The following is a 126758-nucleotide window of genomic DNA, read 5'->3' on the forward strand; positions in this document are numbered from 1 at the left end:
ATGAAGCAATTTTTGAAGTGTAGTCCCTGTTGTAATGTAGGAGACGCGGCAGCCAATATTCGCACAGCAAGATCCCACAAACAGCAATGAGTTAAATAACCAGATAATCTGTTTTAGTGTTGGTTGAGGGATAAATATTGGCCAGGATACCAGGGAGAACTCCCCTGCTCTTCTTTGAATATTGACTTGGGATCTTTTACGTCCACCTGAGGGGGCAGACGGGGCCTTGGTTTAACTGTACCTTTGACAGTGCAGCGCTCCCTCAGTACTGACCCTCCGACAGTGCGGCGCTCCCTCAGTACTGACCCTCCGACAGTGCAGCGCTCCCTCAATACTGCCCCTCCGACAGTACAGCGCTCCCTCAATACTGCCCCTCCGACAGTAGAGCACTCCCTCAGCACTGCCGCTCCAACAGTGCAGCGATTGTTCAGTGCTGACCCTCCGACAGTGCAGCACTCCCTCAGTACTGCCTCTCCGACAGTGCAGCGATCGTTCAGTACTGACCCTCCGACAGTGCAGCGCTCCCTCAGTACTGACCCTCCGACAGTGCAGCGCTCCCTCAGTACTGACCCTCCGACAGTGCAGCGCTCCCTCAGTACTGACCCTCCGACAGTGCAGCGCTCCCTCAGTACTGACCCTCCAACAGTGCAGCGCTCCCTCAGTACTGACCCTCCGACAGTGCAGCGCTCCCTCAGTACATAGCCAATCCAACTGTGATGAGCTATCCTTTACATTCAGTGGGGAAGAAATGTGGGAAGTTGCTATAAAGAGGATCTAATCTGAAATCTTTACTGAAGTGGGTGGTCTACCATTGATCACTTGTTATCCTACACAATGTATTGAGCTTAAAGTTTCAGCAGGGTTTGTCCTGGGCCCTGAAGTTCCTTGGACCTTTGCCTTCTGTGCCAACGTACCTTTGTCGGAAACCCTGCTTACACGTGTAAATGAGGTTTGCACCGCACTTCCGACGAACTTACGTGGCCGAAAGTCTCAGGAAATTCAGGGCCCCTGATCTCCTCCATAAATTCCGTGGGTGATTTGTGGAACCTCCAGAGAAATGGGGTCAATAGCTGAAAACAGTCATTCATGGTTTTCCTGGGGCTTTCATCAATCTCATGCCAAAGTTACAGGGGAGATCAGGTCACTGCCCCCCTCCCTACCCCTCCACAATGGGAATTTAGAGCCTAAATAGGGTTCTAACCTAATCCCACAAGAACATGAGAACTAGGAGCAGGAGTAGGCCATACGGCCCCTCGAGCCTGCTCCCCCTTTCAATAAGATCATGGCTGATCTTCGACCTCAACTCCACTTTCGCACCCGATCCCCATATCCCTTGATTCCCCTAGAGTCTAAAAATATATCAATCTCAGTCTTGAATATACTCAATGACTCAGCATCCACAGTCCTCTGGGGTAGATAATTCCAAAGATTCACAACCCTTTGAGTGAAGAATTTGCTCCTCATCTCAGTCTTGAATGGCCGACCCCTTATCCTGAGACCATGCCCCCTCTAGACTCGCCAGCCAGGCCCATTCTACTTAATCTCTCCTCAAAGGACAACTCTCTCATCCCAGGAATCAATCTAATGAATCTTCATTGCACCGCCTCTAAGGCAAGTATATCCTTCCTTAGGTAAGGAGACCAAAACTGTACGCAGTACTCCAGGTATGGTCTCACCAAAACCCTGTACAATTGCAGCACGACTTCCTTACTCTTGTACTCCAACCCCCTTGCAATAAAGGCCAGCGTGCCATTCGCCTTCCTAATTGCTTGCTGTACCTGCATGCTAACTTTGTGTTTCTATTACGAGAACACCAACATTTAATAGTTTCTCATCATTTAAAAAATATTCTGCTTTTCTATTCTTCTTACCAAAGTGAATAACCTCACATTTCCCCACATTATACTCCATCTGCCACCTTCTTGCCCACTCACTTAACCTGTCTATATCCCTTTGCAGACTCTTTTTGGCCTCCTCACAGCTTACTTTCCCACATAGCTTTGTATCGTCAGCAAACTTGAATACATGACACTCAGTCCCTTCATCTAAATCATTAATATAGATTGTAAATAGCTGAGGCCCAAGCACTGATCCTTGCGGCACCCCACCAGTTACAGCCTGCCAACCTGAAAATGACCCTTTATTCCTACTCTCTGTTTTCTGTCCATTAACCAACCCTCAATTCATGCTAATATCCCCAACCCCATGAGCCCTTTATCTTGCCTAGCAACCTTTTATGCAGCACCTTATCGAATGCCTTTTAGAAATCCAAATATACCATATCCACTGGTTCCCCTTTATCTAACCTGCTAGTTACATCCTCAAAGAACTATAATAAATTTGTTAAACACGATTTCCCTTTCATAAAACCACGTTGACTCTGCCTAATCATATTATGATTTTCTAAGTGCACTGTTACAACTTCCTTAATGCTGGATTCTGGCATTTTCCCGATGACTGATGTCAGGCTGACTGGCCTGTAGTTCCCTGTTTTCTCTCTCCCTCCTTTCTTGAATAGCGGGGTTACATTTTCTACCTTCCAATCCGCTGGGACTGTTCTAGAATTAGGGAATTCTGGAAGATCACAACCAATTCATCCACTATCTCTGCAGCCACCTCTTTTAGAACCCTAGGACGTAGGCCGTCAGGTCCAGGGGATATGTCGGCTTTTAGTCCCATTAGTTTGTCTAGTACTTTTTCTCAACTGATATTAATTGTTTTAAGTTCCTCACTCTCATTCGTCCCTTGGGTGCTCCACTAGTTTTGGGATTTTTTTGTGTCTTCTACTGTGAAGGCAGATACAAAATATTTGTTTAACATCTCTGCCATTTCCTTATTTCCTATTATAATTCCTCCTGTCTCAGCCTCTAGGGGACCAATGTTTACTTTCGCTAATCTCGTCCTTTTTACATACTTGTAGAAACTCTCATAACCCGTTTTTATATTTCTTGCTAGTTTACTCTCATTCTGTTTTCTCCCTCTATCAATTTTTTGGTTATCCTTTGCTGGTTTCTAAAACTCTCCCAATCCTCAGGCTTACCACTATTCTTCGCAATATTATAAGCCTCTGCTTTTAACCTAATACTATCCTTAACTTCTTTAGTTAGCCACGGTTGGATTATTTTTCCGTGGAGTTTTTATTTCTCAATGGAATGTATATTCGTTGAGAATTCTGAAATATTTCCTTAAATGACTGCCACTGTTTATCTACCATCATATCGTTCAATTTAATTTCCCAATCTACCTTAGCCAACTCGCCTCTTATACCTATGTGTTGTAAATGAGGAAGTTTTAGTTGTTGACTTGACCTGAAGATTGGTTTCCAGGGCTGGTTTGACTGCATGTTTTCTTTAAGTGATCATGTAGCTGACGCCTCTGCCCGCTTGTGTAGTCATGCCAGATACACGAAATATGTGGGCACTCCAGCAGAAACAGGTGCTAAACTTCCCAGAACTCAGCTGCTTCCCCCCCCCATCCCCCCCCCCAGGGGATTTTACGCAGCGAGTTGTTATGATCTGGAATGTGCTGCCTGAAAGGGCGGTGGAAGCAGATTCAATAATAACTTTCAAAAATGGATGTAAAAATACTTGAAGTGGAAAAATATACAGGGCAATGGGGAAAAAGCGGGGAGTGGGACTAATTGGATAGCTCTTTCAAAGAGCCGGCACAGGCACGATGGGCCGAATGGCCTCCATCTGTGCTGCATGGTTCTATGAACATGTTAATCTAACTAGAGTTTAATTTTAGGCCAACTACACTTCAAGACTGAACTCTCAGTGAGGCTACACTCCACACGCCAGGAGACTAAAGACTTGGAGCACATGCTATAGGTGCGGATGAACGATTATAACCAGAGGAACGCTGCTCAACCTTACCTGGGTCTACAACAGGGGTTCTCCTGAACCCGGGGACGGGGAGGTTGAGGGAATAAGAACTAACAAGCTGGTCTATGTCAGAATTCCATTTACTACTAGACTAACAGCGTATTCTCCAGGCTTCTTTGTTCTCTTGGCAACCAGGATCACTGTGTGATGTTTGTCCACTTTGCAGTTATCTCCATCTGTTTCCCCCGTACGCTATGCAATAAACCGTTACATTTTGCAAACTCATTATTGGTGGCACTAGACTCAAAAAGCCTCAGACATAAGATAGCAGGAATGATGGGTATTGTAGGAGACAACACACACAGATCATTTTTATCACTTAGAGATTTAGACTTTGACTAATTAAGACTAACTAATGTTTACATGCCAGTTTTTAACATCCTACTGTGCCTGATACTCAAGTAAATACTTCATATTAACTTTCTGCACTAAAATTTTTATTGTGCTACACTATTTGTGGTAAGTTTGATGTACGTCCACACTCCCTCCGTGGCCTCATCTCACCCTATCTCGGGATCCCCTTATAGCCCTATACCCCCCTCCCCCACCCCCCGGAACATTCAATTCCTCCAACCATAGCCGTTTGTGCATTCCCCCTCTCCCCGCTTTGGCCCACCATTGGTGGCAGAGCTATCGGGCACCAGAGTCCCAATTTATTAAATTCCCTCCCTAAACCCTCACCCCCTTAAAAGCCTTCTCAAAATCCATCTCTTCGACAAGGGGAATATGCATCATGCACATTTCTGCAACAATAAATCAGTCCATATAAACCATGCATGGTAAAATTACAGTGCAAAAAAAAAATCCATATGGGCATGTATAGATGAGCATGAGGTAATATATGTTAAGTTTGCTTTCCTAATTCCTGGTTCAGCATCTGTTTTAATCCTGCCTATCTGAAATGCCTGGGAGCATTTTTTTACATTGAACATGTTAAATAAATGTAAGTTGTTTTGGACAACATAAGCACTTCACTCTGAAAGCTTTGCCTCTTTCAAGCAGGACCAAAAACAGATTGGACGGGCAATGAAGATAACTTTTACTTTAAAGGAATCCATTTTCTGCATGTCTAAAATGTATAGATTTAAAAACAAACAAAGCATTACTCGATTAAAACAAGCAAAAGCTGGAAATGCACAGATCATTCAGCACCTGAAAAGATCGGTTAACGTTTCAGATAGAGGCCCATCTTCAAAGCTACATGGGATATGTTTCATGACCTTTGTTCCATGTAAGATTTTGATGCAGTTAAGGGGAAGTGAGATAAGTACATGAGGGAGAAAGGAATAGAAGAATATGGTGATAGGATTAGATGAAGGTGGGAGGAGGCTCGTGTGGAGCACAAACACCAGCATAGACCAGTTGGGCCGAATGGCCTGTTTCGGTGCTGTACATTCTATGTAAGAATTAAACTTTAATTTAAACATATTAATAAACTGGATTGTGTGAATTACAAATATGGACACAAATTTTACCTCCAAAAATGATTTCAAATGCACTTACTACACCTAAAACAAAAAAATCAAAATATTGCAGATGCTGGAAATCTGAAACAAAAACAGAAAATGCTGAAATCACTCAGCAAAGTCAGGCAGCATTGTGAAAAAAGGAAAATGCTGGTGTTTGAGATATAGACCTTCCTGAGAACACTGCTTGCTAGTGGTGGGGACCCTAATGATTTTGGTTATCATATATGAAAATGATTGAGATAATTTAAACCTTCATTAAAAATAGTAATACATAAATAGTTGTTTGTTACCTGTGAATGGGTTAAAATATATAATAAATTCTCCATTACCAAATGCAGTTTGAGGTAAAGGAGAGGTTGAATTTACCAGCATCAGAACTTTGTTCAACAAGTATCTTTTTCTATCTGAACACTTCCTTATGAAAGGTAATTAGCCCATTCAGGACATACATTGTATGCATGTTCACATATTTTACTTTAGCATTTGCCAATTTTTTAATGCTTTGTATTTCTATTTACCACTGCAAGGGTGGATTAAGACAAAGTGCAGCTTCCAGATTGTAGGTGAAGAAGTCTAATCACAGAAACTTTAAAGTATGGAGAGAACATATTTACATTAATAACTTGAAACCATCACCCTGCCTCTGGTGAGCTAGAGCACAGTAAGGACTGTGCAGGTCATCTCAAAATTTAACACCGAGGGTAGAGTATTTGCTCTGGTGTCCTGAATCTCTACTCGTAACCAAATGGAGGGCAGATTCTTCGACAGCACCTGCCAAACCCACGACCTCTACCACCTAGAAGGTCAAGGGCAGCAGGTGCATGGGAACATCACCACCTGCACGTTCCCCTCCAAGTCACACACCATCCCGACTTGGAAATATATCGCCGTTCCTTCATCGTCGCTGGGTCAAAATCCCGGAACTCCCGATCTAACAGCACTGTGGGAGAACCTTCACCACACGGACTGCAGCAGATCAAGGCGCACCACCACCTTCTCAAGGGGCAACTAGGGATGGGCAATAAATGCCGGCCTTGCCAGCGACGCCCACATCCCGAGAATGAATTAAGAAATGTCAAGTCATTGTCGTACCTGTTTGACACTGGCCAAATTGCACACAGGCCGTTTCCTGTGGTTCAGCTGTGCTCTTGGGCAGGATACGGCAAAGTAGGCACATTGGCCAATATTTTCCACACTTGTCTTAGGCTGAAGCATTACTGTGAAGGGGTTTTCCATTCTGTCTAAAAGAAATCCACTTCCTTCGCTCCACCATTGGCGGCTATGCCTTCAGCTGCCTAGGCCCTAAGCTCTGGAATTCCCTCCCTAAACCTCTCCTCCTCTCTCTCCTCCTTTAAGACGTTCCTTAAAACCTACCTCTTTGACCAAGCTTTTGGTCACCTGTCCTAATATCTCCTTATGTGGCTCGGTGTCAAATTTTGTTTTATTACGTTAAAGGCGCTATATAAATGCAAGTTGTTGTAAGAGGAATTTAATTGTGCGGGCCACTGTAAATTAAGTGCTGGATTGATATGTTTAGATGCATTTGGATGCAGGTGTAGATGGAGCCACCAAAGGTCATTACTTTTCTTGTACAGAGACAATAACTTTCTTACAGCAACCGAGTACGCCCTTCCCGCTTGTGCACAGCCAGACCAATCTTGCAGGTTGAGAACCAGGAAACTAAATCAGGTATCCTCTTTGATGGAGGCAAGGTCAATATCTCAAAGTGCGATCTGTACTCTGATATCGTCCCAATCGCACCTCGACTTCCAGGCTCAATGCTCCAGCTAATCAAGATCCAGGCTCCTCTGGAGTTTTGACTAGTCTTATGGTGTCCCTTCAGGAATAGCATCTTGGGGGAATGATGTCTCAGAACTAAGGAATGATCATGATGGGCTCCCGGGTACCTAGTCTTTTTATAAAAAAACTCCATTAGAAACTAAATGCATTGTCCTTGCAAACTTCACTGGATGCAGGATCAGTCTGTGTGTGTTAATAATCAGGTCAGGAGGTATTCAGTTGGTCACATAGGTGGTATGGTAGCATAGTGGTTATGCTACTGGACTAGTAATCCAGAGGCTTGGACTAATAATCCAGAGTTATGAGTTCAAATCCCACCACGGCAGCTGGGGAAATTAAATTCAATTAAATAAAAATCTGGAATTAAAATACTAGTATCAGTAACGGTGGCCATGAAACTACCGGATTGTCGTAAAAACCCATCTGGTTCACTAATGCCCTTTAGGGGAGGAAACCTGCTGTCCTTACTTGGTCTGGCCTATACGTGACTCCAGACCCACAGCAATGTGGTTGATTCTTAATTGCCCTCTGAAATGGCCGAGCAAGCCACTCAGTTGTAAAATCTCACTTAAAAAAGTCATAACGCCCCAGACTCTTCCATCACCATCCCTGGATATGTCCTGTCCCATGGGCAGGACAGACCCACCAGAGGTGGCGGTACAGTGATATACAGTCAGGAGTGAGTGGCCCTGGGAGTCCTCAACATTGACTCTGGACCCTATGAAATCTCATGGCATCAGGTTAAACATGGGCAAGGAAACCTCCTGTTAATTACCACCTACCGTCCTCCCTCAGCTGATGAATCAGTCCTCCTCCATGTTGAACACCACTTGGAGGAAGCACTGAGGGTAGCAAGGGCACAAAATGTACCCAGGGTGGGGGACTTCAATGTCCATCACCAAGAGTGACTCGGTAGCACTACTACTGACCAAGCTGGCTGAGTCCTGAAGGACATAGCCGCCAGACTGGGCCTGCGGCAGGTGTCTTGAGCGAACCAACACGAGGGAAAAACCTACTTGACCTCGTCCTCACCAATCTACCTGTCGCAAATGCATCTGTCCATGACAGTATTGGTTGGAGTGACCACCGCACAGTCCTCGTGGAGACAAAGTCCCGTCTTTGCACTGAGGACACCATCCAACGTGTTGTGTGGCACTACCACCGTGCTAAATAGAATCATAGAAGTAGAATCATAGAAGTTACAACATGGAAACAGGCCCTTCGGCCCAACATGTCCATGTCGCCCAGTTTATACCACTAAGCTAGTCCCAATTGCCTGCACTTGGCCCATATCCCTCGATACCCATCTTCCCCATGTAACTGTCCAAATGCTTTTTAAAAGACAAAATTGTACCCGCCTCTACTACTGCCTCTGGCAGCTCGTTCCAGACACTCACCACCCTTTGAGTGAAAAAATTGCCCCTCTGGATCCTTTTGTATCTCTCCCCTCTCACCTTAAATCTGTGCCCCCTCGTTATAGACTCCCCTACCTTTGGGAAAAGATTTTGACTATCGACCTTATCTATGCCCCTCATTATTTTATAGACTTCTATAAGATCACCCCTTAACCTCCTACTCTCCAGGGAATAAAGTCCCAGTCTGTCTAACCTCTCCCTGTAAGTCAAACCATCAAGTCCCGGTAGCATCCTAGTAAATCTTTTCTGCACTCTTTCTAGTTTAATAATATCCTTTCTATAATAGGGTGACCAGAACTGTACACAGTACTCCAAGTGTGGCCTCACCAATGCCCTGTACAACTTCAACAAGACATCCCAACTCCTGCATTCAATGTTCTGACCAATGAAACCAAGCATGCTGAATGCCTTCTTCACCACCCTATCCACCTGTGACTCCACTTTCAAGGAGCTATGAATCTGTACTCCTAGATCTCTTTGTTCTATAACTCTCCCCAACGCCCTACCATTAACGGAGTAGGTCCTGGCCCGATTCGATCTACCAAAATGCATCACCTCACATTTATCTAAATTAAACTCCATCTGCCATTCATCGGCCCACTGGCCCAATTTATCAAGATCCCGTTGCAATCCTAGATAACCTTCTTCACTGTCCACAATGCCACCAATCTTGGTGTCATCTGCAAACTTACTAACCATGCCTCCTAAATTCTCATCCAAATCATTAATATAAATAACAAATAACAGCGGACCCAGCACCGATCCCTGAGGCACACCGCTGGACATAGGCATCCAGTTTGAAAAACAACCCTCGACAACCACCCTCTGTCTTCTGTCGTCAAGCCAATTTTGTATCCAATTGGCTACCTCACCTTGGATCCCATGAGATTTAACCTTATGTAACAACCTACCATGCGGTACCTTGTCAAATGCTTTGCTGAAGTCCATGTAGACCACGTCTACTGCACAGCCCTCATCTATCTTCTTGGTTACCCCTTCAAAAAACTCAATCAAATTCGTGAGACATGATTTTCCTCTCACAAAACCATGCTGACTGTTCCTAATTAGTCCCTGCCTCTCCAAATGCCTGTAGATCCTGTCCCTCAGAATACCCTCTAACAACTTACCCACTACAGATGTCAGGCTCACTGGTCTGTAGTTCCCAGGCTTTTCCCTGCCGCCCTTCTTAAACAAAGGCACAACATTTGCTACCCTCCAATCTTCAGGCACCTCACCTGTAGCGGTGGATGATTCAAATATCTCTGCTAGGGGACCCGCAATTTCCTCCCTAACCTCCCATAACGTCCTGGGATACATTTCATCAGGTCCCGGAGATTTATCTACCTTGATGCGCGTTAAGACTTCCAGCACCTCCCTCTCTGTAATATGTACACTCCTCAAGACATCACTATTTATTTCCCCAAGTTCCCTAACATCCATGCCTTTCTCAACCGTAAATACCGATGTGAAATATTCATTCAGGATCTCACCCATCTCTTGTGGTTCCGCACTTAGATGACCTTGTTGATCCTTAAGAGGCCCTACTCTCTCCCTAGTTACCCTTTTGCCCTTTATGTATTTGTAGAAGCTCTTTGGATTCACCTTTGCCTGATCTGCCAAAGCAATCTCATATCCCCTTTTTGCCCTCCTGATTTCTCTCTTAACTCTACTCCGGCAATCTCTATACTCTTCAAGGGATCCACTTGATCCCAGCTGCCTATGCATGTCATATGCCTCCTTCTTATTTTTGACTAGTGCCTCAATCTCCCGAGTCATCCAAGGTTCCCTACTTCTACCAGCCTTGCCCTTCACTTTATAAGGAATGTGCTTACCCTGAACCCTGGTTAACACACTTTTGAAAGCCTCCCACTTACCAGACGTCCCTTTGCCTGCCAACAGACTCTCCCAATCAACTTCTGAAAGTTCCTGTCTAATACCATCAAAATTGGCCTTTCCCCAATTTAGAATTTTAACTTTTGGGCCAGACCTATCCTTCTCCATAGCTATCTTAAAACTAATGGAATTATGATCACTGGTCCCAAAGTGATCCCTCACTAACACTTCTGTCACCTGCCCTTCCTTATTTCCCAAGAGGAGGTCAAGTTTTGCCCCCTCTCTAGTCGGGCCATCCACATACTGAATGAGAAATTCCTCCTGAATACACTCAACAAATTTCTCTCCATCCAAGCCCCTAATGCTATGGCTGTCCCAGTCAATGTTGGGAAAGTTAAAGTCCCCTACTATTACCACCCTATTTTTCTTGCAGCTGTCTGTAATCTCCTTACATATTTGCTCCTCAATTTCCCGTTGACTATTTGGGGGTCTGTAGTACAATCCTATCAAAGTGATCTCTCCCTTCTTATTTTTCAGTTCTACCCATATGGACTCAGTGGGCGAACCCTCGGATATATCCCCTCTCACTACTGCCGTGATGTTCTCCCTAATCAAGAACGCAACTCCCCCTCCTCTCTTACCTCCTGCTCTATCTTTCCTATAGCATCTGTACCCTGGAACATTGAGCTGCCAGTCCTGCCCCTCCCTTAGCCATGTTTCAGTAATAGCTATAACATCCCAGTCCCATGTACCCATCCATGCCCTGAGTTCATCTGCCTTGCCCATCAGACTTCTTGCATTGAAATAAATGCAGTTTAATCTAGACTTCCCTTGGTCTTTGCCCTGCTTTCTCAGACCATCTGTCCGGTCATGTTCTGTACACTCTCCCTTACTGCCTTTTGTTTCTGTCACCACTTTATTTCCCACTGACTTCCTGCATCGGTTCCCATCCCCCTGCCACATTAGTTTAAACCCTCCCCAACAGCACTGGCAAACACTCCCCCTAGGACATTGGTTCCAGTCCTGCCCAGATGCAGACCGTCCAATTTGTACTGGTCCCACCTCCCCCAGAACCGGTTCCAATGGCCCAGGAATTTGAATCCCTCCAGCTTGCACCATCTCTCAAGCCACGTATTCATCTTAGCTATCCTGTCATTCCTACTCTGACTAACCCGTGGCACTGGTAGCAATCCTGAGATTACTACCTTTGAGGTCCTACTCTTTAGTTTAACTCCTAACTCCCTAAATTCAGCTTGTAGGACCTCATCCTGTTTTTTACCTATATCGTTGGTGCCTATATGCACCACGACAACTGGCTGTTCACCCTCCCCCTCCAGAATGTCCTGCAGCCGCTCCGAGACATCCTTGACCCTTGCACCAGGGAGGCAACATACCATCCTGGAGTCTCGGTTGCGTCCGCAGAAACGCCTGTCTATTCCCCTTACAATCGAGTCCCCTATCACTATAGCTCTGCCACTCTTTTTCCTGCCCTCCTGTGCAGCTCCAGCAGCTCAAAACTGGGCATCCATGAGGTGCTGTGGGCCATCAGCAGCAGCACAACTGTATTCCAGCACAATCTGTAACCTCATGGCCAGGCATATTCCTCTCTCTACCATTTCAACCCTGGTTCAATGAGGAGTGTAGAAAAGTATGCCAGGAGCAGCACCAGGCGTACCTAAAAATGAGATGCCAATCTGGTGAAGCTACAACTAGGACTCAGCGGAAGCAACATGCTACAGACAGAGCTAAGCGATTCCACAACCAACGGATCAGATCAAAGCTCTGCAGTCCTGCCACATCCAGTCATGAATGGTGGTGGACAATTAAACAACTAACGGGAGGAGGAAGCTCTGCAAACATCCCCATCCTCAATGATGGCAGAGTCCAGCACGTGAGTGCAAAAGATAAGGCTGAAGTGTTTGCAACCATCTTCAGCCAGAAGTGCCGAGTGGATGATCCACCTTGGCCTCCTCCCAATATCCCCACCATCACGGAAGCCAGTCTTCAGCCAATTCGATTCACTCCACGTACTATCAAAAAACGGCTGAGTGCACTGGATACAGCAAAGGCTATGGGCCCTGACAACATCCCGGCTGTAGTGCTGAAGACTTGTGCTCCAGAACTAACTGTGCCTCTAGCCAAGCTGTTCCAGTACAGCTACAACACTGGCATCTACCCGACATTGTGGAAAATTGTCCAGGTATGTCCTGTCCACAAAAAGCAGGACAAATCCAATCTGGCCAATGGACAAAAGAGCTGAATTCCAGAGGTGAGGTGAGAGTGACTGCCCTTGATATCAATGCAGCATTTGACCGAGTGTGGCACCAAGGAGCCCTCGTAAAATTGAAGTCAATGGGAATCAGGGGGAAAACTCTCCAGTGGCTGGAGTCATACCTAGCACAAAGGAAGATGGTAGTGGTTGTTGGAGGCCAATCATTTCAGCCCCAGGGCATTGCTGCAGGAGTTCCTCAGGGCAATGTCTTAGGCCCAACCATCTTCAGCTGCTTCATCAATGACCTTCCCTCCATCATAAAGTCAGAAATTGGGAAGGTTCGCTGATGATTGCAGTGTTCAGTTCCATTTGCAACCCCTCAGATAATGAAGCAGTCTGAGCCCGCATGCAGCAAGACCTGGACAACATCCAGGCTTGGGCTGATAAGTGGCAAGTAACATTCGCGCCAGCCAAGTGCCAGGCAATGACCATCTCCAACAAGAGAGTGTCTAACCACCTCCCCATGTCATTCAACGGCATTACCATCGCCGAATCCCCCACCATCAACATCCTGGGGGTCACCATTGACCAGAAACGTAACTGGACCAGCCATATAAATACTGTGGCTACGAGAGCAGGTCAGAGGCTGGGTATTCTGCGGCGAGTGACTCACCTCCTGACTCCCCAAAGCCTTTCCACCATCTACAAGGCACAAGTCAGGAGTGTGATGGAATACTCTCCACTTGCTTGGATGAGTGCAGCTCCAACAACACTCAAGAAGCTCGACACCATCCAGGACAAAGCAGCCCGCTTGATTGGCACCCCATCCACCACCCTGAACATTCACTCCCTTCACCACCGGCGCACAGTGGCTGCAGTGTGTACCATCCACAGGATGCACTGCAGCAACTCACCAAGGCTTCTTCGAAAGCACCTCCCAAACCCGCGACCTCTACCACTTAGAAGGACAAGAGCAGCAGGCACATGGGAACACCACCACCTGCACGTTCCCCTCCAAGTCACACACCATGCCGACTTGGAAATATATCGCCGTTCCTTCATCGTCGCTGGGTCAAAATCCTGGAACTCCCTTCCTAACAGCACTGTGGGAGAACCTTCACCACATGGACTGCAGCAGTCCAAGAAGGCGGCTCACCACCACCTTCTCAAGGGCAATTAGGGATGGGCAATAAATGCCGGCCTCGCCAGCGATGCCCACATCCCATGAACGAATAAAAAAAAATTATTGATCGATGTATTAATGTTCTTGGTTTTTTGCCAATTATAAAGGAACATTTTCAAAAATAAACCTTAAATCAAACATTTGGTTACTATAATAGTGTTCTGTAGGAGATAATTTCAATGGCCGACTTTATATACACGAAAGATAAATAAATGATGTAAAAAGGTAGGGGTGAAAGGGCACCACAGGCCATGTGACCTCCTTCTGTACTGTAATTTCTATGACTTCAGGGGGTGCAGAGTGACAACAGGCCGATGAATGTTCCATTATGTGAAAGTCTGAAGAATATTGGTGTACCAGCCTTAAGATATATTTAATTTTCACTTCAACCGACAAAACACATCAAGCTTGGCAAATACATGCAGCAGCGACAGAAATCTGTGTAAAGACAACAGATATTTTAATAAGCTGTAGCGCTGTCTGAGAAGGGCTTAGGAAGCAGAGAGGTGGTAGTATCAGATGACGGGCCGAATGCCCGAAAATAATATAGACTGAAATGTAGAATATCTCGACTGTAAAAAAAATATTAACATTCAGTATTTGCCTCACACAGAGAGTGGTCACCGAACAAAGATAGAAAAATGTACAGCCCAAGATTTTTTGAGATTTTAATACAATGAATCGACAGGTTGCAATGTTTCAAAATATCACTTGATCACCTTTTACTCTGCTACTTACAAGTCGCTATGAGATCATTAAATCCCTAATTAACCATCTCTTTTTGTTTAGTTTACTGGTGAAGGAATAGTGCCTCACTGTTAGCTGTATGGGCGCCGTCTCACCAGCTCTGCTCCTGGTTCTACCTCAGCGCCGGACAAAAACACAACATTTGCACTGTTCAAATCAGTAAACTTGCCATGAGGCGGTTCAGAAATTCTTGGTCAGAAGTGGCTGTTCAAAAGGCACTCAAGTGCTATGGTCAGACAAGGATGCTTCTAACATCATGTCACTTTCATTCATCTCCATCTCCGTGAAAAGAGATGCTTCCTCAGAAGGAGCCCCAGGGTTTGCTAACTTGCTTTGCTGAGGCGAGGTATCCAGGGCCATAATCCCACTCTCCTCGAGGGGCTGCCTCTCAAACTCATTCTCAAACTCCCTCTCGTCCCACGAGGGATAAATCATTTTCCTGATCACTGGTGCCTTCATTGCCGACATGTCGAGTTCGTAGCACCCGAGCTTCTCCTTTATCTCCGTCCCTGGAATAAATGGAACATTTTCCTTTATGGCAAGTTTAACATCTCAGACACACGCACTATTTAGTTTGCATTTGAGCACAAAAGGATTCAGAGACTCCGCTGGGATTTACCGTTTAAACTAACAGAAAGTAACGCAGTTGTCAATTTTACTCCACTCCCTCCGTGACACCCTGGTCCACTCTTCAATCACCCCCAACACCCACTCCTCTCCCCCGGCACCTTGCCGTGTGAGCACAGGGGATGCAGCACCTGCCCTTTCACCTCCTCCCTTCCCACCGTCCAGGGCCCCAAACACTCTTTCCAGGTGAAACAACGATTTACTTGTACTTTTTTTTATTCGTTCATGGGATGTGGGCGTCGCTGGCGAGGCCAGCATTTATTGCCCATCCCTTGAGGAGGTGGTGATGAGCCGCCTTCTTGAACCGCTGCAGTCCGTGTGGTGAAGGTTCTCCCACAGTGCTGTTAGGGGTAGGAGTTCCAGGATTTTGACCCAGCGACGATGAAGGAACTTCTTCAAACTTACTATACTGTATTCGCTGCTCCCGATATGGACACCTCTACATTGAGGAGACCAAACGTAGACTAGGTTATGGCTTTGCCGAACACCTCCCCTCAGTCCGTAAGGGTGACCCTGAGCTTCCAATCACTCGCCATTTTAATCCTCCGTCCCACTCCCACTCTGACCTCGGCCTCCTACATTGTTCCAATGAAGCTCAACGGAAGCTCGAGGAACAGCTCCTCATCTTTCGATTAGACACTTTATAACCTTCTGGCCTCAACAATGATTTCAGCAACTTCAGATCATAACCACTGCTCCCATTTTCTCAGACAGCGGGTGCTGGTAATGATTCTGCCGTAACCATTCACACCTCCTCTGGACCCATCTTTTGATTCTTTACTTGTCCCGTTACCATCCCACTTTTGCCTTGTATCATCGTCCCTTTCGTCATTTAATCACTCCTGCCCTCCACCCTATCACAGACCTTCCCCTTTGTTCTTTCCTCCACTTTTTCCCCTGGCTCTGTACTTGCTTCTAAACTGTTATATCTCAACATCTTCCAGTTCTAATGAAAGATCATCGACCTGAAACGTTAACTCTGTTTCTCTCTCCACAGATGCTGCCTGACCTGCCGAGAGTTTCCAGCATTTTCTGTTTTTATTTCCAGCACCTGCAATATTTTGCTATTGTTTTAATTTTACTACTAACCTTAATTTGAATATTAAGCAACAGCACCCCGAAGGAATCGCTGATGGTGGTCAGCTTGGCTCAGTTGGTAGCACTCTCACCCGAGTCAAAAGGCTCAAGCCCCACACTAGGACTTTAGTCGATAATTTAGGGTGAGACACCACTGCAGTACTGAGGCAGTGCTGCATTGTTGGAGATGATTTATGGGTACGGCAGTGTAATGGTTATGTTACTGGACTAGTAATCCAGAGAACATGAGTTCAAATCCCACCACGGCAGTTTGAGGATTTGAATTCAGTTTTTTTAAAAAAAATCTGGAAATGAAGAGCTGGTCTCAGTGAAAGTGACCGTGAAGCTGTCGGATTGTTGTGAAAATCCAACTGGTTCACTGATGTTCTTTAGGGAAGGAAACCTGCCGTCCTTACCCGATCTGGGCCTATATGTGACTCCAGTCCCACACCAACGTGGTTGACTCTTAGCTACCCTCTGAAACGACCCAGCAAGACACTCAGTTGTATCAAAAAAAACGCACCACCTTCTCGAGGGCAACTAGGGATGGGCAATAAATGCTGGCGTTGCCAGTGACGTCCACATCCTGAGAATCATATTTTTTATAAAAATGAGAGGTTCTATCAGGACCACACCTGTCGACTCGGGTAAACGATCCCAAGGCATTATTTGAAGAAGAGCGGGAGGTCCTCTTAGTGTCCTGGCCAGCATTCATACCTCAGCAAACTCTGATCTAATTTTTCAGTCATATATTTCACAAGTCTTGTGGCACCTTAGCCAACACCTTCCAATCTGCCCATTAGAATTCCACACTGACGAGCTCATACATTCCTAAGGTTGACTAATTTCGTCCCGCATTATGTGTTTTAGAAGTTTACCCACAACCAAAAACTGGTCTGAGATTTCCCGGCTCGTCGCTTCCCACTTTCTTGAAGAAGAGGGCTACATTTGCCATCCACCAATCCTTTGCCACGTCTCCCGATTCCATAGAAATGTTACATTAACATTACTAAGAGAGCTCAAACTTCAAAGAAAAAAAATGCTTTGATTACGAAGCTGCTTGTATACTGGGGCGGACTTTGGGAGATCTACAAATTGGGTCCGGGGTTAATAGAGTGAAGTCTGGGGAGCCAATCTCTCGAAATCAGAGCTAAAGGAACCTTGATAATAGTCAAAAAGAACATAGAAACGTTTAAGAACGCTGCTCACCAATATAGGCGTCTGCATCCCCGATGTACATCTCTATGCAATGACCAAGCATCGTGACTGAAAAGGTATCATCTCTGCGAAGTCCCAGGGCCTGAAGAAGAGAAAGAAAAATTAAAACACAAGTCGTCCACCTTCATGGGAACTGAAAATTTTTTTTTTTTTACAAAAACGTAACTCCAGTAATTACCTGGTTTAAAATATTTGTGGGATCGCTCTAACGCAGGTACAAGCTTAAGAGAGAGAAAGGTCACAGACGGCTTAGATTTAATTAAGTGGTGGCTTGTGGTGTGGACTTCCCGGGGAGGCAGATATTTAAGTGTGAATTGGAGAGATATTTGAGCGAGTGGGCGATCGAGCGGTTGTTAGTCGTTGGGACCGATTGATTGAACTGCAGAGTCTTTTGCAATCCTGTACTTTCCAATGTTCCTAATACACTGACTGCAACCAGGAGTGTTAGTGTGCAGAGGTGTACTTCATTGGGACTGTGTAAACGAACGATCATTTCATGCCCAGTTTCAATTCTGTGGCTAGGTCTTTCCATTTCTGTGCTCACTAGTCTGTGATTGTCCACCCATTCACAAGTGGCAGATAATCACAGCGGAGAGCAGAGGTGGAAAATTCCAGCCGATATTCCTGATACTATATCTCTAGTGGCCAGTCATATAATCTCAAGTTTTGCCCATTGGTCCAGCAGAAATCTTGACGTAGCCACTCCTGGAGGTTGAAGGAATTAAATCAATGCAAACCAATTCAAAGCAAACACTTCCCTCCCATCTGATGCTCGACGGCTTGTGTAAGTCTCCTCTACACATCGGTTATAAACTGAATTTGTTGCATCTCCACCAGCTATGTTGATGCTGGAGGAACCGGCATTCATTTCTCTCACAAGCCAAGATACGTGGATTGGTGTCAGCCACACTATTCAGCAGCAAAATATCCATCAGTTGTCAGAGGGGACAAACACTGCTTCAGTACTTTCCAAAGGGTAGTCAAAGTCAAACCTTAACTTGGAAGGAAATGATGAGAGCTAAGAAAAGTCAGCTGACATATTTATTGGAAATGTGTTCCTCAATCAACTGGAACTGCAACAGATTTTTAAAAAAAATTCATTCATAGGATGTGGGCGTCGCTGGCGAGGCTGGCATTTATTGCCCATCCCTAATTGCCCTTGAGAAGGTGGTGGTGAGCCGCCACCTTAAACCGCTGCAGTCCGTGTGGTGAAGGTTCTCCCACAGTGCTGTTAGGAAGGGAGTTCCAGGATTTTGACCCAGCGACGATGAAGGAACGGCGATATATTTCCAAGTCGGGATGGTGTGTGACTTGGAGGGGAACGTGCAGGTGGTGTTGTTCCCATGAACCTACTGCTCTTGTCCTTCTAGGTGGTAGAGGTCGTGGGTTTGGGAGTTGCTGCAGTGCATGCTATGGACGGTACACACTGCAGCCACTGTGCGCCGGTGGTGAAGGGAGTGAATGTTTAGGGTGGTGGATGGGGTGCCAATCAAGCGGGCTGCTTTGTCCTAGATGGTGTCGAGCTTCTTGAGTGTTGTTGGAGCTGCTTTCATCCAGGCAAATGGAGAACATTCCATCACACTCCTGACTTGTGGCTTGTAGATGGTGGAAAGGTTTTGGGGAGTCAGGAGGTGAGTCACTCGCCGCAGAATACCCAGCCTCTGGCCTGCTCTTGTAGCCACAGTATTTATATGGCTGGTCCAGTTGCGTTTCTGGTCAATGGTGACCCCCAGGATGTTGATGGTGGGGGATTCGGCGATGGTAATGCCGTTGAATGTCAAGGGGAGGTGGTTAGACTCTCTCTAGTTGGAGATGGTTATTGCCTGGCACTTGTCTGGCGCGAATGTTACTTGCCACTTATGAGCCCAAGACTAAATGTTGTCCAGGTCTTGCTGCATGCGGGCACAGACTGCTTCATTATCTGAGGGGTTGCGAATGGAACTGAACACTGTGCAATCATCAGCGAACATCCACATTTCTGACCTTACAATGGAGGGAAGGTCATTGACGAAGCAGCTGAAGATGGTTGGGCCTCGGACACTGCCCTGAGGAACTCCTGCAGCAATGCCCTGGGGCTGAGATGATTGGCCTCCAACAACCACTACCATCTTCCTTTGTGCTAGGTATGACTCCAGCCACTGGAGAGTTTTCCCCCTGATTCCCATTGACTTCAATTTTACGAGGGCTCCTTGGTGCCACACTCGATCAAATGCTGCCTTGATGTCGAGGGCAGTCACTCTCACCTCACCTCTGGAATTCAGCTCTTTTGTCCATGTTTGGACCAAGGCTGTAATGAGGTCTGGAGCCGAGTGGTCCTGGCGGAACCCAAACTGAGCATCGGTGAGTAAGTGCCGCTTGATAGCACTGTCGACGACACCTTCCATCACTTTGCTGATGTTCGAGAGTAGACTGATGGGGCGGTAATTGGCTGGATTGGATTTGTCCTGCTTTTGGTGGACAGGACATACCTGGGCAATTTTCCACGTTATCAGGTAGATGCCAGTGTTGTAGCTGTACTGTAACAGCTTGGCTAGAGGCGCAGCTAGTTCTGGAGCACAAGTCTTCAGCACTACAGCTGGGATGTTGTCGGGGCCCATAACCTTTGCTGTATCCAGTGCACTCAGCAGTTTCTTGATATCTCGTGGAGTGAATCGAATTGGCTGAAGACTGGCTTCTGTGATGGTGGGGGTATCGGGAGGAGGCAGAGATGGATCATCCACTCAGCACTTCTGGCTGATGATGGTTGCAAACGCTTCAGCCTTGTCTTTTGCACTCACGTGCTGGACTCCACCATCATTGAGGATTGGGATGTTTGCAGAGCCTCCTCCTCCCGTTAGTTGTTTAATTGTCCACCACCATTCACGACTGGATGTGGCAGGACTGCAGAGCTTTGATCTGATCCATTGGTTGTGGAATCGCTTAGCTCTGTCTATAGCATGTTGCTTCTGCTGTTTAGCATGCATGTAATCCTGAGTTGTAGCTTCACCAGGTTGGCACCTCATTTTTAGGTACGCCTGGTGCTGCTCCTGGCATGCTCTTCTACACTCCTCATTGAACCAGGGTTGAATCCCTGGCTTGTTGGTAATGGTAGATTGAGGAATATGCCTGGCCATGAGGTTACAGATTGTGCTGGAATACAATTCTGCTGCTGCTGATGGCCCACAGCGCCTCATGGATGCCCAGTTTTGAGCTGCTGGATCTGTTCTGAATCTATCCCATTTAGCACGGTGGTAGTGCCACACAACACGTTGGATGGTGTCCTCAGTGTGAAGACGGGACTTCATCTCCACGAGGACTGTGCGGTGGTCACTCCTACCAATACTGTCATGGACAGATGCATCTGCGACAGGTCGATTGGTGAGGACGAAGTCAAGTAAGTTTTTCCCTCGTGTTGGTTCGCTCACCACCAGCCGCAGGCCCAGTCTAGCAGCTATGTCCTTCAGGACTCGGCCAGCTCGGTCAGTAGTGGTGCTACCGAGCCACTCTTGGTGACGGACATTGAAGTCCCCCACCCAGAGTACATTCTGTGCCCTTGCTCCCCTCAGTGCTTCCTCCAAGTGGAGTTCAACATGGAGGAGGACTGATTCATCAGCTGAGGGAGGACGGTAGGTGGTAATCAGCAGGAGGTTTCCTTGCCCATGTTTGACCTGATGCCATGAGATTTCATGGGGTCCACAGTCAATGTTGAGGACTCCCAGGGCCACTCCCTCCTGACTGTATATCACTGTACCGCCGGTGGGACAGGACATACCCAGGGATGGTGATGGAAGAGTCTGGGACGTTGGCTGAAAGGCATGATTCTGTGAGTATGGCTAGGTCAGGCTGTTGCTTGACTAGTCTGTGGGACAGCTCTCCCAATTTTGGCACAAGTCCCCAGAAGTTAGTGAAGAGGACTCTGCAGGGTCGACTGGGCTTGGTTTGCCGTTGTCGTGCCCGGTGCCTAGTGGTCCGTCCGGTTTTATTCTTGTGACTTTTTTAGCGAGATTTTACAACTGAGTGGCTTGCTAGGCCATTTCAGAGAGCAATTAAGAATCAACCACATTGCTGTGGGTCTGGAGTCACATATAGGCCAGACCGAATAAGGACGGCAGGTTTCCTTCCCTAAAGGACATTAGTGAACCAGATGGGTTTTTACAACAATCCGGTAGTTTCATGGCCACCATTACTGATACTAGTATTTTAATTCCAGATTTGAACTCATGACTCCGGATTATTAGTCCAGGTCTCTGGATTACTAGTCCAGTAACATAACCACTATGCTACCGTACCCTACTGGCACAAATTATAATGATGGGGAAGTACGAGACCAGAGCCATTCGTCATCCTCAGTGAAGGATTCGAGGGTCCTCCACAAATTGGGGGGGGGGGGGGGAAGGCAATGCACATACAACTTACATTAAATACAGAGACATTTCAGACGACTTTATAGAGTGGTGGTTAGTGAGAGGACTCTAAACAGGGGGGGGGGGGGGGAAGGGGTTGAGGAGGGTACGAAATCATCAGCAGACCGCGCAAAACTTTGTCATGCTGTTCGACCCGGAGCGGAGCCTCAAGCCCGACATCATACGCATCACTAAGACCAGTCACTTCCACCTCTACAATATCGCCCACCTCAGCCCCTCTGCCCTCAAACACTCATCCATGCTTCCTCACCTCTCGACTTGATTGTTCTAATGCTCATCTCCATCCTCCAATAAACTGCAACTCATTCAAAACGCGCAGCTCATAATCTGCCTCGCACTAAGTCCTGCTCACCATTTACCTCCATCCTCACTGATCTACATTGGCTCCCTTTCCTCCAACGCCTTAAAATTCCTTGTCCCCCTCAAATCCCTCCACAGCATTTCTCCACCCTAACTCCACAGTCTCCTCCGGCTTTATATCCTCTTTCCATACCCTCAAGTCCACTGGGTATAATTTTTTTTTTTTGAGGATTCTCCCCTCTGCCTTTCACCCAACCACTGGTGGTAAAGCCTTGTCCCTATTCCCAGGAACTCTCACCCTAAACCCTTCCACCCCTCCTGTTCCCACCTTTAAAAACCTTCTCAAAGCACCACCTACCACCCCCCCCAATCTTTCCAACCAAACTTTCAGTCAACCGTCCTAATCTCACCCACTATGGTTCAGCACTGTCCCTCTATCCCTATCTATGGTGAGAGGATGTCTTTTTACATTAAAGGCACAAAATAAAAGCAAATTGTTGCTGAGGGAGGAAAAGCACAAATAAATGGGATTTTTAAGAAGGGCTATGAAGGTGAGAGGGGATGTGACAGGGCTCCCTTTTGTCATGTAACTGTCAAAAAAAGTCATGAAAAAAATGTCCAAAAAATCTCACTTGGTTTTGGCATATTCAGTTTTCAAATAAAAAAATTAATTTTGTGTACGCTCACGAAGGCAGTGCCGGGGAATGGAACCCTTTCCATTTCAGGAACCCAGTGCCAGCATCAAGCACTCTCTCAGGCCAGGTCAGGTGTGGTAATGGTGGGATGCAGAGTCAAACTCTCTCTGCTCCACCCCAACCTCAGAAGAGCACCTCCTACTGAAATCGCTGCATTCTCTCCCCAGTCACCCCAAACTCATTTCACAGTCGAACCTCGTAGCCATCAGACAAAGGAGACTTTCATCCCATCAGTCTGAGCTGGATTTGTATCAAGGTGAAAGGTCAGTGTCTATCGCAGTGCGCCACCTAGTTCCCCATTTCTGATAACTTTGGAGAGAAATACAAAAGGAAACATCACAGAACTTTTTTTTCTATAATGGGAGTTATGTAATTTGGCAGTAAATAGAATCAATTCAAGGTTACGATGCTTTATGTCTGAAGGTTATTCAAGTGATTGAAAACCATACCGTGTGAAAATAGTTGATGGCACTCTCAAAGTTGCCCATGAGACTCAGCACATAACCGATAGCAGAATAGGTGCACGCATTCTGAGGAATGAGGACTAGAGCCTGGTGGTGATAATCCAGTGCTTCATCGTATTTCCTAAAAGAGAAAAAGGTTCCGTCAATTATTAAACTTTTCAGAATTAAGAATGGCCCTGTTTACACACATGCTTAATAAGATGCAGAAACTAAAAAGAGAAATGGAGATCATAGAATCTTACAGCAAAGGAGGCCGCCATTCGGCCCATCAAGCCCATGCCAGCTCTTTGAAAGAGCTATCCAATTAGTCCCACTCCCCGCTCTTTCCCCATAGCAATACAAATTTCTCCTTTTCAAGTATTTATCCAATTCCCTTTTGAAAGTTATTATTGAATCTGCTTCCACCGCCCTTTCAGGCAGCGCATTCCAGATCAGAACCACTCGCTGAGTAAAAAAAATTCTCTTCATCTCCTCTCTGGTTCTTTTGTAAATGACCTTAAATCTGTGTCCTTGGTTACCGACCCTCCTGCCAGTGGTAACAGTTTCTCCTTATTTACTCTATCGACACACTTTCAGGCAGCACATTCCAGATCATAAACACTCACTGCGCAAAAAAGCTTTTCCTCATGTCGCCTTTGCTTCTTTTGCCAATCACCTTAAATCTTGTAAACAATTTTACAACACCAAGTTATAGTCCAACAATTTTATTTGAAAATCACAAGCTTTCGGAGGCTTCCTCCTTCCTCAGGTGAATGTCAAGAAATCCTCGAACCTTTCGCATTTATAAATCACAGAACAATACCTGGTGATTACAGATAATCTTTCCAACTGCCCGTTGCCAAGGCAATCAAAGTGTTCAGACAGAGAGGTGTTACCTACAGGACCACCGAATATACAAACAACCAAAAAAAAACCAGAGAGAGGCAGAAACATAGAAACATCCGGAAGGAAGAGAAAGACAGAAAATGACCCGTTATATTAAAAACAGATAACTTTTGTTCGCTGGTGGGGTTACGTGTAGCGTGACAAGATCCCGGTTGAGGCTGTCCTCATGGGTGCGGAACTTGGCTATTAATTTCTGCTCGACGATTTTGCGTTGTCGTGTGTCTCGAAGGCCGCCTTGGAGTATGCTTACCCGAAGGTCGGTGGCTGAATGTCCTTGACTGCTCAAGTGTTCCCCGACTGGGAGGGAACCCTCCTGTCTGGCGATTGTTGCGCGGTGTCCGTTCATCCGTTGTCGCAGTGTCTGCATGGTCTCGCCAATGTACCATGCTCTGGGGCATCCTTTCCTGCAACGTATGAGGTAGACAACGTTGGCCGAGTCACAGGAGTATGAACCATGTACCTGGTGGGTGGTGTCCTCTCGTGTGATGGTGGTATCTGTGTCGATGATCTGGCATGTCTTGCAGAGGTTACCGTGGCAGGGTTGTGTGGTGTCGTGGACGCTGTTCTCCTGAAAGCTGGGTAATTTGCTGCGAACGATGGTCTGTTTGAGGTTGGGTGGCTGTTGGCACACCTTAAATCTTGTTCTCTGGTTCTCGACCATTCCGCCAATGGGAACAGTTTCTCTTTATTTACTTTATCTAAACCCTTCATGATTTTGAACACCTCTATCAAATCTTCCCTTAACCTTCTCTGCTCTGAGAACAATCCCAGCTTCTCCAGTAGTGGTTGTTGGAGGCCAATCATCTCAGTCACAGGACATTGCTGCAGGAGTTCCTCAGGGCAGTGTCCTAGGCCCAACCATCTTCAGCTGCTTCATCAATGACCTTCCCTCCATCATAAGGTCAGAAATGGGGATGTTTGCTGATGATTGCACAGTGTTCAGTTCCATTCGCAACCCCTCAGATAATGAAGCAGTCCGTGCCCACATGCAGCAAGACCTGGACAACATCCAGGCTTGGGCTGATAAGTGGCAAATAACATTCGCGCCAGACAAGTGCCAGGCAATGACCACCTCCCCTTGACATTCAATGGCATTATCATTGCCGAATCCCCCACCATCAACATCCTGGGGGTCACCATTGACCAGAAACTTAACTGGACCAGCCATATAAATATTGTGGCTGCAAGAGCAGGTCAGAGGCTGGGTATTTTGCGGCGAGTAACTCACCTCCTGACTCCCCAGAGCCTTTCCACCATCTACAAGGCACAAGTCAGGAATGTGATGGAATACTCTCCACTTGCCTGGATGAGTGCAGCTCCAACAACACTCAAGAAGCTCGACACCATCCAGGACAAAGCAGCCCGCTTGATTGGCACCCCATCCACCACCCTGAACATTCACTCCCTTCACCACTGGCATCCACAGGATGCACTGCAGCAACTCACCAAGGCTTCTTCGACAGCACCTCCCAAACCCTCGACCTCTACCACCTAGAAGGACAAGGGCAGCAGGCATATGGGAACACCACCACCTGCACGTTCCCCTCCAAGTCACACACCATCCCGACTTGGAAATATATCGGCCGTTCCTTCATCGTCGCTGGGTCAAAATCCTGGAACTCCCTTCCTAACAGCACTGTGGGAGAACCTTCACCACACGGACTGCAGCGGTTCAAGAAGGCGGCTCACCACCACCTTCTCAAGGGCAATTAGGGATGGGCAATGAATGCCGGCCTCGCCAGCGACGCCCACATCCCATGAACGAATAAAAAATGTCTCTACAAAACTGAAGTCCCTCATCTCTGGTATCATTCTGTTAAATCTCCATCACACCCTTTCCAAGGCCTTGACATCTTCCTGAAGTGCGGGGCGCAGAATTGGACACAACACTCCACAAGTGAATGTTAAGAACATTTTAATGATTTGAGCCTGCCGATGTGGCTAATTGCACATCAGTTAAACATGAAGGAGATGGTTCAAGTAAATTAATGGTTACGTGTTTTAGTTCAGGCACGACTGGGAGAAAAGAAAGTGCAGCTGTTTCATACAAAAAGGAATCTATTTTTGTTGCTTTGTGATTCACTGGCCATGAAAAGAGGCAACATTTCTAGATGGTGTGAGATGAGGTTTCATTGGAAACATCAATGGTCTAAATGCACAATAGGTCCATTTATTAGTGAAATGCTTGAAAAAGGATGAGCTAATTACCAATCTCATCTGATTGATTTTCTCTTTCCAATTAGAGCAACACCTAATTACAAGTGTTTACTGTTAAAGATCGAGTTACTTCGAAACTACAGCCCAGAAACAGGCCATTCGGCCCAACTGGTCTATGCCGGTGTTTATGCTCCTCCCTCCCCGCTTCATCTAACCCTATCACCTTATCTTTCTATTTCCTTCGCCCTCATGCGCTTATCGAGCTTCCCCTTAAATGCACCGATGCGATTCGCCTCAACTACTCCACGTGGTAGCGTGTTGCACATTCTCACCATCCTTTGGTCACCCATACAAACACCCGCAACAACCACAACCATCTCCGAACTGACGAGCAGGGATGTGAGCCAGTTTCTGAAACACTAAGTATGGTGTGTATGAACGAGCCAGCTACGATGACCCTCCTCATCCAAAAAAAAAACACAATATAACAATTAAAACATTATTTTATCAGACAGCGAGGAGAGTTTCCAATCCTTTCTTCGATTGCACCTACTGTAGACAAAAGTGCTAATGAAATAATAGTAATATGTTACGAATTACATCTTTAACCTTTTGATGGGAATTTTGAAGTTCAAGATTACACCGACGTTCTTTCGACACCACAGGCCTGATTTTAACCCCCCCGCCCCGTGCCTGATGTACGGGGGGAGTTAAAACATAGGCAGCGTGCAAGTCGCCGGGTCTGTACGGCCTCGTCACCCACCATTTTAGCAGCAGCAGCGTTTTGGCCAGCCAGCAAGGGACTCTAAAGTCGGGATCTGATGATGATAATCAGACTCTTGACGCTATTTTAACCTTGTGTCGCGAGATGGACGCCTGGTGCCAGCTTCATCGGGGGAACCGATCGGGCAAGTAATAGTACGGTATTAGGTGGGATCCGACTAAGAGAGAGTAAAAGAAAGTCTAAGACAAGTTTGCAGTGCGTGTGTATAAACGCACAAAGCGTGGTAAACAAGGTAGGTGAGCCGCAGGCGCAAACAACCACATGGGAATACAATGTCATGGCAGTAAAGGAGACCTGGCTCAAAAAAAAGGGCAGGGTTGGGTAGTAAATATTCCTGGATACAAGGTGTTCAGGGAAGAGAGGGAAGGGAAGAAAGGAGAGGGGTTCTGTGGCAGTATTGATTAAGGAGAATATTGCAGTGCTGGAGAGAGAGGATGTCCGGGAGGGTCAAGGACAGAATCTATCTGGTTAGAGTTAAGAAACAGTAGAGGTGCCATTACACTATTGGGTGTATTTTATAGGACACCAACTAGTGGGAAGGATATAGAGGAGCAAATTTGCAGGGAAATTACAGAGAGGTGCAAAAGCCATAGAGTTGTGATAACTGGAGACTTCAACTATCCGAATACAGACTGGGATATCAATAATAATAACGGGCAAAGAGAGGGAGAAATTTTTGAAGTGTGTTCAGGAGAGCTTTCTTGAGCAGTACGTTTCCAGCCCAATGAGGAAGGAGGCATTGCTGGACTTGTTTGTAGGGAATGAGGCGCGCCAAGTGGAGCAAGTGTCAGTGGTGGAACATTTAGGGATCAGTGATCAGAGTATCATAAGGTTTAGATTAGCTATGGAAAAGGACATGGACCACTCTAAAGTAAAAATACTCAATTGGAGGAGGGCCAATTTCAATGGGATGAGAACAGATCTGGCCCGGGTAAATTGGAATCAAAGATTGGCAGGCAAAACTATAATTGAACAATGGGCGGCCTTTAAAGAGATGATTCAGGTACAGTCTAGGTACATTCCCACGAGGAGGAAAGGTAGGGCAACTAAAGTCAGAGCTCCCTGGATGACAAAAGAGATAGAGAGTGGGATGAAGCAGAAAAAAGGGGCGTATGACAGATGTCAGGTTGATAACACAAGTGAGAACCAGGCTGAATATTGAAAGTTCAGAGAAGTGAAAAAGGAAATAAGAGAGGCAAAGAGAGAGTAAGAGAATAGACTGGCAGCAAACATAAAAGGGAATCCAAAAGTTTTCTACAGGCATGTAAACAGTATATGGGTAATAAAAGGGGTGGGGCCGATTAGGTACCATAAAGGAGATCTACTCATGGAGGTAGAGGGTATGGCCGAGGTACTAAGAGTACTTCACATCTGTCTTTACCAAGGAAGAAGATGCTGCCAGATTCTCAGTAAAGGAAGATGTAGTTAAGATACTGGATGGGCTAAAAATTGATAGAGAGGAGGTACTAGAAAGGCTGGCTGTACTTAGGGTAGATAAGTCACCTGGTTCGGATGGAATGCATCCTAGGTTGCTGAGGGAAGTAAGGGTGGAAATTGCGGAGGTACTGGCCACAATCTTCCAAACATCCTTAGATACGGGGGTGGTGCCAGAGGGCTGGAGAATTGCAAATATTTACACCCTTTTTTGAACAAGGGTGTAATGATAAACCCAGCAACTATAGGCCAGTCAGTATAACCTCAGTGGTGGGGAAACTTTTAGAAACAATAATCCGGAACAGAATTAACAGTCACTTGGTCAAGTGTGGATTAATTAAGGAAAGCCAGCGTGGATTTGTTAAAGGAAAATAGTGTTTAACTAACTTGATAGGGTTTTTTTGATGAGGTAACAGGGGGTAGATGAGGGCAATGCGGTTTTGAAGAGGTAACGGGGTAGATGAGGGCAATGCGGTGTATATGGACTTCCAAAAGGCGTTTGATAAAGTGCTGCATAATAGGCTTAACATCAAGATTGAAGCCCATGGAATAAAGGGGGCAGTAGCAGCATGGATACAAAATTGGCTAAGTAACAGAAAACAGAGTAGTGGTGAATGGTTGTTTTTCGGATTGGAGGGAGGTGTACAGTCGTGTTCCCCAGGGGTTGGTACTAGGACCAGTGCTTTTCGTGATATATATTAATGACTTGGACTTGGGTGTATAGGGTACAATTTCCAAATTTGCAGATGACACAAAACTTGGAAGGGTAGTGAACAGTGAGGAGGATAGTGATAGACTTCAAGAGGATATAGACAGGCTGGTGGAATGGCGGACACATGGCAGAGCATAGAGTGGTTACAGCACAGAAGGAGGCCATTCGGCCCATCAAGTCCGCGCCGGCTCTATGCAAGATCAATCCAGCTAGTCCCACTCCCACGCCCTATCCCTGCACATTTTTTCGTTTCCAGTACTTATCCAGTTCCCTTTTGAAGGCCATGATTGAATCTGCCTCCACCACCCCCTCAGGCAGTGCATTTCAGATCCCAACCACCCGCTGTGTGAAAAAGTTTTTCCTCATGTCACCTTTGGTTCTTTTGCCAATTACCTTTAATCTATGCCCTCTGGTTCTTGACCCTTCCGTCAATGAGAACAGTTTCTCTCTATCTACTCTGTCTCGTCCCTTCATGATTTTGAATACCTCTATCAAATCTCCTTGCAACCTTCTCTGTTCCAAGGAGAACAACCCCAGCTTCTCCAGTCTATCCACAAAACCGAAGTCCCTCATCCCTGGAATCATTCCAGTAAATCTTTTCTGCACCCTCTCTAAGGCCTTCACATCTTTCCTAAAGTGTGGTGACCAGAACTGGACACAATACTCCAGTTGTGGTTGATCAGTGTTTTATGAAGGTTCATCATGACTTCTTTGTTTTTGTACTCTGCCTCTATTTATAAAGCCCAGGATCCCGTATGCTTTTTTAACTGCTTTCTCAACCTGTCCTGCCACCTTCAACGATTTGTGCACATATACCCCCAGATCCCTCTGTTCCTCCACCCCTTTTAGAATTGTGCCCTCTAGTTTATATTGCCTCTCCTCATTCTTCCTACCAAAATGCATCACCTCTACAGCGAGTGGTTATGATCTGGAATGCACTGCCTGAGGGAGTGGTGGAGGCAGATTCAATCATGGCCTTCAAAAGGGAACTGGATAAGTGCTTGAAAGGAAAACATTTTCAGGGCTACGGGGATAAGGCGGGTGAGTGGGACTAGCTGGATTGCTCTTGCATCGAGCTGGCATGGACTCGATGGGCCGAATGGCCTCCTTCCGTGCTGTAACCCTTCTATGATTCTATACTTGAGAGGACTGGCATCTCACATGAACACTATATGTTTTTGCCACATTGAGGTACTTACTTGAGTTTCCTGCATACATGTCCCAGGTTATTCATTAATGGCTCCCATTTATCAACAGTTACCTGCAAAAAAAACCTTCACGTTACTCAGTTACAACAAATGAGAACTCCCTACACACTTAATGCAGCAGCAGAAACCTACTAGATTGAGATGCCTGTGCATGTACTTGCAGTGAGGAGGCAGCAGCTTAGATTTTCCAATATGGATGCAGTTCAGAGCAAATGATTAGACAGACAGAGGGAAGTGTCCTGTTTATACCCAGTTTTCAGTGGTCAGCTCATCAGCATAGCTTCAGTGCAGACATGGACGAGGGCAGGGAACACACTAACGGTGGGAGCAGAAAATTGTGTGTTAGCCAAATTTAACAGGATGGGCACTGTCAAGTTTCTAGAAATACTAACTTTTTGCCGTGAATCATGGTATTATTTACGTTAAAATGTTGTTTTAAAGTTACAATTTGCTCGAGTCGAATTCTCTGAACAGTAATGCTGGGAGATGTGGATTAGGATTCAGACAAAAGCATCTATCCAGAATGGTGCCTCCTGCATCCCATTCCAACTTGAGACACCAGAAGTCACTAAGACATCCCAGCAAACATTCACATTAGGGACTGAGCTCAGCTGGAGTTAGTTTCAAGGAACCCACACCTGAGAGGCAGGAACTAATTTAACTGACAGTCCCGTTGGCCATCCGCTGGGAGAGGAAAGGGATAATGGTCATTGAATCATAGAATGATACTGCGCAGAAAGAGGCCATTTGGCCCATCGTGTCTGTGTCAGCTCTTTGAAAGAATCATAGAATCGTAGAAGTTTACAACATGGAAACAGGCCCTTCGGCCCAACATGTCCATGTCGCCCAGTTTATACCACTAAGCTAGTCCCAATTGCCTGCACTTGGCCCATATCCCTCTATACCCATCTTACCCATGTAACTGTCCAAATGCTTTTTAAAAGACAAAATTGTACCCGCCTCTATTACTGCCTCTGGCAGCTCGTTCCAGACACTCACCACCCTTTGAGTGAAAACATTGCCCCTCTGGACCCTTTTGTATCTCTCCCCTCTCACTTAAATCTATGCCCCCTCGTTATAGACTCCCCTACCTTTGGGAAAAGATTTTGACTATATACCTTATCTATGCCCCTCATTATTTTATAGACTTCGATAAGATCACCCCTAAACCTCCTACTCTCCAGGGAAAAAAGTCCCAGTCTATCTAACCTCTCCCTATAAGTCAAACCATCAAGTCCCGGCAGCATCCTAGTAAATCTTTTCTGCACTCTTTCTAGTTTAAGAATATCCTTTCTATAATAGGGTGACCAGAACTGTACACAGTACTCCAAGTGTGGCCTCACCAATGCCCTGTACAACTTCAACAAGACATCCCAACTCCTGCATTCAATGTTCTGACCAATGAAACCAAGCATGCCGAATGCCTTCTTCACCACCCTATCCACCTGTGACTCCACTTTCAAGGAGCTATGAACCTGTACTCCTAGATCTCTTTGTTCTATAACTCTCCCCAACGCCCTACCATTAACGGAGTAGGTCCTGGCCCGATTTGATCTACCAAAATGCATCACCTCACATTTATCTAAATTAAACTCCATCTGCCATTCATCGGCCCACTGGCCCAATTTATCAAGATCCCATTGCAATCCTAGATAACCTTCTTCACTGTCCGCAATGCCACCAATCTTGGTGTCATCTGCAAACTTACTGTCTAATTAGTTGCACTCCCCTGCTCTTTCCCCATAGCCCTGCAAATCTTTCCCCCTTCAAGTATTTATCCAATTCCTTTTTGAAAGTTACTACTGAATCTGCTTCCACCGCCCTTTCAAGCAGTGCATTCCAGATCATCACAACTCACTACTTTAATAGTCATCGTCGCTGGGTCAAAATCCTGGAACTCCATTCCCAACAGCACTGTGGGAGAACCTTCACCACACGGACTGCAGCAGTTCAAGAAGGCGGCTCACCACCACCTTCTCAAGGGCAATAAATGCCGGCCTCGCTAGCAATGCCCACATCCCATGAACGAATATAATAAAAAAATCTCATCTCCCCTCTGGTTCTTTTGCCAATTACCTTAAATCTGTGTCCTCTGGTTACTGACCCTGCTGCCACTGGAAACAGTTTCTCCTTATTTACTCTATTAAAACCCTTTATGATTTTGAACACCTCTATTAAATCTCCCATTAACCTTCTCTGCTCTAAGGAGATCAATCCCAGCTTCTTTGTGTCTCAACATGACTGAAGTCCCTCATCCCTGGTATTATTCTAGGAAATCTCCTCTGCAACCTCTCTAAGGCCGTAACATCCTTCCTAAAAAGGGCTGGAATACGAAGGGGTGGAAGTTATGTTACAGCTGTACAGTTCTCTGGTTAAACCCCAACTGGAGGCTGCATTCAGTTCTGGGCACTGGACCTCAGGAACGATATATTGGCCTTGGAGGGAGTGCAGCGCAGATTCACCAGAATGATACCAGAGCTAAAAGGGTTGAATTATGAGAACAGATTACATAGACTGGGCTTGTATTCCCTTGAATATAGAAGATTAAGGGATGATCTAATTGAAGTGTTTAAGATGATTAAATGATTTGATAGGGTAGATAGAGAGAAAGTATTTCCTTTGGTAGGAGAGTCCTGGCTGGGAGTCAATTGAAAATTTCAAGACTGAGATTGATAGATTTTTGTTGGGCAAGGATTACGGAACCAAGGCGGGTAGATAGAGTTAAGATACAGATCAGCCATGGTCTCAATGAATGGCGGAACAGGCTCGAGGGGTTGAATGGCCTACTCCTGATCCTATGTTAAGTGTGATGCCCAGCTGGGGCATAATCAGTGTTTTATAAAGGTTTAGCATAACTTCCTTTGTACTCTATGCCTCTGTTTATAAAGCCATGGATCCTTTATGTTGCCATGGTCAAGCTGATGGCTTTCCTGACCAGCTTGGAGAACAAAAACACAGTTCAGAAAGCCCTGGGAATGGAGTCAGATCTAGCAAGAGAAAAGGCTTTCATTTTAAGATACAACCAGTCAGGGACAGAGGAAAAGCTGACCAGAAAAGTGAATATTTAGCCAGCTATCAGGGAAAGTGTGGAGTATTAATTATTTTATTTGTTAAGACAAATTTTTCTGTTTAACTAACTTGATTTTTGATGAGGTAACAGAGAGGGTCGATGAGGGCAATGCAGTTGATGTGGTGTATATGGACTTGCAAAAGGCGTTTGATAAAGTGCCACATAATAGGCTTGTCATCAAGATTGAAGCCCGTGGAATAAAGGGGGCAGTAGCAGCATGGATACAAAATTGGCTAAGTAACATGAAGCAGAGAGAAGCGGTGAACGGTTGTTTTTTGGAAGGAGGGAGATAATTAGTTGGTTCCCCAGGGGTCAGTGCTGGGACCACTGCTTTTTTTGATATATATTAATGACTTAGACTTGGGTGTACAGGGCACAATTTCAAAATTTGCAGATGACACAAATTCTTGACACAACTTGGAAGTGTAGTGAACAGTGAGGAGGACAGTGATAGACTTCAAGAGGATATAGACAGGCTGGTGGAATAGGCGGACACTGGCAGATGAAATTTAACGCGGAAAAATGCGAAGTGATACATTTCGGTAGGCAGAACGAGGAAAGGCAATATAAACTAGAGGGCACAACTCAAAGAGGTACATGAACAGTGAGGTCTGGGGACATACGTGCACAAATCATTGGCAGTGGCAAGGCAGGTTGAGAATGCACTTAAAAAAGCATACGGGATCCTGGGCTTTATAAATAGAGGCAGAGAGTACAAAAGCTAGGAGATCATGATGAACCTTTATAAAACACTGGTCGACCACAACTGGAATACTGTGTCCAGTTCTGGGCACTGCACTTTAGGAAGGATGTGAAGGCCTTAGAGAGGGTGCAGAAGAGATTTACAAGAATGATTCCAGGGATGAGGGACTTCAGTTATGTGGATAGTCTGGAGAAGCTGGGTTTGCTCTCCTTGGAACAGAGAAGGTTGAGGAGATTTGATAGAGTCATGAAGGGTTTAGACAGAATAGATGGAGAGAAACTGTTCCCATTGGCAGAAGGGTCAAGAACCAGGAGACACAGATTTAAGGTGACTGGCAAAAGATCCAAAGGTGACATGAGGAAATTTTTTTTATTTTTTTCAAATAGGCAGCGAGTGGTTAGGATCTGGAATGCACTGCCGGGGTTGGGGGGGTGGGGTGGTTGGTGGAGGCAGATTCAGTTGTGGCTTTCAAAAGGGAACTGGATAAGTAATTGAAAGGAAAAAATTTGCAGGGCTGCAGGGAAAGGGCGGGGGAGTGGGACTGGCACTGGCTGGATTGCTCTTGCATAGAGCCGGCACGGACTCGATGGGCCGAATGGGCTCCTTACGTGCTGAAACCTTTCTATGATTCTAACAGGAGTCAGAAAGAAATTAAGTCGCACTATGCTGAAATTTAGGATAAATGTTACTCTGCTCTACATTACAACATTTCCCGACATTACAACAGTGACTACACTTCAAAAAGCACTTTCTTGGGATGAGGTTGTGAAATAGAAGGTCCTTTCTTGCTCGTTCACTCAACTGTAAAATAAACCAGTTTGTTGATTTGCATCTGTTTTCGTCTCACTGAAGCATGAATCAGCCCACCTTTCGAGATATTGGAGACGCGCACGAGATCGGGATCCAGTTAGTATAATGCAGGTTTTCGCAGTTATTGCCCGGAGTCACACTCATATTACTCAATATTGGACAGTGAAGGTAAACGCTGGGATATAGGGGACGTGGGATCCACTTTCGGGACAGCCCGGTGAGGTTGAATCAGAGGGAATATCTAGTGCAGATTCAAAATTTGGAAGGAACGTGATAGAATAGGGTGACAAAACTTCTGAAAGTATCAGGAAAGACTCAAAAGGAGGAACTCAAACATTAGCAGCTTTGCCGAGAGGACTAAAAGGCAACAGGCAAAAATGAAGGGAAAGGAAATCTAAGGTATGAGCTCGAGACTGAAGCCCAGAACCCAAGCCCTGTTTGACGCCTGCTGAAGTAGAGGTGTTACTGCATAAGGTGGTTGTGACGAGGGTGCCCATCCACATAAGTCAGCACTGCAGTACAGACTGATACCGTCAATAGCTGCATCAGCCCCTATGCTGCAAGGTATCTGTAGGTACCCTAGCGACAGAGGGCACAGCTCTGCATCCGGCTCTCTGCTGACCCAGTGTCACAGGCTAGCTGTACCAGGGCTTGGCAGATATGCTTGACAGCACCTTAACGACTGCAGCCAATCAGGTTGTGCTGGCTGACGCAAAGATCCGTGAGAACCCAAACGCCAGCAATAATATATCACTGAATATATTCAAGAAGGAGCTGGATAGATTTCTAGACACAAAAGGCATCAAGGGGTATGGGGAGAGAGCAGGAATATGGTATTGAGATAGAGGATCAGCCATGATCATATTAAATGGCGGAGCAGGCTCAAAGGGCCGAATGGCCTCCTCCTGCTCCTATTTTCTTTGTAAGAAAAAAAGTCAAGAAATGGTTGAAATACATTTCATTTAACATTAGTGTATCCTTTAAATGGCAGTTCCTTCTATTTGCCACTAGCAACCCTGGATGCTAAGTGGACTGGGGCACAATAAAGAACCAATGTTCTACACACCCTGAACATCAGGAGGGACACGCAGAATATCTCCACCCTCAAATTAAGATTAAACTGAAGTGCCCGCCCATTTTAAATTGGGTGTGACCAATCGGAAAATTCAGGCTAGTGAGTATTAATTCAGCACCAGTTCATAATATCCACCGAATAGTTTCTGGGATGCTCAATTACAAAAGGAAACACAAACAGGTGGAATTCCATCAGAAAACTCCATAAAAATTAAATACAAGTTAATGAATTGGCAATTTGGTCAGGTTCTACATGTACACTGACGACGCCCAGCTCTACCTCACCACCACCTCCCTCTCCCCCTCCACTGTCTGATTTATCATGCTGTTTGTCCGACATCCAGTATTGGATGAGCAGAAATTTCCTCCAACTAAATATTGGGAAGACCAAAGCCATTGTCTTTGGTCCCCATCACAAACTCCGTACCCTAGCCACTAACTCCATCCCTCTCCCTGGCCACTGTCTGAGGCTGAACCAGACTGTTCGCAACTTTGATGTCCAATTTGACCCCAAGATGAGCTTCCGACCCCATATCCGCTCCATCACCAAGACTGCCTAGTTCCACCTCCGTAACATAGCCCGTCTCCAGTCCTGCCTCAGCGCAACTGCTACTGAAACCCTCATCCATGCCTTTGTTACTCTAGACTTGACTATTCCAAAGCTCTCCTGGGCGCTCTCCCATCTTCCACCCTCCGTAAACTTGAGCTCATCTAAAACTCTGCTGCCCATATCCTAACTCGCTCCGAGTCCCGTTCACCCATCACCCCCTGTGCTCGCTGACCTACATTGGTTCCCGCACCAACAACGCCTCGATTTTAAAATTCTCATCCTTGTTTTCAAATCCCTCCATGGCCTCGCCACTCCCTATCTCTCTAACCTCATCCAGCCCTACAACCCTCCGAGACCTCTGCACACCTCCCCGATTTTCTTCGCTCCATCGTTGGCGGCCATGCCTTCAGCTGTGGAAGCCCTAAGCTCTGGAATTTCCTACTTAAATCTCTCCACCTCTCTCTCCTCCTTTAAGACACTCCTTAAAACCTACCTCTTTGACCAAGCTCTTGGTCACCTGTCCTAATATCTCCTTATGTGGCTCGCTATCAAATTTTATTTGAAAAACCGCTCCTGTGAAACGCCTTGGGACTTTTACTATGTTAAAGGCGCTATATAAATGCAAGTTGTTGCTGTTGTACATTTAAGCATCAAGTCAAACCACTGCATTGTGACATATCAAGATACTGGAAAGGCATCACAAGCACAGCGAGAATCTCTACAAGCAATGAGAGCGTCAAATAGTACCTGAATGAAACGTACTGCAATGGCAGGTCACTTTAAGAAATGTACTGGTAGGACTGACAGTATTCAAGTAAGCCAATCACTATATATCTTATGGTACGTGTTATGCAAATTCCTGCAAGTGCATCTCTAGCAGCCTCACGATGAACAAGCAACTTTATCAATTTCCTGCATGAAATGAGTTACAAGGTGTGAGATATCACATTACATAAAACACAGTGGAGATGACTTGCAGAATTGGAACCTGATAATCTCCTATTAAAATGAATGGGAGTGGCATAATTATATAATTAATGGGGTATGAAAAAACACAAGACATGCCGTAACACTATCACTAAATAACTTCCTTATTTCCCAGAACATCGACTGTGGTGTAGCTTGTTGCGGAGAGTCGCTGCTCCAACCTCTTCCGCTGTGCAGTAGTTTTTGTTATGAAGATTACAGCCTCAGGCCGACTCTTACGGAACTCGGTCCTCAAACCCTCCACCTCCCTCCTGACCGTTTGGCTTGCATTCCCTCGAGCATAGAAGATTAAGGGGTGATCTTAAAATTAAATAAAGCCAATTACACAGGTATGAGGGGCAAGTTGGCTAATGTAGATTGGGAAATTAAATTAATGGTAAGACGGCTGAAAAGCAATGGCAAATGTTTAAAGAAATATTTTAATATTCTCAACGAATATACATTCCATTCAGAAATAAAAACTCCACAGGAAAAGTGATCCACCCATGGCTAACTAAAGAATTAAGCATAGTATTAGATTATAAAAGAAGAGGCCTATAATGTTGTCAAGAAGAGTGAGGATTGGGAGAGTTTTAGAAACCAGCAAAAAGACGACCAAAAAAAAACTGATAAAAAGGGAGAAATTAGAATATGAAAGTAAACTAGCAAGAAATATAAAAATGGATTGTAAGAGCTTCTACAAGTATGTAAAAAGGAAGAGAGTAGCAAAAGTAAACCTTAGAGGCTGAGACAGTAGAAATTAAAACGGGGAATCAAGAAATGGCAGGTGCATTATACAAATATTTTGTATCTGTCTTCACAGTAGCAGACACAAAGCATACCAGAAATAGTGGGGAACCAAGGAGCTAATAAGAGTGGGGAACTTAAAGTAATTATCAGTAGATAAAAAGTACTTGAGAAACTAATGGGACTAAAAACCAATAAATCCCCTGGACCTGATGACCTACATCCGAGGGTTCTAAAAGAGGTGGCTGTAGAGATAGTGGATGCATTGGTTTTGATCTTCCAAAATTCCCTAGATTCTAGAACGGTTCCAGCAGATTGGAAGGTAGAAAATGTAACCCCGCTATTAAAGAAAGGAGGGAGAGAGAAAACGGAACTACAGGCCAGTTAGCCTCACATCAGTCATTGGGAAAATGCTGGAATCCATTACTAAGGAAGTGGTAGCAGGGCACTTAGAAAATCATAATATGATTAGGCAGAGTCAACATGGTTTTACGAAAGGGAAATAGTGTTTGACAAATCTATGAGAGTTTTTTTGAGGATGTAACTAGCAGGGTCGATAAAGGGGAACCAGTGGATGTAGTATATTTGGATTTCGAAAAGGCTTTCGATAAGGTGCCACACAAAAGACTGTTATGCAAGATAGGGGCTCATGGAGTTGGCGGTAATATATTAGCATGGATAGAGGATTGGTTAACAGACAGAAAACAGAGAGTAGGGATAAACAGGTAATTTTCAGGTTGGCAGGCTGTAATTTGTGGGGTACCGCAAGGATTGGTGCTTCAGCCTCAGTTATTTACAATCACCCCCCAGCCTTCCCCCAACCCCCCAAAATGATCGCAGAACCCGATCCCCGCCCAACAATCGCGGACCCCCGATCCCGATACCCACCCCCCACCCCCGTGATTGACTCCCCTGCGCAGTCCCATTCCCCCCCATCCATACAAACAAAGACTTACCTGAAGATTTGTCTGAAGACATTCTCTCCCTGGCTGGTCTCTTGTCTGACTGAGACCAGCCTGTCAATCAGCCGTACAGTCGGACGGGAAACCAACAAAAAAAAAGACGTCCTTACATCAAAATCATAAGGACATCCGGGAAACCCGTACGAATGGGTTTCCCGTCTGTAATTTGACCCCCCTGCCCTCGTTCCTGGCTCGGGGTCAAAATCATGCCTTATGTCTCTACTTATAAAGCCCAGAATCCCGAATACTTTTATAAACCGTATTTAAAACCTGTCCTGCCATCTTCAAAGAATTGTGCACGTATACCCCCAGGCCTCCCTGTTCCTGCGCCCCCTTTAGAATTGTACCATTTAGTTTATATTGCCTCTCCTCGTTCTTCCTACCGAAATGTATCACTTCGCACTTCTCTGCGTGAAGTTTCATCTGTCACATGTCCGCCCATTCCACCGGCCTGTCTACATTCTCCTGAAGTCTATCACTATCCTCCTCAATGTTCACTACCCTTCCAAGTTTTGTGTCATCTGCAAATTTTGAAATTGTGCCCTGTACACCCAAGTCCAAGTCAATATATATATATATAGAAAAAAAGCAGTGGTCCCAGCACCGACCCCTGGGGAACACCACTGTACACCTCCCTCCAGTCCGAAAAACAATCGTTCACCACTACTCTCGGTTTCCTGTCACTTGGCCAATTTCGTATCCATGATGCCACAGCCCCCTTTTATTCCATGGGCTTCAACTTTGATGACAAGGCTATTATGTGGCACTTTGTCAAAAGCCTTTTGAAAGTCCAATAGACCACATCAACCGCATTGCCCTCATGAACCCTCTGTTAGCGTATCAAAAAATTCAATCAAGTTAGTTGAACATGATTTGCCTTTAACAAATCCGTGCTGGCTTTTCTTAATTAATCCACAATTGTCCAAGTGACTATTAATTTTGTCCCGGATTATCGTTATTAAAAGCTTCCCCATCACTATTCAGGGGTGATGTCAGGAAGCACTTCTTCACACAAAGGGGAGTGGAAATCTGGAACTCTGTCCCCCAAAAAGCTGTTGAGGCTGGGGGTCAATTGAAAATTTCAAGACTGAGATTGATAGATTTTTGTTAGGCAAGGGTATTATGGGTTAGGGAACCAAGGCGGGTAGATGGAGTTAAGATACACATCACTCATGATCTAACTGAATGGCGAACAGGCTCAAAAGGTCTGAATGGTCTCCTCTCTATAAGCCTTCTCAAAGCACATGCCATAAACTGTAGCTTTCAGTCGCCTCTCATGGTCCTCTTGCAAAAGCACAGCAACTGCTCCTTTTCTCCTCTGTGAAAGGACCAAGGCCCCAGGCTGGGACATTTTACTACATTAAAGGGCTTTATAAATGCTAGTTGTTGTAGTAAAATTTATTTCTGTTCAGCACTGGAAGTAGGAGAAGCTGACTTGGTATCCAGCAGTCCCGCTATATCCAGTATTATTGTCACACCCCACGGTTCTCCAAACATAACACCACTGACATTCCGGGCCGGCACCGAGGGAGCGCCGCACTGTCGGAGGGCCGGCACCGAGGGAGCGCCGCACTGTCGGAGGGCCGGCACCGAGGGAGCGCCGCACTGTCGGAGGGCCGGCACCGAGGGAGCGCCGCACTGTCGGAGGGCCGGCACCGAGGGAGCGCCGCACTGTCGGAGGGCCGGCACCGAGGGAGCGCCGCACTGTCGGAGGGCCGGCACCGAGGGAGCGCCGCACTGTCGGAGGGCCGGCACCGAGGGAGCGCCGCACTGTCGGAGGGCCGGCACCGAGGGAGCGCCGCACTGTCGGAGGGCCGGCACCGAGGGAGCGCCGCACTGTCGGAGGGCCGGCACCGAGGGAGCGCCGCACTGTCGGAGGGCCGGCACCGAGGGAGCGCCGCACTGTCGGAGGGCCGGCACCGAGGGAGCGCCGCACTGTCGGAGGGCCGGCACCGAGGGAGCGCCGCACTGTCGGAGGGCCGGCACCGAGGGAGCGCCGCACTGTCGGAGGGCCGGCACCGAGGGAGCGCCGCACTGTCGGAGGGCCGGCACCGAGGGAGCGCCGCACTGTCGGAGGGCCGGCACCGAGGGAGCGCCGCACTGTCGGAGGGCCGGCACCGAGGGAGCGCCGCACTGTCGGAGGGCCGGCACCGAGGGAGCGCCGCACTGTCGGAGGGCCGGCACCGAGGGAGCGCCGCACTGTCGGAGGGCCGGCACCGAGGGAGCGCCGCACTGTCGGAGGGCCGGCACCGAGGGAGCGCCGCACTGTCGGAGGGCCGGCACCGAGGGAGCGCCGCACTGTCGGAGGGCCGGCACCGAGGGAGCGCCGCACTGTCGGAGGGCCGGCACCGAGGGAGCGCCGCACTGTCGGAGGGCCGGCACCGAGGGAGCGCCGCACTGTCGGAGGGCCGGCACCGAGGGAGCGCCGCACTGTCGGAGGGCCGGCACCGAGGGAGCGCCGCACTGTCGGAGGGCCGGCACCGAGGGAGCGCCGCACTGTCGGAGGGCCGGCACCGAGGGAGCGCCGCACTGTCGGAGGGCCGGCACCGAGGGAGCGCCGCACTGTCGGAGGGCCGGCACCGAGGGAGCGCCGCACTGTCGGAGGGCCGGCACCGAGGGAGCGCCGCACTGTCGGAGGGCCGGCACCGAGGGAGCGCCGCACTGTCGGAGGTGCTGTCTTTCGGACGAGACGTTAAACCGATGCCCTGTCTGCCCTCCCTGGTGGACGGAAAAGATCCCGTGGCCACTATTTCGAAGAAGAGCAGGGGAGTTCCCCCTGGTGTCCTGGCCAATATTTATCCCTCAACCAACATCACTAAAACAGATTACCTGGTCATTTATCTCATTTCTGTTTGTGGGACCTTGCCGACTGCAAATTAGGCTGCTGAGTTTCCTTCATTACAACAGGGTCTACATTTCAAAAGTACTTAATTGGCTGTAAAGTGCTTTCGGATGTCCTGAGGTTGTGAAAGGCGCTGTATAAATGTTATTTTTCCCCTCTCTCTCTTTCTTTGGTAAGGGTATTAAGGATTGGGGAAATCAAGACAGGCAGACAGAATTAAGATACAGATCAGCCATGATCTATTTGAATGGTGGAGCAGGCTCAATGGGCAGAATGGCCTCCTCCTGTTCCAATGTTACTTTAATAGTCTAGTGGCTGCAAGTGTACTGATAAACCATACAGCCATTCAGTCTCAAACAAGCAAGTTTCAAGCTTCCATTAAAAAGTGAATGAATGAGTGAACTGGCCGATGCAGAGATCATGACTCAAAAGTATGATTTTCCTGAGTGTCCCTTGCATCAAGGACTCAAGAACACTTCTTAACTGATACAAATAAACTACTCAGCTCTGCGGCATCAGAGATTTATACTTCAGGGACGAGATTGAATCAGTGAATATACCCAATAATTTACAGGCTCTCTCTCTGATTAACATTCCTGTTAATTCAAACCTGTTTTTGTTTAAAAAATAGAATTATCCTGTAGTTTGAATTAAATAATCTTAATAAAACAGCACAAGAGGCATTTCAAAATGAACAGATAATTTGAGTGGAGTAACTTTGAAATAAAAAGATTAGATTATAGTCCCGTGATTTGTGGGGTGAGGAATCGATTACAATAGAGCTTTGAGACAGGTTATTTAACTACACAACCCTTCATGCCAACGCACTTTAATACCTTATTGCTGTGGTGTACACAAGTCTCTGGGTTTCTCTTTAGCATGGCGAGTAGTGAAGAATGTTTGAAGTTAGAATAGAAGTCAGCGGGAAACGGAAAAATTGCAGAGTGAAAATTTCAGAGCAGCAAACACATTGGTAACAAGGGGGGTGGCGGAGGAGGAGAGCGGGAGAGCGCATATTTTCCTTATGACATTGAAAAAAAAACCTGACAATTAGCTGGCACCTTATTACATCTCTCAGACGCACCACATACCAAGAATTGCTTTGAAATGCCGTCACTGTCCTATTGCTGGACAGTATTCAAAAGTTCAACATTGTCCTGAATTATTGTAGTTACTTATATACAGGATTTTTGTTTAAACATTCATTCAAATAGCAAACACCTATTTACACCTTTTCTGTATGCGAGTGTAAGATTAAGCCTTTTACGATATTTTTTCTAGTATTAAAAAACTTATGTTTAGCGTAGGTGTTTTTAACATATAAACCACTCACTTATGGGTTAGGCATTCTAATACATGAAACTAGCTCACGGTTATAGACATTAGATTAACATAAGAACATAAGAAATAGGAGCAGGAGTAGGCCATATGGCTCCTCGAGCCTGCTCCACCATTCAATAAGGTCATGGCTGATCTTCTACCTCAACTCCACTTTCCTGCCCGATCCTATATCCCTCGATTCCTCACAGTGTACAAAAATCTAATCGATCTCTGTTTTGAATGTACTCAATGACTGAGCATCCACAGCCCTCTGGGGAGGAGAATTCCAAAGATTCACCACCCTCTGAGTGAAGAAATTCCTCCTCATCTCGATCCCAAATGGCCGATATCTTATCTTGAGACTATGTCCCCTAGTTCTAGACTCCACAGCCAGGGGAAACAACCTCTCAGCATCTACCCTGACAAGCCCCCTCAGAATTTTATACGTTTCAATGAGATCATCTCTCATTCTTCCAAACTCCAGAGTGTCTAGGCTCATTCTACTCAATCTCTCCTCATAGGACAACCCTCTCATCCCAGGAATTAATCTATTACACCGCCACTAAGGCAAGTATATCCTTCCTTAGATAAGGAGACCAAAACTCTACACAGTACTCCAGGTGTGGTCTCACCAGAGATTAAGCATTAACACACAAACAGCTATAAAGACAGAAATGGTTAAATTAAACTACCCATAGGCAGAAGGATATAGCTAACAAAGGATGCTTCTAATACTTGTTTTTAGAGCAGTCTGTTCCAAGGATGAGAAGCAAGGCTTTGAGGGGGTTTGGACACTGATAAGGGAGGCCTGCGGATTCCATAGTCTGGAACAAGTGAGATAAAAGACAGGCAGCTGTGGACAATCCACCAAGCTTATTATAAGTGTGTTTTAAACGCTAATATTCTTGTAGATGCCTGAGGCGTGAATCCATGAGCAGAACAGGGTAATATTATTTCTTTGTACTATTACTGGACTAGATCAATGTTAAGACTTGTCACACAATAAATAGAATTGTTGCAACCTTTTGGTGTCAGATGTGAATTCTCTTACGGGGGGGGGGGGTGACACTTGCATTCTGTACCCACTCGTTTCAATCACCTCTAAACCAATTCAGCCCAAAAATCAAACATTCAGAGTGAGACAGATCTCTGCCTGAGCAGCGCAATGCTTCAGCACAGTGATTTACACGGATCGCAACATCCAGGCACCCTCAATTGGCGACATATTTTGAAACGCAGTTTATGAAAGCTGTTCCAGAAAGAAATGAAAAATACACTTTACCTCGTTTCCAATTGCTCTCACTTTATCCAATGCGTCCAGAAAATACTTCTCTGCAGTCTTCCAGCTGAAAAACAATTATTGAAATTAAAGCTCAGGAAAGAACGACAAATTAAAAGACAGCTGTGGAATCAGAACCTCTGGCGTGACAAATTTATCCAACTATAACATATTGAAGACCTTATTTCTGCAAACATTTCCTGCATTCACCAGTTGTCCTGTCTTTATGACATTTTTTATGTCAAACTTTTTCCTCAACAATGATTTCTCATGTCCACATTTATAACGTGTTTTGCCTATGTAAACTTGTCATGCTGTAATTACACAGACTGTCCACTGGGTGGCTCAGTGCCAATTTTCATAGAATGATACAGCACAGAAGTTCAGCCATTCGGCCCATCGTGCCTGTGCCAGCTCTTTGAGAGAGCAATCCAGTTAGTCCCACTCCCCTTCTCTTTCCCCATAACCCTGTTTAGCATTTTGTATCCTTCCTTTTCAAATACTTTAGTTTTCTTTTAAATGGTGTTATGGTCTCTGCCTCAATTGTAGCAAAGCATTCACTGCTCTAAATAGTCTCTTATATGGCAGTTAATTAAACACCTTTTTAAAATCATATATACCACCCACCACATTCTCTCTATTTGTGCATTCCAATTTTCAATTCAATTAGTAAAGCATGGTTTGTTGTGTAATTTATAAATGGGCATGTTAATACAAATTCAGAAATTTAAACCTACTTACTCTGCATTTTGAAAAGCCACCACTCCCATCTCATGAAGTACAAAAGGGTCCTCGGGTGCAGTGCTCAAGGCCTGACTGAAAAACCTTTCTGCCAGTTTGGAATTGTTGGTCAGTCCGTACTCAAGTCCAATATACAACATTGGTAAATGACACCTGCGGGCAACAGAATAAAAAATCTAAAGCAAAATATTGCGGATGCTGGAAATCTGAAATAAAAGCAGAAAATGCTGGAGAAGCTCAGCAGGTCAGGCAGCGTCTGTGGAGAAAGAAACAGAGTTAACGTTTCAGGTCGAAGACTTTTCGTCAGAACTGGAAGATGTTAAAAGAGTTGAAGTTTTTGAGCAAATACAGAGACGGGGAAAGGGGGAGGAAAGAACAAAAGGGAAGGTCTGTGATAGGGTAGAGGGCAAGAGTGATTAAATGACAAAAGGGATGATGGTGCAAGGCAAGGAAGGGACAAGTAAAGAAACAAAAGATTGGTCTAGAGGAGCTGTAAATGGCAACAGCAGAACCATTACCAATAGCTGCAGTACAATAAATCAAAAAAAAATTTGAAAAAAAAAATGGGAGCAGTGGTTCTGATCTGAAGTTATTGAAATCAGTGTTGAGTCCGGAAGGTTGTAAAGTGCCTAAACAAAAGATGAGCTGCTGTTCCTCGAGCTTCATTGGAACGGTGCAAGAGGCCGAGCACAGAGAGGTCAGAGTGGGAGTGGGACGGGGAATTAAAATAGCAAGAGATCAGGGTCACGCTGGCGGACAGAGCTGAGGTGTTCAGCAAAGCGATCACCCAATCTGCGTTTGGTCTCCCCAGTGTAGAGGAGACCGTATTGTGAGCAGCGAATACAGGATATTACTTGTAATTCATTCAATTTAGATCACTGTTTCACCTGGAAGGAGTGTTTGGGGCCTTGGATGGTGGGAAGGGAGGAGGTGAAGGGGCAGGTGTTGCAGCTCCTGTGCTCGCACGGGAAGATGCCGGGGGGAGGAGAGCGGGCGTTGGGGGTGACGGAAGAGTGGACCAGGGTGTTGCGGAGGGAGCAGTCCCTTCGGAATGCTGAAAGGGGAGGGGCAGATGTCTTTGGTAGTGGCATCACGCTGGAGGTGGCGGAAATGGTGGAGGATGATACGTTGAACGTGGAGGTCGGTGGGGTGGACGGCGAGGACGGGGGGACCCGATCATGGTTCTGGGAGGAAGGGAAAGAGGTGAGGGCAGAAGTGCAAGGCGGTAGCTCACCACCACCTTTTCAAGGGCAATTAGGGATGGACAATAAATGCTGGCCTTGCCAGCGATGCCCACATCCCATGAACGAATAAAAAAAAAGTGCGGGAAATGGGACGCACATGGTCGAGGGCCCAGTCAACTACAGTGGAGGGGAAGACATATCGGAAGCACTGGTAAAGAAAGTGGCATCGTTAGAACAGATGCGACGGAGAAAGAGAAACTGGGAGAAGGGAAGAGTCCTTACAGGAAGCGGGGTGGGAAGAAGTGTAATCAAGGTAGCTGTGGGAGTCGGTGGGCTGATAATAGATATTGGTTGACAACCTATCCCCAGAAATGGAGATAGAGAAGTCGAGGAAGGGAAGGGAAGAGAGATGGACCATGTGAAAGGTGGAAATTGTGGCCCCAAGCTCCACCCCTCTCCGCCTACCTTCTCGCTGGGCAAGACGGCCTAGTTTACCTAGTACTTTTTCTCTAGTGATAGTGATTGTTTTTAGTTCCTCCCTCCCCTTTGCCCCTTGATTTTCTACTATTATTTGTATGTTATTAGTGTCTTCTACTGTGAAGACAGATACAAAATATCTGTTCAATTCCTCTGCCATTTCCTTGTTTTCCATTATTATTTCCCCAGTCTCATCCTCTAAGGGGCCAATGTTTACTTTAGCTACCCTCTTCCTTTTTATATACTTGTAGAAGCTTTTACTGTCAGTTTTTATATTTCTTTCTTAACCTGAACTTCTCAATTCTTTTTTAATTCCATAAACCTGTATGCCGGGGGGTTAGTCTTTGTGTGAATAAAGCATGGTTTGATTTGCAGGTATTTCTGTGTAGTGTCCATAATGCCCGTTGTCTTCGCTGATTCTGATTTTATTTATACCCCTGACAAAAGGGCTGCAGTGTTAGAGGTTTTTTATTCTAAAAACAGAAAATGCTGCAGGAGCTCAGCAAGTCAGGCAGCATCTGTGCAGAAAGAAACAGAGTTAACGTTTCAGGTCGAAGGCCTCTCGTCAGAACTGGAAAATGTTAAAGTCTTTAAACAAATACAGAGCTTGGGAAAGCTGGGGGTGGGGGAGGGAGGAGAGGAAAGAACAAAAAGGATGGCCTGTGACATGCTGAGCTCCTGCAGCATTTTCTGATATTGCGCCGGCCTGAATGATATACAGCGAGACTTCCACTTGGGCTGTGCAGCTTGCTAGTGGCATGGTAATGCGGCTCACTCCTCGAAATGGACTGGTCCTCCCGCCTGAAGGATCAGGTGGCCTGCCTGCGTGCTCCATCAGCTGGTGGTCCGACTCTTCCCCTCCAGCCTCCACATTCAACGTATCATCTTCTGCCATTTCCGCCACCTCCAGCACAATCCCACCGCCAAACACATCTTCCCCTCCCCTCCCCTTTCAGCATTCCGAAGGGACGGTTCCCTCCGCAACACCCTGGTCCACTCTTCCATCACCAAATTTCCTCCCCACGGCAGTTTCCCATGCGTGCGTAGGAGATTCAACACCTGCCTCTTCACCTTTTCCCTTCCCACCATCCAGGGCCCCAAACACTCCTTCCCGGTGAAACAGCGATTTACTTGTACTTCTTTCAATTTAGTATCCTGTATTCACTGCTCACAATGCGGTCTCCTCTACACTGGGGAGACCAAATTGGGCGATCGCTTTGCTGAACACCTCCGCCCTGTCCGCAAGCGTGACCCTGACCTGCCGGTCGCTTGCCATTTTAATTCCCCGTCCCACTCCCACTCTGACCTCGGCCTCTAACACTGTTCCAATGAAGCTCAACGGAAGCTCGAGGAACAGCACCTCATCTTTCATTTAGGCACTTTACAACCTTCCAGACTCAACATTGATTTCAATAATTTCAGATCATAACCTCTGCTCCCATTTTTTTCCCAATACATATTTGTTTGTTTATATATTTATTGGACTGCAGCTGCTGCTAATGGTTCTGCTGTTGTCATTGCAGCTACTCTAGACCAGTCTTTTGTTTCTTAACCTGTGCCAATAACACCTTCCTTGCCTTGCACCATCATCCCTTTTGTCATTTAATCACTCTTGCCCTCTACCCTATCACAGGCCATCCTTTTTGTTCTTTCCTCTCCTCCCTCCCTCCCCCACCCCCAGCTTTCCCAAGCTCTGTATTTGCTTAAAGACTTTAACATTTTCCAGTTCTGACGAAAGGTCTTCGACCTGAAACGTTAACTCTGTTTCTTTCTGCACAGATGCTGCCTGACATGCTGAGCTCCTGCAGCATTTTCTGTTTTTAGAATAAAAAATCTCTCTAACACTGCAGCCCTTTTGTCAGGGGTATAAATAAAATCAGAATCAGCGAAAACAACGGGCGTTATGGACACTGCACAGAAATACCTGCAAATCAAACCTTGCTTTATTCACACAAAGACTAACCCCCGGGCACACAGGTTTATGGAATTAAAAAAAGAATTGAGACGTTCAGGTTAAGAAAGAAATATAAAAACCGACAGGAAAAGCTTCTACAAGTATATAAAAAGGAAGAGGGTAGCTAAAGTAAACATTGGCCCCTTAGAGGATGAGACTGGGGAAATAATAATGGAAAACAAGGAAATGGCAGAGGAATTGAACAGATATTTTGTATCTGTCTTCACAGTAGAAGACACTAATAACATACCAATAATAGTAGAAAATCAAGGGGCAAAGGGGAGGGAGGAACTAAAAACAATCACTATCACTAGAGAAAAAGTACTAGGTAAACTAATGGGTCTACAGGCCGACAAGTCCCCTGGACCTGATGGCTTGCATCCGAGGGTCTTAAAGGAAGTGGCTACAGAGATAGTGGGTGCATTGGTTGTAATATTCCAGAATTCACTAGATTCTGGAAAGGTCCCAGCGGATTGGAAAACCGCAAACATAACACACCTATTCAAGAAGGGAGTGAGACAGAAAGCAGGTAACTATAGACCAGTTAGCCTAACATCTGTCATTGGGAAAATGATAGAATCCATTATTAAGGAAGTAGTAGCAGGACATTTGGAGTCTCATAATACAATCAAGGAGAGTCAACATGGTTTTATGAAGGGGAAATCATGTCTGACACATTTATTAGAGTTCTTTGAGGAAGTAACGGGCAGGGTGGATAAAGGGGAACCAATGGATGCAGTATATTTGGTTTTCCAAAAGGCATTCGATAAGGTGCCACATAAAAGATTACTGCACAAGATAAGAGCTCATGGTGTTGGGGGGTAATATACTGGCATGGATAGAGGATTGGCTAACTAACAGAAAACAAAGAGTCGGGATAAAAGGGTAATTTTCAAAATGGCAATCTGTAACTAGTGGGGTGCCGCAGGGATCAGTGCTGGGGCCTCAACTATTTACAATATATATCAATGACTTGGATGAAGGAACAGAGTGTCTTGTGGCCAAATTTGCTGATGATACAAAGATAGGTGGAAAAGCAAGTTGTGATGAGGACACAAAGTGTCTGCAAAGGGATATTGACAGGTTAAGCGAATGGGCACAAATTTAGCAGATGGAATATAATGTGGGAAAATGTGAAGCCATCCACTTTGGGAAGAAAAATAAAAAAAGCAAAATATTATTTGAACAGAGAAATATTACAAAATGCTGCGGTACAGAGGGATCTGGGTGTTCTCGTACATGAAACACAAAGTCAACATACAGGTGCAGCAGGTAATCCGGAAGGCAAATGAAATATTGGTCTTTATTTCTAGGGGGATGGAGTATAAAAGCAGGGAAGTCATGCTACAACTGTACAGGGTGCTGGTGAGACCACACCTGGAGTACTGCATACAGTTCTGGTGCCCTTACTTAAGGAAGGACATACTTACATTGGAGGCAGTTCAGAGAAGGTTCACTAGGTTGATTCTGGATATGGAAGGGTTGTCTAATGAGGAAAGATTGAACAGGTTGGGTCTATACTCATTGGAGTTTAGAAGAATGAGAGGAGATCTTATTGAAATATACAAGATTCTGAGGGGACTCGATAGGGTAGATGCTGAGAGGATGTTACCCCTCATGGGGGAATCTAAAACTAGGGGGCATAGTCGCAGAATAAGGGGTTGCCCGTTTAAGACGGAAATGAAGAGGAATTTCTTCTCCCAGAGGGTCGTGAATCTTGGGAATTCTTTACCCCAAAAAGCTGTGGAGGCTGAGTCATTGAATAACATTCAAGGCTGAGTTAGACAAATTTTTGATCAGCAAGGGAGTCAAAGGATATGGGGAAAGAGCGGGAAAGTGGAGGGGAGGTAAAAATCAGATCAGCCATGATCTTATTAAATGGCAGAGCAGGCTTGAGGGGCCGAATGGCCTACTCCTGCTCCTATCTCTTATGGTCTTATAAGACAAATGATAACTGAAATCAACTGGTTTAACTCGCAAGTCATTTACTTTTAAACATTCCGTTCTTCTTGCACTATTCCAATGCACTCCTGGCCGGCCACCCATCTTCCACCCTCCATAAACTTGAGCTCATCCAAAACTCTGCTGCCCGTAACCTAACTCGCACCAAGTCCCGTTCACCCATCACCCCTGCTTTCGCTGACCTACATTGGCTCCCGATCCGGGAAGACCTTGATTTTAAAATTCTCATCCTTGTGTTCAAATCCCTCCATAGCCTCACCCCTCCCTATCTCTGTAACCTCCTCCAGCCCCACAAACCTCCGAGATCTCTGCGCTCCTCCAATTCTGGCCTCTTGCACATCCCCATTTTCATCATTCCACCATCGGCGGCCGTGCCTTCAGCTGCCTGGACCCTAAGCTCTGGAATTCCCTCCCTAAACCTCTCTACCTCTCTCTCCACCTTTAAGACGCTCCTTAAAACCTACCTCTTTGACCAACCTTCTGGTCACCTGTCCTAATATCTCCTTACGTGGCTCGATATCAAATTTTGTTTGATAATCGCTCCTGAGAAGCACCTTGGGACGTTTTACAATGTTAAAGGCGCTACATAAATGCAAGTTGTTGTTGTTCCTGAACAAATACTTGGATGAACAAATCTTAAAAATGTAGATGAGTACTGCTGGGCATAATGCCATTTCAGGGAGTGCAGGGGTCTACCTGCCAAAAAATGTTTCAGGAATGTCCCAAGGCACTTTACAACCAATGTATTACTTTTGAAGTACAGTCACGGTTGTTAAGTAGGCATGTGCAGCAGCCAATCTGCTCACAGCAAGATCTCACAAACAGCAAGTGAATAAATGATCAGCTAATCAGTTTTTGATTGTGTTGGTCGAGAGAGGAATGGTGCCCAGGGGACTGGAAGAACTTTCCACTCCTCTTCGAACGGTGTCACGAGATCTTTTACACCTGTCCAGGAAGACAGAGTTTAATGTCTCATCTGAAAGACGGCACCTCCGACAGCGCAGCACTCCCTCAGTATGACACTGAAGTGTCAGCCTAGATTATATGCTCAAATCCTAGAGTGGGACTTGTACCCGTATCTTCTGACTCAGAGGAGAGAGTGCGACTAACTGAGCCAAGCTGACGCTGGTTGGAAGGTTGGAAATGGGGTGTCAGTTGAAGAGAACAGAAGGGTGAAGAGTAGGGTTGCTGAAATCAGTTCTGAAGACCATGTTTGAGGATGATGTCAGCAAGCACGGTTTGAAACCAAGAACTGCAGAGCAAAAACCAACGATGCTGTTTTAAAATCCAAAAGTTTGATGGAGATCACCAGTGAGGTGAACAATCATTTAGCTTGCGTTAAAAGATTTACTGACGATTCCAACGGAGAGGCAATACCTACCCTTTCATTAGCTGTGCTGCTGTGAAGTAGGCAGCCATAGCCTGGTCATGTTCACCTTCCACTGCAAAAGAATGGCCATAGGCGATCCATGCCGGCCCATAGGTTCGCTCAAGGGTTGTGGCTTTACTGAAAGGTTAAACAATGTCAATTAGAAAAACAAGCCGACAGAATCCTTCCCAATTAACAGGAGTTGTTGTATAGGTCAGAAGGGAAACTAGGTTTTAGATTATCATCAGAACAGGAGGAAGAGGTTAGAAGAATTTTTTTTTTCAAATGTAAAAAAGAGTGGAGGAATGGGATAGACTCTTCAGAGAGCCAGCACAGACCTGGCCTCGTTCTGTTCTGTAAAATTCTATGATGCAATTAAGTTCAAACAGTCTGAAGTCACTGCGTGTCCCATGTACGGAACATAAGGACAGGAGGAGGCCATTCAGCCCCTTGAGCCTGTTCCATCATTCAATTAGATCATGGCTGATCTATACCTCAACTCCATATACCTGCCGTTACTCCATATCTCTTGATACCCTTACCCAAAAAAAAAAATCTTTCAATCTTAGTCTTGAAAATTTTGATTGATCCCCAGCATCCAGAGCTTTTTGGGGTGGGGGGAAATGTTTTCCAGATTTCCACTACCCTTTGTGTGAAAAAGTACTTCCTGATTTCACTCCTGAACGGCCTGGCTCTAATTTTATTATGGGAATGTACACGTAAACAACAATGACATCATAAAATATTTATATGAATGTACCCTTAACTGTACAATGGAATATCAGCAAAGTGCAAACAATTTTAAAAACACAAAATTCAAAACAAGAACAAAGTAAAGAATAAACAAGAAAAATAGATTTACACGTAAAACATCCACAGTGACCCAATAACTCATGAAACACTGGTTATGTTCTCACCTGAGATATCTTCTAGCATGTTCATTTTTGTGGCCAACCATGAGGTAATAACAGCCCACAGCAAACCAAGACACCTGTGTAGAGATCACAACCATCAGTACCGGGCAAGTGATGTTTTATATTAAACATACCGCAGCTGAAACTTCTTTGCCCAGAGTGTGAAACTCGCTACCACAAGGAGTAGTTGAGGCAAAAAGCATAGATGGATTTAAGGGAGAAAGGAATAGAAGGATTTCCTGATAGGGTGAGATGAAGTAGGGTGGGAGGAGGCTCGTGTGGAGCATAAACACCGGCATAGACCCGTTGGGCCGTATGGCCTGTTTCTGTGCTGTAAATTCCATGTATCTGAAAACACATGCAATGGGATTGCACAAAGTCTCAACCAGTCAGTAGGTGAGCATTCCTGGGATGAGAGGGTTGTCCTATGAGGAGAGATTGAGTAAAATGAGGTCTATACTCTCTGGAGTTTAGAAGAATGAGAGGTGATCTCATTGAAACACACAAGATTCTGAGGGGACTTCATAAGGCAGATGCTGAGAGGTTGATCACAGATCAGCCATGATCAAATGGCAGAGCAGGCTCGAGGGGCTGAATGGCCTACTCCTGTTCCTATATTCCTAGGTTGTTTCCTCTGGCTGGAGAGTCTAGAACTAGGGGGCACAGTCGCAGGATAAGGGGTCGGCCATTTAAGACTGAGATAAGGAGGAATTTCTTCACTCAGAGGGTTGTGAATCTTTGGAATTCTCTACCCCAGAGGGCTGTGGATGCTCAGTCGTTGAATATATTCAAGGCTGAGATAGATAGATTTTTGGACTCTAGGGGAAATCAAGGGATATGGGGATAGGGCGGGAAAGTGGAGTTGAAGTCAAAGATCAGCCATGATCTGATTGAATGGCGGAGCAGGCTCGAGGGGCCGTATGGCCTACTCCTGCTCCTATTCCTTGTGTTCTTCGATTTGATCCCTGGTCTGTGCTCAGTTGGCTAATGTCTACTAGGATGGTGGCAGGGCCTCAACTGATCTCTGTGCTCCTAGATTAGGAAGGGGGAAAATCAACCGGTGTTTTCTGGTGGAGAGAACCAAAAAGATAAAGGAATAATTATGTTGGACTTTAGCTACTTACTGGATTATTAGGATATAAATCCACCAACTTGTGCGCAAGGTAGAACAGTTCTGAAAATTGAAAAAGAATCACAAGTTTTATTTTACAACCAGAGAAACCATCAGTGAGACAATTACAGAGAGATGGACTCAGAATGAAACAAGTTTACACGGAACATTCAAGGATCATTCTAAAGTAAAAGCTGATTTTCAACAAGAATTGCCACCGGTTTGGGGAGGTGGAGGGCCAGAGCCAGAGAACCAGAGGGCCCAGAGCGGGACACAAGACTGTAGATATGGGTGGGGGTGAGACTGTGGTGGGATTTTGGGTTCAATTTAAGTTAAATTAGGGAAAAGAAATGAATTTCAGAATAAAAGCGTTCATTCAGTTCCTACCATTTGCTTTGCTTAATTCCACCAATGTTCCGATGTGCACTGGGAGGAGTACTGCATGGTAAGGATCTTTATTCATCACCCTGTCAAAAAACGTAAAGCAAAACAAACGTTACATCTCACTTTGGAAATTAAGAACATAAGAAATAGGAGCAGGAGTAGGCCAATCGGCCCCTCGAGCCTGCTCCGCCATTCAATAAGATCATGGCTGATCTGATCCTAACCTCAAATCTAAATTCATGTCCAATTTCCTGCCCGCTCCCCGTAACCCCTAATTCCCTTTACTTCTAGGAAACTGTCTATTTCTGTTTTAAATTTATTTGATGATGTAGCTTCCACAGCTTCCTGGGGCAGCAAATTCCACAGACCTACTACCCTCTGAGTGAAGAAGTTTCTCCTCATCTCAGTTTTGAAAGAGCAGCCCCTTATTCTAAGATTATGCTCCCTCATTCTAGTTTCACCCATCCTTGGATACACCCTTACCGCATCCACCCGATCAAGCCCCTTCACAATCTTATATGTTTCAATAAGATCGCCTCTCATTCTTCTGAACTCCAACGAGTAGAGTCCCAATCTACTCAACCTCTCCTCATATGTCCGCCCCCTCATCCCCGGGATTAACCGAGTGAACCTTCTTTGTACTGCCTCGAGAGCAAGTATGTCTTTTCTGAAGTACGGACACCAAAACTGTATGCAGTATTCCAGGTGCGGTCTCACCAATACCTCATATAACTGCAGCAATACCTCCCTGTTTTTATATTCTATCCCCCGAGCAATAAAAGCCAACATTCTGTTGGCCTTCTTGATCACCTGCTGCACCTGCATACTAACTTTTTGATTTTCTTGCACTAGGACCCCCAGATCCCTTTGTATTGCAGTACTTTCCAGTTTCTCACCATTAAGATAATAACTTGTTCTCTGATTTTTCCTGCCAAAGTGCATAACCTCACATTTTCCAATATTGTATTGCATCTGCCAAATCTCCGCCCACTCACCCAGCCTGTCTATATCCCCTTGTAGGTTTTTTATGTCCTCCTCACTCTCTACTTTCCCTCCCATCTTTGTATCATCTGCAAACTTTGATATGTTACACTCGGTCCCCTCCTCCAAATCGTTAATATAGATTGTAAAGAGTTGGGGACCCAGCACCGACCCCTGCGGAACACCACTGGCTACTGGTTGCCAGTCCGAGAATGTACCATTTATCCCAACTCTCTGCTTCCTGTTAGATAACCAATCCTCCACCCATGCCAGAATATTACCCCCAATCCAGTGATTCTTTATCTTGAGCAATAATCTTTTATGTGGCACCTTGTCGAATGCCTTCTGGAAGTCTAAATACACTACATCCACTGGTTCCCCTTTATCCACTCTGTATGTTATATCCTCAAAGAACTCAAGCAAATTTGTCAGACATGACTTCCCCTTTGTAAAGCCATGCTGACTTTGTCCTATTAAATTATGTTTATCCAAATGTTCCGCTACTGTCTCCTTAATAATAGACTCCAAAATTTTACCCACCACAGATGTTAGGCTAACTGGTCTATAATTTCCAGCCTTCTGCCTACTACCCTTTTTAAATAAGGGTGTTAGATTAGCAGTTTTCCAATCTGCCGGGACCTTTGCCGAGTCCAGAGAATTTTGGAAAATTATTACCAAAGCATCCACAATCCCTACTGCCACTTCCCTCAAGACCCTAGGATGCAAGCCATCAGGTCCAGGGGATTTATCCGCCTTGAGTCCCATTAATTTACTGAGTACCAATTCCTTAGTGATTTTAATCGTATTTAGCTCCTCCCCCGCTAGAGCCCCCTGTTTGTCCAGTGTTGGGATATTCTTAGTGTCCTCTACCGTAAAGACTGAAACAAAATATTTGTTCAGCATTTTTGCCATCTCCATGTTTCCCACCATTAATTTCCCGGTCTCATCCTCTAAGGGACCTACGTTTGCCTTAGCCACCCTTTTTCTTTTTATATAACTGTAGAAACTCTTGCTATCTGTTTTTATATTTTTTGTTAATTTATTTTCATAATCTATCTTCCCTTTCTTAATCAATCCTTTCATTACTTTTTGCTGTCTTTTGAAGACTTCCCAATCTTCTATCCTCCCATTAAGTTTGGCTACCTTATATGTCCTTGTTTTTAGTCGGATACTATCCTTGATTTCTTTACTTAGCCACGGATGGCTGTCATTTCTTTTACACCCTATTTTCCTCAGTGGAGTATATTTTTTTTGAAAGTTGTAAAATAACTCCTTGAATGAATACCACTGCTCATGTACCGTCTCACCCTTTGATCTATTTTCCCAGTCCACTTTAATCAATTCCGCTCTCATACCATCATAGTCTCCTTTATTCAAGCTCAGTACGCTTGTTTGAGAACCAACCTTCTCACCCTCTAAATGGATATGGAATGTGACCATGTTATGGTCACTCATTCCAAGGGGATCCTTAACTAGGACATTAATTAATTAATCCTGGCTCATTACACAGGACCAGGTCCAAGGTTGCTTGCCCCCTTGTAGGATCAGTTACATACTGCTCAAGAAATCCATCCCTAATACACTCAATAAACTCTTCCTCAAGGCTGCCCTGCCCAATTTGATTTGTCCAGTTAATATGATAGTTAAAATCCCCCATAATTATAGCTGTTCCCTTATTACATGCCCCGACTATTTCCTGATTAATACTTCTTCCAGCAGAGTTGCAACTATTAGGAGGCCTATATACTACGCCCACTAGTGTTTTTTCTCCCTTATTATTCCTTATCTCTACCCAAACGGTTTCATTATCCTGATCCTTTGTCCCAATATCATTTCTCTGTATTACAGTGATTCCTTCCTTTATTAACATAGCCACCCCACCTCCCCTTCCTTCCTGCCTGTCCTTCCTGATTGTTAAATACCCTGGCATATTTAATTCCCAGTCGTTGTCACCCTGTAGCCATGTTTCTGTAATGGCCACAAGATCATACCCATACGTAGTTATTTGTGCCGTTAACTCGTCCATTTTGTTACGAATGCTACGTGCATTCAGATAAAGAACTTTCAAATATGTTTTGTGAAACTTAGTTCCTGCTTTTTCCTTTTTTAAACACTTTACCTTTTACTCCATACCTTCTGACCCTTCCTGACACGCTTTCCCCTGTCTCCCTGCTCAGGTTCCCAACCCCCTGCCACGGCTTTGATGCTGGGTTAATCGCCTTACACTTTCTAGTTTTTATTTTATCTCTCGTGCCTAAAGTACACTTTCTTTCTGCTGCTCTACGCTTTTCCCTTTCTCTTGTTCTTGAACAACTGTTTGTACTATTTGTATTGTAGATTTCCCCTGGGTCTTCCCCTCTCTTGCTGCTCTCAACTTTATTCCCTTCTGACTCCCCGCTCAGGTTCCCATTCCCCTGCCACTCTAGTTTAAACCTTCCCCAACAGCACCAGCAAACACCCCCGCGAGGACATTGGTCCCGGTCCTGCTCGGGTGTAACCCGTCCCGCTTGTACAGGTCCCACCTCCCCCAGAACCGGTCCCAATGTCCCAGGAATCTAAATCCCTCCCTCCTACACCATCCCTGCAGCCACGCATTCATCCTGTCTATTCTCCTGTTCCTATACTCACTAGCACGTGGCACCGGTAGTAATCCTGAGATCACTACCTTTGAAGTCCTGCTTTTTAATTTATCTCCTCACTCCTTAAATTCACCTTGCAGGACCTCATCCCTTTTTTTTACCTATGTCGTTGGTACCAATATGGACCACGACTACTGGCTGTTCACCCTCCCCCTCCAGAATGCCCTGCAGCCGCTCCGTGACATCCTTAACCCAGTGTACTGGCGATTGCTCTTCAAACAAGCATGAATATTCTTCAGCTTTACTTAAGGCAGGTGTCAGCCGTGGCTCTCAGTGGGTCGCACTCTCGCCTCGGAGTCAGAAGGTTGTGGGTTCAAGTCTGTACGAGTGTTGGGAATAGGGACAAATTGAGATCTTTCTCTTAACGCTTTTAACCATCGTGTTCTGCAAGCTGTATTGCTTGGTTTGCTGAGTGCAAACTGGTGCGCCTTGGGATGTTTTAACTACATTAAAGGCGCTATATCAATGCAAGCTGTTGTTGAGTAAGTTGTCTATTTTGCTGAACTGAAACATATTCACCGTTGAATAATGTCTGAACTTTATCACCCTGCGGCGAGGCAAGGCAGGTGTGTGGTTAAAAGGGGAACAATGACCCAAAATGTGGAACAACAGTCTAAAGGTAGTGATAACAACAGACATCACTGCGGAATTCGATCCTGTTGCAACCTAATAGGAACATAGGAACAGGAGCAGGCCATTCAGCCTCTCGTGCCTGCTCCGCCATTTGATAAGATCATGGCTGATCTGTGATCTAACTCCATATACCTGCCTTTGGCCCATATCCCTTAATACCTTTGGTTGCCAAAAAGCTATCTATCTCAGATCTAAATTTAGCAATTGAGCTGGTATGCGGAAGAGAGTTCCAAACTTCTACCACCCTTTTGTGTGTAGAAATGTTTTCTAATCTCGCTCCTGAAAGGTCTGGCTCTAATTTTTAGACTGTGCCCCCTACTCCTAGAATCCCCAACCAGCGGAAATAGTTTCTCTCTATCCACCCTATCCGTTCCCCTTAATATCTTATAAACTTTGATCAGATCACCCCTTAACCTTCGAAACTCTAGAGAATACAACCCCAATTCTTATTTCCAGCATGAGTTACCACATTGAAACAATGCTAAAATAAGCTAACCATCTTGAATTCTTTGAAAAACAACTTTGTTAATCTATAGGGTCTTATGAACAACAACTAGCTGGGTGGGGTGGGGGGCCATAAAAACCCAATGTCTCCTGAGCTCAGTGCAGCGGATCCAGAGACGTCTTCCAAGCGGTCAGAGAACTCGGAATGATCACAGCACTAACCTAATTACAACCTCTGCCCACAAATCGAACGGGTTAATATTGTTTTAATCTCTATTATTACTGTCTTTAATATTGGGTACTTTTACACATTTGATTTGACTACTGATAAATGAAATGTTCATTACCATTTGGCGTCATGTCTGAACCTGTTACAAGTTTCAAGTCCTACTCCAGAGAGGATCTTGCTGTGCGCAATTTTGTTGCCATGTTTCCTACAACAGCGACCACAGGCGGGGGATATTTATTTCTTTCTTTTCTTTCAATGGGGTGGGGGTAACACCAATATGATGGAGCTGGCATAAAATGTACCAATAGCTATAAACAACATTGTTAAAGTCTCCTTTATGAAATTCCAGTTCTCAATTCTTTCACGATATCTTCAATAATCTGTCCGTTGTGTTCTGACTGAGGGCAGGTCCTAATTCAAGTCTCGCACGTCAGCTTCTCGAGCCTCTCACCAGGGACGGGGTGGTTTCCCGTTGCCTTCCTCATGGTTTTTATCTTCAGACTATCTTCTCCTAGGTGGGCTGCAACCAAGGCTGAAGAGCCGATCTACCCTCTAAAATGGGGGGAGGCCACTCACTCCCATCGGACGCAAGCTCCCCCACTGGGCATCTACCCAGTATACAGAGCCAGAGCTCCAGTCTCCGCTCGCTGGGGCTCGAACCCAAACCTTCTGAGTCAGAGGGAGGAATACTACCCAAGCCAAAGGCTCGCTCTCTAGTTTCAATAATACCAAATATTTCCATGAAGATGATACTAGGGCCAGATACCATTTTCCAATCAATGTCCTGTAGCTGGCGAGGCTAAAGTCACTGAGGCACATCTCAACACTGAACAAATGCTTCCAGTTGTCTAACCCAGCCACTTGTAGAGAGTGTTTCATCTCAGAAAAGCTGGACATGGTTCTTGTCCTGCCTTCTAGCCAAGTTACTAACAACCCAGCTGAAAGGTGAGCAAGGAGTCTGATCACAGGTGTCCGTCGGTCAGTGCATCTCTATCTGGCTGCTAGGAACCATGAGAGAGGTGTGTGCGTGCGTGTGCGAACAGTCTGACCCTTTGTCCTTTTTCCATTCTAGTTGAGACCTTGCTATAGCTGAAGTTGGGAATTAGTCACACCGTAAAGTTGCAGGCATAAACGTACGGTCTGATCCACGGGGACAATATCGCTGCGTCAGGGAGAGGTAATTGTAAGCAAGTATTTTAGCGCTACTTTTAAATCATTTTCCACTTGAACATTCATGCCGTAAATTAATTTAAAACAATCACCTTTTTCCTGTACTTTATTAACATTTTATGATGTTCCGACTGTACTTACATTGAAGTGAGTTTGTAGCACGTCTTGAAATCACAGTTGTAATAATTCCTCTCTGCTACAGACACTACGACATCTAGATTATCCTGGAGACCTTCTACTGACTCAGGAATTAACGTTTCACTTGGTTTATTATACTGTTGGGAAAAAAAATAAGAACATTGCAGCGTAAAGGCAAAGATAAAATGATATATTACCGAGGAACTCAAGCTACTGGAGAACAAGTTACAGTTTACCAGGGAGGGAGGAACTACATGAGTAAAATAGCTCGGATCTGTTAGAGATTAAAAATCTTATGTCTGTGCACATTGTCTATCGACATTTCCCACTATAAATTCTTATTTCCACGTTTACAATGGAAGCTGCTTGTGTAAACTGGTTATGGCCATTGAGAATGCAGAGGTTGCAATCAGTCTGGTTCAACTCAAGACAGTACAAGGGGAGGGGGATCGGTGGAAAGGGTACGGAATCTGTGGTGAGGCTGAAGGCGACGGCTTCGGTTTTTCTAATATTCAACTGGAGGAAATTGCAGCTCATCCAAGACTGAGCAGTCTGACAACAGAGGCAGTGGGGCAAGGGGGTCAAGACAGGTAGTGGAGAGGTAGAGCTGGGTGTGGTCAGCGTACACATGGAAGCTGACCGCATGTCTTCAGATGATGTTGCCAAAGAGCAGCATGTAGATGAGGAAGTGGAGGGGCCATGGACAGATCCTTGGGTGGATTGCCGAGGTAATGACATGGGGGCAGGAAGAGAAGCCATTGCTGGAGATGCTCTGGCTATTATTGGATAGATAAGAGTGGGACCAAGCAAGGGCAATCCCATTCAGCCCGACAGCAGAGGAGTGGTGTCAGAGGAGGACGGTGTGATCAACTCTTGTCAAAGACTACAGAGATAACGCACGACAATCTCAGCTTTCAACCCCACATCACCTCCATCACAATGACCATCTACTTCCACCTCCGTCCCTGCTTTAGCCCATCTGCCCGTGAAACCCTCACCCATGCCGTTCTCACCTCCAGACTCAACTATTCCAATGCTCACCTGCCCGGCCTCCCATTCTCCACCCTCCGTAAACTACAGCTCGTCCAAAACTCTGCTGCCCGTAACTATCCCGCACCAAGCCCGCTCATTCATCACCCGCGTCCTTGCTGACCTGCATTGTCTCCTGGTCCCTCAAAGTCTCCAATTTAAAATGGTGTTTAAATCCCTTCATGGCCTTGACCTCCCTCTCTCTGTAACCTTCAGCCTCGTGGGCCTCGTGCTATGGAATTTCCTCTTTAAACCCATCCGTCTCTCCGTCTCCCCCTGCTCCTTTAAGACCCTCTTTGACCTAGCTTTTGGACCCCTAAAATCTCCACCTTTGGCTCAACGTCCATTTTTTGTCCAATTACGTCTCTGGGAAGGGCCTTGAAATGTTTCTCTAAGTTATATAAATACAAGTTGTTACATAAGGTTAAATCTCACGGGATCCAAGGTGAGGTAGCCAATTGGATACAAAATTGGATTGACGACAGAAGACAGAGGGTGGTTGTAGAGGGTTGTTTTTCAAACTGGAGGCCTGTGACCAGCGGTGTGCCTCAGGGATCGGTGCTGGGTCCGCTGTTATTTGTTATTTATATTAATGATTTGGATGAGAATTTAGGAGGCATGGTTAGTAAGTTTGCAGATGACACCAAGATTGGTGGCATTGTGGACAGTGAAGAAGGTTATCTAGGATTGCAACGGGATCTTGATAAATTGGGCCAGTGGGCCGATGAATGGCAGATGGAGTTTAATTTAGATAAATGTGAGGTGATGCATTTTGGTAGATCGAATCGGGCCAGGACCTACTCCGTTAATGGTAGGGCGTTGGGGAGAGTTATAGAACAAAGAGATCTAGGAGTACAGGTTCATAGCTCCTTGAAAGTGGAGTTACAGGTGGATAGGGTGGTGAAGAAGGCATTCAGCATGCTTGGTTTCATTGGTCAGAACATTGAATACAGGAGTTGGGATGTCTTGTTGAAGTTGTACAAGACATTAGTAAGGCCACACTTGGAATACTGTGTACAGTTCTGGTCACCCTATTATAGAAAGGATATTATTAAACTAGAAAGAGTGCAGAAAATATTTACTAGGATGCTACCGGGACTTGATGGTTTGACTTATAGGGAGAGGTTGGATAGACTGAGACTTTTTTCCCTGGAGAGTAGGAGGTTTAGGGGTGATCTTATAGAAGTCTATAAAATAATGAGGGGCATAGATAAGGTAGATAGTCAAAATCTTTTCCCAAAGGTTGGGGAGTCTATAACGAGGGGGCACAGATTTAAGGTGAGAGGGGAGAGATACAAAAGGGTCCAGAGGGGCAATTTTTTCACTCAAAGGGTGGTGAGTGTCTGGAACGAGCTGCCAGAGGCAGTAGTAGAGGTGGGTACAATTTTGTCTTTTAAAAAGCATTTGGACAGTTACATGGGTAAGATGGGTATAGAGGGATATGGGCCAAGTGCAGGCAATTGGGACTAGCTTAGTGGTATAAACTGGGCGACATGGACATGTTGGGCCGAAGGGCCTGTTTCCATGTTGTAACTTCTATGATTCTATAAGTTGTTGTTGTAATTACACCTTCCCACCAGTGGAGGCACTGCAGCGCCACTACTGGCCGGAGGATGTAATTACAGCGCCAAAGGTTTGTAAACGCAGTTTCCATTATAAATATTGACACAGGAATTTATAATAGAAATATAAAAATAAGGACAGGCTGTATGACTTTAAAATGAGGATAGAATTACATCTGGGCACCCTCTAACCCCACTTCACTGAAGGCTACACTTGGTCTTTACTCCCTATGTGCAGGGAGATGAACTAATGTTTTATAAATATTATATAAAATTTTATTCTTTTAAAAAGAATCAAATATGGTAAGGGTACTATTTTTCCTGCTCAAGCATTTTTGATGTTCCATAAAAAACCTCTCTGACTAATTAAAATAAATGATGCATTTACCTTTTTCAATTTGTTTTCGTACAGAAAGTACAGTAATTCTCGTTCTTCTTCTGTGCATTGCTTGCTGAAAGGTAACGATTCAAGCAGCTCCTTTTCTGGAGAGAAAGTTTAAAGTGTGATTACCAAGAGTGCCAAACCAGCCCCAGCACACCGCTCAGCGGCACTAGTAGCCCTTTGCACGTTGTTCGACTTCGCGACAACAAATTTCCTTCCGCTTTGCCCATTCGTTTATTTTAACTCGCTGCACTGCTCAAGCATCGATTCACTTCGAGTTAGCTGAAGCAGAAAATGGCAGCGCCGATAAAAATCAAACATTCTGCACAACTCATTTTCAACGTAAAAACACTAGCTGCATTTAATTGAAGGGGGGGGGGGGGGGGGGGGGGGGGGAGTGCTGGAGACACACAGTGGGTCAGTCAGTCTCTATAAATGGAAAGAGAAAGGCTCTGATGCATCAGGTGTGTAATATCTTCAACAACAACCACCTGCATTTATATAGCGCATTTACAGCGTCCCAAGGGGCTTTACAGGAGCGATTATCAGACAAAATTTGACACCGAGCCACATAAGGAGATATTAGGACAGGTGACCAAAAGAGGTAGGATTTAAGGAGCGACTTAAAGGAAGAGAGAGAGGCGGAGAGGTTTAGGGAGGGAATTCCAGAGCTTAGGGCCTAAGCAGCTGAAGGCACGGCCGCCAATGGTGGAGTGATGAAAATCAGGGATGCGTAAGAGGCCAGAATTGGAGAAGCGCAGAGATCTCGGAGGGTCGTAGGAGTTTACAGAGATAGGGAGGGGTGAGGCCGTGGAGGGATTGGAAAACAAGGGTGAGAATTTGAAATTCGAGGCGTTGCTGGACCGGGAGCCGGTGTAGGTCAGCGAGCACAGAGGGTGATGGGTGAACGGGACTTGGTGCGAGTTAGGATACAGGCAGCAGAGTTTTGGACGATTTTCAGTTCTAACCCAGAGTGCCGTTTCTCCTTACAGAAGCTGACTGACCTGCTTTTTAATTCCAGAATTTCCTGTTTTTTTAAATTGCAGCTGCATTCAAATCAAGTATTCTAATTATCTATGATATTTATTGTGGACCGTATTTTATAGGAAGGAAGCTTGACTGCGACTAGTGCTTTGTTGAAGTAGTGTCACATCCGCTGACGTACCAACTGGACACACCGGGCCTCCGAAATTTAACTTTTAATGATAAGTAGGCGAACACTCAATTTTCTCTGTAATTAACAAGCTGCTAACGAAACAACAGCTGCACGCAGCTTTGAATTCATCAGCATTATGAAGACAATCAGACATTCTCCTGTTTTTCAATAGAAGAGGAATTTCAAACCCAATGGGGTAGATTTAAAACACACTGCCCGGGCGGAAAATGGATGATGCGGATCGGCCGCCCGTTCTAGAAACCGATTTACACCTGGGCGTTAAATTGAGAATCTAACTCAGTGTCTCCATAACGATGTCACAGGCAGGTTCTAATTCATTCCTCATTTGCTATAAATGGTAGAATCGTGTCCCTTCATCTATTCCTATTTATAATCAACTTTTCTTATTCGTCTCTCACTTTCCGTTATGTGCAAAATGATTCCACAACAACTTGCATTTAAATAACAACGTCGGTAGGTTACTGAAAATGGAAAGGATAATTGCCAAGTTTGAATCACCACAGCTCTCCGAACTTCTAAATAAAATATCCTTATATTATTAAAGCTTAAACCCAAGAGGCAGAGTAAAACCATATAATTCTATCACCAGGTGACCAAAGATTACTTACTCAAACAAAAGCAAAATACTGCAGATGCCGGAAATCTGAAATATAAACAGAAAATTCTGGAAAGGCTCAGCAGGTCAGGCAGCATCGGCGGAGGGAGAAACAGAATTAACGTTTCAGGTCGATGACCCTATTGATTTCTGTATCAATTAGCTAGGAATAAGGTGATGCAAATCCTTTTCCAAGATTAAGCTTCAGCTAACCTTGTAAAAGCCTAAACTAAACAGGAATGATTTAGCGAGGCTCCACTGGTGACACGGGGTCTGGTTAGCAGCGAGCACAGGTCGGAGAATCGGCCGTATAAACGTTACAGCCCCATCTCTGACCTCGCGTTCGCATCCAGCAAAGGCAGTGCCGCAGTCTTGTGAAATTACCTCTCGTATGTTAAGCGTATCTGATCCTTTGTGCACCCTGCCCAGGTTCCCCCTAGGTAGTGGAAAGTGCTCCGTTTAGCAGCTAAATCTTTAATCCGTTCACTTGCCTTGAATTACTTCAGGTACCTGTTTATCCTCATTTTAATGCTGGACCGGAAGATATACACCCGCCCGGCCAAAGGTCAGCTAGTTTCCCTCCCTTATCCCGTTGGATCAAACTGAATCATTTTTCTAAAGGGCTCCCACGGAGAAGGGAAAGGCACTGAGAAAGGCCCTCGAAGCAGTTGATGGTTTTTGTGAACTCTTGGAGGGACAGCCCCAGAGCCTGATCAAAGCGCAGAATTTAATACAGATAACTGAATGAACCAAACTTCACATTAACTCACTATCTGACCAGAGTAAGTTTCAGCCACCGAAGAAAAGTAACATTTGTTCAAACCTTCCTGGGCTGTCAGCATGTGGTGTGACGTCAAAAGGTCAAACGCTTCAAAGCAACAGACATCAAGCTTCAATGCTTCTCTGTAGCTGTTAGTGGCCAGGGGCCGGTTGTCCATAGCATCATAGATCTTCCCTCGCAAAAGGCAAATAGAGCTCTTGATCTAACGAGAAGCATCCCAGGAGGTTAAAAGTAATCAATATTATTCAACGAGAAACAGTCAATAAATGCACATCAAACCAAATCACCTTTACATCAGGTGCTTTACGCAATCAACAGTACAAATTATTTTAAAATTACAATCAGTACAATATAAATTTGACAGTAATAAGTATTTCAAAATACTTAAATATATAGGAACAGGAGGAGGTCATTAAGCCCCTCGAGCCTGTTCCAAAATTCAATTAGATCAAGGCTCATCTGTACCTCAGCTCCATTTACCCACCTTAGCTCCATAGCCCTGGATACCCTTCCCCAATGAAAATCTATCAATCTCAGTCTCAAAAGCTCCAATTGTCCCCTAGCATCCACAGCCTTTTGGGAGAGACAATTCCAGATTTCTACTAACTTTTGTGTGAAGAAGTGCTTCCTGATTTCCCTCCAAAATGGCCTAGCTCGAATGTTGTTATGTCCCCTCTTATACACACTTAATACTAGATCTACCTAGGAAGCTACTGAGATAATCTCAGAGAAACAAATAATTCAAGTCGGCAGTTAATTTGTCATTACAAGTTGGGAACCATTAACGGAGGACGGGTACATTTCGGTTACTAGTTTACAAAACTAAGAGGCGTTACATAATTTAAGTTGCAGCCAATGTTAGAGCTGTCTAAGTTTGTGTTAAATGCTAAATTGGAGGGGGTAAAGTAACAGGGAACAGGCAAATCAAATGGAATGGGGCCTCAATAAGTTGGGAAGCTGGGCTGGTGAGTGGCAAATATCACTTAATGTGGACAAATGAAAGGTAATGAGACTGGGGAAGGAGAATAAACAGTGGGAGTATAAACTAGAGGCTCCAGGACACATCGCAGGACAGGGATCTGGAGGTGTCGGTGGAGAGCTCGTTGAAACTAAGAATGCAGTGTGCAGCAGCAGTAGGGAAAAGTTAACCACATCATGTGATGTACAGCCAGAGGAAGAGAGTACAAATCCAAGTAGGTGATAATGAATATGGCCAAGGCCCTGGTACAGCCATACGTGGGGTGGTGCATACACATTTCCAGCAAAAGTTTGCGGGGGGGGGGGGGGGGGGGGAAATCACTGGGCACTGATCAGGAGCAGAAACACCAAATGCTTTTTCCCTCACGAGCCCAAGGAGGGTAACTGGAGCCCCCTGTTTGAGGGCCGCTTACTCATCTCAGACCAGGGACCGGACCTGAAACCCTCTCAGGCTTACGGCTCAATGAATATTGGATAGTCGCTGAACCGTCAGGAGGGCTTGCATCTTTAATCCTGAGGGACAACGAGGCATCAAAGTCAACATGTCATATCCTTCCTATCGAGCTCGTGGTTGAACGGTGACACTCACTGCAGCCGGAGACAAGCCCCAGTCAATAGACGATTCTTTGATCTTGTTGTCATCTTTGCTGCTCTTTTCCAGTATTATCTTGTTGATCGGTTCCTGCATGTCCAGGATGTCAAGTGCTTGCTGATATTCCTTGGCTGCATACTTTTGTGACAGGAAAAATAAAAGGAGGTAAAGATTTAAATGTAGCTTTAGTCACCAAAGTAGATAATGTGATACAGGGATATATTACTGAGCTTTTTAAATTCTGCACTTTACTAGGTGCCGTCTTTTGGATGAGACGTTAAACCAAGGCCCCAGCTGCCTGATGAGGTGGATATAAAAGATCCCATGGCACTGTTCGAAGAGGAGCAGGGGAGTTCTGGTATTCTGGCCAATATGCTTCCCTCCACCAACACCAACTGGCCAGTTATCTCGTTGCCATTTATGGGGCCTTGCTGTGCGTGAACTAGCTGAACCAAGTGCCTACATAACAGTGACAGCACTTCAGACATAATTCATTGGCCTTAAAGCGCTTTGGGAATTCCTGAGGATGGGGAAGATGCTCCATAAAAGCAAGTTCTTTAAGAGAAAACACAGATTGGAATGGAATGCTGAAGTGCATTATTGCAAGAATCTCAGAATCACTACCATTTTCTGTTATCTATAACATTTTAGGCTACACCACTGTATTTGCAAAATTCCAAACACTGCAATACGATAAGCCAAGAACATTTATGGAACTGCTTTAATAAGGGATCTATTTAATTATATGTGTAAATCCTTTACACAAAGGTTCAGCAAACTTTATCTTTGTAACATTTCTCTACATTCTTTTCCAAATTGCGATCGGCCGCATGCATGCCATCGACCTCAGGAGGCTGGGAGAGCGGGGCCTGCATTACCTTTCATTTTTGGAGAAAGAATTTTTTTGGGCTCACTCTCCCCCACGCTCGATATGGGGCAAAATCAAAACGCACGGGAACGCTTGAATGACATGTCCCAGCATTTCAGACTGAGCCCAGTTACCCCAGCTGTTCAGAATCAGACATTAACGCAAGTCACAAGCATCTGGTGTCTGAAGTACAGTACTGGCATAAATCCTTCAGTCAATCTATTCATACATAATCTCATATCAAAAGACCTGTCTGGCAAGTAAGCTCTCTCCCTCGTCTCCCTCCACCAAAAGCCATTCCCCGATGACAAGTTAAGAATCCACTTGCAGGCTTTAGCCAATTCTGCTCTGTAACCAGCTTCTGGTAGGATGGCCCGTTTCTCTCTTTTGTAGGGGAGCAACTTGCCTTCATTCCGCACTGCCCAATAACAACACAGCCGACCCTGTGCAATCACTATGTGGGGAACCATGGACAGGTCCCTGGGCTTTCTCCCAATTTGAGGTGAGCTCACTGGACATAGGAACAGGAGGGGGCCATTCAGCCCCTCGAGCCTGTTCCACCATTCAATTAGATCATGGCGGATCTGTTTCTTAACCCCATTTACCCGCCTTGGTTCTGTAACCCTTAATACCCTTACCTAACAAAAATCTATCAATCTCAGTTTTTTGGGGGAGAGAGTTCCAGATTTCCACTCCCTTTGTGTGAAGAAGTGCTTCCTGACATCACCCCTGAACATCTTAGCTCTAATTTTAAGGTTATGCCCCCTTGTTCTGGACTCCCCCCACTAGAGAAAATAGTTTCTCTCTATCTACCCTATCAAATCCTTTAATCATGTTAAACACCTCAATTAGATCACCCCTTAATCTTCTATACTCAAGGGAATACATGATGTGGAGATGCCGGTGATGGACTGGGGTTGACAAATGTAAGGAATTTTACACCAGGTTATAGTCCACTGTTTTATTTGAAAATCACAAGCTTTCGGAGGCTTTCTCCTTCGTCAGGTGAGCGAGTGTCACCTGACGAAGGAGAAAGCCTCCGAAAGCTTGTGATTTTCAAATAAAACAGTTGGACTATAACCTGGTGTTGTAAAATTCCTTACAAGGGAATACAAGCCTAGTCTATGCAACCTGTCACCATAATTTAACCCTTATAGCCCTAGTATCAACCTGGTGAATCTGCACTGCACCCCCTCCAAGGCCAATATATCTTTCCTGAGGTACGGTGCCCAGAACTGAATGCAGTACACTGTAGCATAACTACCACCCCTGTCTAATGGATTTGCAGGGGATGCACTGCCGTGACAGTTGTGAGACTCTGCCGCTGGCACAGAGCGTCCCTAGACCTGAGCGCTGGGCACAGAATCGGGACTGCAGCACTGGGGGCCTAACTCCAACCCCCGCTCTCATCTAGCAAGTCTCTATACTGGCAGGAGAGCCTCGTATTTCTGCCCCATCACCGTAACGGCAAACTGCATTTACGATCGTAATTTTAGGAAAGAACTTACATTTATATAGCACATTTTATGTCCTCGGGGCATCCCAGACTGCTTTACAGCCAATGAAGTACTGTTTTGAAATGTAGCCACTGTTGTTTTGTGGGAAACGCAGCAGCGAATTTCCACGCAGCAAAGTCCCACAAACAGCAATGAGAGAAAAAACCAGATCATCTGTTTAAATGGTGTCGGTTGAGGGATAAATATCAGCCAGGACACTAGTGGACAGGGATCTTTTACGTCCACCCGAGGGAGCAGATGGGGCCTCGATTTAACGTCTCATCCGAAAGACGGCACCGCTGACAATGCAGCACTCCCTCGGTACTGCACTGACAGTGTCAGTCTAGATTACGTGCCCAGGTTTCTGGAGTTGAACTTGAACCCATGACCTCAGAGGCACGAGTGCAACCCACTGAACCACGGCTGACACTTCTGAAAGTAGATACTCAAATATCCTGCCTATTGTTTCATCCAATGGTAATCTTACTTACCGTACAAAGAAGGCTGCAGGAATCAGCTAATACTCTTAATTACTTAAAATTCACACAAAATAAATTCTTATTCCTTTGCCATCATGTAAGCAGAAGCTCAGGCAGTGGGCAATTTTATAGAAAAACATATTTTCAGTGTCAGAATTAAGTCAGTTCCATTATTGGCAAACCACACTTTTTAATTGGAGGATAACTATGCAGATACAAGGTGTGGGGAAAAGAGGTGTGCAGGTGGATGAGTCAGCAGCCCGTGTGGGCCCACAGCTCACCTGGCGAACGTCACTAAAGTGCCACCAGGTGGAGCCAATTCGCCGACTGTTGTCAGAGGCTTTTGCCAAGAGCTAGCTTTCACTACACTGCAGCATCTGACCACACTGATGGAGGCAACCCTGCAGAGCAAGAGGGGCATGGGCTCCTGGCACCCATTAATTAGAATTGTGTTGGTTCATACAACGGACGATTTCTCGCCCACCCCCAACTGGCCTAGTAATTTCCGACTGTCTCACGGGATTGCCTCCAATAATCTGGGTCGTAGGAGACCTCAGGGTCATCGGTGGGACACAGCTCGTCAGGGATCAATAGTGCAGCCTGTAATCATAGGCAGACATCCCAAATTTTAAATTCCCACTGTAAACATATGGACTGTTAAATACCCTTTTACCTAATCAGATGACTGGCACAGTATTACTGCCTCCTGAATTAATTAGAGGGCAGTTTTCCATTTAAGTCTTTGGGGCTCTATGCTTCCTTCCACGCTAGCTCAGACCAGCAAAGGGGGGGGTGGGGGTCTTGATGCAGTTCCACTGCAAACACACAGGCTGCAACTACAAACAGGCCCTGAGTGTCCCTGGCCCAAAAGCCCACACTACCTGTCCTTTCCTAACTTACTCAGGCTGGGCAGCTCTGGAGAAGGATGAGGACATTCCCCATTAGGAACATGGGAATTACTAGACAACAAAAGGCCAGGGTCCAGCTAGTTCGCCTTCTACCATCCTGGTAGTCACATGAAACAATAATGGAGGTGTCGTCTAATCGGAGGAATCAATCGCCATCCATCCATCAATCAATCGCCATCCATCCATCAATCAATCGCCATCCATCCATCAATCAATCGCCATCCATCCATCAATCAATCGCCATCCATCCATCAATCAATCAATCGCCATCCATCCATCAATCAATCGCCATCCATCCATCAATCAATCAATCGCCATCCATCCATCAATCAATCGCCATCCATCCATCAATCAATCGCCATCCATCCATCAATCAATCGCCATCAAACCCAGACATGAGGTGGGGAAAACCCCCAGTGGCAGAGAGCTTTGGGAACCATAGATCCAAAGTCACCTGATGCTCCCGAGCCTGTTACACTCACCACATCATGTCTCAAATTATTCACATACTGGATCCCCAAAATATTATTTTCTGAAAGAAATCCCTCCCATCTGTATTTGATTGAATCAATACTATCTGTTTCCACCGTCTCCCCAGCGAGCCTGTTCCATAGATTGGCCACTCGCTCACTGAAATATTGTTTCCGTGGGTTAGTTTTGAATTTACCCCCTTTGAGCGCAGGCCGTGTCCTTGGGTTCCACTGTTGTGGACAAGGTGAAGCAGCTGGTCATGGTCGACATTATCCAGTCCCTTTAGAATCCTAAAAACAACGATCAGATCCTCCTCTCGACCTTCGCTTTCCCAGTGAGAACAGGCCCATCGATGAGGTCACTGGAAAAGCCAGGCTGGCGGACCAGGAGACCCCACTTTTGTTAGGAACGGAGGTGGGGGGGGGGGGGGGGGTTTACTATAAACAAAAGGATAATGCCCAAACTTTCCTTCTCATTTAAACTAGACATTAAAATATGTTGTACTCACATGACATCGGGCAGCAAAATATCGGCAGGCTCCATATAACTGCGGGTGGGAGGGAAACAAAAGAGACATTTGCAGCACCAGTCGATGTATATATTCTGCTCAATGGTGAGAAAAATCAATTAAAGTTGTCCAGTGAAATTGCTGTCAGTTCACAGTTATCCAGTTAAACTTTTTGAAGAAAATATACTTAAAAACACAATACTGGGGTGGGGGTAAGAGGAGAACACTTTCACTGTTGAGTGTGAATCACATCCAGACGATAAGGTGAAAGCTACTTCAAGGTTGAAAGCAAACGGTGCCTGCATGTCAAATTCATAGTCCGAGGGTATAGACTATGGAAAAAGCTGACCTCAATTCAGCAAACCTTTCAAATAACAAACTACCGTACTCAAACAGAACAGAACTGCAAATAGATGTTGCTTGCAATTTTACGTGCTTTTCCAATGAATTAACTGCTTCAGAAATGTAGGACGGATTTACACTCACACCTATGAGACAGCAACCGAAGGAGACTGCCAGTACCTGAACTTACTATGAATGATTCTTTAGTTCAGTGTTGAACAGAGGTACCGACGACGAATCTAAGGCTCATAGGTGTGAGTCTAAATCCGTCCTACATTTCTGAAGCAGTTAATTCATTGGAAAAGCACGTAAAATTGCAAGCTACATCTATTTGCAGTTCTGTTCTGTTTGAGTACTGTAGTTTGTTATTTGAAAGGTTTGCTGAATTGAGGTCAGCTTTTTCCATAGTCTATACCCTCGGACTATGAATTTGACATGCAGGCACCGTTTGCTTTCAACCTCACACGGTTTAAGTTACTGAAAACCACATTGTGAAGTTTCTGATTTTCAGTAGTTTGAAAGTATACGAAAACAATACTAGTTTTTACAATCGGAGTTTCAAATTAACTTTGATTGTTTCCTTCACTGGAAGAAAAAGGAAATCAGTGAAATAATACAAGGAAATATCCTTGGGGGTCGAATTGTTTAAAAATGCTGCGAGACACCATGCCAAAGAGTGATGGAAAGCACGTGCACATTTGTGGGACTCTCCACAAAGTGAGGTCCCCGAGGTCGTGGTGAACAAAAGCGGCCGCAGTTCATCAGAGGTTTGTTCGTCCTTGTGGGAGATTGACAGCAGCAGTGGCCTGGGAACTGCCAGTCGGCCTGATATCCCAGGCAGGGAACAGGGCAGGAGGCAACATAAAGTGAAATAAAAATTAATAAGCTAGGTACTTCAATCTAGGTACGAGCCCTGACCTGACTCCAGTGCTAGGTGGAGTGAGGCTCCCTCTTCCAGTGTCAGGTTCAGTCCTGGCTCCGGATTTAGGCCGGGTTTATACAGTAACTGCAGCATTGGGGTGGGGCCAAGCCCCTTTGCTCCCTGGCTGTGCTCGTAGTGTAAGTGCACTCTTAGAATACCCACAGTATTATTGGGCTAGGGTTCAACAAGATGAGTAATATACCAGCAAACACCCATGACTGTTCACGATAGGAAGTACTAATAAAAGATTTCTGCACAGCCACAACATCAACCATAGTTCAATGATGACAAATATACAGGAGCCAGGAACCGAAACAAGGAGCTTGGGCTGAATGGAACTGTTATGCAGCAAACTGACCAGGAAAGATTGGAAGGGTGTAACAATCATTAGAACAAAAAAGGCAAACACACTTAGAAGAGGGGTAGACTGCAAATCAAGCGGTGATGCTATTACCGTCTCGGACACTGGTTAGACCCTTCAGGATTAGCGAGTGACATTCATACCAATAAGAACGGCAACACCCTATCAGGGGCAGGTCTGTCCGTTCTGAAAGTTTTGCAAGTCTTTAGCGATTGCTGCATCTTCTCGGAAGGTTCAGACGTTGCCATTCAATGGACACGGCACCAGACAAAGATCGAAACGGTCAGGGTGATGAATCTCTCCCTGAAATTGAGTGTGAAAGTCTTTCTAAAGTGGGGGGAGGAGAGGGGAGGGGGAAGGAAATCAGAGTGCTCTCAAGCAAACCTTCGATCTGAAAATCACAGTTGGCAAAGAGAGACACCAGGGCAGCCATTAAACAGAACACTGGAGCTGACGCTGTTACTGCTGAAAAAGGGATTTAAGAGCGTTCCTGGAACGTCACGTCGCGGGGGGAAAAAATCACTTGTTTTCAGGAACAGCTGGACTGAAATTTATATTCCGTGAAAAGGGAATGAATAAAACGTGGGTGGGTGGGTGTGGGAGGGAGGAACGGGGGTGGGGGGGCGGTAACTGAGATGTGAATTGCTTTTTGCAATCCCGTTGTACATGGGAAACCTGCCGCTGTTAGGAAGTGTTTGTTTAGGGTCAGGAGATTACAGACACGGAGTGGTGAAGACCAGGAGACCAGTTCTGAATGAAGGCCATTGCAGTGAAGTACACCACAACAGAAAAATTCCTTCAGAATAAGTCATCTGAAGGTTGATAGCTCACATGGTTTAAGTTACTGAAAACCACATTGTGAAGTTTCTGATTTTCAGTAGTTTGAAAGTATACGAAAACAATACTAGTTTTTACAATCGGAGTTTCAAATTAACTTTGATTGTTTCCTTCACTGGAAGAAAAAGGAAATCAGTGAAATAATACAAGGAAATATCCTTGGGGGTCGAATTGTTTAAAAATGCTGCGAGACACCACGCCAAAGAGTGATGGAAAGCACGTGCACATTTGTGAGACTCTCCACAAAGTGAGGTCCCCGAGGTCGTGGTGAAAAGCGGCCGCAGTTCATCAGAGGTTTGTTCGTCCTTGTGGGAGATTGACAGCAGCAGTGGCCTGGGAACTGCCAGTCGGCCTGATATCCCAGGCAGGGAACAGGGCAGGAGGCAACATAAAGTGAAATAAAAATTAATAAGCTAGGTACTTCAATCTGTGTGGAGAAGCTTTGGGGTAAATTTTACGAGTACGTGCTTCTGACACAGAGCTTCGTGCAACGGGATCACACGCTGGGAATTAAGGAGAGGGGAGGAGGAGGTCGGCATTTCCGATTTTGGCCCCCCACAATTTTCTGCCCATAAAACTTCCTAACTGGGGAGATTGTGACTCCACACCTAAACTCTGGATCTACACTCCGACTGTACACAGCTCTGCGCCAGGAGAAATTCATTGTGAGACTCCCCCCGAGCATGCAGCTGAGCCTCCCTTGCTCCAGATCTCAGACACGTTAGATTTTCCAGAATTCATTCTGAAAATTCTGAACCTTGATTAGACCACACTTGGAGTGCTGGGCGCAGTTCTGGTCTCCGTATTACAAGAAGGATATAGAGGCACTGGAGAAGGTGCAAAAAAGATTCACAAGAATAATACCAGAACTGAGAGGTTATAACTATCAGGAAAGGCTGAACAGACTGGGATTCTTTTCTCTAGAAAAGAGAAGACTGATAGGTGACCTGATAGAGGCCTTTACAATTATGACGCGGTTTGATAGGGTAGACGTAGAGAAGATGTTTCCACTTGTGGGGTGGGGGGAGGAGGAGACCAAAACTAAGGGACATAAATATAAGATAGTCACTAATAAATCCAATAAGGAATTCAGGAGAAACTTCTTTACCCAGAGAGTGGTGAGAATGTGGAACTCGCTCCCACAAGGAGTAGTTGAGGTGAATAGTGTAGATGCAGTTAAGGGGAAGCTGGCTAAACACATGAGGGAGAAAGGAATAGAAGCTGATAGGGTGAGATGAAGTAATGATTTGGATGAGAATTTAGGAGGCATGGTTAGTAAGTTTGCAGATGACACCAAGATTGGTGGCATTGTGGACAGTGAAGAAGGTTATCTAGGATTGCAACGGGATCTTGATAAATTGGGCCAGTGGGCCGATGAATGGCAGATGGAGTTTAATTTAGATAAATGTGAGCTGATGCATTTTGGTAGATCGAATCGGGCCAGGACCTACTCCGTTAATGGTAGGGCGTTGGGAAGAGTTATAGAACAAAGAGATCTAGGAGTACAGGTTCATAGCTCCTTGAAAGTGGAGTCACAGGTGGATAGGGTGGTGAAGAAGGCATTCGGCATGCTTGGTTTCATTGGTCAGAACACTGAATGCAGGAGTTGGGATGTCTTGTTGAAGTTGTACAGGGCATTGGTGAGGCCACACTTGGAGTACTGTGTACAGTTCTGGTCACCCTATTATAGAAAGGATATTATTAAACTAGAAAGAGTGCAGAAAAGATTTACTAGGATGCTGCCGGGACTAGATGGTTTGACTTATAGGGAGAGGTTAGATAGACTGGGACTTTTTTCCCTGGAGAGTAGGAGGTTAAGGGGTGATCTTATAGAAGTCTATAAAATAATGAGGGGCATAGATAAGGTAGATAGTCAAAATCTTTTCCCAAAGGTAGGGGAGTCTATAACGAGGGGGCATAGATTTAAGGTGAGAGGGGAGAGATACAAAAGGGTCCAGAGGGGCAATTTTTTCACTCAAAGGGTGGTGAGTGTCTGGAACGAGCTGCCAGAGGCAGTAGTAGAGGCGGGTACAATTTTGTCTTTTAAAAAGCATTTGGACAGGTACATGGGTAAGATGGGTATAGAGGGATATGGGCCAAGTGCAGGCAATTGGGACTAGCTTAGTGGTATAAACTGGGCGACATGGACATGTTGGGCCGAAGGGCCTGTTTCCATGTTGTAACTTCTATGATTCTATAAGTAGGGAGGGAGGAGGCGCGTGTGGAGCATAAACACCGGCATAGACCAGTTGAGCCGAATGGCCTGATTCTGTGCTGTAAAGTCTATGGCATTCTATGTAATACCTTTACAGACAGTCTATGCAGGCAAACAGGACACGGCAAGTTCTGTAGAAAAGAAGTGCACTGTTGCACAATTTGAAGTTACCCAAAAAGATTACAAGGAGTAAGGACATTGGGAAAGAAATCATACCTTATCAAGCTTGCGGGATCGAATAGCGTGAGCAGCCCTGTGGTACTGGGCCGTGAGGTAAAGGCACTGGGACAGCCAGTAGATATCCTGGGGCTCCTCTACAACACAAAACAAGACCACAACACTTAAATATGTCAACACTGCAGCTGGCACGGACAGCACACAGCGAGCAATCCCCGGGGGGGGGGGGGGGGGGGGAATATTCAGTGCTCCCAGCAGGGAGCTGCGCTCAAGGGAAGTGCGGGTGGGAGAACTGCCACTAACATGTTGCAGCCTTACCCCTGAACACATAGCTCCCCTGCTGAATTTACCCCTGTATGTCTTACCAGGCTTGCTCTACGGTACATCTCACTATCCCAGCCAAGATTATTGGATTTCTTTCATTGACATTGGTTTCCATTATAAAGCAGTGAGGTTATTTGAAGATTTATGAAACACTTAGTTCCAGCATGGCAGTGCGAATAAATTTCTTAGAGGTTTGTATAATACAGATTATATACAGAATTGACTTTTTTTTTACAATTATTACCAATAACCTAACCTTTTTATATAAACACTAGTGTTAATCTCCTGTTGTTGCACAGACAACAGGTAAACACAAGTATTTACATAACGCTCTCTCTCACTGCCCTTCAGCAGTCAATCAGTTCACTTCCCACTTTAAATCTTTCCTTCCATTCTGCAGTTCCTACTGAATCTGATTCCACCGCCCATTCAGGGAGTGCGGTCCAGATCCTAACGACCCTCTGTGTGAAAAAAAATTCTCCACGTTTCCCCTCTGGTTCTTTTGCCAATTATTTTAAATCTGTGACCTCCGTTTAACATCCCACTTACCAGTGGAAACAGTTTCTCTCTATTTGCTCTACCAAAACCTCTCGTAATTTTGAATGCCTCCATTAAGTCTCCCCTTAACCTTCTCTGCTTGAAGGAAAAGAATCCCAGCTTCTCCAGTCTCTCCACATAACTGAAGTCCCTCATCCCTGGAACCATTCTAATAAATCTCCTCTGCACCCTCTCCAAGGTCTTGACATCCTTCCTAAAGTGCGGTGCCCAGAGTTGGATACAATACTCCAGCAGAGGCCAAACCAATGATTTATAAAGGTTTAGCATAACTTCCTTACTTCTGTACTCTATGCCTCTATTTATAAAGCCCAGGATCCCAAATGCTTTTTTAAAAAAAAAACAGCTTTATCAACTTGTTCTGCCACCTTCAAAGATTTGTGTACATACACCCTCAGGCCTCTCTGTTCCTGAACCCTCTTTAAAATTGTACCATTTAGTTTATATTGCCTCTCCTCATTCTCCCTACCAAAATGCATCACTGAACACTTAAATTTGTTAAATTTCACCTGCCATGTGTCTGCCCATTTCACCAGTCTGTCTACCTCTTCGGAACAAAGCGTTTTCTGAGAGAGGTAAATATTCCAACTGAGGATGTTAAATCTTAGTAATCATTTGGTTTTGGTCGCACTCTATGGTTGAGGGAATGAATTAACATTTAGGCACATTTATGTTCAGACTCGCTACCGACCAAAATTAGAGAGTTGTTCAAATGTTTTTGCGTAGACCTTTGAATTATCAGCCCCGTGTATCCATACTGACCTTTGAATTATCAGCCCCGTGTATCCATACTGACCATTGTATTAATCAGCCCCCGTGTATCCATACTGACCATTGTATTATCAGCCCCCGTGTATCCATACTGACCTTTGAATTATCAGCCCCGTGTATCCATACTGACCATTGTATTATCAGCCCCCGTGTATCCTTACTGACCTTTGAATTATCAGCCCCCGTGTATCCTTACTGACCATTGTATTATCAGCCCCCGTGTATCCATACTGACCATTGTATTATCAGCCCCCCCGTGTATCCATACTGACCCATTGTATTATCAGCCCCCGTGTATCCATACTGACCATTGTATTATCAGCCCCCGTGTATCCATACTGACCATTGTATTATCAGCCCCCCGATGTATCCATACTGACCTTTGTATTATCAGCCCCCGTGTATCCATACTGACCATTGTATTATCAGCCCCCGTGTATCCTTACTGACATTGTATTATCAGCCCCCGTGTATCCATACTGACTATTGTATTATTAGCCCCCGTGTATCCATACTGACCATTGTATTATCAGCCCCCGTGTATCCATACTGACCATTGTATTATCAGCCCCCGTGTATCCATACTGACCATTGTATTATCAGCCCCCGTTTATCCAAACTGACCATTGTATTATCAGCCCAGTGTATCCATACTGACCATTGTATTATTAGCCCCCGTGTATCCAAACTGACCATTGTATTATTAGCCCCCGTGTATCCTTACTGACCATTGTATTATCAGCCCCCGTGTATCCATACTGACCATTGTATTATCAGCCCCCATGTCTTGTTACTGATCACTAAATTATCAGACACCTGTTTCCTGACTGACCCATGTATCCTGACTGACCATTGAATTATCTGCCCCCATGCATCCTTACTCTTAGCGTCACATTCAAAATCGCAACACTAAGAGCGTCACAACAAGTCAACTGTTATAAATCACTGGTTAAAGCCTCAGCTGGAATACTGTGTCCAATTCTGGGCATCACACTTCAGGAACAATGTCAAGGCCTTGGAGAGGGTACAGGGGAGCTTTACCAGGATGATACCAGGGATGAGGGATTTCAGTTACGTGGAGAGACTGGAGAAGCTGGGATTGTTGTTCTTCGAGCAAATTAAGGGGAGATTTAATACAGGTATTCAAAATTACGAGAGGTTTGGTAGAGTAAATAGGGAGAAACTGTTTCCACTGGCAAGTGGGATGGTGACCAGAGATCATAGATTTAAAATAATTGGCAAAAGAACTAGAGGGGAAACGAGGAGAAATGTTTTCACACCTGAAGCACTCAGACCTGAAACGCACTCCCTGAAAGGTGGTGGAATCAGATTCCATACGAACTTTCAAAAGACAATTGGGCATGTATTTGAAGGGGACTAATTAGCAGGGATATAGGGAAAAAGCTGGGGTCTGGGACTAATTGGACAGCTCTTTCAGACAGCTGGCACAGGTACGAAGGGACGAATGGCCTCCTTCTTTGCGGTTAGATTCTATGATTCAACAATTGATATATTTTCCGGTTATGTAAATTTTAAGATCAGGTACGTGGGATGGAAGAGTCAGAGTGGGCCCGGCTACTACAAGCACGAGCGTCGATACAAGAGGACCGAAAGGGACAACCAGTCACAGCTGGCAGTGGAAGAGGAGACCGAGAGTGAGCCGGAAATCCAGAACACAGGTCGTACTCGCAGGGTAAGTTTCATCTGACTAAAAAATTGAAATAATAAAAATGAGCTTACCCCGTGATATTGAAGCAACTTTGTCCGCCCAGAACAGAGCACTCTGATACTGTTGCTGCAAGGAAAGAAAGTTAAAGTATTATTACTTTTTACATAGATTGTATCGCATCAGTGTCAGCCGTGGCTCGGTGGTTGCACTCTCACCTCCAGTCAGAAGGTCATGGGTTCAAGCTGCACTTCAGAGACTTGAGCACAAAATTCAGGCCGACGCTCCTGGTGCGGTGCCGAGGGAGCGCCGCGCTGTCGGAGGGTCGGTGCCGAGGGAGCGCCGCGCTGTCGGAGGGTCGGTGCCGAGGGAGCGCCGCGCTGTCGGAGGGTCGGTGCGAGGGAGCGCCGCGCTGTCGGAGGGTCGGTGCCGAGGGAGCGCCGCGCTGTCGGAGGGTCGGTGCCGAGGGAGCGCCGCGCTGTCGGAGGGTCGGTGCCGAGGGAGCGCCGCGCTGTCGGAGGGTCGGTGCCGAGGGAGCGCCGCGCTGTCGGAGGGTCGGTGCCGAGGGAGCGCCGCGCTGTCGGAGGGTCGGTGCGAGGGAGCGCCGCGCTGTCGGAGGGTCGGTGCCGAGGGAGCGCCGCGCTGTCGGAGGGTCGGTGCCGAGGGAGCGCCGCGCTGTCGGAGGGTCGGTGCCGAGGGAGCGCCGCGCTGTCGGAGGGTCGGTGCCGAGGGAGCGCCGCGCTGTCGGAGGGTCGGTGCCGAGGGAGCGCCGCGCTGTCGGATGAGACATTAAACTGAGGCCCAATCTGCCCTCTCAGGTGGATGTAAAAGATCCCACGGCCACTATTGGAAGAGGAGAGGGGGGGGAGGGGGAAGAGGAGAGGGGGGGGAGGGGGAAGAGGAGAGGGGGGGGAGGGGGAAGAGGAGAGGGGGGGGAGGGGGAAGAGGAGAGGGGGGGGAGGGGGAAGAGGAGAGGGGGGGGAGGGGGAAGAGGAGAGGGGGGGGGAGGGGGAAGAGGAGAGGGGGGGGAGGGGGAAGAGGAGAGGGGGGGAGGGGGAAGAGGAGAGGGGGGGGGAGGGGGAAGAGGAGAGGGGGGGGAGGGGGAAGAGGAGAGGGGGGGGAGGGGGAAGAGGAGAGGGGGGGGAGGGGGAAGAGGAGAGGGGGGGGAGGGGGAAGAGGAGAGGGGGGGGAGGGGGAAGAGGAGAGGGGGGGGGGGAGGGGGGAAGAGGAGAGGGGGGGGAGGGGGAAGAGGAGAGGGGGGGGAGGGGGAAGAGGAGAGGGGGGGGAGGGGGAAGAGGAGAGGGGGGGGGGGGGGGGAGGGGGAAGAGGAGAGGGGGGGGAGGGGAAGAGGAGAGGGGGGGGAGGGGGAAGAGGAGAGGGGGGGGAGGGGGAAGAGGAGAGGGGGGGGAGGGGGAAGAGGAGAGGGGGGGGAGGGGAAGAGGAGAGGGGGGGGGAGGGGGAAGAGGAGAGGGGGGGGAGGGGGAAGAGGAGAGGGGGGGGAGGGGGAAGAGGAGAGGGGGGGGAGGGGAGGGAAGAGGAGAGGGGGGGGAGGGGGAAGAGGAGAGGGGGGGAGGGGGAAGAGGAGGGGGGGGAGGGGGAAGAGGAGAGGGGGGGGAGGGGGAAGAGGAGAGGGGGGGGAGGGGGAAGAGGAGAGGGGGGGGGAGGGGGAAGAGGAGAGGGGGGGGGAGGGGGAAGAGGAGAGGGGGGGGAGGGGGAAGAGGAGAGGGGGGGGGAGGGGAAGAGGAGAGGGGGGGGAGGGGGAAGAGGAGAGGGGGGGGAGGGGGAAGAGGAGAGAGGGGGGGGGAGGGGGAAGAGGAGAGGGGGGGGAGGGGGAAGAGGAGAGGGGGGGGGGAGGGGGAAGAGGAGAGGGGGGGGGAGGGGGAAGAGGAGAGGGGGGGGGAGGGGGAAGAGTTCTCCCCGAAGGGGCGGGCCCTGTCCCGCCGGTGCGCCTCGCTATTTCCCGAGTATGAACCTGGGGCTGCCCCACGGTCTCCCCTCACCCGGTCCCCCCCCGGGCCCTCCTCACCCCGGTCCCGGTCCCCCCCCGGGCCCCCTCACCCGGTCCCGGGCCCCCTCACCCGGTCCCCCTCACTCGGTCCCCCTCCGGTCCCGGTCCTCCCCCGGGCCCCCTCACCCGGTCCCGGTCCTCCCCCGGGCCCCCTCACTCGGTCCCGGTCCTCCCCCGGGCCCCCCTCACCCGGTCCCCCCTCACCTGGTCCCGGGCCCCCCTCACCCGGTCCTCCCCCGGGCCCCCTCACCCGGTCCCGGGCCCCCTCACCTGGTCCAGGTAGTCTCGGACTCGCCGCCGCAGCCGCTCCGTTTTCTGCTTTTGGTTCATTTTCTCGGCTTCACTCAGCGCCAGTTCCACCACTTCCGGCCGCCTGGCCGGCCGTCTCACACATTCCTCCCCCGGAGCACAGCGGCCCGGACAAACGGTCCTACCCTGCCAGCATGCCGCAAGGGGGGACCTCTCATCCTCTGCACTCACAGCACTGCACAGACACAATCCCAGCCTGGGTGGGGTCGCCTGGTATTTGTTCAGCTCTTAGAACCAGGGATATTTTAGGAATGATTGCCATCAGCAAAAGTGAAACAGATTGTAAATCCCCCCTGCACTGTATTCATAGAGTTTGAGACAGAAATTGATAGCCAAGTTCCGCACCCATGAGGACGGCCTCAACCGGGATCTTGGGTTCATGTCACGCTACACGTTACCCCACCAGCGAACAAATGTTATCTGTTTTTAATATAACGGGTCAGTTGCTGTCTTTTCTATGTTTCTACCTCTCTATCTCTGTTTTTTTTTGTTTGTTGTTTTTTTTTTGGTGATTTGTATATTCGGAGACCTTGCAGGTAACACCTGTCTGTCTGCACACTGATTGCCTTGGCAACGGGCAGTTGAAAAAACTGTCTGTAATCACCAAGCATTGTTCTGTGAATTATAAATGCGACTTCATTTCGAGGATTTCATTTCACATCGTTCACCTGACGAAGGGGGAAGCCTCCGAAAGCTTGTGAATTTAAAATAAAATTGCTGGACTATAACTTGGTGTTGTAAAATTGTTTACAATTGTATTCATAGAGAGCTGGGGTTTAGTTTACCTGACAGGATTACTACTCTGAATTAGTGATTGCCACTCCTAATGATTGAGTACCTCTGAGCACCTCCCAAACCCACAACCTCTACCACCTAGAAGGACAAGAGCAGCAGGCACCACCTGCACGTTCCCCTCCAAGTCACACACCATCCCGACTTGGAAATATATCGCCGTTCCTTCATCGTCGCTGGGTCAAAATCCTGGAACTCCCTTCCTAACAGCACTGTGGGAGAACCGTCACCACACGGACTGCAGCGGTTCAAGAAGGCGGCTCACCACCACCTTCTCAAGGGCAATTAGGGATGGGCAATAAATGCTGGCCTCGCCAGTGAAGCCCACATCCCATGAATGAATTTTTTAAACAGTTGGTGATTGCCACTCCAAATGATTAATTAAGAGTTGTAATCAGTGTTTGCCAGTTTGATCGGTGATCACTGCCCCACGGAGTGCTGGCCACTCCTAATGCGGAGGGGATGTAAATATCCTGGGCTCTAAATCCATGGGACATTCACCAGGTTTGGAATCACTGTCCACCCCTTTACAAGGCAAATATCATCAGGGGACGGAGCCAGTGGGAGAGACTCCCAGTATCCTGTTGGCCTTGTTCAGTCAGGACTTGGCAACTCTCTGCAGCTGTACAGCGTGAGTTTAGGCATAACCCCCACCTCTGAGCCCAATACCCCTGCCCCTGCCATTCAGACACCCTCAGAAGACACCAGCAATGAGCTGGCCCACACTCCACTGTCGCTGCAACTCTCTCAGCCAAGGAGCCTGGACATATCACTGCACTCCCCCTGAAACCACCAGGCAAACAAAATGTACAGTAGCTTCATAAGATATGTCTGTGAGTGTACACTTCGGAGAATTCACTGAAAAATCCCGAATTTAACCAGTGCATGGAAACAGACTCTGACATGGACTGTGAGCAGGGCCCAGCATTCCTTTGTCCTGTACTACTGCTCCCCTGACAGCAGATGGTGGTGTTGATCAAAGATAATGTGGAACATATTCAAACATTAGAGTCGTCGCAGAATAGGAAAGGCTCTTTGCTGGTCGAAGCCCCTCCCTCCAATACACCAACTCGCCCCTCGAAGCCTCTCCCTCCAATACACCAACTCGCCCCTCGAAGCATCTCCCTCCAATACACCAACTCGCCCCTCGAAGCCCCTCCCTCCAATACACCAACTCGCCCCTCGAAGCCTCTCCCTCCAATACACCAACTCGCCCCTCGAAGCCTCTCCCTCCAATACACCAACTCGCCCCTCGAAGCATCTCCCTCCAATACACCAACTCGCCCCTCGAAGCCCCTCCCTCCAATACACCAACTCGCCCCTCGAAGCCTCTCCCTCCAATACACCAACTCGCCCCTCGAAGCCCCTCCCTCCAATACACCAACTCGCCCCTCGAAGCCCCTCCCTCCAATACACCAACTCGCCCCTCGAAGCCCCTCCCTCCAATACACCAACTCGCCCCTCAAAGCCTCTCCCTCCAATACACCAACTCGCCCCTCGAAGCATCTCCCTCCAATACACCAACTCGCCCCTCGAAGCCCCTCCCTCCAATACACCAACTCGCCCCTCGAGAGCCCCTCCCTCCAATACACCAACTCGCCCCTCGAAGCCTCTCCCTCCATACACCAACTCGCCCCTCGAAGCCTCTCCCTCCAATACACCAACTCGCCCCTCGAAGCATCTCCCTCCAATACACCAACTCGCCCCTCAAAGCCTCTCCCCTCCAATACACCAACTCGCCCCTCGAAGCTCTCCCTCCAATACACCAACTCGCCCCTCGAAGCCTCTCCCTCCAATACACCAACTCGCCCCTCGAAGCCCCTCCCTCCAATACACCAACTCGCCCCTCGAAGCATCTCCCTCCAATACACCAACTCGCCCCTCGAAGCCCCTCCCTCCAATACACCAACTCGCCCCTCGAAGCATCTCCCTCCAATACACCAACTCGCCCCTCGAAGCCCCTCCCTCCAATACACCAACTCGCCCTCGAAAGCCCCTCCCTCCAATACACCAACTCGCCCCTCGAAGCCCCTCCCTCTAATACACCAACTCGCCCCTCGAAGTCCCTCCCTCCAATACACCAACTCGCCCCTCGAAGTCCCTCCCTCTAATACACCAACTCGCCCCTCGAAGCCCCTCCCTCCAATACACCAACTCGCCCCTCGAAGCCCCCTCCCTCCAATACACCAACTCGCCCCTCGAAGCCCCTCCCTCCAATACACCAACTCGCCCCTCGAAGCCCCTCCCTCCAATACACCAACTCGCCCCTCGAAGCCCCTCCTCCAATACACCAACTCGCCCCTCGAAGCCCCCTCCCTCTAATACACCAACTCGCCCTCGAAGCCCCTCCCTCCAATACACCAACTCGCCCCTCAAAGCCCCTCCCTCCAATACACCAACTCGCCCCTCGAAGCCCCCTCCCTCCAATACACCAACTCGCCCCTCGAAGCCCCTCCCTCCAATACACCAACTCGCCCCTCGAAGCCCCTCCCTCTAATACACCAACTCGCCCTCGAAGCCCCTCCCTCTAATACACCAACTCGCCCCTCGAAGCCCCTCCCTCCAATACACCAACTCGCCCCTCGAAGCCTCTCCCTCCAATACACCAACGCGCCCCTCGAAGCCCCTCCCTCCAATACACCAACTCGCCCCTCGAAGCCCCTCCCTCTAATACACCAACTCGCCCCTCGAAGCCCCTCCCTCCAATACACCAACGCGCCCCTCGAAGCCTCTCCCTCCAATACATCAACTCGCCCCTCCCTCCAATACACCAACTCGCCCCTCGAAGCCCCTCCCTCTAATACACCAACTCGCCCCTCGAAGCCCCTCCTCCAATACACCAACTCGCCCCTCGAAGCCCCTCCCTCTAATACACCAACTCGCCCCTCGAAGTCCATCCCTCCAATACACCAACTCGCCCCTCGAAGCCCCTCCCTCCAATACACCAACTCGCCCCTCGAAGTCCATCCCTCTAATACACCAACTCGCCCCTCGAAGCCCCTCCCTCCAATACACCAACTCGCCCCTCGAAGTCCATCCCTCTAATACACCAACTCGCCCCTCGAAGCCCCTCCCTCCAATACACCAACTCGCCCCTCGAAGCCCCTCCCTCCAATACACCAACTCGCCCCTCGAAGCCCCCTCCCTCTAATACACCAACTCGCCCCTCGAAGTCCATCCTCCAATACACCAACTCGCCCCTCAAAGCCCCTCCCTCTAATACACCAACTCGCCCCTCAAAGCCCCTCCCTCCATACCACCAACTCGCCCCTCGAAGCATCTCCCTCCAATACACCAACTCGCCCCTCGAAGCCCCTCCCTCCAATACACCAACTCGCCCCTCAAAGCCCCTCCCTCTAATACACCAACTCGCCCCTCGAAGTCCATCCCTCCAATACACCAACTCGCCCCTCAAAGCCCCTCCCTCTAATACACCAACTCGCCCCTCAAAGCCCCTCCCTCCAATACACCAACTTGCCCCTCCCTCTGGTACATTAACTCTCCCACTGAAGCCCCTCCCTCTGGTACATTAACTCTCCCACTGAAGCCCCTCCCTCAAGCACATTATGGGCTTGATTTCCACCCATAGGTGATTTAGCGGCAGAGCAGGACCATCACCCGCCCGTGTGGTCCTGCTGCAAACCTCGTGATTTGTCCTCCAGTGCCCTCATTATCAATGTAGGCTGGGGCTGGAGTCGGAATACAGCTCCTGATTGGATTAGCGACGGTGGGAGGGGAGAGAGGTAGAGTTCTGGTGCAGGTACTCGGATACATCCTTAGAGGTATCGCTGGCTGAGTTGGGGCCAGAATTGGTAGTGTGTTGGGCACTGAGGGTAGGATTCCCCATCAGAGGGTGGGTCAGGCCGCGTGGAGAGAGGAGTCAGAGCAGTCAGTGCAAGCTGCACCACACAGGCCAGCCAATGTAAGTCGAGGCTGCACCGCCATCAATATCCTCCATCACTGATGGACCCACCACTCCCTCTCGTATCTCGCATCGTCTTTCCCTGTCCGCTCTTGGCTGTCAGGGGAACTCACGCATGGAAAAGGGAATCTCTGCAAACACCCAAGCACCTTCTGAACTCAAAGCCACTCTGCCGACTCACAGGACCTGCTACAGGGGCTACTGCTCGTCTTCAAAGGCGCCTCATTTAAAGGGGCAACGCACCCGCACTTCGACAATGGCCCAGAATTCCCTCGGAGGTGTTCCCGCTCTGCGGCCGTAACGTTTCCGGAAGTACAGCGGAAACGCCACTTATGCTCGTAGACGGGAGTTTCTGCACCTCCAACGAGGTTACTGTGGAGGAGCAGGAAGAGCTCCTGGGAAATCCTGGGCCATTGTCTTTTCTCCCCTGCGAGGAACAGCTGGTCCATAACCAGTGCCAGAGAAATACACCCAGGGGAGGAGCCCCATCACAGAAACCCCTGAGCCCACGTGAGCAGAAAATCGTAGAGCTGAGGGACAGGTGAGGCTGAGGGAGAGGGGGGGGCAACAGAAAGACCTTGCATTTCTATGGCACCTTTCACGACCTCAGGACGTCCCAAAGTGCTTTAGAGCCAATTAAGTACTTTTTTGAAGTGTAGTCACCGTTTGCAATGTCGGAAACGAGACCGCCAATTTGCGCACAGCAAGATCCCACAAACAGCAAGGAGATACTGACCAGATAATCTGTTTTAGTGATGTTGGTTGAGGGATAAATATTGTCCAGGACACCGATCGCTTGGTAAAAGCTGGGAAATGCTCATAGGAACAGGAGGAGGCCATTCAGCCCCTCGAGCCTGTTCCGCCTGTTCAATTAGATCATGGCTGATCTGTATCTTAACTCCATTTACCCCGCCTTGGTTCCGTAACCTTAACCCCCCCCTTACCCAACAAAAATCGATCAATCTCAATTTGAAATTTTCAATTGACCCCCCAGCCTCAACAAGCTTTTTTGGGGGAGAGAGTTCCAGATTTCCACTCCCCTTTGTGTGAAGAGCCTCATGAGTAGTCTCAGCTTAATGTGTTTCCTCAAAGTGTGCGCAGCTAAACAAGCTCCTCTTAGTTTCACATTATAGGAGGTAGAGGCAGGAAGAGGCCAGGAATAATGATAGCCATTCAGGCACTTCCAGACACAGACAGTGAGTGCAGAAAGGGAAGTGGGGGGGGGAAGAGAGGGGGGGGCTCAGAATGAACAATTAAAGGACATTTTACCCCTAAGAGTGGTGGATTGTGGGACAGTCTCCCAGTTAAATATTTAATGTTGAGCAGATTAATTCCTTCCAAAAATATGCTGGATACGTCTTTAGTTGGGATTGAGGCTGTAGGTAATAGACTGAGATGATTTATTGCTCTGTGCGACCCATGCTACTGAATAACGGAGAGGGGTTAAATATTCTGGGGTTTTCCTGGATTCTGTTTGTGGATCAGAGTGTTATTTACACATAAACTTCCCTGAGGAGATTAATGGATGCGTTAGAGGCTGTGATGAAGTAGACGGTACGTCATCTGCAGAAAAAGATGGGTCAAATGTATTTTTATGTTTATGTTTTTATGTTTATATAGTCACCATTGGCGGCTGTGCCTTCAGATCTGGAATTCCCTCCCTGATCCTCTCCGCCTCTCTCTCCTCCTTTGTTAAAACGCTCCTTAAAAAAACCTACCTCTAGGACCAAGCTTTTGGTCCCCTCTCCTAATATCTCCTTATGTGGCTCGGTGTCAAATTTTCTCTGATTTGTGCTCCTGAGAAGCACCTTGGGACGTTTTATTATGTTAAAGATGCTGTATAAATGCAAGTTGTTGTCTGTTCAAAACAGAAATGATTGCTCAGTTGTGTCAGAGATGAACCCCTAAGTACCTAAAGGTTCCATTAGTAACGGCCTGTCCAAATAGCCAACAAGCACATACTTTGCACGAAATGATCTTTCACCTTGGTACAGGAAGGGTGGGGTTGTTATTGAGTGGGGAGTTGCAACACAACGTCTGAGGTGCGCCCTTGCTGTGAATAACTTCGAAGAGAAATGAAAGGGCACAATTTGTTTGTTGTAAGATGTGCTCTCTGCGCAGTGTGGTTTGTGAAGGGTGGAGAGGAAGTGGGCAGGGAAGGTGAGTGAAAAACCCCCCTGTTAAAAACATTGGCCTTTTAGTAAGAGATAGCGATCAGCACGGAGAGGGGAGCTGTGCGTACTGACCAGATCACAAGGTGGGGCACCTAACAACTGTACAAATACAAATGCAAAAAGCAAAGCCACCCTTCGCACATGCAGCTTGATGTGTGATACCGCTAACACACTGGAGGGTCTCACAGATTAGAAAGCAAGATACTTCCCCTCACGGAGCCCTGAGTATCGAAAACACCGCAATCACATTTGATGACACATCTAACGAATCATAAATTGTGGCAACTTTATTTCACTAGAGCCCCAAATAAACACAAACAAGTTTACAATGATACAGCTTCCATTAAATTCTGGGCTCTTGTCCTTTGGCGACATGTACTCGCTATCATTTTCTTACAGTCTCTTCCCCCCTGCCCAATTAACCCCCCACCCCCCCCCCCCCCCAACTTTATCTGGGAGGATTCAGCAGGTAACTTGCTCCTCGGCAGACACCCAGCAGCAGGTGAGAGTGGCCTTGAAGGTCCATTCGGGGCAATCTGCTTTTCCTGTTCCTTTTGGGAACCTCCCATTTCCCCCTCCCCCTCATACTACCCCCTCCCATTCCCGCCTCTCCCCTCCCATTCCCGCCTCTCCCCTCCCATTCCCGCCTCTCCCCGCCCATTCCTCCCACCCCACCTCTGGTTGGACATATTCCTGGAGGTTTTATCGCATAATCTCCCAGCCTCTCGCTCCCGCCATTGGTCGCCTGACACGTCCATCCGCGCGGAGCCCCGCCAATCAGAAAGTGACAGACTCTTTGTTACTCGATTGGATCTTTTCCCCATCTCCAACATTTTTATAATTAACAAACAAAAGTGTTCAAAGACATTTTTTTTAAAAACACAATTTTTTTTTTAAAACGACCCTGAGATTTTCTCCTGGTTTTTGGTCACAGCAGTGTCCTGGAGATAAATCTTCAATTCCTAGAGACTCCAGGGCAATCCTGGAGAGTTGGCAACCCCGACCTCTACCCCAGACCCTGAGATCCAAAATCAGCTCAATGAGGAGTAGGGCTGAAGCACGTTGCTGTGATGAGTCAATCTGGTGACACCCTGCTCACAGCACCAAATCCCAGCGCCGAGCCCCAGCGCGGAGCCCCTGCGCCGAGCCCCAGCGCCGAGACCCAGCCCCAGCGCGGAGCCCCAGCGCGGAGCCCCTGCGCCGAGCCCCAGCGCCGAGACCCAGCGCGGAGCCCCAGCGCGGAGTCCCAGCGCCGAGCCCCAGCCCCAGCGCCGAGCCCCAGCGCGGAGCCCCAGTCCCAGCGCCGAGCCCCAGCGCGGAGCCCCAGCCCCAGCCCCAGCCCCAGCCCCAGCGCCGAGACCCATCTCGACGGGAGCCCAGATTGGAGGAGTGGACCAGGAGGCTCAACAGGCCTAATTTGCACTGCTCCCAATAACCTGATCAAAACAAATGGCTGGAAATTTCCAAGTCCATGAGACGCACTCCCTGACCAACTATCCCTCTTTCTAATCCGTGTTACCGTCAAGCGAGTGTTCAAACCAGAAGCTGAGTCTCAGATAACGTATCCTTTAAAACAATAAATGTGTTTGATATCAATGAAAAACCTTGGGACAAAAATACTGAACCAGGTCATGTGAGCACCTTGCCTCTCCCCCAAGCAGTTGCTAAGAAGTCCATCTATTGGCCCGTACTGACTCAAACTAATTCCCTGTGGGCAGAGCTCTGCTCTGTAACACTTGTAGATAAACTGTTGACAAGTTAATGTCAGAATAACTAAAGTACAATGCACTTCCTGGTTCAGTGCATCACTGGTGGACCATCAATTGACAAAGTTTAGATTCTTTTTGTAACTTCACCAGTACTTTAAGGTAAGAGTAGATGAAAACTATGAAGCAGAGGGCTATGGGGAGAGAGTGGGGCAGTGGGATTAGTTTGGGATTGATACAGGGCTAATGGGGAGAGAGTGGGGCAGTGGGATTAGTTTGGGATTGATACAGGGCTATGGGGAGAGAGTGGGGCAGTGGGATTAGTGTGGGATTGATACAGGGCTATGGGGAGAGAGTGGGGCAGTGGGATTAGTGTGGATGATACAGGGCCATGGGGAGAGAGTGGGGCAGTGGGATTAGTTTGGGATTGATACAGGGCTATGGGGAGAGAGTGGGGCAGTGGGATTAGTTTGGGGATTGATACAGGGCCATGGGGAGAGAGTGGGGCAGTGGGATTAGTTTGGGAATTATATAGGGCTATAGGGAGAGAGTGGGGCAGTGGGATTAGTTTGGGATTGATACAGGGCTATGGAGAGAGAGTGGGGCAGTGGGATTAGTTTGGGATTGATACAGGGCTATGGAGAGAGAGCAGGGCAGTGGGATTAGTTTGGGGATTGATACAGGGCTATGGGGAGAGAGTGGGGCAGTGGGATTAGTTTGGGATTGATACAGGGCTATGGGGAGAGAGTGGGGCAGTGGGATTAGTTTGGGATTGATACAGGGTCATGGGGAGAGCACAGGTCAGTGGGATTAGTTTGGGATTGATACAGGGCTATAGGGAGAGAGTGGGGCAGTGGGATTAGTTTGGGATTGATACAGGGTCATGGGGAGAGCACAGGTCAGTGGGATTAGTTTGGGATTGATACAGGGCTATAGGGAGAGAGTGGGGCAGTGGGATTAGTTTGGGGATTGATACAGGGCCATGGGGAGAGAGTGGGGCAGTGGGATTAGTGTGGGATTGATACAGGGCCATGGGGAGAGAGTGGGGCAGTGGGATTAGTTTGGGATTGATACAGGGCCATGGGAGAGAGTGGGGCAGTGGGATTAGTTTGGGATTGATACAGGGCCATGGGGAGAGAGTGGGGCAGTGGGATTAGTTTGGGATTGATACAGGGCTATGTGGAGAGAGTGGGGCAGTGGGATTAGTTTGGGGATTGATACAGGGCCATGGGAGAGAGTGGGGCAGTGGGATTAGTTTGGGATTGATACAGGGCAATGGGGAGAGAGTGGGGCAGTGGGATTAGTTTGGGAATGATATAGGGCTATAGGGAGAGAGTGGGGCAGTGGGATTAGTTTGGGATTGATACAGGGCTATGGAGAGAGAGTGGGGCAGTGGGATTAGTTTGGGATTGATACAGGGCTATGGAGAGAGAGCAGGGCAGTGGGATTAGTTTGGGGATTGATACAGGGCCATGGGGAGAGAGTGGGGGGGGGGGGGGGGGGGGGGGGGGGGGGGGGGGGGGGGGGGGGGGGGGGGGGGGGGGGGGGGGGGGGGGGGGGGGGTGGGGGGGGGGGGGGGGGGGGGGGTGGGGGGGGGGGGGGGGGGGGGGGGGGGGGGGGGGGGGGGGGGGGGGGGGGGGGGGGGGGAGGGGGGGGGGGGGGGCAGTGGGATTAGTTTGGGATTGATACAGGGTCATGGGGAGAGACTGGTCAGTGGGATTAGTTTGGGATTGATACAGGGCTATAGGGAGAGAGTGGGGCAGTGGGATTAGTTTGGGATTGATACAGGGCATGGGGAGAGAGTTGGGCAGTGGGATTAGTTTGGGATTGATACAGGGCTATGGGGAGAGAGTGGGGCAGTGGGATTAGTTTGGGATTGATACAGGGCTATGGGGAGAGAGTGGGGCAGTGGGATTAGTTTGGGGATTGATACAGGGCCATGGGGAGAGAGTGGGGCAGTGGGATTAGTTTGGGGATTGATACAGGGCTATGGGGAGAGAGTGGGGCAGTGGGATTAGTTTGGGATTGATACAGGGCCATGGGGAGAGAGTGGGGCAGTGGGATTAGTTTGGGATTGATACAGGGCTATGGAGAGAGAGCAGGGCAGTGGGATTAGTTTGGGGATTGATACAGGGCCATGGGGAGAGAGTTGGGCAGTGGGATTAGTTTGGGATTGATACAGGGTCTATGGGGAGAGCTGGGGCAGTTGGATTAGTTTGGGATTGATACAGGGCCTATGGGAGAGAGTGGGGCAAGTGGGATTAGTTTGGGATTGATACAGGGCTATAGGGAGAGAGTGGGGCAGTGGGATTAGTTTGGGATTGATACAGGGGCTATGGGGAGAGAGTGGGGCAGTGGGATTAGTTTGGGATTGATACAGGGTCATGGGGAGAGCACAGGTCAGTGGGATTAGTTTGGGATTGATACAGGGCCATGGGAGAGTGTTGGGCAGTGGGATTAGTTTGGATTGATACAGGGTCATGGGGAGAGCACAGGTCAGTGGGATTAGTTTGGGATTGATACAGGGTCATGGGGAGAGAGCGGGGCAGTGGGATTAGTTTGGGATTGATACAGGGCTATGGGGAGAGAGTGGGGCAGTGGATTAGTGTGGGATTGATACAGGGCTATGGGGAGAGAGTGGGGCAGTGGATTAGTGTGGGATTGATACAGGGCCATGGGGAGAGAGTGGGCAGTGGGATTAGTTTGGGATTGATACAGGGCTATGGGGAGAGAGTGAGATTAATACAGGGCTATGGAGAGAGAGCAGGGCAGTGGGATTAGTTTGGGATTGATACAGGGTTATGGGGAGAGAGTGGGGCAGTGGGATTAGTTTGGGATTGATACAGGGTCATGGGGAGAGCACAGGTCAGTGGGATTAGTTTGGGATTGATACAGGGCTATAGGGAGAGAGTGGGGCAGTGGGATTAGTTTGGGATTGATACAGGGTCATGGGGAGAGAGTGGGGCAGTGGGATTAGTTTGGGATTGATACAGGGTCATGGGGAGAGCACAGGTCAGTGGGATTAGTTTGGGGATTGATACAGGGCTATAGGGAGAGAGTGGGGCAGTGGGATTAGTTTGGGATTGATACAGGGTCATGGGGAGAGCACAGGTCAGTGGGATTAGTTTGGGATTGATACAGGGCTATAGGGAGAGAGTGGGGCAGTGGGATTAGTTTGGGGATTGATACAGGGCCATGGGGAGAGAGTGGGGCAGTGGGATTAGTGTGGGATTGATACAGGGCCATGGGGAGAGAGTGGGGCAGTGGGATTAGTTTGGGGATTGATACAGGGCCATGGGGAGAGAGTGGGGCAGTGGGATTAGTTTGGGGATTGATACAGGGCCATGGGGAGAGAGTGGGGCAGTGGGATTAGTTTGGGATTGATACAGGGCTATGTGGAGAGAGTGGGGCAGTGGGATTAGTTTGGGGATTGATACAGGGCCATGGGGAGAGAGTGGGGCAGTGGGATTAGTTTGGGATTGATACAGGGCAATGGGGAGAGAGTGGGGCAGTGGGATTAGTTTGGGAATGATATAGGGCTATAGGGAGAGAGTGGGGCAGTGGGATTAGTTTGGGATTGATACAGGGCTATGGAGAGAGAGTGGGGCAGTGGGATTAGTTTGGGATTGATACAGGGCTATGGAGAGAGAGCAGGGCAGTGGGATTAGTTTGGGGATTGATACAGGGCCATGGGGAGAGAGTGGGGCAGTGGGATTAGTTTGGGATTGATACAGGGTCATGGGGAGAGCACAGGTCAGTGGGATTAGTTTGGGATTGATACAGGGCTATAGGGAGAGAGTGGGGCAGTGGGATTAGTTTGGGATTGATACAGGGCCATGGGGAGAGTGTTGGGCAGTGGGATTAGTTTGGGATTGATACAGGGCTATGGGGAGAGAGTGGGGCAGTGGGATTAGTTTGGGATTGATACAGGGCTATGGGGAGAGAGTGGGGCAGTGGGATTAGTTTGGGATTGATACAGGGCCATGGGGAGAGAGTGGGGCAGTGGGATTAGTTTGGGGATTGATACAGGGCTATGGGGAGAGAGTGGGGCAGTGGGATTAGTTTGGGATTGATACAGGGCCATGGGGAGAGAGTGGGGCAGTGGGATTAGTTTGGGATTGATACAGGGCTATGGAGAGAGAGCAGGGCAGTGGGATTAGTTTGGGGATTGATACAGGGCCATGGGGAGAGAGTTGGGCAGTGGGATTAGTTTGGGATTGATACAGGGCTATGGGGAGAGAGTGGGGCAGTTGGATTAGTTTGGGATTGATACAGGGCTATGGGGAGAGAGTGGGGCAGTGGGATTAGTTTGGGATTGATACAGGGCTATAGGGAGAGAGTGGGGCAGTGGGATTAGTTTGGGATTGATACAGGGCTATGGGGAGAGAGTGGGGCAGTGGGATTAGTTTGGGATTGATACAGGGTCATGGGGAGAGCACAGGTCAGTGGGATTAGTTTGGGATTGATACAGGGCCATGGGGAGAGTGTTGGGCAGTGGGATTAGTTTGGGATTGATACAGGGTCATGGGGAGAGCACAGGTCAGTGGGATTAGTTTGGGATTGATACAGGGTCATGGGGAGAGAGCGGGGCAGTGGGATTAGTTTGGGATTGATACAGGGCTATGGAGAGAGTGGGGCAGTGGGATTAGTTTGGGATTGCTCTAGCAAAGTGCAGGCACAGACACGATGGGCCGAATGTCCTCCTTCTGTGCAGTAAACTTCTGTGGTTGAATGGTTTTGAATCTTTATTCAAGTCACTCGACTGTAATCTCACTGATCCTCCTGAATAGTCGAAAATCCGGAGGTGAGTTGAACGAATCAGTGGTCTTGACACGGAACCTTGCTCGACGGAAAATTGGGAAAAGTGCGAGTGAAGCAAATCCGATCGAAGTTACGAGTTTCAAAAACGTTCTCGTACAAAGTAATGAGATGTGCGGCTACACTCGTGATATCGAAACTACAGCCGAAGGGGGAATTTCAGCTCCATCTGTCATTTGAAGAAAAGGCTGAGGTTTTTTTTTTGAATGAATTAAAATGGAGGAAGAAGATTAGTTTTGAGGATTACATGTGGAGCTGGTCGAGGTGACGGGCGACAGCAACTTTCCGGTTACCTCCTCCTGCTCCGCGTCTCCCGCTGTCTTTTTCTTCGAACCCTTTGCTTGTGCGTTTTTGCACTGTTTGGGTACCTTTGCCGATGTTGCCTTGCTCGTTTTAGACCTGGGCTGGAAAAAAAATGCCAAATGTGGATTAGGAAAAAAACAAGTTGAATACTTCCAATTGTATCTCAAAATCTAGACATACACGCACAGAGTTATCTGTTGGAAGATAAACTCTAATCTCAGAATTGTGTCTGTCCATTAAAAAAAGAAAGACTTGTATTTCTACAGCACTTTTCTTGACCTCAGGATGTCCCAAAGCGCTTTACAGCCAATGAAGTGCTTCTGAAGTGTAGTCACTGTTGTAATGTAGGAAACACAGCAGCCAATTTGCGCACAGCAAGATCCCACAAACAGCAATGTGATAATGACCAGATAATCTGTTTTAGTGATGTTGGTTGAGGGATAAATATTGGCCAGGACATCGGGAAGAACTCCCCTTCTTTCTTCGAAATAGTGCCATGGGATCTTTTACGTCCACTTGAGAGGGCAGACGAGGCCTTGAATTAATATCTCATCCGAAAGACGGTACCTCCAACAGCGCGGCACTCCCTCGGCGCTGACCCTCCGACAGCGCGGCGCTCCCTCGGCGCTGACCCTCCGACAGCGCGGCGCTCCCTCGGCGCTGACCCTCCGACAGCTCGGCGCTGACCCTCCGACAGCTCGGCGCTGACCCTCCGACAGCGCGGCGCTCCCTCGGCGCTGACCCTCCGACAGCGCGGCGCTCCCTCGGCGCTGACCCTCCGACAGCGCGGCGCTCCCTCGGCGCTGACCCTCCGACAGCGCGGCGCTCCCTCGGCGCTAACCCTCCGACAGCGCGGCGCACCCTCGGCGCTGACCCTCCGACAGCGCGGCGCTCCCTCGGCGCTGACTCTCCGACAGGGCAGCGCTCCCTCAGCACTGCACTGGGAATGTCAGCTTGGATTATGGGCTCAAGTCTCTGGAATGGGACTCGAACCCAGAATTTTCTGAGTCACGGCTGACATCTTAAATTTAAGATTAGTGGGGAGAGCTGTGGGGGTCGAGCCCCCCAATATCCCAACATGCTCCCTGCCGATGGAGCTCTGTACCAGGAGTGTGAATTCATAAAATTATCCTGACATCCCTTGCCCGAGGACCTCTTAAATTGTTTTCTTTTAATTTATGCTGCCGCTTATTTACCATGAAGACCAGTTCAAAGCTTTGCAACGTAACTAAGGAATGATGCAGCACGATGCAGTGTGACTTTGGGGTTAAGTCAAGTGGATAATTCAACACTGTTAGAAGGACGGAGGATACCATAGGGTCCCTGGTGTGATGGGCAGCCTGGAGGTAGTTGAATCCAATGTAAAGTAACACTCATATTAAATATGTTTCAGAACTGTAATTGTTCTTTTACAGTGTAATACAACAACCTGCATTTATATAGCGCCTTTAACATAGTAAAACGTCCCAAGGCGCTTCACAGGAGCGATTATCAAACAAAAATTTGACACCGAGCCACAAAAGGAGATATTGGGACAGGTGACCAAAAGTTTGGTCAAAGAGGTAGGTTTTAAGGAGAGTCTTAAAGGAGGAGAGGGAGGCGGAGAGGTTTAGGGAGGGAATTCCAGAGCTTAGGGCCCAGGCAGCTGAAGGCACAGCCGCCAATGGTGGAGCGATGGAAATCGGGGATGCGCAAGAGGCCAGAATTGGAGGAGCGCAGAGATCTCGGAGGGGTGTAGCCTCATCGGATCTAAATAACTTTAGTTTTGGTTGGTGTGAACACAGAAATTTTTGAACAGCCTGCCAGGTCCAGGAGTTAAATTGTCCTCATAACATCACTGTGAACAACACACAATGACGAATTTGGGACATTCTATGGGCCTCTCTCTGCGTTGTACCAGCGCTGGTGTCTCTCTGAGATCTAGAGCAGTACCTTTGAGTCCTGAGCGATGTACCAGCCGCGGGGATACCGAGCAATGTTGTCCATGTGTTTCTCAGCTTTATACCAGTCCTCGAGCCACTTGAGATGATCGTACTGGGGCTCGACCTGCTTCAGGCGCTCCAGAATGGTCTTGTTTTCACGAGTGACTCTCCGCAGTTCTCGCTGACGCTTTTCGCTGTTCAAACTGATTTACAAAAAGATGGAAGTTTAAGAAAAAGCTCGTCTAGTCCTCAGGACATCACTAAGTGCCTCACAGCCGGTGAATTACTTTTGAATTGCAGTCACTGTTATCATATTGGCAAAGACAACAACCAATTTGCTTATAGCAAGATCCCACAAATAGCAATGAGCTGAATGACTAGTTAAGGGATAAATATTGTCCAGGACACCGGGGAGAACTCCCCTGCACTTCTTCGAACTAGTGCCATGAGATCTTAAACGTCCACCTGAGAGGGCAGACAGGGCCTCGTTTAACGTCTCACCCGAAAGACAGCACCTCCAACAATGCAGCGCTCCCTCGGTACTGACCCTCCGACAGTGCAGCGCTCCCTCAGTACTGCCCCTCCGACAGTGCAGCGCTCCCTCAGTACTGCCCCTCCGACAGTGCAGCGCTCCCTCAGTACTGACCCTCCGACAGTGCAGCACTCTCTCAGTACTGACCCTCCGACAGTGCAGCACTCCTTCCTTACTGCCCCTCCGACAGTGCAGCGCTCCCTCAGTACTGCCCCTCCGACAGTGCAGCGCTCCCTCAGTACTGCCCCTCCGACAGTGCAGCGCTCCCTCAGTACTGCCCCTCCGACAGTGCAGCGCTCCCTCAGTACTGCCCCTCCGACAGTGCAGCACTCCCTCCTTACTGCCCCTCCGACAGTGCAGCGCTCCCTCAGTACTGACCCTCCGACAGTGCAGCACTCCCTCCTTACTGCCCCTCCGACAGTGCAGCACTCCCTCAGTACTGCCCCTCCGACAGTGCAGTGCTCCCTCAGTACTGCCCCTCCGACAGTGCAGCGCTCCCTCAGTACTGACCCTCCGACAGTGCAGTGCTCCCTCAGTACTGACCCTCCGACAGTGCAGCGCTCCCTCAGTACTGACCCTCCGACAGTGCAGCGCTCCCTCAGTACTGACCCTCCGACAGTGCAGCGCTCCCTCAGTACTGACCCCCCGACAGTGCAGCGCTCCCTCAGTACTGCCCCTCCGACAGTGCAGCGCTCCCTCAGTACTGACCCTCCGACAGTGCAGCGCTCCCTCAGTACTGACCCTCCGACAGTGCAGCCCTCCCTCAGTACTGACCCTCCGACAGTGCAGCGCTCCCTCAGTACTGCCCCTCCGACAGTGCAGCGCTCCCTCAGTACTGACCCTCCGACAGTGCAGCGCTCCCTCAGTACTGCCCCTCCGACAGTGCATCACTCCCTCCTTACTGCCCCTCCGACAGTGCAGCGCTCCCTCAGTACTGACCCTCCGACAGTGCAGCGCTCCCTCAGTACTGACCCTCCGACAGTGCAGCGCTCCCTCCTTACTGCCCCTCCGACAGTGCAGCGCTCCCTCAGTACTGCCCCTCCGACAGTGCAGCGCTCCCTCAGTACTGCCCCTCCGACAGTGCAGCCCTCCCTCAGTACTGACCCTCCGACAGTGCAGCGCTCCCTCAGTACTGACCCTCCGACAGTGCAGCGCTCCCTCAGTACTGACCCTCCGACAGTGCAGCACTCCCTCCTTACTGCCCCTCCGACAGTGCAGCACTCCCTCCTTACTGCCCCTCCGACAGTGCAGCGCTCCCTCAGTACTGCCCCTCCGACAGTGCAGCGCTCCCTCAGTACTGCCCCTCCGACAGTGCAGCGCTCCCTCAGTACTGACCCTCCGACAGTGCAGTGCTCCCTCAGTACTGACCCTCCGACAGTGCAACGCTCCCTCAGTACTGACCCTCCGACAGTGCAGCGCTCCCTCAGTACTGACCCTCCGACAGTGCAGCGCTCCCTCAGTACTGACCCTCCGACAGTGCAGCGCTCCCTCAGTACTGCCCCTCCGACAGTGCAGCGCTCCCTCAGTACTGACCCTCCGACAGTGCAGCGCTCCCTCAGTACTGACCCTCCGACAGTGCAGCCCTCCCTCAGTACTGACCCTCCGACAGTGCAGCCCTCCCTCAGTACTGACCCTCCGACAGTGCAGCGCTCCCTCAGTACTGACCCTCCGACAGTGCAGCGCTCCCTCAGTACTGCCCCTCCGACAGTGCAGCGCTCCCTCAGTACTGCCCCTCCGACAGTGCAGCGCTCCCTCAGTACTGACCCTCCGACAGTGCAGCACTCCCTCCTTACTGCCCCTCCGACAGTGCAGCGCTCCCTCAGTACTGACCCTCCAACAGTGCAGCGCTCCCTCAGTACTGCCCCTCCGACAGTGCAGCGCTCCCTCAGTACTGCCCCTCCGACAGTGCAGCGCTCCCTCAGTACTGCCCCTCCGACATTGCAGTGCTCCCTCAGTACTGACCCTCCGACAGTGCAGCGCTCCCTCAGTACTGCCCCTCCGACAGTGCAGCGCTCCCTCAGTACTGACCCTCCGACAGTGCAGCGCTCCCTCAGTACTGACCCTCTGACAGTGCAGCGCTCCCTCAGTACTGCCCCTCCGACAGTGCAGCGCTCCCTCAGTACTGACCCTCCGACAGTGCAGCGCTCCCTCAGTACTGCCCCTCCGACAGTGCAGCACTCCCTCCTTACTGCCCCTCCGACAGTGCAGCGCTCCCTCAGTACTGACCCTCCGACAGTGCAGCGCTCCCTCAGTACTGACCCTCCGACAGTGCAGCGCTCCCTCAGTACTGCCCCTCCGACAGTGCAGCGCTCCCTCAGTACTGACCCTCCGACAGTGCAGCACTCCCTCCTTACTGCCCCTCCGACAGTGCAGCACTCCCTCCTTACTGCCCCTCCGACAGTGCAGCGCTCCCTCAGTACTGCCCCTCCGACAGTGCAGCGCTCCCTCAGTACTGCCCCTCCGACAGTGCAGCGCTCCCTCAGTACTGACCCTCCGACAGTGCAGAGCTCCCTCAGTACTGAGCCTCCGTCAGTGCAGCGCTCCCTCAGTACTGACCCTCCGACAGTGCAGCGCTCCCTCAGTACAGCACCGGGAGTGCCAGCCCAGACAAAATTGGTGACCATGATGCTCAATTTCACCATGACTGTGTGGGACTTGGCTCAATAAACCTTCATTTTGATTTGTTCACATGTTTCCTCTCACCATCAGGACTCCTCAACATCCTGTTCTCACTAAGCTCTCCAGCTGCTGAAAAGTCTAATAACATTACACAACATGGTGTGTACACCGGGGTTGCCAACTCTGGTTGGACGTATTCCTGGATGTTTCATCACCCGACCTCCTGCCTCCAACGACCCCGCCCTCACACTCCCGCCATTGGTCGCCCAACACGTCCATCCTTACAGAACTCCGCCTTCCCACGGCCAATTGGACGGCAAACAGGCTCTTAATTACCCGATTGGATGATGCTGGACTGTCAGTCAAACAGCCTTTTTAACCCGTCTCCAATATTTTTATTAGTAATAAATGTTCAAAGAAAAATTAAAAAAAATCACACAATTTTTTTATGCCCCCATGATTTTTCTCCCGGTTTTTTTTGCTCCCAGCAGTGTTCTGGAGATTAATCTTTAATTGCTGGAGACTCCTGGGCAATCCTGGAGGGTTGGCAACCTGAGATGTGTAACAAAAGAATCTAAAAATTCACAATTCAGGGGCTCTGCTCGCTCACTAATTGGCTGTAGCAGCACTGAAACCTCACTGGCACACAGCTACTTCATTACTGTCAGACTGCACATCCACAAAGGAAAATCAGGAAAGTTACCTTTTAGATTTATACTCATTCTTGTTGTCAATTCGGCCTCTGGTCCTCATGATCGCAGACATCTTTTCAAGCAAAATCTGGTTATCCCTCTCAATGGTGGAGAGTCTCTCTTCCTCAATCTGTAATAATAAATATTAAATACGATCAGCAACTTTCAACTTTTGTCCTTGTGCGAGAGGATAAACTCACGTTTCAGATGCAAGGAGGTGAAACCGACTTTCAGGCCACAGCTGGCTGTTATGGAAACTGACTGCGTCAGCCCAGAGAAACAAGAAAGACTTGCATTTATATAGCGCCTTTCACAATCTCAGGATGACCCAAAGCGCTTTACAGCCAATGGAGTACTTTGTGAAGTGTAGTCACTGTTGTGATGTAGGAAATGCAGCAGCCAGTTTGAGCACAGCAAGATCCCACAAACAGCAATGGGATAATGACCACATTATCTGTTTTTAGCTGTTGGTCGAGGGATAAATATTGGTCAGGACAACGAGGAGAACTCCCCATCTCGTCTTCAAAATAGTGCCTGGAATCTTTTATGTCCAACTGAGAGGGCAGGCGGGACCTCGGTTTAAAGTCTCATCTGAAAGACGGCTTCTACAGTGTGTGGTGCTGAGAGTTCGGTGAGTGTGGGAGTTCGGTGCAGTGGGGGAAGGAGGTGCTGCTTTGCCTTGCTTTTCCTGACTTTTTCCCCAGAGCGGCAGTGTACCTGAGAGTAGAAGACTGAGATTGGGGAAAAAAAGCAGCAGCAGACCTACAACAAGAGAAAACTACTGTGCGACGTCACAGGTGAGGCAGGAGAGTCTGAGAGGTGAGCACAGGATAAAAGGGGAGACCTAGAGCGGGAAGAGAGTCCGAGAGTCTGAGGCAAGTCATGGCAGCACAGCTCGCACCCGTGATATGCTCCTCCTGCACGATGTGGGAAGTCATGGACACTACCAGTGTCCCTGGCGACCATGTGTGCAGGAAGTGTGTCCAGCTGCAGCTACTGGCTAACCGCATTTCGGAGCTGGAGCTGCGGGTGGATTCACTGTGGAGCATCCGCGATGCTGAGACTATCGTGGATAGCACGTTCAGTGAGGTGGTCACACCGCAGGTAAAGACTACGCAGGCAGAAAGGAAATGGGTGACCGCCAGGCAGAGTAAAAGGACGAGGCAGGTAGAGCAGGAGTCCCCTGGGGCCATCTCCCTCTCAAACAGATATTCTGCTTTAGATACTGTTGGGGGAGATGGCTTATCAGGGGAAAGCAGCAAGAGCCAGGTTCGGGGCACCACGGGTGGCTCTGCTGCACAGGAGGGGAGGAAGAAGAGTGGCAGGGCTATAGTGATAGGGGATTCAATTGTAAGGGGAACAGATAGGTGTTTCTGCGGCCGCAAACGTGACTCCAGGATGGTATGTTGCCTCCCTGGTGTTAGGGTCAAGGATGTCACGGAGCGGCTGCAGGGCATTCTGGAGGGGGAGGGTGAACAGCCAGTAGTCGTGGTCCATATTGGTACCAACGACATAGGTAAAAAAAGGGATGAGGTCCTGCAAGGTGAATTTAAGGAGTTAGGAGATAAATGAAAAAGCAGGACTTCAAAGGTAGTGATCTCAGGATTACTACCGGTGCCACGTGCTAGTGAGTATAGGAACAGGAGAATAGACAGGATGAATGCGTGGCTGCAGGGATGGTGTAGGAGGGAGGGATTTAGATTCCTGGGACATTGGGACCGGTTCTGGGGAAGGTGGGACCTGTACAAGCTGGACGGGTTACACCCGAGCAGGACCGGGACCAATGTCCTCGCGGGGGTGTTTGCTAGTGCTGTTGGGGAAGGTTTAAACTAGAGTGGCAGGGGGATGGGAACCTGAGCGGGGAGTCATAAGGGAATAAAGTTGAGAGCAGCAAGAGAGGGGAAGACCCAGGGGAAATCTACAATACAAATAGTACAAACAGTTGTTCAAGAACAAGTGAAAGGGAAAAGCTTAGAGCAGCGGAAAGAAAGTGTACTTTAGGCACGAGAGATAAAATAAAAACTAGAAGGTGCAAGGCGATTAACCCAGCATCAAAGCTGTGGCAGGGGGTTGGGAACCTGAGCAGGGAGACAGAGGAAAGCGTGTCAGGAAGGGACAGAAGGTATGGAGAAAAAGGTAAAGTGTTAAAAAAGGAAAAAACAGGAACTAAGTGTCACAAAACATATTTGAAAGTTCTTTATCTGAATGCACGTAGCAGTCGTAACAAAATGGACGAGTTAACGGCACAAATAATTACGTATGGGTATGATCTTGTGGCCATTACAGAAACATGGCTACAGGGTGACAACGACTGGGAATTAAATATGCCAGGGTATTTAACAATCAGGAAGGACAGGCAGGAAGGAAGGGGAGGTGGGGTGGCTATGTTAATAAGGGAAGGAATCACTGTAATACAGAGAAAAGATATTGGGACAAAGGATCAGGATAATGAAACAGTTTGGGTAGAGATAAGGAATAATAAGGGGAAAAAAACACTAGTGGGCGTAGTATATAGGCCTCCTAATAGTTGCAACTCTGCTGGAAGAAGTATTAATCAGGAAATAGTCGGGGCATGTAATAAGGGAACAGCTATAATTATGGGGGATTTTAACTATCATATTAACTGGACAAATCAAATTGGGCAGGGCAGCCTTGAGGAAGAGTTTATTGAGTGTATTAGGGATGGATTTCTTGAGCAGTATGTAACTGATCCTACAAGGGGGCAAGCAACCTTGGACCTGGTCCTGTGCAATGAGCCAGGATTAATTAATAATGTCCTAGCTAAGGATCCCCTTGGAATGAGTGACCATAACATGGTTACATTCCATATCCAATTAGAGGGTGAGAAGGTTGGTTCTCAAACAAGCGTACTGAGCTTGAATAAAGGAGACTATGATGGTATGAGAGCGGAATTGATTAAAGTGGATTGGGAAAATAGTTTAAAGGGTAAGACGGTACATGAACAGTGGTGTTCATTTAAGGAGTTATTCTACAACTTTCAAAAAATATATATTCCACTGAGGAAAAAAGGGTGTAAAAGAAATGACAGCCATCCGTGGCTAAGTAAAGAAATTAAGGATAGTATCCGACGAAAAACAAGGACATATAAGGTAGCCAAACTTAATGGGAGGATAGAAGATTGGGAAGTCTTCAAAAGACAGCAAAAAGTAACGAAAGGATTGATTAAGAAAGGGAAGATAGATTATGAAAATAAATTAGCAAAAAATATAAAAACAGATAGCAAGAGTTTCTACAGTTATATAAAAAGAAAAAGGGTGGCTAAGGCAAACGTAGGTCCCTTAGAGGATGAGACCGGGAAATTAATGGTGGGAAACATGGAGATGGCAAAAATGCTGAACAAATATTTTGTTTCAGTCTTTACGGTAGAGGACACTAAGAATATCCCAACACTGGACAAACAGGGGGCTCTAGCGGGGGAGGAGCTAAATACGATTAAAATCACTAAGGAATTGGTACTCAGTAAATTAATGGGACTCAAGGCGGATAAATCCCCTGGACCTGATAGCTTACATCCTAGGGTCTTGAGGGAAGTGGCAGTAGGGATTGTGGATGCTTTGGTAATAATTTTCCAAAATTCTCTGGACTCGGCAAAGGTCCCAGCAGATTGGAAAACTGCTAATCTAACACCGTTATTTAAAAAGGGTAGTAGGCAGAAGGCTGGAAATTATAGACCAGTTAGCCTAACATCTGTGGTGGGTAAAATTTTGGAGTCTATTATTAAGGAGACAGTAGCGGAACATTTGGATAAACATAATTTAATAGGACAAAGTCAGCATGGCTTTACAAAGGGGAAGTCATGTCTGACAAATTTGCTTGAGTTCTTTGAGGATATAACGTACAGAGTGGATAAAGGGGAACCAGTGGATGTAGTGTATTTAGACTTCCAGAAGGCATTCGACAAGGTGCCACATAAAAGATTATTGCTCAAGATAAAGAATCACTGGACTGGGGGTAATATTCTGGCATGGGTGGAGGATTGGTTATCTAACAGGAAGCAGAGAGTTGGGATAAATGGTACATTCTCGGACTGGCAACCAGTAGCCAGTGGTGTTCCGCAGGGGTCGGTGCTGGGTCCCCAACTCTTTACAATCTATATTAACGATTTGGAGGAGGGGACCGAGTGTAACATATCAAAGTTTGCAGATGATACAAAGATGGGAGGGAAAGTAGAGAGTGAGGAGGACATAAAAAACCTACAAGGGGATATAGACATGCTGGGTGAGTGGGCGGAGATTTGGCAGATGCAATACAATATTGGAAAATGTGAGGTTATGCACTTTGGCAGGAAAAATCGGAGAGCAAGTTATTATCTCAATGGCGAGAAACTGGAAAGTACTGCAGTACAAAGGGATCTGGGGGTCCTAGTGCAAGAAAATCAAAAGGTTAGTTTGCAGGTGCAGCAGGTGATCAAGAAGGCCAACGGAATGTTGGCTTTTATTGCTAGGGGGATAGAATATAAAAACAGGGAGGTATTGCTGCAGTTATATAAGGTATTGGTGAGACCGCACCTGGAATACTGCATACAGTTTTGGTGTTCATACTTAAGAAAAGACATACTTGCTCTCGAGGCAGTACAAAGAAGGTTCACTCGGTTAATTCCGGGGATGAGGGGGCGGACGTATGAGGAGAGGTTGAGTAGATTGGGACTCTACTCATTGGAGTTCAGAAGAATGAGAAGCGATCTTATTGAAACATATAAGATTGTGAAGGGGCTTGATCGGGTGGATGCGGTAAGGATGTTCCCAAGGATGGGTGAAACTAGAACGAGGGGGCATAATCTTAGGATAAGGGGCTGCTCTTTCAAAACTGAGATGAGGAGAAACTTCTTCACTCAGAGGGTAGTAGGTCTGTGGAATTTGCTGCCCCAGGAAGCTGTGGAAGCTACATCATTAAATAAATTTAAAACAGAAATAGACAGTTTCCTAGAAGTAAAGGGAATTAGGGGTTACGGGGAGCGGGCAGGAAATTGGACATGAATTTAGATTTGAGGTTAGGACCAGATCAGCCATGATCTTATTGAATGGCGGAGCAGGCTCGAGGGGCCGATTGGCCTACTCCTGCTCCTATTTCTTATGTTCTTATGTTCTACGACAGTGCGGCGCTCCCTCACTACTGACCCTGTGACAGGGCAGCACTCCCTCAGTACTGACCCTCCGACAGTGCAGCGCTCCCTCAGTACTGACCCTCCGACAGTGCAGCGCTCCCTCAGTACTGACCCTCCGACAGCGCAGCGCTCCCTCAGTACTGACCCTCCGACAGTGCGGCGCTCCCTCACTACTGACCCTGTGACAGGGCAGCACTCCCTCAGTACTGACCCTCCGACAGTGCGGCGCTCCCTCAGTACTGACCCTCCGACAGTGCAGCGCTCCCTCAGTACTGACCCTCCGACAGTGCGGCACTCCTTCGGTATTGCACTGAAGTGTCAGCCTGGATTATGTGCTCAAGTCTCTGTGGTGGGATTCGAACCCATGGCACAGGGTGACTCTGCACCTTCAGGAGAGGAGGGGAGGGGACTGAGGGAGGGAGGGGGTAATTAAATTAAAAAATGGTGAAAAGATGTGAGTGTTTCAGAAATCCGCAATTTCACACTCCACTCTGTGCATCCAATAACGCCCACATCCCGAGAATGAATTAAATAAAAAATCATCTCTCCATTTGTGCTGGCACAGTGTCATTTTCCACCCCATATTTTGGCACAAATTTCAAATATTTTCCACCAACAGTTCACCCCTAACGTGGTGTCCCGGTGGTAAACAACACTGCCCAGCACTATTCGAGCCAGAGGAATGTGTTAACTGGGCGTCTTGCTGTTAGCAGCATTGCCTGCGGTATTTTCCGCTCTGTTTCCCAGAGTCACTCGTCGCCATTATGATTTTTCCACAACTTAACACAAGCAGACTGCATAAAATCAGCTGAACCAGCACTTCGGACAGATCCTGAGAGAACCATGTGCCTAAACATGGGTAGCAGCTGTACACAGGGACGGAAGACTTTATGCCAAATTTGTTGATTCAATCTCCTTTGCAATCAATAACGGTATGCAAATAAACATGGAATTACATCGAATGTACAGCACAGAAACAGGCCATTCGGCCCAACTGGTCTATCCCGGTGTTTATGCTCCACACGAGCCCCCTCCCTCCCTACTTCATCTCACCCTATCAGCATATCCTTCTATTCCTTTCTCCCTCATGTGTTTATCCAGCTTCCCCTTAAATGCATCTACACTATTCGCCTCAACTACTCCTTGTGGGAGCGAGTTCTACATTCTAACCACTCTCTGGGTAAGAAGTTTCTCCTATCATAGAATTGTTACAGCACAGAAGGAGGCCATTTGGCCCATCGAGCCTGTGCCGGCTTTTTGTAAGTTAGTCCCATTCCCCCGCTCTCTCCCCGTAGCCCTGCAAAATTGAATCTGCTTCCACCGCCCTTTCAGGCAGCGCATTCCAGATCATAACCACTCGCTGTGTAAAAAAGTTTATCCTCAGGTCGCCTTTGGTTCTTTTGCCAATCACCTTAACTCTGTGTCCTCTGGTTCTTGACCCTTCCACCAATGGGAACAGTTTCTCTTTATTTACTTTACCTAAACCCGTCATGATTTTGAACACCTCTATCAAATCTCCTCTTAACCTTCTCTGCTCTAAGGAGAACAACCCCAGCTTCTCCAGTCTCTCCACATAACTGAAGTCCCTCATCCCTGGAACCATTCTAGTAAACCTCCTCTGCACCCTCTCAAAGGCTTTGACATCCTTCCTAAAGTGCGGTGCCCAGAAATGGACACTTTATTCCAGTCCTGAAATCCTTTTTTGGATTTATTAGTGACTATCTTATATTTATGGCCCCTAGTTTTGGTCTCTCCCACAAGTGGAAACATTTTCTCTACGTCTGCCTTGGATAATCTTTCCTTGTTGGTAATTTTAGTACCGACTAGCTGTTCAGGTCAGGTTCATACACCCTACGGGTTCCTTTTACACTTTGCACACTTTCCTTGGGTTCATTTATTATTTAATAGAAGTCACCCTGTGGGATGAGTTTCTGATCTCAGTCAAGCTGATCTGGGAAAAGAATGAACAAAAAAAGAAAATGGTGGAGGAGATAAGAGAATGACAATGGGAGGAAATAAAAGGGACAGGTGTTACCTTCAGCTTCTTAAATTTCAGGTTAAGATGAGCAAAGGTTTCAGGAGAATTGTTGTCAACCATCGATTTAGCAGCTTGGACCTGCAAAGGGAATGTCAAAGCAAAATGGGATAGTACAATAATTAAAAAGAACAGCCACCATTTTCATCCCTCGATCCTTGCAGATTATCTGTTGTAGCCGACAGTTTGATAAAGTCAGTTCCCAATATGATCTGAAAGTGGTAAATTAGTCGGCCACAGAATGATCCCAACAGAAGGCACAGACTTGCTCCAAGTGGCTCCCTTTGGCTTATGTGATTTTACCTCATTGCCTCTCACAGTTTGACTGATAAACTGAGGAGTATATTTTGACCTGCGAGGAGGAGAATAGGATTTTTTTAAAAATCAAATAGTCTTTTAAAAAAAAGAATATTTACCTGGTGTGTATCTTCAGGTAATCATTTTACATCCACACAACCCACACCTACACTCTGTCTACTCTCACCTACACTCTCTTTACTCTCACCTACACTCTCTCTTTACTCTCACCTACACTCTCTCTTTACTCTCACCTACACTCTCTTTACTCTCACCTACACTCTCTCTTTACTCTCACCTACACTCTCTCTTTACTCTCACCTACACTCTCTTTACTCTCACCTACACTCTCTCTTTACTCTCACTTACACTCTCTTTACTCTCACCTACACTCTCTTTACTTTCACCTACACTCTCTTTACTCTCACCTACACTCTCTTTACTCTCACCTACACTCTCTTTACTCTCACCTACACTCTCTTTACTCTCACCTACTCTCTCTTTACTCTCACCTACACTCTGTCTACTCTCACCTACACACTCTTTACTCTCACCTACACTCTCTTTACTCTCACCTACACTCTCTCTTTACTCTCACCTACACTCTCTCTTTACTCTCACCTACACACTCTTTACTCTCACCTACACTCTCTCTTTACTCTCACCTACACTCTCTTTACTCTCACCTACACTCTCTCTTTACTCTCACCTACACTCTCTCTTTACTCTCACCTACACTCTCTCTTTACTCTCACCTACACTCTGTCTACTCTCACCTACACACTCTTTACTCTCACCTACACTCTCTTTACTCTCACCTACACTCTCTTTACTCTCACCTACACTCTCTTTACTCTCACCTACACTCTCTTTACTCTCACCTACACTCTCTCTTTACTCTCACCTACACTCTCTCTTTACTCTCACCTACACTCTCTCTTTACTCTCACCTACACTCTCTTCACTCTCACCTACACTCTCTTCACTCTCACCTACACTCTCTTTACTCTCACCTACACTCTCTCTTTACTCTCACCTACACTCTCTCTTTACTCTCACCTACACTCTCTTTACTCTCACCTACACACTCTTCACTCTCACCTACACTCTCTTTACTCTCACCTACACTCTCTTTACTCTCACCTACTCTCTCTTTACTCTCACCTACACACTCTTTACTCTCACCTACACTCTCTTTACTCTCACCTACACTCTCTTTACTCTCACCTACACCCTCTTTACTCTCACCTACACTCTCTTTACTCTCACCTACACTCTCTTTACTCTCACCTACACTCTCTTTACTCTCACCTACACTCTCTTTACTCTCACCTACACTCTCTTTACTCTCACCTACACTCTCTTTACTCTCACCTACACTCTTTTTACTCTCACCTACACACTCTTTACTCTCACCTACACTCTCTTTACTCTCACCTACGCTCTCTTTACTCTCACCTACGCTCTCTTTACTCTCACCTACACTCTTTTTACTCTCACCTACACTCTTTTTACTCTAACCTACACACTCTTTACTCTCACCTACACTCTCTTTACTCTCACCTACACTCTCTTTACTCTCACCTACACTCTTTTTACTCTCACCTACACTCTCTTTACTCTCACCTACACTCTCTTTACTCTCACCTACACTCTCTTTACTCTCACCACTACACTCTTTACTCTCACCTACACTCTCTTTACTCTCACCTACACACTCTTTACTCTCACTTACACTCTCTTTACTCTCACCTACGCTCTCTTTACTCTCACCTACACACTCTTTACTCTCACCTACACTCTCTTTACTCTCACCTACACTCTCTTTACTCTCACCTACACTCTCTTTACTCTCACCTACGCTCTCTTTACTCTCACCTACACTCTTTTTACTCTCACCTTAACCGTCTTCATTTGTGTTTATATTTCTTTTCGTTGGCTTGTCCAGGTTTGGACAGGGATTGTTTTTTAGCGCTGTTGCCTTATTGGTGGATTAATCCTAATTCAGAACACCAATATCTATTAGTATCAGCAACTGGAGATATTTAGGAGTTAGTGGGAGCAGGGCCCTTTGACGCCCCATTGGTCCATGCAGATAAAAGCTGGGACAGCCTGATTTGTGTAATTGTAATCAATAACACGCACAAACCGTTGCCATGGAGAGTACACCGACGTTCAAAGGCCATCCTCCAGTTTACAGCAGGAATTATGTGGCGCTAACTCTCACCTGTTTAATGCACCTTCTGTTGTAATGAGTTCCTTTTTCAGTCTTGTCAGAAGATCCCAATAAACTTGCTACCCTAACATCATCATTCTAATGTTTATAGAACACACTATCGTACCATACCTGCATACTTCTCCATATATTGATTCCCCTGGAGTTTTTAGTGACCATCACTAATCCCATTGGCTCCCGATCCGGCAACGCCTCGATTTTAAAATTCTCATCCTTGTTTTCAAATCCCTCCACGGCCCTCGCCCCTCCCTATCTCTGTAACCTCCTCCAGCCCTACAACCCTCCGAGGTCTCTGCGCTCCTCCCAATTCTGGCCTCTTGCGCATCCCCGATTTTAATCGCTCCACCATTGGCGGCCGTGCCTTCAGCTGCCTGGGTCCCTAAGCTCTGGAATTCCCCTCTCCACCTCTCCTCCTTTAAGACCCTCCTTAAAACCTACCTCTTGGACCAAGCTCCTGTCCTAATATCTCATGCGGCTCAGAGTCAAATTTTGTTTGATGATCGCTCCTGTGAAGCGCCTTGGGACATTTTACTACGTTAAAGGCGCTACATAAATGCAGGTTGTTGTTGTTGTGGTGAAGATTCCCTCCGTTCTTCACCTGAGGTTACAGACAATGGTGGATTTTTCCCCCACTTTCCGCCACTATCTTGCCTGAATTGGGGAAGGATACCAGAGGCTAGTCCGTGGCTAATTAAAGAAGTTAAGGAGAGTATTAGATTAAAAGAAGAGGCCTATAATGTTGCCAAGAAGAGTAATAAGCCTGAGGATTGGGGGAGTTTTAGAAACCTGCAAAAGGACGACCAAAAAAACTGATAAAAAGGGAGAAATTAGAATATGAGAGCAAAAAATATTAAAACAGATTGTAAGAGCTTCTACAAGTATGTAAAAAGGAAAAGATTAGTGAAAGTAAAAGTGGGTCCCTTAGAGGCTGAGACAGGAGAAATTAAAATGGGGAATAAGGAAATGGCAGAGACGTTAAACAAATATTTTGTATCTGTCTTCACAGTAGAAGACACAAAAAACACACTGGGAATAGTGGGGAACCAAGGGGCAAATGAGAGTGAGGAACTCAAAACAATTAGTATCACTAGAGAAAAAGTACTGGACAAACTAGTGGGGCTAAAAGCCGACAAATCCCCTGGACCTGACGGCCTACATCCTAAAAGAGGTGGCTGCAGAGATAGTGAATGAATTGGTTGTGATCTTCTAGAATTCCCTAGATTCTAGAACAGTCCCAGCGGATTGGAAGGTAGAAAATGTAACCCCGCTATTCAAGAAAGGAGGGAGAGAGAAAACAGGGAACTACAGGCCAGTTAGCCTGACATCAGTCATCGGGAAAATGCCAGAATCCATTATTAAGGAAATGGTAACAGGGCACTTAGAAAATCATAATATGATTAGGCAGAGTCAACATGGTTTTATGAAAGGGAAATCGTGTTTGACAAATTTATGTGAGTTTTTTGAGGATGTAACTAGCAGGTTAGATAAAGGGGAACCAGTGGATGTAGTATATTTGGATTTCGAAAAGGCATTCGATAAGGTGCCACACAATAGATTGCCATGCAAGATAGGGGCTCATGGGGTTGGGGGCAACATATTAGCATGGACTGAGAATTGGTTAACGGACAGAAAACAGAGAGTAGGGATAAACGAGTCATTCTCAGGTTGGCAGGCTGTAACTAGTGGGGTGCCGCAAGGATTGGTGCTTGGGCCTCAGCTATTTACAATCTATATTAATGACTTAGATGGAGGGTCCGAGTGTAATGTATCCAAGTTTGCTGACGATACAAAGCTAGGTGGGAAAGTAAGCTATGAGGAGGACACAAGGAATCTGCAAAAGGATATCACAGGTTAAGTGAGTGAGCAAGAAGGCGGCAGATGGAGTATAATGTAGAAAGAATAGAACAACTGAATATTTTTTAAATGGTGAGAAATTATTAAATGTTGGTGTTCAGAGAGATCTGGATGTCCTCATACAAGAAACACAAAATGTTAGCACGCAGGTACAGCAAGTAATCAGGAAAGCAAATGGCATGTTGACCTTTATTGCAAAGGGGTTGGAGTACAAGAGTAAGGAAGTCTTGCTACAATTGTACAGAGCTTTGGTGAGATCACACCTGGAGTACTGTGTACAGTTTTGGTCTCCTTATCTAAGGAAGGATATACTTGCCTTAGAGGTGGTGCAATGAAGGTTCACCAGATTGATTCCTGGGATGAGAGGGTTGTCCTATGAGGAGAGATTGAGTAGAATGGGCCTATACTCTCTGGAGTTTAGAAGAATGAGAGGTGATCTCATTGAAGCATATAAGATTCTGAGGGGGCTTGACAGGGTAGATGCTGAGAGGTTGTTTCCCCTGGCTGACGAGTCTAGAACTAGGGGGCATAGTCTCAGGATAAGGGGTCTGATATTTAGGACTGAGATGAGGAGAAATTTCTTCACTCAGAGGGTGGTGAATCTTTGGAATTCTCTACCCCAGAGGGCTGTGGATGCTCAGTCATTGAGTATATTCAAGACTGAGATAGATAGATTTTTGGACTCTAGGGGAATCAAGGAATATGAGGATTGGGCAGGAAAGTGGAGTTGAGGCCAAAGATCAGCCATGATCTTATTGAATGGCGGAGCAGGCTCGAGGGGCCGAATGGTCTATTCCTGCTCCTATTTCTTATGTTCTTATGAAAATCCAGCCCCTGATCTGACTAACCAGGCTGCAACACACGGATGAAATAATTTCCATAAAAGGGTCAAACTATTACTCCTCCTCTCTATATCTGGATGCTTCTCTCGAGCAAAGCTTCCTGCAAGTTGCTCCGAGCCACTTTGTCATTCCAGTGAGATTCATTCAGCCCGAGGAGAACAGGAGTGCCAAGAATATAAAACGGGTGAACTCTCCGCAGCTAGCCTCAAGTTCAAACACTGACAAAAATACATCCGCCTCTCCAAGTCGGGAGGGGTGAGTGGGCGGAGGTTCACAACCACATCGTTGAGATTGAACTTGTTGAGCAAATCATTGCAACAAAAAGTTTCACAAATGTTTACATCAGCCGTGAACCATAACCTTCACCAGATTCGACAAATGCACAGATTTCTCGAGACATGTGGACTTAATTTAATGTCCCAACATCTGTAGCACTCCATAAAACCAGCATTATACATCTCAGTCAATCCATCACGCAAATGCTTCGTTTTTCCATGGAAACATCCAGGTTGCTCCACACATGCTGCTACTACTTTCATGCCCTACCTGTTAAACTATGGCGTAAAGTTCAAAAGCACAGGGTTTGGCATCGAAAATCAGCAAGAGTTATTGACAAATCGCAGAAATCACAGCACAAAACGAGTCATAGAATCATACAGCACAGGAGGCAGCCATTCGGCCCATCGTGCCTGTGGCGGCTCTTTGAAAGAGCTATCTTTCCCACTCCCCTGCTCTTTCCCCGTAGCCCTGCAATTTTTTCCCCTTCAAGTCTTTACCCAATTCCCTTTTTAAAGTTACTATTGAATCTGCTTCCACCGCCCTTTCACATTCCAGATCATCACAACTCACTGTGTAAAAACATTTCTCCTCATCTCTCCCTCTGGTTCTTTTGCCAATGATCTTAAGTCTGTCCTCTGGTTACCGACCCTCCTGCCACTGGAAACAATTTCTCTTTATTTATTCTATCAAAACACTTCATAATTTTGATCACCTCTATTAAATCTCCCCTTAACCTTCTCTGCTCTAAGGAGAACAATCCCAGCTTCTCCAGTCTCTCCACAAAACTGAAGTCCCTCATCCCTGGGTACCATTCTGGTAAATCTCCTCTGCACCCTCTCTAAGACCTTGACATCCTTCCTAAATTGCGGTGCCCAGAAATGGACACAATACTCCAGCTGGGGCCGAACCAGTGATTTGTAAAAGTGAGTCATGTGCCAGTGTTCACTCTGCAATTGGAGCTTTCTACTCTCAACCCATCTCCCTATATCTTTTTAGATTTTTTTTTTCCTTTTCAAATACACATCCTTTTCTCTTTTAAGGTGTCAGCCGTGGCTCAGTGGTAGCATTCTGGCCTCTGAGTCACAACGTTATGTGATTTGTGCACTGCTCCACTTCCCATTGGACTTATGAACACATGGACAACAAACGAGCAGCTTGCCCCCATCGAGCCTGTTTAGAGCCGGCATGGTGTAACTTCTACACACCTCCATTCACCCATCCCCCCACACCTCCATTCACCCATCCCCCCACACCTCCATTCACCCATCCCCCCACACCTCCATTCACCCATCCCCCCACACCTCCATTCACCCATCCCCCCACACCTCCATTCACCCATCCCCCCACTCCTCCATTCACCCATCCCCCCACACCTCCATTCACCCATCCCCCCACACCTCCATTCACCCATCCCCCCACACCTCCATTCACCCATCCCCCCACACCTCCATTCACCCATCCCCCCACTCCTCCATTCACCCATCCCCCCACTCCTCCATTCACCCATCCCCCCACACCTCCATTCACCCATCCCCCCACACCTCCATTCACCCATCCCCCCACTCCTCCATTCACCCATCCCCCCACTCCTCCATTCACCCATCCCCCCACACCTCCATTCACCCATCCCCCCACTCCTCCATTCACCCATCCCCCCACTCCTCCATTCACCCATCCCCCCACACCTCCATTCACCCATCCCCCCACTCCTCCATTCACCCATCCCCCCACTCCTCCATTCACCCATCCCCCCACTCCTCCATTCACCCATCCCCCCACACCTCCATTCACCCATCCCCCCACACCTCCATTCACCCATCCCCCCACACCTCCATTCACCCATCCCCCCACTCCTCCATTCACCCATCCCCCCACTCCTCCATTCACCCATCCCCCCACACCTCCATTCACCCATCCCCCCACACCTCCATTCACCCATCCCCCACTCCTCCATTCACCCATCCCCCCACTCCTCCATTCACCCATCCCCCCACACCTCCATTCACCCATCCCCCCACACCTCCAATCACCCATCCCCCCACACCTCCATTCACCCATCCCCCACTCCTCCATTCACCCATCCCCCCACTCCTCCATTCACCCATCCCCCACTCCTCCATTCACCCATCCCCCCACTCCTCCATTCACCCATCCCCCCACACCTCCATTCACCCATCCCCCCACACCTCCAATCACCCATCCCCCCACACCTCCATTCACCCATCCCCCCACACCACCATTCACCCATCCCCCACACCTCCATTCACCCATCCCCCCACACCTCCATTCACCCATCCCCCCACACCTCCATTCACCCATCCCCCCACACCTCCATTCACCCATCCCCCCACACCTCCATTCACCCATACCCCCCCTCCCCACACTCATGCAGTCACGCAATCCCCTGGGAGAGGCAAAAAAGGAACAGAAAAGGCCTTAAGAAAGAAGAAAGTCCGGCGCGGTCACAATGGGCCGAATGGCCTCCTTCTGCGCCCCAGGACACCGGGGAGAACTCCCCTGCTCTTCTTCAAAATAATGCCATGGGATCTTTTACATCCACCTAAGAGGGCAGGCGGGGGCCTCGGTATAACATCTCATCCGAAAGACATCATCTCCGACAGTGCAGCACTCCGTCAGTCCTGCACCGGGAGTGTTAGCCTGGATTTTGTGCTCGAGTCTCTGGAGTGGGTCTTGAACCCACAACCTCCTGACTCAGAGGCGAGAATGCTACCAATTCAGCCACAGCTGACAAATTTGGCCAATTTAGGAAAAAAAACCTCTGGGAAATTCCACTCCGACCCCGGAAGGTGACGAAACAAACTCGAGGAGACCGAGGTAATTGGGTGACACAAACTCCAAATGGGCTTACTCCAGAGCAGAAAATCTCGGCTGCTTGATCACGCATTTACTCGATGCTCCAACAGGAGGAGATCTCGCTGGTACATTACAGCCAATTTTTGCAGTGAAATTATATAAGAAATGGACCTGCCTTGTGGTTGCTGATCATATAAATGATAAACAATGCAATCTCAATTAAATTGTGATGAATTGCATATTGATTGTACCATGGGCAGAAGCAATACATCAAAGGACAGCAGGTCCTTGGGGAGTTAATTGAGCTATTTACTGAATGAAACGTGTTAGCATAATGAAACATTTCAGCACCAGACCATGTCTGAAATAACATGATTGACAGGTTGGCCTCTCTCATTGTTCCAGTTTAAAACCAGCTCATTCAATAAAAAGAGAAAACCTGCATTTATATAGCGCCTTTCACGATCTCAGGACATCCCAAAGCGCTTCTCGGTCAATGAAGTACTCTTGAAGTGTTGTCACTGTTGTAATGTAAGAAACAATGTATTTGTTTCACTAGTGAATTGCCTGTTGTGTTGCCTAGGGTCAGTTGAGGAGTGTAGGTTTTTTTATTCTGCGGGAGACGGCAACAGAGCTGAGCTAGAGACTTCGGAAACTCGCTCCACGGCGTCACCCAGTGGCCAGGACCTGCAACTGTTGTTACAGGAAACTGTTTACATACAGGATTTCCACTCTAAATCTTTACCTAGCAACTTCAAGGTTTGATGTTGACATAAATCCATAATAAAAAATGTGACAAGTGGAAAGTGAGCACAAGATTTTCAATAATACGTAATTGCTTGCTTACAAAAATTAATATTCCAGTACACATTAAACATTCAGGCTGGCAAAGGGCCTGAAAGACATTAAGGAAACTTGTTTAAACAGAACACAGGAACAGGAGGAGGCCATTCAGCCCCTCCAGCCTGTTCTGCTATTCAATGAGATCATGGCTGATCTGTATCCTAACTCCATTTACCTACCCTGGCTCCATATCCCTTAATACCCTTGGCGAGCAAAAATCTATCGATCTCAGATTTAAAATGATTAATTGAGCACCTACTGCTTTTTGTGGGAGAGAGTTCCACACTTCTACCACCCTTTGTGTGAAGAAGTGTTTCCTAACTTCGCTCCTGAACGGCCTGGCTCTGATTTTAAGGTGATGTCCCCTTGTTCTGGACTCCCCCCACCAGCGGAAAAAAGTTTCTCTCTATCTCCCCTATCAATTCCTTTCAAAATCTAAGACCTCAATCAAATCACCCCTTAACCTTCCATATCCCAGGGAATACAAGCCTAGTTTATGTAATCGCTCCTCATAATTTAACCCTTGGAGCCCTGGTAACATTCTGGTGAATCTGCGCTGCATTCCTTCCCAGAACTGTACTCAGTGCTCCAGATGTGGTCTGACCAGGGCCATGTACAGCTGCAGCAAAACTTCCCCCCCTTTATATTCTAGCCCTCTCTATATAAAGAGGCAATCATACATAGGCTAATTGTTTGGTTAAATTAACGTTTCTTCCCATTTATGTGGCAGCCAGCACCTGCTGGTCAGAACCTGCTGTGCCCTCCACATGGCAGCAGTGCCAAGCGCTGATTTATTGGGAGCTGCCCAGTTTCTCGGTCCCCTGCTCCCCCCCCCCAACTCTCACTCCTCTCCTCTCCTACCTTCCGCCGGTGCTCATGGTAAGAAGCTCGGTCCCATTTCTCCTGCAGGTATTTGCTTCCACTCGGCAGAATGGGCTGATAGGCGCGGTGCATCGCGGAGTGCAGCGAGTGCGGGCCCGGCGCCGGGTGTTTGATGCAGATTTCGGGGGTGCGGGGCTCGGTGTTTGCGCCAGATCATGTGTCAGTTGCTATGACAAGCGGGTGAATAGCAGAAGCCGAGACCTTTTGTTCACCGTGTTTGGCGAGAGGCTGATGAACTATTGTTAAAACACAGCTCCCACATCCCAGTTACACATTCCCTGTTAATCACCCCCTCCCTGGAATATTTTCACAGCAGCTTTTTTAAAATTCCTTAATTTGGCTACACGAGCTTTGAATGCATAACACGACTATTTTCTACAGGAGAGAAAAAATGCAAAGTACTGGAAATCTGAGATAAAAACGGAAAATGCTGGAAACACTCAGCTGGTCAGGCAGCGTCTGTAGGGAGGGGAAAAGTCCGGTTAATGTTTCAGGTCCTCTGACTAAAGGTCATCCAAATACTTTTGAAGTAGAGTCACTGTTGTTAAGCAGCAAATTTGTGCACAGCAAGATCTCAGAATCAGTAAATGAGATGAGTTACCAGTTAATTTGCTTTGGTAGTGTTGGTTAGAGGGTGAATATTGTCAAGGACACCGGGGACAACTCCCCTGCTCTTCTTTTAACATTGCCATGGGATCTTTTATGTCCACCTGTGAGGGTAACAGCTCACCCGAAAGACGACACCTCCGACAGTGCAGCACTCCCTCAGTATTACCTCTCCAACAATGCAGCACTCCCTCAGTACTGACCCTCTGCTAGTGCAGCACTCCCTCAGTACTGACCCTCTGACAGTGCAGCGCTCCCTCAGTACTGACCCTCCGACAGTGCAGCACTCCCTCAGTACTGACCCTCCGACAGTGCAGCGCTCCCTCAGTACTGACCCTCCGACAGTGCAGCGCTCCCTCAGTACTGACCCTCTGACAGTGCAGCACTCCCTCAGTACTGACCCTCTGACAGTGCAGCGCTCTCTCAGTACTGACCCACCGACAGTGCAGTGCTCCCTCAGTACTGCATTTGAGTGTCAGCCTAGATTATGGGTTCAAATCTCTGATGTGGGGCTTGAACCCTCAACTTTCCAACTCAGAGGCAAGTGAAATGCATGTGTGCTGACTTTGGCCAGTTGTGTCATGCTCCTGTTGCTAGTCAACAGAAGGAGCTGGTTATGCCATGGAGGGATTTGAACTCATTCATGGCATAACCAGATTGTCGGAAAAACCCAAATGGTTCACTAATATCCTTTAGAGAAGGAAACTGGCCGTCCTTACCCGGTCTGGGCCTCCATGTGACTCCAGTCCCACACCAATGTGGTTGACTCTTAACTGCCCCCTAAAGTGGACCAACAAGACACAGATTTGTACCAAACTGCTACAAAGAATCACAAGCCACCACCTTCTCAGGGCAACTAGGGATTGGAAATAAATGCCAGCCTCGCCAGCAACGCCCACGTCCCAAGAATTATCTTTTAAAAGTCCAGGCGCTGAGGTCAAGGTTCCAACAGAGCACGTTTCTGGGCAGGAGAGTAACCGCTCTCCCCTCCCTCTCCCCCGTCAATCCAAACCTACTCTCCTAATCTTCGATCCCACTCCGAACCGGATATTTTCAGCTCTTGATTTAGAGGCTATTGCCGGAAAAAAGATTTCACCCAATCATTGCTTTGTGGGGGAAAAGAATTCTCCTTTCTCGTTACTGGAGGTCTGTGTCAAGAGTGTGTAATGCACCAAACAATAGGATTATTTTAAAGCCAGCATCACATTTTACCATTCATAGAGTCGTACCCCACCCAGTTCTTGTCAGCAAAAAACAGAATACTTTCCAGCCCAGTCTGTGTGTTGTGGTTTCCACTTGTTGCATTGCAGAAAAAAGAAAGGTCTCAAATAAACAGTAACAGTGCTGATCAGGAGATGTTTATGAGACTCGAGTCCTTTCACTCAACGGGAGAGCAGATCGCAGAACTAGGTGTGTGTTTGAATTGTGTGCTCCCAATTTAGCAGGGCATTAAAGTGAATCGCTGGAAAATCGGGAGTGCTGCCAACAATCTGCATTTACTTAGCGCCTTTAATGTAGTAAAATGTCCCAAGACGCTTTCACAGGAGCGATTATCAGACAAAATTTGACACTGAGCCATATAAAGAGATATTAGGACAGGTGACCAAAAGCTTGGTCAAAGAGGTAGGTTTTAAGGAGCGTCTTAAAGGAAGAGAGTGAGGGAGAGGTTTAGGGAGGGAATTCCAGAGCTTAGGGCCTGGGCAGCTGAAGGCACGGCCGCCAATGGTGAAGCGATGGAAACAGGGGATGTGCAAGAGGCCAGAATTAGAGCACAGAGATCCGCACCACATTTTTCAATATGCACTCCCCTCGCGGTCGGCTCTGCATTTAGTGTGAGATCTAGCAAAGATTTACCCTCTGATTTGAGGTAGTATGACCCTCTGATGCAACTTTATTGTCCTTATTCTGAAAGGGGAAAAGAAAATCCTCAACTCGTGCGTTTTGAAGGCAAACAAATCGAGTTAATCAAAAGGAAGCACTTGAGATAAAAACAGAAAATGCTGGAAATACACAGCAGGTCCATCAAGTAACTGTAAAGAGAAAAGACAGGTCAATGTTCTGGACAAGTGACCCTTCATCGCAACTGGAAATGGCAGAAACCAAGGTGACATCACGCATGGAAACCAACCGGTCATTGGCACAGGCACGATGGGCTGAATGGCCTCTTTCTGTGTTGTATCATTCTATGTATCTTGCAGGTTGGAGATGGATATGCTGGACTGTCAGAAGACTACCTTTGAGGACCTCTCCATGGGATGTTAAATAAGCTGGGTGGAACTCATTAATTCATAAAACCAAGCCCAAGGTGTCAATAGCAAGTTTGGTGATGTGAAGGTGCAACATAGATAGATATTTGTGTGGGCCAAATGCCTTTTGTCATCCTTGGGTTCTTGTGGTCTCACAATCTGACTCTCTTAGGACAGGCCTCATGTTGAACTAGGGTTGCCAACTCTGGTTGGACGTATTCTTGGAGGTTTCATCACATGACCTTCCATCACACACCCCCACACTCCTTCCATTGGTCACCCGATATGTCCATCCTCGCGGTGTCCCGCCTTCCCACACAAATTGGAAAGCGAATGGACTCTTTGGCTGATCCTTGACTGTCAGCCAAACAGCCTTTATTCCCCATTTTTATCACTAATAAACTAAAATATTCACAGAAAATGGAAGAAAAAACACACCTTTTTTTTTAAAAATGCCCCTAGGAATTTTCTCCTGGATTTCTCGCGGCAGATTCCAGGACAATCCTGGAGGTTTGGCAACCCCAAGTTGAACTGAGATGCACAGCCAATACAACAGGGCACATACTGTGCTGAAATCAAAGTCTAAATGGGAGGTACTTTTATGTGTGCATGCTCGGTCTGTGGAGTCTCGCCCAGCGGCTTTGCGTAATTTGGGCATGCAATTCCTGACCATACACTTTTATAGTCACAGTCGCCATTCTACATACAGGGTCAGGAATCCATTTGATGGGGCGCTGTCTTCAGGAGAAAGTGTTTGCAAATTTTTCCTTTTGTCAGTACGCATTCAGTGAATTGACATAAATGACCCCATTCATAAGTTCTTCTGAGTATTTACATATAACAGGAATTAAAATATCTTACATCGTACCTGTGCTGGCTCTTTGAAAGAGCTGTCCAATTAGTCCCACTCCCCCTGCTCTTTCCCTGTAGCCCTGTAAATCTTTCCCCTTCATGTATTTATCCAATTCCCTTTTGAAAGTTATGATGTGGAGATGCCGGTGATGGACTGGGGTTGACAATTGTAAACAATTTTACAACACCAAGTTATAGTCCAGCAATTTTATTTTAAATTCACAAGCTTTCGGAGGCTTCCTCCTTCGTCAGGTGAACGATGTGAAAATCGTTCACCTGACGAAGGGGGAAGCCTCCGAAAGCTTGTGAATTTAAAATAAAATTGCTGGACTATAACTTGGTGTTGTAAAATTGTTTACTTTTGAAAGTTATTATTGAATCTGCTTCCACTGCCCTTTCAGGCAGCTCATTCCAGACCATAATAACTCGCTGCGTAAAAACATTTCTCTTCATCTCTCCCCCGGTTCTTTTGCCAATTATCTTATATCTGTGTCGTCTGGTTACTGACCCTCCTGCCAGCGGAAACAGTGTCTGTCTGCTGTATCAAAACCTTTCATGATTTTGAACACCTCCATTAAATCTCCCCTTAACCTTCTCTGCTCTAAGGAGAACAATCCCAGCTTCTCCAGTCTCTCCACATAACTGACGTCCCTCATCCCTGGTACCATTCTAGTAAATCTCCTCTCTAAGGCCTTGACATCCTGAGATCTTTTGCACAACATTGCGTCACCAAACAGATTCCACACAACTTGGTCAGCCTTAGTACGTACATGACACAAAATGGACCAAATATAAATTTTAAGAAAAGGAAACTATTACAGTTATGAGTCAGAGTAAAACCTTAATTTCTTCCAGTTGTTTTATGCTAACCACGGGCAGTGTGTTTTTTTAAACACCACCATCCTGGGAGTCGGGGGTCCTTGGGACTTGACACGGTGCACTCAGTGTGGGAGGACTCACTCTGGGTACGGTCTCGTGTCAAAATGAAGATGGTAAATTTTCAATGTTAGTGCACCAGCCTATGGCTTCATGTGTTGGGAGGGTACACGGGGAACCCGGTGTGTTGGGAGGGTACACGGGGAACCCGGTGTGTTGGGAGGGTACACGGGGAACCCGGTGTGTTGGGAGGGTACACGGGGGAGCTGGTGTGTTGGGAGGGTACACGGGGAACCCGGTGTGTTGGGAGGGTACACGGGGGAGCTGGTGTGTTGGGAGGGTACACGGGGAACCCGGTGTGTTGGGAGGGTACACGGGGAACCCGGTGTGTTGGGAGGGTACACGGGGAACCCGGTGTGTTGGGAGGGTACACGAGGGAGCTGGTGTGTTGGGAGGGTACACGGGGAACCCGGTGTGTTGGGAGGGTACACGAGGGAGCTGGTGTGTTGGGAGGGTACACGGGGAACCCGGTGTGTTGGGAGGGTACACGGGGAACCCGGTGTGTTGGGAGGGTACACGAGGGAGCTGGTGTGTTGGGAGGGTACACGAGGGAGCTGGTGTGTTGGGAGGGTACACGGGGAACCCGGTGTGTTGGGAGGGTACACGGGGAACCCGGTGTGTTGGGAGGGTACACGGGGAACCCGGTGTGTTGGGAGGGTACACGGGGAACCCGGTGTGTTGGGAGGGTACACGGGGAACCTGGTGTGTTGGGAGGGTACACGGGGAACCCGGTGTGTTGGGAGGGTACACGAGGGAGCTGGTGTGTTGGGAGGGTACACGGGGAACCCGGTGTGTTGGGAGGGTACACGGGGGAGCTGGTGTGTTGGGAGGGTACACGGGGAACCCGGTGTGTTGGGAGGGTACACGGGGAACCCGGTGTGTTGGGAGGGTACACGGGGAACCCGGTGTGTTGGGAGGGTACACGAGGGAGCTGGTGTGTTGGGAGGGTACACGGGGAACCCGGTGTGTTGGGAGGGTACACGGGGAACCCGGTGTGTTGGGAGGGTACACGAGGGAGCTGGTGTGTTGGGAGGGTACACGAGGGAGCTGGTGTGTTGGGAGGGTACACGGGGAACCCGGTGTGTTGGGAGGGTACACGAGGGAGCTGGTGTGTTGGGAGGGTACACGGGGAACCCGGTGTGTTGGGAGGGTACACGAGGGAGCTGGTGTGTTGGGAGGGTACACGGGGAACCCGGTGTGTTGGGAGGGTACACGAGGGAGCTGGTGTGTTGGGAGGGTACACGGGGAACCCGGTGTGTTGGGAGGGTACACGAGGGAGCTGGTGTGTTGGGAGGGTACACGGGGAACCCGGTGTGTTGGGAGGGTACACGGGGAACCCGGTGTGTTGGGAGGGTACACGGGGAACCCGGTGTGTTGGGAGGGTACATAAGAACATAAGAAATAGGAGCAGGAGTAGGCCAATCGGCCCCTCGAGCCTGCTCCGCCATTCAATAAGATCATGGCTGATCTGATCCTAACCTCAAATCTAAATTCATGTCCAATTTCCTGCTCGCTCCCCGTAACCCCTAATTCCCTTTACTTCGAGGAAACTGTCTATTTCTGTATTAAATTTATTTAATGATGTAGCTTCCACAGCTTCCTGGGGCAGCAAATTCCACAAGACCTACTACCCTCTGAGTGAAGAAGTTTCTCCTCATCTCAGTTTTGAAAGAGCAGCCCCTTATTCTAAGATTATGCCCCCTAGTTCTAGTTTCACCCATCCTTGGGAACATCCTCACCGCATCCGCCCAATCTCCCCCCCCCCACCATCTATCTCTTCTCCCCCCCCCCCACCCCGGAATAATGAATGGCATCTGGGCATAATGTGAAATCCTGACACCCACGATTTTCTGTCTATTAATTTTAAATGGATGGGGCTATGGGATTGGGGGGAGGGGTGATAGATGGTGGGGGGGGAGTGAGAGATGGTGGGGGGGGGGGGAGTGAGAGATGGTGGA

At 47.5% G+C, this 126758-nt stretch overlaps 2 protein-coding genes across 3 annotated transcripts; both read right to left on the minus strand.

The window, feature by feature from the left end:
* Positions 1 to 14450: 14450 nt before the first annotated feature.
* On the minus strand, positions 14451 to 83565 carry cdc16 (cell division cycle 16 homolog (S. cerevisiae)). Of its 2 annotated transcripts, XM_067986632.1 has the most exons (18): positions 83435 to 83565; positions 81231 to 81285; positions 77880 to 77977; positions 72987 to 73025; positions 68254 to 68394; positions 66729 to 66888; positions 64140 to 64234; positions 61164 to 61297; positions 54930 to 55009; positions 54556 to 54605; positions 53435 to 53508; positions 52530 to 52655; positions 45572 to 45724; positions 44834 to 44897; positions 30499 to 30560; positions 23313 to 23448; positions 17457 to 17547; positions 14451 to 15052 (listed from the first exon to the last, which is right to left on the minus strand). In XM_067986632.1, exons 1-18 carry the CDS (start codon positions 83492 to 83494, stop codon positions 14763 to 14765), a joined length of 1908 nt encoding a protein of 635 aa, XP_067842733.1. In that variant the 5' UTR covers positions 83495 to 83565; the 3' UTR covers positions 14451 to 14762. The 2 variants fall into 2 exon arrangements, with proteins under 2 accessions (XP_067842733.1, XP_067842734.1); XM_067986633.1 differs by lacking the exons at positions 77880 to 77977; positions 83435 to 83565 and having other exon boundaries at positions 81231 to 81267.
* Positions 83566 to 96420: 12855 nt separating this feature from the next.
* LOC137322608 (sperm axonemal maintenance protein CFAP97D1-like) lies at positions 96421 to 120232 on the minus strand. The gene is made up of 5 exons (XM_067985516.1): positions 120140 to 120232; positions 110114 to 110194; positions 102965 to 103083; positions 99121 to 99313; positions 96421 to 97289 (listed from the first exon to the last, which is right to left on the minus strand). The coding sequence occupies exons 1-5, from the start codon at positions 120230 to 120232 to the stop codon at positions 97116 to 97118; spliced, it is 660 nt and encodes a 219-aa protein (XP_067841617.1). The 3' UTR covers positions 96421 to 97115.
* Positions 120233 to 126758: the final 6526 nt, after the last annotated feature.

This window comes from Heptranchias perlo, chromosome 6 (genome assembly GCF_035084215.1).
Source record: "Heptranchias perlo isolate sHepPer1 chromosome 6, sHepPer1.hap1, whole genome shotgun sequence".
NCBI lineage: Eukaryota > Metazoa > Chordata > Chondrichthyes > Hexanchiformes > Hexanchidae > Heptranchias > Heptranchias perlo.

Coding starts and splice junctions, on each gene's coding strand:
- cdc16 (XM_067986632.1), bottom strand. CDS start 83,494: ATGAACCAAAAGCAGAAAACGGAGCGGCTGCGGCGGCGAGTCCGAGAC. Junction 66,889..68,253: donor GGGGCTTGTCTCCGGCTGCA/GTGAGTGTCACC, acceptor GCTTCTCGTTAG/ATCAAGAGCTCTATTTGCCT. Junction 53,509..54,555: donor ATTTATATCCTAATAATCCA/GTAAGTAGCTAA, acceptor ATCTCTACACAG/GTGTCTTGGTTTGCTGTGGG.
- LOC137322608 (XM_067985516.1), bottom strand. CDS start 120,232: ATGCACCGCGCCTATCAGCCCATTCTGCCGAGTGGAAGCAAATACCTG. Junction 103,084..110,113: donor TGAAATTTAAGAAGCTGAAG/GTAACACCTGTC, acceptor TTATTATTACAG/ATTGAGGAAGAGAGACTCTC. Junction 99,314..102,964: donor AATGAGTATAAATCTAAAAG/GTAACTTTCCTG, acceptor TTTGTAAATCAG/TTTGAACAGCGAAAAGCGTC.